At 40.4% G+C, this 144,179-nt stretch overlaps 2 protein-coding genes across 6 annotated transcripts in view; both read left to right on the top strand.

Annotated features, from left to right (window-relative positions):
• Positions 1-31,556: 31,556 nt before the first annotated feature.
• LARS2 (leucyl-tRNA synthetase 2, mitochondrial) lies at positions 31,557-124,065 on the top strand. Of its 4 annotated transcripts, none has more exons than XM_050892786.1 (21): positions 31,557-31,621; positions 34,377-34,627; positions 36,453-36,581; positions 46,699-46,790; positions 50,291-50,351; positions 58,263-58,352; positions 63,134-63,277; positions 76,306-76,413; positions 77,938-78,097; positions 81,384-81,488; positions 84,280-84,395; positions 85,361-85,644; positions 88,937-89,035; positions 91,082-91,219; positions 100,466-100,569; positions 101,768-101,950; positions 105,961-106,130; positions 107,173-107,250; positions 109,370-109,481; positions 118,059-118,186; positions 123,700-124,065. In XM_050892786.1, exons 2-21 carry the CDS (start codon positions 34,394-34,396, stop codon positions 123,877-123,879), a joined length of 2,715 nt encoding a protein of 904 aa, XP_050748743.1. In that variant the 5' UTR covers positions 31,557-31,621; positions 34,377-34,393; the 3' UTR covers positions 123,880-124,065. The 4 variants fall into 4 exon arrangements, with proteins under 4 accessions (XP_050748743.1, XP_050748746.1, XP_050748744.1 ...); XM_050892787.1 differs by lacking the exon at positions 31,557-31,621 and adding an exon at positions 32,093-32,110; XM_050892789.1 differs by lacking the exon at positions 118,059-118,186 and having other exon boundaries at positions 123,700-123,767.
• An 11,895-nt stretch (positions 124,066-135,960) lies between these two features.
• The window catches only part of LIMD1 (LIM domain containing 1), a 32,668-nt gene continuing 24,449 nt past the window's right edge, over positions 135,961-144,179 (top strand). Inside the window, exons 1-2 of one of the 2 annotated variants that reach the window (XM_050892791.1) lie at positions 135,961-136,440; positions 136,483-137,140. In XM_050892791.1, coding sequence (XP_050748748.1) covers positions 135,961-136,440; positions 136,483-137,140 — 1,138 coding nt within the window. Of the gene's footprint in view, positions 137,141-144,179 lie in introns of both variants that reach the window. The other variant, XM_050892790.1, reaches the window with a different exon arrangement.

Below are 144,179 nucleotides of genomic sequence, written 5' to 3'. Positions count from 1 at the left end.
GAAGAAAGAAATTAGAGGAGTAATTTGCATCTATTTGGTGGTACAATCTTCAGAGGCACTTTTGTTAATTAGAAGGTTTGAGCTGTACATATTAGAGTACTGAGAGGCTGGTGGAAGTCTCCAGAGGTGTTTCGAGGCAGCAATTTGGATGGTCACAGAACATTTCTACAGCCTCACAATTTATCAGCAAAATGAGTTATTTTTCCTTCATCACTTGAAACTTGACAGTCAGAACGGAAAACGACCAACCTCTTGCAGGAGCCTGTTTCTGTGAGCAAACATAATACTGAAAAGCTCATCTTTTCTTCCAGAACTTTTGATAAATTGATGGTAATGGCATACTCCCTCTATCCACTGGGGTGTGACTATATTTGAGTGTACCCAGTCTTAGTTGTGACCATTTGTTCTTCTCTTGTAGTGTGGGTTTTATTCCTTTCTTATTATACTTTTGTGAGTGTTTAGAGGTCTAGATATCTGTTCTGAAATACATAAATAAATAAAAAAATACATAAAGGGACAGAGGGAGTAATTCCCTGCTCCACTGAAGTCAATGGAGACAGAACAGCAAGCAGATTTAGCACACTTTCTGGTAGTGTTTATCACTTCAGATGTTACTTAGGTGGACATTTTTTTATCATTAGCATCTAAAATTTCCAATGGCAAAAGTTGAGTACTTAAACCCATACTTTTTATGAATCTGAAAAAAGTCTTTAATTTTTAGAGACTTCTTTACATCTCTCAGTTCCTCTGAAGCTGAGGTTTGAGTGAAATCTCATTTGTTTTTCTATATACTTTTTTTTTAACCATAGACATAGAACTTTTCATCCCTTGTACAGGAACCTCCCCAGTCCAAATGCTTTTTCCTTCCTTTCTATCTTTTATTTCCTTCATCTGTGACTTTCTCTGGTCCCCAGGTTCTCCTTTCCCCAGGTGTATCTCCTGCTTCAGAATATACCATGTCCCTGCCCCTTCCCTGTGCGCCCAGCTCCATTCATTAGGTGGATAATTGCCTGCAACCATTTCACCTGAACACAATACTTTCTTCCAGTCCAATCTCTTATCCCTGCTGGAGTCAAATTGAGTCACAGGGTCTAAAATTATCCCTGAGGACAACTCCACAGAGGTAAATACAGTGGATTTAACTCTGTGTTTTCCTTATATTTCAAAGAGCTTGTTCATTCGCTTCGACTAATACCTATTCTTTTCACACAGCAGCTGTACCAAATACAAAAATCTTTTTTTTAATCAAAACAAGCAGACTGCTTTCACAGCTTGCTTGCTTTTCCCTTCATTACCGATCTTTTGCTGTAACCATGGATCTATCTGTAATGCCATGTTTTGTGTGTAGTAAACTTTGTGTTGCTGAAAAAGCTCTGACCAAACTTGCTTGGGAGTCTCCGCTGAAGATCGTTCAAAGGATGTGGATGAAACAAAGAGATGTTTCCACCATTCCATAAATAAACCCTCCTAAGTGTAAATTGTGACCATTCCTCTCTCCATCTGAACACTTCAGGCTTTTCAGAAAGCTGCTTTTACGTAAGATTAGAGAGTTGTCTCCATGACATGATGCTCTGTTTCTCTTCACCATTAGTTGGGCGTTAGTTGTTCTGGCTGTAAATAGACAGGCACAGATGGTACCACGACTCTCCGAGCCTCCACACATCTTGCACTGCAGGGATTTTTGTTATTCTTGTTATCTCTCTAGCAGCTCCTACTCTTTCCTAACAGTTTGTTGAAAAGAAAAAGGGAAGGCTAAAGAACAATCAGTCCCTTTCCTCTCTAGGATTGCTGAAGGCTTTAGACAGGACAGCAGCATTCATTTTGACTTTTTTCTTTGCTAGGGGAACCCAGCCATGGGCTTGTCAATGAAGCAAAATTTCTGCCAGCCTCACCAGGTGAAGTCAGTCCTCCCTGAGACAGCTGAGCAGAACTAGATGCCCCAACAGCGTTAAACTGCGAGACTCGAATGGCACATCCTCCCTTAGTGCCCTGCGGCTGTGACCACCACATTGAAAGAGCCATGACAGATATAAAAGAGAAGCTGGTTTCTTGAAAGACTGCCTTGCTGCACAGGAATAGTGTTTGCAGGAAAACAGGCTGGAACAATTAGCAACACTGAATCTGAAGAGGGCATGGATAAGAAGGATATGACAGAGTTGTATCCCCCCCTCACCATGCACATCATGGAGAAGGTAAAATGGGTGCTGCTCTTTAGTCTTTCATATAACAGAAGAACAAGTTGTTAACTTAAAGGCAACAAATTGAAATCTGATAAAAGGAAGTCAATTTTATAGAGAGTACAGTTAATCTCCTACAATAACCATTGAAGCCAAGAACTTAGCAAGGCTATAAAAAGGATTAGATGTTTGTATAAATTATTAAAGTATTCGTTTAATATTTTCTCTATCCCATCTAATGTAAGGTTATAAGCTTCTGTGTCTCTAGAGAAGTCAAGTTACTAGCATAAGGATACGAAGTAGTCTCCCTTCCCTGCTAGCAGGCAAATCTCCTATTTGTTTACTATTTGGTTTTTCATCACCTTCCTCTACAGTCTTGGGGAATGGAAAAATCAGTGACATGGTAATGGGTGGACCGTTCACCTGCTCCTTGACAGCTGTTCCTGCATTTTCACCTATGAAGCTACTAACAAGAAGAAAACTGGTAAAGGTTAGCCAGTGTGTTCATGAATAGGTCACCTCGCTCCTGGGCCTCAGACTGTTCATATAAACCTGTGTAACATTGGGGGGGGGGGGGGCTAAGCTTTTTCAGATACACTAATGCCACAGCAGTAGACAGAAGAGTAACATCTGTAGATGCAGAGCAAATCCCTCTTTTTTTTTTTTTTTTTTCCCCTCCCAAAGAAAGACATCAAAATAGCAGCAATGCAGCTGTGAGCTGGCTGTGGTGAAATACAAACCCAATCCACTGGGTTTCATGGTCAGGGGATGGTTTACTTCTTCATCCACCTCTTTTGTATGACTCCAAACTCATCCACCAGAGCTGTAATGATACAGCTTATCTTTATACAGGTACTGCTGCAAAACAAAAAGGTCCTCCTCTTACAGGGAGGTACACCCAAGTATGCCAGCCGTGGGTGGTCCCCACAGACCTGTGGGCAAGCAGGATCAGTGTCAGTGGGTGCCCCCAGTGGGCCCGGACCACCACACACAGGGCTCCTCTTCTGTGCTGCTCTGCCCTGCTCTGGGGAGTTTATCTATCTCTGTATTTATCACCCCATCACAGGCCCTATCTTAATCAAGACTCCAATATCCTGTAACAGAGGACAGGCTTGCAGGAGAGGAGAGTGTGATGAAAATATTGCGTGAAGGAACATCACGGCTCACCTCTTTTTTCATGAAAGGATTGACTGAGAACAGTCCATCAAAAGGGCTAGACACCTAAGTGATAGATGGATTTCCTAGAATTGCAGTGTTTCAACAAGAAAAATGAAAAGCACCTTAATATTAAATAGAAGCTGTGACTGTCGTGTAGAAATAAATCTATGACAATCTGAAGAGGAAGCAGTTGAAGACATGAAAAGCCTGATGAGATTACAAATAACATCATATATTACATTACACCATGCTCACGCAATTTGTGTTTCCTCAGCTACTCAGAATAGACTGCTATCAGTTCACCCCTTATCTGCTGCAGACTTTGGCTATCTCTTAGCTCCCCCATAAATGAGACAGTTTGGACACTGCCATGTAGAAATAGGAGGTGTCTCATTTCTCTGTGGATGCCAATATATTTGGCAAATCTGGGTGAAATCCTGACTGCGTCGATGGTTCAGGATATGCCAAAATGTGTTGGAAAAGGCAAGCAGAGTTGCAGTTCTTCTTTGCAAATGCGAAGACAAATAAATATATAATTCACTTGACCGAGAGTCAGTGGCGATGGCTTTGAAGTCTGTGGAGCGGTTATGCCCGTAGTCGGTTTGTTCAGGCTTTTCTGCGCTGTTTTTCCTGGAGACTGCGCAGCCGCTCCCAAGGAAGCTTGCAGACGTCCCGCTGCAGAACGCGGGAGATGGTCGATTCCTCCGTGCTTGGTGCCTTCCAATTAAAACCAGCTGCCTTCCTAGAACGCATGCATTAGCTGGACACATGCGATTAGGATCAATACAGAGCTGCAGAGGGAAATTTATGGACACCGGCATCCAGTGTCATCTAAAAGCAACCCTTGCAGATCTGTGAGACACTCACTGGACTCTCTTGCTCACCTGTTTGTCTCACCAGCACGTCCTAGCTTGCCTTTCAGAGTGGACTCTGTTGGAGAAAAAGCCTGTCATCCACCATGCAGTACCACAACAGAGTGGGCCCCCAAAGAGGTTCACTTTGGAGGCTGCAGTGAAGGTCTTTAATAATATTCCCAGCTTTTTTCTGATTTCTGCCACTGAACACCGGGTTCTGCTGATGAATAGAATAGAGCATGAGAGCCAGGCACACGTCTGCCACTTAAACCTAATGCTTTGCCGCTGAAGTGAGCTGCTTGCAGGAGTTGCTAGGTAACCATAACCTGCTCATAGCTTATGCGAACAAGCGAGATACTTCTGATGATGTCATGTTTCAGATTCATATTTCATCTCTTAAAAGAGTTTTCTCTCCATTTCTACAGGAACAGGTGCGTGGGGGAGTTCTTCAGTGAGGCAGAACTTCCCTGCTCCGTCATGCTTATGCACCTTAATTTCACTCTTGCAAAACACTGTAATAAAGCAAAATTGGCCAGGGCTTCTCAAAGTGTGATTTTAGGGGAGAACTTATAGCTGTTCAGGCCTTTTTTATCTTCTAGACACCAATTCAAGGGCTAACTCCTTGGAAACATAGACATCTTCATTGGCTACTGTGCTGCCTGCATCTGAACAAAATGATGGCTTACTCAGTAGAAAGATAACAGGAGTTTTGTGATTATTTTCAAGAACACAAAAATCCAAATATTATGTGCCAGAAATGGACTGAAGCTGGGAGTTATGCTCCTTTAAATACTAACTATATGCCTAACCTTAATATTTATTAGTGAGAGTCTAGGTATGCCAATGTGTGACATTACAAGTGTGTGTAGCACATCTTTGACAAGGCAGATGAGAAAAGCTTCTCAAACAAGATGCTTGGAACATGCTGTGGTGAGTATAGGATGGATGAGCAGGAAATCACAGAGTTGTGGGAGATCTAGCAAGCCTGGTCTCGAGAGACTTTCAGCCCTAAACTTGCGCTGAACAAAGCCTGCAAGGTGCGTGTGTCCTCATTCCTAAGCCCAGAGGGGATGCACACTCAAAGTGTGGTGTGTCTGAAGGCTTTCTAGGTGGCTCTCTGCCCATATGGGAAGGCAGGGCATGAAGGCAGGTGACTAGCCGCGGCTGTGTGTGTTTGACTCCCACTGGGGGTCTGCAGATGCATTTGTCATTTTTCCTGGTTTCTTCCCCCAGCCTGACCTATCTGTTTCTCACTGAAAGCCATCATTTTGGCTGGAGGTCCTCTCTTGAGTTGGAGGGCATACTGTCATCTCTGAACAGGCTGGTCTTGTTGTCTCCTGGTCTTTTTCTTTAGTGGCCACTGTGTGCATTGGCACCAGCAGGAGCATCACACTGCAGTGGTAGCTGGTGCAAGCAAGGAGAAATCAAACCCTTTGTCTCCTGTCCTCCAGCTTGTAACACTCATGCATCCTCTGGGAGCTACAGCCTTCATCCCTGACATTCCTAACTCTGTCTACTGGTTGTTCTCTCCCTGTTTGCCTGTCTGATTTGATCTTCTTTTTCTTTATCACTGTCTCTTGCTGTCCTTCTCCGCCACACTCTTCCCCGCATGTGCGAATTCCTAATCAGTGCAGAGCACAGGTCCCAGGCGTGTGCTGGGCTGGGCTGCTGCAGCAATTAGCTTACATTTGAGAGTGCTGAGCAGCACGGTCTCCAGCATGCTATTTTAAGATGCGCAGTCTTGATCACATATACTGGTCTACCTGGCAGGAAAGGAACTGAGGCAGAGCATTCAGCTGACGTTCCCTAGGCTCTGGACGAGTACCGGTGTTAAATATACTGTTTAGCACAGGGAAGACCATTTTCTGCAGAGAGAGAGCAAGCAGGCACTCATTAGGACAGGCACAGTCCAGAGAGAAAGATGATATGCCCCACTGTCAGCAAGTGCCTTGGTATCTTCACCTATTGAGGGTGATTAGACAAGAACCCCCCTCCCTCCAAGATGAACTGTAGGAAACCTTTCTGCTTTGTGTCACTTCCACAGAAATCATCAGGATGATTTGCATAAATATGCAAGTGGTAATCAAACCTGGGGAGTTCAGCTGGTTTATGGTACATTTTTTTCTACATGCTGTGCATACAAAGCGAATAGATTTTCACTCTGTTTAAACTGCACAAGGTCATTGAATTGAGCAGGGACCAAAGTAATGGAAGGCACATTTTGATCCCCTGCTTCTTGGTATGATACCTCTCCCGGGATGTAATACAGTTACTGTCATGGCCAAAGAGCGCAGCAGATCTGCTGGTCCTCTAATAACGATCCTGTTCTTCTGCCTGCAATTTGCTAACTAGTTGAAAGCAATAAGTAAATGAGGACGGTTACAGTTGCTGATCCCGTTAGGAGACTTTTCTTTCATGTATATTTTAAATACCGAGACACTCTGCTAAATCTAATTTACGAGCAAGAAAGAGTCTATGAAGAATTAAGTGACTGAGATTCCTCACTCTTGACGTTTTCATTTTGTTTTCTGCTTGATTCCCTGGTTGTTCTGACGTTCAGACGAGAGATTAACACACAGTCCACAAAGCTTCCCAGTATTTTATAAAAAGTACTCAAGGTTTTTGTGCGGCTGTCCAACAATGGCAGAGCAGAGGACTCCAGAGCTTTACAGAATGATCAAATATATAACTTCAGCCATGTCAGTTCACATATCGTTAAAACTGGGAACTAAAGATTTGATGATTTTTCAGAAGAAGTGAAATAAATGAAGACCAGCGTAAGAACTGAACCAAAATGAGGATTTAAGTGTCATTCTCTTAATTACCTGACACAATCCTGCCACTTTTGTTTTAATAAATTACTTAAGTGCCAGCTAAAAGAAAGTCAATTACCTAGAAATCTGGTAATCATTTATTGAGTTGTCTAAAAAACCAGCACTTTCCAGTTACACAGTGAAATATTTATGACTTATGACTAGTGGTAATGCATTCTCAAGGCAGATGGTCAGATATTGTACATAAAACAAATCAGGCATCGGTAGTTTAGGAAGGTGTCATTAAAGTCCTCAGTTTTGAGGGGCTCGTACATTTCTGATGCAATCACTTTCGGGAATGAAGTTTTTCATTGCTTGGTCCCTTCCTGAAGATGATTCCTTTTAGATGTTCATAATCCTTCTAGCTTCATATCTACATTTGAAGAATGCACTATGTCAGCATACTGTTTCGTATGATTAACAGTGGTATCTGCTGATGAAAAAAGTATAGTGATACAGGATAAGGGGTGGACTTAAGCGGGTACACGTAACTCAACATTTCAAATATTGAGGGCCAACAAATGCTTCACTGTTCAACTTGATGGCGATCTGATATATTCACAGAGGGAAAATATTTTTCATTGAAGACAAATTTTTATGCTATGTTGGTTTGAATAATCTTATTTTTCTAAACAAGTGGCATGTTAATAAATATTTAATAAAATACCACAGAAATTATAAGCAGTGTTTAAGAATACCCTTTCTTGGGATTAAGGTTTTGAAATTTTTCTCCCAAGTTTTGTATTCTGTTCTCATCTCCTCGTACAGACATGGCTTGTAGAAACAGTTATGATTTATTATGCTCTAAAGAAAACAGCTTACCCGGATGAAGGCATATTAGGATCAGCTGTTTTTTAATAGTTCAGTTTGTGTTTGCATTGTGACAGTTAGTTACATATTTGTTTTTGTAGGTGTCCTGGTTTAACCCCAGCCAGCAACTAAGCACCATGCAGCCGCTTCCCCCTCCCCCCTCCCAGTGGGGTGGGGAGAAAGAAAGAAAAAAAAAGTAAAACTCATGGGTTGAGATAAGAACAGTTTAATAACTAAAGTAAAAATAAAATACACTACTACTAATAATAATAATTGTAATGAAAAAGAATACAACAAAAAAAGAAATAACACCCAAGAAAAGACAAGTGATGCACAATGCAATTGCTCACCACCCACTGACCGATGCCAGAGCAGCGATCCACCCCTCCCGGCCAGCTCCTCACTGTTTATATACTGGGCATGACGTTCCACAGTATGGAATAGCCCTTTGGCTAGTTGGGGTCAGCTGCCCTGCCGATGCTCCCTCCCAGCTTCTTGCACACCTGCTTGCTGGCAGAGCATGGGAAAGTGAAAACTCCTTGACTTAAGAGAAGTGCTACTTAGCAACAACTAAAACATCAGTGTGTTCTCAACAGTCTTCTCACCCTAAATCCAAAATACAGCACTGTACCAGCTGCTAAGAAGAGAGTTAACTCTGTCCCAGCCGAAACCAGGACAGTAGGAAAAGCCATGTCCGCCCCAGCCCATACGGCAAGATTTTCAGCATTTCTGTGGCGGCTGTCCCCTGATGCTGAGGACTCGGGTGAGATCACCTCAGGCGTGGAGCAGTTCTGTTCACCTCCAACAAGGAGGCTGGAAGCATAATGAAAGGTTCTTCTCCCCAACCTGCAAGTTACATGGATGCTTTTCACTGCAGAAAAATTACACTGCGAGATTAAAACAAAAGTAAGTGCCCTTCATCCCAGCTCCAAACATTGTTCACGGCTGTTTATTCAATAGCAAAACTCTTCCAAACAGAGCCCTTCCTTAGGGGCAGCTGTCCCCTCTGGCATACATCCCTCCAGGGAGCTGCAAAGCAGTGGCAACCAGGAGGTCTCCCTGAAGACGCCAGCAGCCACTGCACAGGGTTGAGGGGTGCACTCCCAAACGCCCTCCACAAAGGCAGCGTGGGCACGCCACGATCCTGCCACTGCTGCTTGAGGCAAGAGCCGCTGCTGAAGTTGTCTACGGCCTCCGAGGAAAATGATGATCGGTTGCATTTTATTTTTATACCCTGAGCTTTCATCTTTACACTGATAAAGGAACAGCTGCCTCTAATCTCGTTTCTAAATCCCGAGCCTGGTATGGCAACCTCTCCGGCTTCGTGGATGCTATCCTTAACTGGCCAATGAGACTCAAATGCCAGCTATTATCCTTATGGCAACTATGTGTGGCATTAGTTGTGGGTCTTTTTTGCTGCCTGTTTAATTTTCACAGTAGCAGTTGGGGCTCGGGAGTCAGAGAAAAACTCTGCAGTCACTTCTCTTGCTAAACACTCAGGTTCACTCACCGGAGGTGTGCAGAGGGTTGTTTGGGGCTGCTTTGACACTAAAGGTTTAATCTCCAGAGATTGTCACACGGTGATGCAAACTGCCAGGGGAATTTAAGCACAGATGATTAATGTATGGTAAGGTAACCTGTGGACTAGCTGAGCTGCTATTCCTCCAGAAAGACTGCCTTGTAATATCTCATTTATATAAGAGCAGTGAGACACTCTGGCCTCAGAAGTGCCATGGTTCGAGTTCACCATTTCCATAAGCAATGTGAAGAGGGGGCATGAGGCTTCTCAGCAGGGTAGGCAAAATGCAGCTCTTCTCACCATGGATGAGACTCAGCAAAGGCCACAGAGGTGAGGCTGCAGGAAGGTGATCTTCTCTGCCTATACATAGATCTGGTCCGGCAAAGAAAATTGTCTCCATACACATCAGCCCATTGGTATATTTCTGCCTTTTGGAAAGTAAAGAGGGGACCTTCATTTCAAATGACTGCAAGAACGTGGAAACGGATCTATCATGGGTGGAAGCTCTTCCTCTATCGATAGGGGAAGAGCTCAATGCAGGCGAAAGAAAAATTATTTCCATCTTCCCTAAGATAGGTAGTTAAGTATGAAAAGGCATTCCCCCTTCTTTTTGCTAACTTTTACTAAAAGTGAGGAATTCCTTCCAAAAACTTGCCCGCCACCTACTTCTGTGTGGGTCAGTGTAGGCAACACTGAGTAAACCCAACTCCTTTGGAGGACAAATGAATGCCTGGGAAAGAGACAGGGAAAGTATAGAGCAAGTGCGATACAAGAGACTGGAAAGAGGTCATTTGCTCTTTTTGTCACAAAGAGGAGTTTTATAAAGGGCTTTGCAGTTGGTGCTCATATCCAGATAAGATTTAATACATATTCTTTCTGATTGTGATGAATTGCATTAGTCAGAAGAGATCCTTTTCCATATATGCAATACAGAAGGCTTGGATGGAATATTTTCTGTTAAAGTGACTGGAGTAGTACTAGAGGTGCAAGCTGACAGTGTGCCTTCAGAGCTAGTGGTTTGTTGACTTAATATTCCTCTTCCAGGAAAGCCGGCATGCCAAATGAAGACCAGGCATCCTTCGTGTTCCTGGCTGTGGGCTGTGGTTTGCTCAGGCACCGAGGGATTATTCTCATGTGTCCCCTTGCCCAGCCTTCACCCCACAGAGAATACAGTATGTTAAAATGTGAGATATCCTGGTGATAGAAAACACCGAGAAGAGAGATTCATGTTTAAAAATATGAATTCTTCTCCTGACTTAGATTCACCAGCCTTCTAGTCAGCCCATAGCCAGAGCTGCTGAACACCAGCAATTCATTTGAAGATGGTTCTTTTATATAAACAAATATATGCACAGATGTATGCAGGGAGACATCTACAAATGTTTGCAATTCACTGTAGTGACAGAGGACATAACTCAAATGGTATGAGGGATGTTGAAATTATTTTGCAGCGAAAAGTGCAATAACTTCAGCCTCATACAATTCCTACATATTCCACATGGCCTCAGTTGTTGTTTAGTGACTCGCAATATGAATAATTTTAAAAAGTTGCAAAAAAGCTGTTTATCTCTTTTATCAGACTAGGTAACAGAAATGATAGCAGCTTCTATCCCATGCACAAGCATGGCACCACTCCATTCCCGGTAGCGTAGCCCTGAGATGTCTGGTTTTCCTCAGGGCCATGCTCCAGTGATTCATCCGTGTTCGGTCCATCCTACCTCCCTTCTCTCCCAGAGTCATTAGCATTTCTGCTCTATTGCAGGCACAGAGGAACCTTCCACCCACCTACACTAAACCTAAAAAAGCCAACAGAGCCTTTGGGTCATGTATTATCTGTGCTGAATATACTGATTTGCATAAATATATATTAGTTTTATTTCCTCTGCTGGCAGATTGCGCTGCCAAAAGTTTTTAATATTTATCATGCATGTACTGGGAGTGGTCCTGCTCACCTGTGGTATCCTCTTGCTTTCCAGGATGGGAAAGGATACAGAGCAGAGCAACTAAGGAAGAAATGTCTCAGGCCCCTTCCACTAAATGAAGGCTGGATTAAAAGGGCAGATGCCCAACCTGCTGAAATGGAGACAGGAAAAAAAGTGAAGCTTTCCCTCCGTCACCCTGCCCTGAGTTCTGTAAGGGAAAAGGCCTCAGTGCCTCCCGTGGCAGAGTTTTGGGGCTTCTGTCTTGACCCTCCTTTTATCAGTGTATGCAGATTATTTTTCTTTAGACTTAAACAGTGAGGGAGGGTGGGAAGGGCAGATGGAGAGGAAAAAAGGAGAGGCAAAAAAAATTAATGAGCTTTATTATTCTTTGCTCATGGACTTTGTCTATCTTCTAGAATCACCTTAGGATTGAGTATTTTTAGAGATATGAAGAATATCTACCTCAGACATAATTTAATCTTTTTTCCCTTTTTATTGCATTCGTAAATCCCCCCACATACCTTCCACTGAAAAGCAGATCACTTTGAAAGGCATCACCTGGGCTAATACTTTGTTTTCAACTGCACTGGTCATGCTTGGGTACTCTTGGTTCCTACTCTTCATGAGTTCGTAGTTATCAAACAATATTAAACGGTAAATACGAAACCCTTTTACACCAGCATTATAGTCCTGATCTCTCAGGACAGTCAAACCCTCAGTTTTATTTCTCTGCTACTTTTTTTTCTCAACTTGTTTGTACAATATTTTTTTTTCTACAATATCCTTACATAGCAAAGGCTAATCTGAAAGCCTTTTGTTCATCAAGCATTGCCTTTCACTAATAAGCACATCCTATTAGAGCTGTAGTGTTTCTCTCTGGTTGTCTGATTGCCCATCTATGAAAGCTTGTAGCCGCTCCACTCAGCTTGAACAAGGAGAAAGTTGACAGAAGGCCCTTCAAGACCCTATTCTTCTTCTGCTGGCTTGCAAGCTAGTTCTGAGCTAGTAATTCCCCAAAAAAGTAACAGCTTTTATTTTGTCTCATTCCTACAGTGGTTCAAGAAGGGAAAGAAGCCAGAGGGCATCTAGCTGTGCCAGTGAAGAAACATCTCCGTGATTAGTGAGCAACTTGTTCATTAATTCACAGCTCAAAACAATGTTTTCATTACCCGATTTTGCTTCTGCAGCCACAACTAACTTGAGAAAGATTGAGCTGTTTATGTGCAACTTAAAATGGATGTCCGAGACACTGCTTTTTTAAATAATTGTTTTGTATTGCTGACTGATTTTCTACTAAACAGGCACAGTTACTTAAATGATGCTGTGATATTCACACTTTGTCTTCTGTTCAGTTCCAGGAAATTTGTCTCATGAGGATTAGACATGCTTCCATCTGCAATAAGAGACATTTCTATCAGCGGATATGACCAGGAAAACCTACTGTTTGTGAGTAATTTCTTCTAAAAATAAGCACTGTCTCTTAAAAGTGAAACAGGAGAGTGACATGTAGCTTTAAAACTATTCTTCTAGTTAGTAGCAGAAAATAACCCACATCTGTGACTATTTTGTAAGGCAAATACCGTGGGCATGGAGCGGAGTGCTAATCCCCTCCCAACCCAAATGCAGCTTTTGAACCTCCATCCCACAACAGTGCTGGGACCATTGGCTGGGACCATCGGCTGGAGACCCTCAAATCCTTCTGAAGGATCATCAGTATCATCAGTAAAGTAACATATGCCAGCTCTTCTTGTCTCTCTCTTAGCACTAGGTCTTTTGTGCACCAAGAGACAATTAAATTGACACCAACTTCTTAATATACTTGCTCTAAGGTCAGGACTTTTGTCACTCCTAGCTGCACCCCTGCTTTAGCTTCAGACAGGGTTGTTACCTTTGTAAATACTGCTCAGGCAGTAATGCATTAGGCACAACAGTAACCGTCAGTTATCATCCTTTCCCACAAACCCACAAGGGGAGGAGATTTTTGTCCGCTCTGTTAGAGACAGGCCATAAAAAGATCACTGATGCAGTCTCTGGCACAACTGAGAGGGCAGAGACCTATGGCCAGGAGACAGGGGGCAGGAATGGGGCAGGAACCTCTTAGAAAGGCAATAAAAAGCTCAACTAGTTATAGTTTGTGAAAACGATAACCAGTAAATAGTCCACCATTTAACCCCCTACTTCTACTGTTGTACTTAGTCATTAAGTCTCGGTGTGACAAATGAAAGCCTTCGTTTGCAAAGTGCTTAGTTTCTGGTTTGTCTGAGGGAAACAACTTGAGAGGTTTTTTTAAGGTTCCTGTTTGGTTTTAAGGCAGGGCCCACCTTGTCTCTAAAAATTACGGCTTTCTAACAGGGCCACTCGAGACATCTGGCAACTTGGACTTCGAGATCAGAGAAATAATCACTACTGGCACTGAAAACAGAGAAAACATGTTCCCATGCCCTACGTCCCATTGGCAAGAGCTCAAGGACAGTCCATTATCCACCCTTGGTCAGGAGTCAGCGGGACATTTCTGGAGTCTTGTACTTCACAAAGTCCATGGAAGAAAAATAATCATCTTGTAGTCTTAGCTGATGGGGTGAACACAATGTGAAGTACTCCTCTGCTTTCTGAGAGCAGGACACATATAGACTGAATCAATTTCCGTCTTCCAAATTGTCCTTCTTACCCATATGCATCTCCTTGAGCCAATCTAGTAAACAAAAAGGGCAAAGTTTTCGCACCAGGACTCTGAGCAAAGCAGAGGGGAGTCTGCTGAGCGGAGGCAACCGCAGAGCCAGCCAAGGTGCACTGTCCTGGTGCATTACCTGTGCTCTGCTCTGGGCACAGCATCCTCCAGGCAATTCCACTGATGAATGGGCTTCAGGGGCACTTTTTGTTGGGTATGAGCACAAGATGGCAGAATCTGAGCTTTTAAATTAGTCTGATTTCAGATAGTTTTTATCTGGGTTGCTTTTTGTGACTTGCCCAAGCTACAAAAGGCGTGAAAGCAACAGGAACTTAGCTGGAGAGCGTAATCTGGAGAGCACATGCATGATGCAGTACAGGAGAGAGTTGGGAGAAATTTGTGGAAAATTAGCAGAAGAAAATGATGATTGGTTCTCAAAAATAATTTCTTTACAAAGTGATGATCTAATCAAAGAAAGCGGTAAGAAATCCTGGCCACTTGGACCCTACAATTACTCCGGGTGAAGAGAGAAACAGTCAGCACTGGCTGGACCTGTTCTTCCTCCCCGTAAAAGCCAGAGCTCTGGGGCAGGTCTTTCATAAATATTTTACAGCACAGCTCGCTATGCAGCCTGCAGGCTAAGGCCCGTTGTGTGGCCATTTCTGTCCCTAATGGCCTGATCCACTACAGCCCATGTAAATCAGTGAGAAATATTCTCACATGAAACTGGGGTCTTGAAAAAGGCCCTGAAATATAGCAGATAAATCAGCAGCAGTGTTGGCATTGCATGAAGGGCAGGGTGAATAATAATAGCAACAAAGAACTCTCAGCATCCAGAAAGCATGGCAGCAGTTAGGCTCTGCCACCAAGACAGTTGTTCAGGAGAGATTTAAATGTTTTGAAGGAAAGCTCAGCAGGGTAATTGCGCAGGGAGCTACTAAAAGGCTCTGTTTCAGCCGCAGCCCCTGGATGCTAGGCGCTGGCTGAGGATGCTGCCACAGAGCATGGCCTCTTCAGCACTTCTCCATGTGTCTCCAAGCATGCATGTCCTGCAGTGCACCGCCTCTTTGCAGGTGGTTCAGTCCATACTGGTGGGCTGTGAAAACTGAAGCCCACTCCCCAGCAGCCTGTTAAAAGGTGCCTCCAGCAACCTGCACTCTGGCCAGCTCTTGCTCCCCTCTCCGGCAGCCACCTCGGCCATTTTCAGCTCAGCGAGTGGCTCCTTTTCCTACGGAAATTCAAGCCTGGAGCTGGAAGCTCCCACCATCCAACCTCACCCTCCATACTCCCACTGCAGCATGTTGCCAGAACTTCCCTTGCAAACCCCAGCCATGTTCCCACTGGCCACTGCATTCCCAGCAAATTCTCCCTGCATCCCTTCGGGGAAGCCTTAGGGGAACATATTACCACAGCTGTCTTCACTGTGCACTGGCTCTTTGGAGTCTGGACAGACTGCAATATTCTCAAATGTGTCTGTTCTTCAGTGGATTATTTTTTAATTTCTTCAACAGTTAATTCTTGGTCTGTACCCTGACTCACTGAGTGCTGTACCTCTCTTAAGTAACGCATGCTAATGATCATCTCCTCTGGATTTTATAGCTAGTAGTGGTGAAAGATGAAAGTCCAATATTGCCTATTATACTGGGGCTACAGTCAGATATTAAAAAAAAAAACAACCCCTCCAAGATGACATCTGTTGTAGCCAAAGTTCATATATTCCTTCATGAAAATTCAACTACATTAAAAAAAAAAGAGACTTTGCAATAGATGGAGGATGATTCATGCTTAAATATACAGCTGAATGCCACTCAAAATTCTCTCTTTTCCCTAGTCCTTGCTGTTTTGTGAGTCTAGCCAGGGAGGAACTATGATCAGTGCTAACAAACCTCTGTTTTCTCACCTTGCCCTTCAGCATTTCATCAGAGATAACAGTAGAATCTGGTGCTCTTTTGACATCACGCAAATAGCATTCCCTGGCTCTCTTCTGCTCTCTCCAGCCTGCTTTATCTTTCACTGCTCAGCAAATCTTCACATGAAGCTAATGTTTAGCTGCAAAAATGAAGTGTCTGGAGGATATGCATGAATACAGAAAGTAGCAGGACTGTCACTGAATGGCCCTTTTTGGAGAAATTGGCCCCATTTCGGTGGTTAGTGAACAGCTGCCTTCCTGCTGAGATTTATCAGCTAAAGACAAGGTGATACAAAATCTAGCAAAAGCGATAGAGAGCTGTGAAAACTGGAGGGCTTCTTTCTGGCTGTATTCTGGATGTGCCCAAGCCTGGGCATTTACGTCCCAGTGAAGGCTATGCACGAGTAGCAGACCTGCTCCCAGCAGCTCTCGCTGGGAAGAAACGGGCCCCTGCAGTGAAGGGATGATGCTGCTGAGTGCCAACTAGTAGAAGAAAGCAAAGCTGAAGCCCTGAGACAAGTGTCCAGATTGATGTCTGGCACAGTCTCCTGTATTGCTGAGCTGCAGAAGTAGGTCAGAAACTTAAGAGAGAGACTGTAGCATTTCTATCCAAGTAGCAAGTGCTTCCTTGGATGATCCCCGATGTACAGCTGCTGAGTGTCTTCTCAGTTCTCTTGGTCAATTCAGTCCCTTGGTTGCTTCGGCTAACATTCAAAGCCAACCTGGGTCTCCTGCTCCACCTATGCAATGCCTCAGGCTGAGATGGAAGCTGGAAACATGTGCTGGATCGTGGGAAAGGGTAGGGTGCTACTGCAGCCATTGCTATCTTCCTTTTTGAATGCCTGCAGCACCAAAGTGAGGTGGGACCGTCCTTCCACGGACTCACATCTCCATTACGTGTTTCTGAGGACTACAATTTGCTGTAATTCAGAGTGAACTGATTGCAGTTTTGTGGGGGAAGATTAGCCTGCTAAGACGCCAGCACACCTCCAAAGCAGCCACGGCTGGATTGTCAATGAGTTGGTGGCATGTGACACCAGGTTGCAGGAATGAGATGGAGAATGTGACACCCGTGTAGGTATCCTACAGAAACCATGGAAGAAAAAAAAACAGGGCTGGGACCCCACAGACAGGAGAGCTGATGGAGAGAAGCACGCAGACATGGAAACCATTGCCAAGGGGAGTCTGGGGCTGAGCTGTGTTTTGTGCAATACAAACTTTTAACATCTTGCTTACATTACCAGTTAAACTGGGAGGTCTTGTCTGCCAGAAGCAAAGAGGCACTACCAAACGCCTAGTTTTTTCTTCTTATTATATCATTCAGCTTTCATGTACCCATGAGTTTCACAGCAGGGCCGGATCGTCGGGGAGGATGCTTAAGCGGGGTCCTGGAAGGCTCCAGCCTGGGAGGGAGGCCATGCCAAATATGCCACACTGGGCAAGGGAAGCAGGATGCCAGCCAGGAACTGTGAAGGCTACTTAACGTTAAGTCAATTTTTTTTTTGTCCTTCTTTCATGTCTCAGGATGTTCTGACTTCTGAGGTTTTTATGGTTGCTCTGGTAATTGAATGATTCTCTGTGGGAATAAAAATGTTATTTACAAAAATTCCTTGCAAAAAAGTGACAATTAACTGCCAGCAATTTTTGTAATGCACACTGCAATCACAGCTACCAGAGCGCTGATTAAAACCAAGGGCCACCCCTGCAGATACACGGGGAAAAGCACTCACGGTCTTTTGCAAATTGTGATTTCGCATGCTGGCAACCCACTAAAGTGCCCCGGCTCAGGCCTGGCCAATAAAAGCATGGGAACAGCTTTTTCATGTGTTTCTCCACTAAGGTTTGGTGTTAATGGAACAGGATGTTCCAATAACCTTTTAAAAGGTTGGACTAATTCGGTTGTTTGGGTTTGCGAGAGCTGAGCTGCGTTAGTCCGGTTATTGGGTAGTAAGTGAAGGGAGGCAGCGTAGAGGGGAGCGGGGCAGTGGTTTAAAGTGTTTTCATGTGGCGGTTGGTATAAAAAGACAGATGAGCTGACCAGTGAGGAATTCGGCTTGCTGACAAGGGACCAAGGGGACAGACATCCGCAAGGTTGTTGTCTCTCCCTGGCATCACCAGTCCCTGAACCAGGCTGCACCTGCGCAGCTCCGGTACTATCATCCTGGGATGAGAAGGATATGTGGGGATGAATAATTCAGTTGCAGATCAGCTCTCCGACTGCACAGCATTTTTTTCTGCATTGCTATTTTTAATTTAGATACTCCCACATGTGTGTTTGGTGGATTAGAGACATATGAGAAATAGGAGAAGGCGGCTGACGCAGGCAGGTAGCAGAGCCTGGGGGTGGCGGAGGTTGAACCAGCGCTGGCCTAGAGCAGGTCCGGTGCCACCTTCCCACCAAGGGCAGCACGGGGCTGAGCATCTCTGAGTCCTACTTACTTCGGTGGGAGCTGAAAGTGCTCAGCACTGCTTGCTTGGATTTACACCCCTGTGTTGGCAATCACAATGAAACAGCGGAGGTGCCCGTACGTTTATAGCCGGGGCTGGATGTCAGGGGATCTGGGTTCAGTTTTGAGGTCTGGTACTTATCTCCTCTGCACAAACGTTGTAAATCCTTTCTCTTGTAGTTCCAGATTCGTTAGTGGGAAAATCATTACCACTGCTTCCTTTGGTCTGCCTCACCTAGTTACAACCTCTGGGGAAGAAACCATCGCTGCTTCTTTATAGCTATAGAAGATAACTCATGGGGGAGCCTCTTCTGTTGTAAGGTGGCATCTTCCTATCATACTTTTTAATCATGAACATCAGAAGGAGACAGTCATCAAAATGGTTTAAGAGGAGAAAGGTTTTAGCTGCAGCAGGTCAATGAGGAGGTGAGGGACTGTAGGAAACAATGGGACAGAAAAGCTGCCAATTTGGGCAAAAGCAAAACTGTCATTACATGCTCATCTGTGTGAGAATCCAGATTTCCAGAAGAGACTGGCTGGCATTTTGATTTGTACACTAGTTCCTACAGATTATGAAACCAAGATCAAAGCATAAAGGAAATCTTGTCATGTCTGAGAATCTTTTCTTTTTCCCCTTGCTCTGTATACAGTGTTTTCCAATAAATTACTTCAGATGAGACCTAATACTAATAATAACTGCTTTTACAAAGGCTAGACTGCTTTTGCAAATCCCTGGCTGGTGAAGGCATTCATGTGTTCCTGCGGACTCAAGGAAAGCTTTGAAATTTAGGGTAGTTCACTCTCGTTAAGTTATACGGAGTCTCAACTCTTCAGCTGTAAGTCACTGGATATGGGGAACCTCTTAAAAATGAGATAAGAGGGAAGCAAGTATTTGAAACCCAAAAGGGAAATAACTAATGTGAGATCATCCCGTAGACTACTGCCAGGGTTGGGGAAAGCATCCATGTTTCTGAGGCATGGTGTACTGTGCTACCCCTTCTCAGCATCTAAATAAAGGGCCTTCTTTTTTGTAAGAAAAGCCCTTTACTTCTTTCTCTATTTCCTGATCTTTGTGATCAAGAAAATCCTGGACTATTGCTTAATTGCTTGATTCAAGGTCAGGAAAATCTGCTGCTACTCCCAGATTTTGGGGGAAATAGAAGAGGAATCTGTAGTGATGAAGAAGCCAACATCCTTCGCAACAGAAATTTCATGACTAATGGTTCACAAAGCCTGGTGGTCAGTTGACCACCATCCATGTGATATCCAGGAGACTGGAATAAAAAGCACTCTCAGTTACACTCAGTTCAGAAAGTAGGTCATTAGCCAACCAGCTAAATGTCTAATAAGCTCTGTTTATCATGCACCTTTGGCCTCCTGACTTCTCCTGGGAAAACAACGAGCACCAACAAGTACACACCACATGGTGGCTTCTCAAAACATTTTACAAAGAGTAGCTACAATTTTAAAACACAGAACAACATGCCAGACAAAGGTTTCTCTTTCTTTCCTAAAACATGAATTTAATCTCCAAAAACTACACTTGCCTGCAGCCCCCAAACAGCAAGTCTACAGCACCGAAACGGAGTATGGCTTGAGATACGGAACCCTTGGAGGCATTAAGGCAGGAATGGATTGCTTTATATCATTAGAAAGCCAAGACCATCTACTTTCCTAGGGGATATAAAACATTCAGTTTGCAGCTGGTACTTCACAAGATACTGAGCCATAGCACTGCCCCCGAATTAGCTTTTGCATATGCATTGCAGACCATTTTAGAGTTTCTAAACTCTTAGCAAAAATTTAATTACTTTTCTTCTCTCTAATGGCATGTCTAAAGGCATGATGCAGACTTCTTACACACCTTTTTACCCACCTAATTCTCCGTCAGTCCTTCCAGATTTTTGCAAAGTTGTTGGTATGTAAATTTTTCTTTCTAGTTGGTCTTCTCCAGTTTTATCGAAGCACAGATGGATAGAGAGACAACCACTAACCAGCTTTCAACCTGTGAATAAGCTGTAATACAGTCACTTGATAGAATTCTATCAGGAAAGCACTGACGTGTGATTTCCCACCAGCAATTTAGTAAGTCATAGATTTGTAATAACCTGTGGTAACCATCTCCCAACACATCTGTGCAGCCAGTGTCTCTGCTGGCTCCTCGCTACAGGCTCCCTCAGCACACAGAGAAGCTCCCTGAAACTCCACTGCATTAGGAAGATGTTTTGGAGACATCACTCAACACCCTTTGTCAGCATCACTCCAGGTCATGGAACGCTCTCAGTACGCTAACGTACGTTTCTGACACTGGATGTACGGGGGTACCACCACTCACGCAGCCAGTGTCACTGCTCCCCAGCGTGCTGTGAGTCCCAGCATGTCCTGCAGTCCAGAAACTGCTGCTGAATGACCGTCCACAGTGTCCTGCAGGAAGCGTCCTGTGTTGGATTAACACCTCAGCCGCAAGCAGGCAAGCGTGGGAGAAGCCCTTGGTTTAGGACGAAGAGAAGTGAGGAGTACTTCAATGGAAGCCTGAAAGCAAGTGAGAAGTACTCCTCAATTTTTCTATCCTTCTTTACACAAACGATGGGCCATTTTTTCTCCATATGCAGCAAAGCACTTAATAAAGAACAGGCACTAAAAATCCTGGACAGGCCTTAAGAAATCATAGCGTTGCGTTCACGTAAAAGCAGTGCTAATGTGGGCTGGGGTTTCTAGGTGTCAAGCTACCTTCTAATCTTAACTCCTCTAGTGGGCTTTTGAATGTTAAAGAGTAGCAAACAATATTTAAATTAGCATAAGGTTAACAGTGTAAGTATTGGGTTTGCAAAACATACCTAAAAACTGCAAACATTACATACTCTGCTTAGAGTTGGGAATGTTAACAGGAAAAAATATGTCCAAAAAAACCTTTAGAAGTAAGAATCAAAAGTAGGAATCTGACCGTATGGCCTGTATATACAGAGTACCTGAATGGTGTTTTGGTATTTAGTTCACTTCATGCAAATTCTTTTTCACAAGTTCAAACTGAACTAAAAAGAAAGTGGAATTCGGCTACTGAAGCAACCCTGTACTTCTCACGTAGGACACAATGACAGGACACACAGACAGGTCACCTCAGCATCCCTGTGGGTCTGCACAGCTAGAAGCAAAACTTGCCTTGAATTCCAGAACATAACTTGGCATTGTTGAGTTTATTTATGGCAACAGAATCTAAAATGAGCCGTACTCTCCAAAGAGACACTCTCAACTGTTAAAAGAAAAGTTGCACTCATGTAAAACGTCTTACATTGTTGAAATATAACTACTTAACATTTAAAATATATTTTCTTTTTTTAGATATAGCATATACATTTCAAACATCTTCTATTAAGAAGCAATATACTCCACTTTCTTATACAGTTTTTGTGACATCTTTTCCTATAATTTCAGCTACAAAGAGAAAATGAGTGGCAGGTTTTATAACATCAAATCCTGAAAATGAGGTGTTAATTGGTATTTAGGAACTGCAGTCCAGAGCATTCAATTGTCCTATTAGTTATCTAATAATTGGGAAGCAAGAGGACTTCTATCTAGTACCAATGGATTTGAATAGCATATGCATTATAGCTAACAACCAAGACCATTCTATGTAATGGACATAATATCTCCATAGTCTACGTGGCATTAAATATATGTTTGACAGTCACATTAATAAATTAATACAAATAGCAAAAAAAAGGACAAAAGTTAAATCATAGCAGATGATCATTAGGAAAGACCGCCAGACTTCAAACAGCATCCACAACGCTTTACCAATCCTGTTTTGCTTCCTTTCCAAAGAAAATTAAATTAAAAAGTCCTTTAACAGGACTCAGAGCTGCAAATAGTGCTAATGAAGAATATGAGGTATCTGCAATTGTGTGAGACGGCAAGGGATCGTAATAGCATCATAACTTTCCCAGCTGTAATATATGCAATACCCTAAAGCAGCACAATAGTCACTCTGCTGAGCTGTGAGTGGGCTTCCTTTCTCCCCGGTGCATACCATCCCTGACATAGTGGCTTGCTGGGTCCAGTATCTAGTTGCTCTTGTGCTGGTCCTGCTAAATAGCCAGCTAAATAGCCTTCACCATTCCCAGATCTGGTCTGAACCCTTTCTGGGTCTTGGGGCTCCCAGCCCAGCACTTGTTTCCCCGCTCTGCTTCGCAATTGGGCTGAGAGTCTGACTTCTGACAGCAGATTATTAGCAACTTCCCTCCTCCTTCCCATTTATCATCTCTTGTGTTTGTTGATGATGGAGTCCTTAATGTGTCAGTAGAGTGCAGCACACAGATTTGGACAAAAAATCCCACTCAATGTTTCATGAAATTTCTCACGCTCAATTTATCAAGCAGTTCTTATGCGCTGTTGGCTTTTCTGCAGATTTTCCTCCCTGTCCCAGCATCACGAGAAGCAGCGGATTGGTAAAAGAACACAAAATATTAATTTTAAAACGCAGAGATGTCCTGCAGCTTTCACATCTTCACAACAGTCCATCATGCCCAGAGGGCACAGCTGAGCGAGGTGTTGACAAAAGCTATCCTTAGGGGAGGCCAGCTCCCTTCTTCGGCTCCTTCTGTAGTCAACGGAGAGAGCAAGGGTCTGACTTAGGTACCCTGCGTTGCCACTGGATGAACTTTCTCCCTTAGTGCAAAGCCTTCCTCAGCTAAAATAGGCCCCGGTGAACACTGTCCCCAGCCCCACGCCCGAGGTGGGCTGCACAGGGCCCTAGGTTGGATTCCCACACATGGCTCCTCACTGGCCCAGGACAAAGTGACCCATGCAATCTGGCTACCTTAGGTATAAAATGGGCACAATGTCCTGGCACAAGAAAACAGTCTGTTTGTCCTTTGCAGCACTACCTGCTTTATTACCCAAGAGCAAGGAGCTGCCATGGCTCAACTGTAAAAAAATGCTGATAGGGAACAGCGTTGAGTCACCATCCATGACCATCATTCCTGGGCTTAGGTCATTCCTAAGTGAACAAGTGATTTTCTTACGTCAATAAAGTATGAATCAAGGTATATCCTGTGCTGAAATTGCATGTCCTTTGCTTGAATCTGCTTTTTGGGACAGGAAGGCATGGAACATCCTCTCCTGCCCATATCTAGCAAGTCATTTCAATGGGAGTAAGGAATGCTGAGTGAGCTTATCTGGTACATCTGGTACGCCTGCAAGCCGTGCAGGCAGTTTTGCTGTGAAAAATGTGCAGAAGAACCTTCCCCCTGTCGAAACATAAATTTTCATTTTTATTAAAGCATAATGAGTTTTGAAGGGGGAGCAGAAAGTGATTTACAGAAATGCTAACTTTGCATTACATCTAGGAGACCTTCAGGTTTCCCACTGTACCGTAGGATGGGTAGCACGGCTGTATCTGCCTTGCTTTGTGATTCCAAGCTAATTGCTAGTGAGCAAGGCTCCCATTTTAAATATTACTTGACAAGGTAATTTAGAATTTTTCCAGGGAAATAAGGACTTGGGTGACCAGTTACAGTATTTCAAGAGGCCACCTGCATTACCAAACCTAGACCAGACCCTGGGTCTCCACAGAGATCATGCCACATCATCTTTTCTGTTAATGGGTTGAATTTTGTCCTAAAAGTTGCTAGAGTTATTGGAGGGGGGAGGCTGTTTCCACTCCTCTGGAAGGTTGTTAGAGGATCTCCCTGATCCAATAGTGAGAACCTGCTCTTGCTTTCCAGTCTGAATGTAATATGGTTACTTGGGTTTTTTTATTCTTTTCCTTAAATAGCTCTTCTCTGTTCCTGGTATTAGGCTAACCAAAATATTCTTAGAAAGAAATCAGTATCCTACCATAGCCTTTATTTTTTAGACTAGGCAGCACTTTATGTCATCTCTCGTATGACATGCTTTATGTTACCTCTGCACTTGTTGCAGATGAATTCGTCTTTCTTCGAGAAATGTGACAGCAGTTGTGTTGCAGATGTGCATTCATCCATGCCTTCTAAAATGAAACTTGCTCTTTCTGCTGGAAAAACCTTGTCTGACATATGCTATGAGCACGTATACCTTCTTCATGGCTTCATCCCATGGTCGATTCATAGTCACCCTGTGACCATCTAGGACACCCAGAGTTCTCTCCACCTGAGTCATCTCTCGTCTCCCTTAGAGAAGAAATTCCTCATTAACCCTGAAGTGCACGCCCTGACATTCTGTTCTAATCAAACACTTCTTTCCATTTATCTACCTGTCAGAGTCAGAAAGGTTTTAATACATGATAGTCTTCTTCCATGTTAGCAACGCCCCTTCATCTTCAGATTTCAGGAGCACACTGACTGCATATGCTAATGTACTTAATGAAAATATTACCAGCACTGGTCCTAAAATTGACCCTTGAGGAACTCACAGTAACTTGCTTCTTGACTCTTCTGTTTTCTTTCTCTTCCTCTGCCCTTTCCCATCAGTCAGTTCTTCCCCACCTTTTGTGTCCTCTGTTAACATCTATCTTCTTTTGCTTCATTAATATTTTCCCATTTAGGAGTGTATCAAGTGCTTTGCTAAGGTCCAAATGAGATTTACCACATCTTCTCTTTTGGAAAATCCATTATCTCATTTAAGGAAAGCTATCAGGTTATTCTGGCATGATGTTCCCTTGGTAAACTTAGGCTCCTTTCATCTTGTTTTCTGTTTAACTAGAAAGAATAATTCAATCATTCCTTCTCCTTTGGTAATTATACTGTGTGTAGAAATACAGAAAAAAAATTGAGATAGATCACATTTACTTCCATCTGGGGCATATTTATAGGTATATAGATAGAAAACACGCATATATATATATGTATGTATATGTGCGTATGTGTGTTATGTGTTTAGATATATACACAGACAACATACACATACATGTAAATATGTGTATACAACAGCTTCCAAGCTGCACTGAGCTTTTTAGTAAATATTAGCATTTTAACTTTTTCATACAATAAAGATCAATTAACACTCATTAATTTTAAGACTTGCAGATATTTTCCCCCTATTCTACTCCAGTTCTTCTTCTGGAGCCAGCTGACAGCCAACGAGACAAACCCAGTGTGCAGGATGATTTTACCCAGCACTCAAGCTGTTTCCTGCTGTCAGACACCGTTACAAAGTTTAAGTGCAATCTAGTTGTTAGATAATTGCAATGATGAAGTTCGGCCGTCAGTGTAAAAAGCTGTTTTAATGGTCACAGTGAGCGGAAACTGTCCATTCATCACCTATTTTAAATATGAGGGCCTGGTTCTTCATGAAAGAAACATCATCACATGACAAGGGTTTAATTAATGGGTGTCTGTCTTGTTATTCTTTCTTGTCTGACATGGTAGCACGCACTTTTGTAATACAAACATTTACTGTGAAAGAAGGTGGAGGAAGAGGGGGCACAGCGCCTCTCTATAAGGTGGCTGTCCAGACGGATGATCTTCTCCCCCACATATATATAGAGGGCACGTACTGTATCAGCATGGCAGCCTTCGCTAATGGCTTCAAGCAGCTGGAATCGCCTGCCTCTTGGCACACAACTGACTTGCCCTCTCAAATGGCAGGCTTCAAGAAAGAGAGGAGAATGAAAACTCAGGTTTCCAAAATTTGCATTCCTAGCTGTAATAAGGAGACATAACATTCCCAGATGCATTTGAGTTGCGGATAGCTTAATGACAATATGGTACCACCATAACCAGAGTCCACCAGCTTGCGAGGATTGGGCTGTTAGCCCCGTGACTGTAAATTCAAAACTTTAAACAGTCTTACAAACAGCTTTTTTCCAGATTAAAAGCAAGAAATGTAGCGCTTTGAATGCTGCAAAGGGGTAATTTTGCTCACCACTGTGTATTATTTCCAAACAAAAGGAAAATTGTGCTAGTGAATTAGAAGAAGATGGCCAAAATGAAAATACAGCACAGATTACTGTGCTTGAAAACTGGACTGTTGATGAAAGGCAAAAAAGGAAAGGTGCATTGATTTTGATAACTTCTCCCCACCCACACACACACACCTACTCACAAACTTTAGTCTGAATCAGTAAGAAGCTGCTGTCACAGACACTGGTCTGATACCTTTGCGTGGAACATCGACGATGCGCATTTTGGGTTAAATGCACCCCTCTGCAAACACCCAGCACAATACAGGTGCTGCACAAAATCCCCTCAGAATAAGGCTCACAGACCCCCGGATGGTGGGGGGGAGGTTGCTGACTTCTTATTTAGCTGATCTCTTCTTCCATTGACACATTGTGTAAGTTCTTCATTTTGCAAAACCAAGGAATGACGAACCTGTGTTGGTCTGGATGACAAGAGCCTCCTCTCTCATCAAGGCCAGTTGCCCGCTGGAGCAGGCATCAACTGTATCATGCAATACCTGTTATGAGCAGGTTAAGCTCCACCCCTAGTAATGTGACCGGTCTTGCCCAAATCCATTCCTTTCTATCCTAAAAGTGTAACTCTACCTCTTCTATCTGTTTCAGGAGTTTATTCTTCCATTACCACAATATTTGAGGGCTTTTAAAATAAAATCTATTGCAAAAATGAAGCTTCTATTGATCGTCACGGGGTCACTCAGAATTCTTCCCTTTGAGATCTAGGCTCAGATGGTGGACATGGCTTTGAGAAGGTTTTTTTTTTTCATTTAGTCTATAAATTTCTTGCTTTTTCATATTCTCAAGTGCTATTCTTCACATCCCTGCAATCCAATCACCTGCATTTTTTATCTGACCTTGTGTTTTAAAGCAAAAACACTAAATACATGTATATGTAAACAAAGGCAAAATGAAACTCAGAAGCAAAAGCCACTCTAAAGGAGTTTAATGGAAAAAAACAAGCAAACTCTTTAATTACATGAAATGGGGCTGGCATTTGAAGTATGCAGGCAATAAAAATTATTTTGTATTCCAAATGCTGGTTTTTAATCTTCTTTTTGTAGGAGGCTGGAAAAATACTAGTCATGTTGTTGATGTAGGAGCAAAAGAGCAATGCCGGGAAACACAAGCATCAATTCTGGTAACTATCAGCAAAGGCAAAATTATACTTGTACGGAAATCTGGGAAGCATGTCTATTTAAGTGACAGACAACTGGGGCACTTCTGCACATTTCCCATACAGGAACTAATGAATTACCTAACTACTTAATCATCTCCAGGCTTTGTGTTGATTAACAAAAATGCCAACAAACAAGTTAGTGTAAAGTCTAAAAAAGAAAACAGGGGAATATCAGCCTTATGGAAAATAGTTTACTACTGAGGTTATTATTAAGTCAAATACAAATGTCATTATATCATTAATTTCCCATAGTGAAAGGACACTGCGCAAACAGCCCAGATTAACAAGCGAAACCCACATGGGGAAGGTGGGGATCACGGGAGACTGGGGTAGGTCCCCTGTTTGGAGTCTGAGGATCTCTTGTATTCATCCCGTTACAATACACCCCACCATTTGTGGGGTTCATAGTTTGATATTTTGGCTTAAGCCCCTGGCACATCTGGACGCTCTTGAATGTAGACATTAAAGAACAAAGCAGAGGCATAGTAGCCTCTAAGCTCTCTGTAATTTTCAGCAATATCTCAAGCTCCCTCTCATTTAAAAAGAGCGTAATTGCCCCTGGTCATTTTCTCCGACTCTTTTTCTGTTTGTCATACATATAGCAGGTGAATTACCTTCCTTTCACAACCTGGCCAACCTTACACCCATCCAAACACACAGACAGGGCACAGCAGACAGGAAAATCTGACCTCCCGTTGCTGGATGAGGAAAATATCTCAGAGAGGTTAGCAGACTTGGATGGGACCACAGAAAAAAGTCAGTATCAGACTTTGGAGGAAAGCTTTGGTGTGCTTTTGGCTGTCCTCTTCACACCACGGGACAATCACTCATTGCCATTTCTGGGACTTACTGCTGACATGGGATCTTGGTGTTTTTAAAACAGTGATGCCAAACAATTAGTGCTTAATAGACAGGCAACTCACTACTACTCTTACCACGAATAAGCCAATAAACAAACCCAAATGCCAAGTAACAGTGTATACCTGCATTGTTTTTGATCTTCATGGATTATCATACTACTCAAAATACCTTTGCTCTTCTTTCCTTCTGAGTATGCTTCTGGTTGGTCTCAGTTTTTCTCACCTAGTTTTAATGTCTGTTTACAGATAATCTTGCACCTTGTTTAGCCTCATCTGATACTGGCTGCCTGCCTTGCTATCAGAATCCAGGCAGCACAATAAGCTTCAATAAAATCAATGAGAAAGTGACACAAATTAAGAGTTCAATATATTCTCAGAGTAAGTTCCCAGTAGTATCTTGACAGAAGTCATCTTCTACATGTCCTGAAGTAATACACAATTCAAACCTGTGTCAAATGTACTTGGCTTGTTATTGTTAGCAGCTAATCAAAATCATACGAGCAAGTCCTCCCAGAAGAAAATAAGGAATAACAGAAAATTATATTCTTTGTTTTTTAATTTTTCTCCAGTTTATCTTTTGGAAATAGTGGGTGCACAGTGGCACCTATAGCCAAGACTTGGCACAATACTGTGCCTCCACCTGTTTATAAACCCCTCCAGCAGTACCCATTTCAGCAGTATCACAAGCTACGTCTGACTTCAACCAAGCCCAGTTTGGGTCGTTGCATAATATGGCGAACAGAGAAGTGCTGGAGGCTCCACATGGGCCCAAACCTGAGTGCTCCCAAGGTATGGCAGGTCTGCATTTGTGTATAGCATCCATCTAACTTCCTTGGAAGCATTTAAGATTGTGATTAATTTAGTATTAATCTAAACAGATTATCCTCAGCTTCAAGCAAATGAAATACATAAGTAGATTGTGAGGATGAGAAAGCAATATTTTAGTGAAATGAACGGATTAAAAAGATAAGACAAAGGTCTGACTACTCAATCAGCTATAATCTTGATGGCAGGCCTTGAGAAATATAGGTCAATATGTTTAATGTTAGATACTTCAGCAGTCCAGAGATTGAAATGTATTTTAAAAAATCATAATTCTAAATTTGAGGCAGTGATTGGACTTTCAAAATGTTTTCAAGACAACATAAAATAATTCTCTTGTTATTTTGCTACCTCCGCTCACTCCGAGCTCTACCACGTTGTCCCCAGTTGAGGTGAAGGGCACTATACACACAAAGTAAAGAGGTTTTTATTTGCAAGCAAGGACAGCCAGCTCTTCCACATCAGGTCCCTTCTCTTTGAAAGTGGGAACCTCTCAGGCTCCTGAGCTGAATCCAACAGGGATCACGAATCAGAGCTGTGAGCTGCACAGCCCACCATACAAATGAAAACTAAATTCAACAAGGGTTCATCTTAACAGGCCAAGCAGGGGCTGGGTACACTGCTCACTCATCTGTCTCTCCTTAGCAGGCAGTAATCCCTACAGAGAGCAGCCAGTGAGCAGGGACACAAGCCCTCAAATGGCTCTATGTGAATCAGGAGAGTGCAGGGGCCAGGGCCAGTGTGAGGGAAATCATCCTTTGAGGTGAAAACATGTCCCAGCTGGTCACGAGCTCTTGTTTATCCTGGGGAAGGGTTACAGCCGAGGACTGCACTGCACACCACATGCTGCCCCCACACCACAAAATGCCCCGTCCTCCCCCAGACCAGGAACTTGCACGGCAGCTCAGAGGGAGATTTGGGATGAGAAGGTCTGTTAGACCAAAGTCACCATTGCTTGCTGAAAGGGAGATCAACAGGAAAGCAAATTAAAATTATGCACACAGTCCTGGTGAAACTGTACTAGTTTATAAGCAGGGTAAGCATCACAGCTGTTCTCGGTTCATTTTTCCGTGAAAAGGTTATAATTTAAGCATACCTGATAGGTACACATAACCGAGCAGAAAGCTTATACTCAGTAAATACTTATTTTTAGTCACATAAGAGGCTCCTATCTCCAGAGTACAAAAAGGTTCACTTCACTGTAGGCATTGCATTGCATAAACAGAATGTGTTGGTTTAAACTCTGCTGGAAACACAACAGTGAAGAAAAAGGTTTAAAAATTAAAAGAATCAACAGTTGCCAGCAGCAAAAGGGCACAATTCACAGGAAAAAAATAATGTATTTCTTGTTCCTTGGAGGCTACTACAAGCTACTTGCAGTAATTAAAAACAATTCTGAATTGTACAGTGTTGACAACAGGGTAAGATGTTGTTTTCCAGCCAGAGGTAGAATTAATTATGCTGCTCTAGATTGTCTTTATTGACTTCTGCTTTTTTTTCTCATTAGCCAAAAAGACATCACAAAACAACTATTGGCTTTATTTCAGAATCTGCCTCTTAAAAAAAAAAATACAGAAGGAAAATAAAATTATTGAAAACAAAATGCTACTGAAATCTAGCCCTAAACTGTATGGTCATGTTACAGAATATCTGTATATGCTGTGGAGGTGAGAAAATTAATCAAACACTGTGCAACTTCTACAGAGATTCAATCTCGGTTAATCTTTTTATTTACTGTTGATCTCCTAGGTTTGCATGTTAAATATCTGAAATACAAAGTTATAGTGACAAATTCAGCCTCACGTTGCCCAGCGCAAGATCCTTCAGACCCTTAGGAGTGCTCTTACGCGTTCCTCAGGTGACTACCTTGCTTTTATCCTCCGTCCTCCTCATCAAACACCTACTGAAACGTCTGCAGGACTGAGGGGCTGAGGACTTCAGAGCTACCAGGCCGCCATTCCCAAGGCAAAGACTGCGATCTTGGTAAGCCCTTCTAACGTATAAATGCAGTGCACGTACTCTGTCTGAGGCGGGGTGCTGTTTGGTCTCCTAAAATACATACCTGTACCCAAAGCCATTAATTAAAACGGTTGCTACCTACCTCTAGTAGGTTAGTAACTGTCTATCACTGTTGAAATTCAACTTTTGCCCTAGATTTTGCAGGGCAAGTTTTCCACGCAGGCTCCGAGGGGGTCCCGCCTAAGCAGGCACGGCACCCGGCTGGCCTTCGGAAAGGCTGCCGTGTCAGAGGGCCACGCTTCCCTCCCACTCTGCCTCCTGTGAGGCTCAGGGCTTAGAAACATGGGGAATTTCCTGCAGGTTTTTCGGCTTTCAGACAGTTTGGTCCGGGCTGAGGGACCGGACCGGGCCGGGCCGCGCCGGGCTCAGCTCCAACCCATCCCGGGGCTCCCCTCGCCCCCGCGGAGAGAAGCGACTCAGCAGCACTGCCCCCCCCGCAGGGGACGGTGCCCCGCGGCGCATGCGCGAGAGGCGGGGCGCAGGCAGCACATGCGCCGCGCCGGCCGCCCGCGCCAAACACGAGACCAAGATGGTGGCGCCCAGGGCGAGGAAGGGAAGCTGAGGGCGCGTGAGGCGTGGGCTCCCGCGCGCAGGTAACGGTCCCCCAAGCGGCGGGCGCGAGCGCGAGGCTCGCCTCCTCTCAGGCCAACGGCTCTAACTGCCGCCTGTCTCTGCTCCTCCTCACGCTCACCCTCGGGCGGCCTTTGCCTCCGGTGCTTGCAACCGTGCGCCCTCCGCGCTTCCCCTCGCCGGCTCCATTAGTCTCGCTGTCCCCGCGGCAGCCCCTCGCAGCCGGCTCTGCCAGCGGCCCTGTGCCCCACAGTACCCCTCCTTGAGTCTCCCGCCCCGCCGTGACTGCTCTCCCCCTCGCTCTTCCCCGCCGAGAAGCTCTCCCGCTCTTCCCTCCGCTCTTCTCCCCTGCTCCCGTGCCTGTTTCTCCAGCAGCAGGCCACCCCGACAGGGCTTTTGCTAATAAACTGCAGGGGGGGGAAAAATGTAGGAAGATTTTTGTTTTCTTTTTTTAATTCCAATTTGAGCTGCAAGGAAAAGAAAGGAATTTGACTGCCTGCCTCAGTTGCAGGGTGAGTGAAATGTGCTGGTCCTTACCAAACAACTTTCAGTACCTTAATTTAGTAAAGGCCTCCTCTCCTGTGTGTTTATTGCATCTTTCCAAAGCAGGGTCTCAACCTTTGTTCCTCCATCAGTCCAGCCCCTTCTTCCTTTCTTGGCACACATGCCTGAGTTGGACAGTTTTGCCTTATAACCTGCTTTTTCGAAGACCTACAGAGCACTGGGCTGGGATGCCCTTAACTGGGGCAGGGAGGGGCACCCATCTTGTCCTAGTCCCATGCACGCAAGCCTGGAAAGGCAAAACCACTTAGTGCCATGTCTTTTGCATTTGGTTATCCTCTGTGCTACACGTCCTTGCTTGGCCCAACGCATGACTTGCTGATCATCGCATCTTGTGCATGAGGGGGTCTGGGAGCAGGAAAGAGACTGCAGATCTCTTTCTCATCCTGGAAGTCCGTGTGTTTTAAATGAGCTTTGCTCTAATGCTGTGTGAGCTAGGCTGCAGCCCCTTTTCCACTCGCATCCACTGCTCTGACCCCTGCTCACGGGACCTGTAGGGCCTGAGGTCACCCAAACGTGCCCTGGCAGGCGTGACATTGGCAGGTGGGCTTCTCTTGAGCTGCGTGCAGGCGCGGGGTCTAGCTGGTGTCTTTTCTGTCTCCCTTCAGTGAAGGATTCACATGTATATAACTGTTGTGTTTTAAAATACATATTTTGTAAATCAGCAATGCTGAAAGTGGCCTGCCATAAGGAAGTGCTCCTTTCTGTTGTAAAATGAAGTAATAGACAGAAGATATAAGTAATAGGGAAATAATAAAAAATAAGCAAAACAGTGAAGTACTGAAATGTTCTTGCTAATTTTGAGCTGAATGAATAAGTGTAAGGTTATGGAGGGGGAGAAATTAGGTGTCTCCTGAATAACTCATGTGCACCTGCACCGGGAATCCTGAGTTCAGTCCTGGATTTGTTATTACTACAAATGAGAGAGATTTTAGAATTTAGCAGCAAAAAATTCAAAGCACCGGCATGACGTATGTAAATGAAAAAATGTTTAAAAGAGCCTGCTTGATAAGTAAGAGAGAAAAGGTGCAATTCTGTAGATATGTAATGAGACAGGCAATAAGGGCTTATGTACGCATATGTGGTGAACGGTAAGGAAGTATAACTCCCACTAGCTTACTGGGGACCTAATTTAGGTGGTGTAGCAATTATTTCTACTGATAATGTTGCTATCATATGGGAGATACATAAATAAAACTGTTTGTTGTACAGAGTTTCTCTACATAGAGATTTTACTGATGTAACTCTGCAGGAAAAATAATGAACTGACTGAAACAGCTGGCTTGATACAACAGTCAAGTGTATAAGCCAGAATTTGAAAAAAAACCCCAACCATAGAGGATAGGAAATATTGATGTAAATAAAGAAACAAGTTTTTTAAAAAAGGAATTAGGGGTGAAGATGAGGAAGAAATCTCGGGGGGGGGGGGGTTAATGCCATATTTCCTATTGTAGGAAGTAAAGTCAGTAAATATCTTATTGAGACCAATCCCGAACATGTGGACTATTTGATCTTTCTCACATCTGAGTAGTTTTATTTTAGAAGACTCACTCTAAAGTATATGAGGAGTTCTTTTAACTGGATTTTTAGTTGAAAGAGAACTGGATCGCTTTACTTGCTTGACTTGTTAAATTATATCTTGTCTGAACAGTATAAGTTTCTCATGTAGTTCTTGCAGGAAACTATACTGACGAGGAAGCCCTTAGCAAAATAGTCAATTTAGAATGTCTAGTTGAAATCTACTAATTATAGTCATCCTCCCCCATCTCTTTTCAGTGATGACAAATTCAGTAGTTTTACAGGATAATTTCATCCAACTTCCTCTTCTCCCTATTTCATTCTAAATTTTTACTAACGCCCTGTTAGCCATTTTCTTCTGTTCAGGCAACTGAGCTTCTTGAACCTTTGATTGACCGATCCTGCTTTTATGGGAGATTGAATGCAAGAATTGTATCTTATTAGAGAAGAAATCTAACAGAACAGTTTTGTTCCATGCAAGGGCCACAGTTAGTTCTCTTGGCTAAAAAATAAATGCTTTTGTAATTCAAACACATGGGAATAAAATGCAAGTACCATGGAAAACAGCCAAGTAATCTAAATCAAGCTAAAATATGTTTCATAGCTACCAAATAGCTACCAAATTTCTGTATAATCATAATAACCACCAAATTCCTGTTATACATTGTAGACTGAAATACTTGTTTTTGTCTTTTTCAGATATCATAACCTTAAGAATGCAGTCGGTTTGTCAGAGAGTTGGCACTTGTTCCTCATGTTTGAAGAGACAACTAAATGGCTTCCTGGGATTAGTTAAATGTAAGAGAAGACCGGTTCCTGCGTGTGTCAAAACTATTTACAGTGAGACGGGGAAATGGGAAAAGAGCTATGGGTTGGAGACAAGAAAAAGAGTTGAAAATTGGTGGCTCCCAAGAATAAAGGAACAGTTCTGCAGAATTTCAGAAACTGATGTAAGCATTATGAGAAATTTGGAAATTACATGTTTGATATTTTTGTTTTCTCAGAATGAAATTCATTGAAACTTACTTAGTACAGTTGGATCAGTATGATGAGATATATATTACATTTCAAGGGAAAATACTTTTATATGATAGTAGATTATTAAAAACAGTTGATGAAATAGGTGGAAAAATAATAAAAAAATTTCGAGGAAAAACATGCTGATAAGCAAAGTATGAACTTGTAAATTTAGGAAATGTTTAAGTAATCAATTCTTTGTTCATATATTGTACCACATTTAGGAATTAATTATTTAGAGTATTAAAAGAAACATCTTCTAAGTTCGTAACTTTTGTAAACAATTTTCTCAAGATCTTGTTCCCAATGGTTATGACAAATCTATTACACTACACACTGTGACTCATTAAAAATCTATGTTAAGGGAAGATGATTTTTTAAGAGTATTTTCTGGTTTACACTGTCTTAGGAATAATGAGTGACTTGCAGGAAAAAAAAGTTCCCATGCAATAAAAGATCTTGAAAACAATGGTAATCTCGGTCTCTGACTCTTTTTGCCTCCACAATTATGCTCAGTCACATAGGTATAAAAACATTTTTATGCCCCTTCATGTTTGTTTGTTCTTCTTTCCTAAAATGTGCCCCCTCTCCAACAAAAATTTGATTCTGTCGGAGTGTCAAACAGAGAAAAGGGGCTTGCTTTTTCTGAGGAAGAAAACTGAGATGAAAATGGTGTGCATGCATACATGTAGCAGGGAAAGCGGTCTTTAATATCTGACAATACATGTATGCATAAGTATCATATATATATATCATACATATGCTAAGTTCTGAATTGTATTTTTAATGATACATTTGTTTTATCCTTACAGTTCAAGTAGATATAATAACGTCTCATATTAAGAGGCAAATAGTATATAGTGCTGCCATGAAGTATTCAGATTATTTCTAATTTTGCTATTATTGGACAAAAGTGATAAAGAAGTAGTATTTGATAAATATGAATAGAGTTTTCTTCAGAATAGCAAAAGCTTCCCATAATTTTTTTTTCATTGTTAACATAAGAAAGATAATGTAGGAACTTATCAAGCATGTATCGATGATAAATTCAATGGTAATCAAGATGTATGAGGAATAATTTATGTGAGAGATAATGTTTGATTTCCTTGTAACTTTTGTCAATTTACTCAAACCTAACTAAATGAAATTTTTACTTTCTTTTCACTATGCAAAATACTGCTTGTAAGATGTCTTTGGATCTGAATATATGTAGTGGAACTGAACAGTTTCACTTCAGTGTATGTTCATGCAATTGCAAATGATTGAGTTAGTGAGTTACTGCAGTTCAGCTGACAAAAAGCAACTGCCCAGGAGTGAGTTCCATGTTTGTTGTAAATACAAAGTAAAACACTTATTTAAGCTGTTAAGAGGATAATTTAATCTGTCATGTTTTCATTTTTTGGTGGGACAAATTAGGAGTGCATAGACCATCAGTTATAGATGCGATGGTAGGGAATGGTGATGTGTTAAGCTGCAGTTATGTTAATATATCTTTTGTTGAGTAAAAGTTAACATAATTTTCAAGTGCCGTATAAATATCAATATAAATTGATGAGATGGCAGCAAAGTCTGGTAAAACATCTCCATTTACAGCCCCAAAGAGTTTGAGCCGATGAACTTTGTCAGTGCTCACTTGGATCAGTTCCAGCAGAACCTTGTTTCTCTTCCTGGTACCGTGTAGTTTATAATGTGCACATGTATTTATTCAAGTGAAATGCTAACCCATGTAGTTACAACTTTCTAAAAATTTCTTTCTAGAAATCAAGACCAAAATTTTATGTGCTTTCTATGTTCCCATATCCTTCTGGAAAGCTTCACATGGGCCATGTTCGTGTCTACACCATCAGTGATGCAGTAGCTCGGTTCCAGAAAATGAGAGGGATGCAGGTAAGAAAAGATTGCCAGTAGGACTGGGTGTTTTTTTGATGTTTTAATATCATAATTGGTCAGGAAATCAGTATTTTCCAAAATCCGTGAAGGTGAAGGTTTAGTTGGAATATATGCTACAGATGCATAGATAATGACCTGTGGAGCTTTGAATATTGAAATCTGAGACTTTTTTAAAAACAGGCGGCGTTCAGAACTCACTGTTGATAACAAATTGTTAGAAGCTATCTCAAATGATACAGCCAATGCTGTATCAGCTACCTGAATCTATTGGTGCACGGCACAGTGTCGCTGAGACGTGTGGGCCACACCGTTTCTATGAGAGGAGACTGAAGACTCTGCTGCTGTCTGGGTGGGACCATGGGGGAGGAGAAGCTATAGCTGGCAGGAGAAAACTGAGGCACCACAGAAGTCAACTCCTTTCACCTCTTCTGCTCCTGAGAACTGGCTGATGTCCTTTGTCAGGCTCAGAGGGACATCCTGCTCCTCTGTGCCAGCTGGGAGGGAAACCTGTTCTCATGACTGCTTCAAGTCAGATGAACAGGGTCATGTCACATGTCACATCATGTGGGTGTAACTGTAGAAGTTAAGGGATAACTAACTGTAGAAAACCAAGGGGTCTGTAGTGGCTGACCCCTTGGCTTGCCTATTTCAGCCTTGCTCATACATACAAAACGCTGTCTTCTGAAGGTGCAAGGCTATGAGGTAGGCTAAGACTAACTTACTTTCTGCATCTGCAAGGAGAAATCCCACTTTCCCTTCCGCGTTCCTCTGTTTCCCAGTCCGCCCCATGTCTGCCGTCATTTCTTCCTCGCTCCTTTTTCTCCGGTAGGTGGAAGGTGTAGCTGAGAGCCTAGTCCCTGCAGTCTACAGGTGGGATCCTAATTGGCTTTCTGCAGTAGAGGCTAGCGGCTAAAATTTGAAGGATGTAAGGAAGGTCTGGGAGAATTGTGGCCTGAGTGACAACCATATTAAGGAGGAAGAAGACATTTGGTAGGGGGAAAATGTTAAGAATCTGGGAAACAGCAGGAAGGAGGAATATGGAAAGAGAATACCCAATTTTGGGGTAGGGAACAAAAGGAAAGAAATAGCCATAGGCAAGAATCTAGGATGAGACTCAGAAAGGAATTCTGTCTAATGTACGAGAGAGAAGGAGCAGCTCAAGAATATAGGAATCAAAACCTCAAAAGAGTACAAAGAAGATGAAATGGAGAAATAAATGTTGGTTGCTGGTTGTGGTACTAAGTGCAATTTCCTTGCTACAAGTGCTGTAGAAGTGTAGCATTTCCTGGATTTATCACCATCCATGAGACTCCTAAAGGTATTGTCACTGAATTATTCAGTGTGCTGCCTTTCCAAATACTACATATTTTATGCCAATGATAAACATACCATGCACTGAGTATGTGCTGCTGCTTTACAGAAATGCATTCTCATGTGTTTAAAATTACAGGAAAGAGAAATAACTGCCTTAGACTTTAAATGAGAAAAAACCCCCAATGTCTGTTGTGGCAATCTTCTGTAACTCCTCTGAATGACCAGAACTTGGATCTCACTAAAAAAATTGAGCTAACTAGGCTCTTGAAGGGACTTTTGCTTCTTGCTTGATGTTAAGACCACTGGAGATGTCGTTTCAGGACATAGCTCATCTCTCATCAATAACAGTGGAGATATCCACTAAGTTTCTATTCAGAAAGATGAAAACTTGCTTCCTCTTGTACTAGCTAAAATAAAGTGAAAATAATTGTCTACATCCAGTAGGATGCTGTAGGTGTTAACTTTTGAATACAAGGGAAGTAAGCACCTTTAGTAGAAACCTTTGGAGAAAATGAAAGGAGGATGTAATTGCAATGAAATACAAGAGCCACTGTGAAAGCAAGTTTTTATTTCCACGATTGCCTATTTTCTTCCAGAAAAGTTTTGAAAGTCTTTTAAAGTTTTTAAATTTTGCATTTCAGCTTATTTTTATATTTCATGTAAAAATGACTTTGAAGGATATTAGAGTGCCTGTAGAACATGCTGAATTTCTATAAATACGTGTATCTTCTGTTGTGTTAACCACTTTGAACATCTATTTATGACTAAAGGTGGGCAGCCAAAGAATTTAGCCTTCATGTACGACTAAGAGACATTAAATGATTTCCTGAGTATGTCAGACTAAGAGCTATTGTGTTAGTGATGTACATTAACTTGCTGGAACTTATATTTACCTTAAAAAACCTTTTCTTTATTAGCCATGCTAATTTCTCCATCACTTAGAATTAAAATCTTTATAATTGATTTTCTCCTCGCAGTTAATTTGTCAGCCTCTAGTTGTTTTCTCTGGCCATTGTCGCAGTTGTACAATCTGTTAAAGATTTCTTTATTGTGACGGTTGTAGGCTATGACATGGTTATGTCTTATCATACATAAAATTTGATATTCCCAAGAAAAATGTTTTTCCCTGTATTCAGAGAATTACTGGAATTCTTCAATACATAAAAAGAAAGAATGCTTTAGAAACAAAAAATGTTAGTATGAATAATTTTGAAGTTATTCTATTGATTTTTTTTCTCCCCCCCCCCCCCCCCCCCCCTTCTTTTTTCTGTCTGGAAATTCAGCTTTAATATTGCATGTTTGAAAGTTCAGGGGCTGTTAATTTTTCCCAAGTCAAAATTCTAAGTAGAAGTGAATGCATTTCAGGTATTCAAGGCAAGTTTAGGATAAGATTTTTGAGTAGTAATGTTGTTTAAACCTTGCTTCCATCATTTCCAAACTAAAAAAAAGGAAGTCATTGAAAATAATCTTAGGAACTATATCTTTACATACAGATGGAGAACTGACCCTGGTTAGCAAGTCATAAAACTGTGCTAGAAGCAATACAGGTAGGTTCAAAGTGTTTGTAAGGCAACAAGGAATGATGGGCTGTTACCATGAAAAATACAGGCAAAAACAGTTCCTAGGGAAAACTTCAGACTACAATGTATATTTGCTGTCTAATAAACAGTGAGGGAAAATATCAGGGAAAATGTATATGGTGTGTACACAATTGACTAGTATGTATGGTTGAGTAACAGAGTAAGGTATGTTGAATAAGGTGGAGATATTTTTCTTAGAGAATGCCTTCATGAGGAAATAGTAAATTAGTTTCATATTGATTTAATCTGAACAGGCAAGAATTGGCTTATTTGTTGTAGTACTTAAGTAAGGATAAGCTTGAATGCCTTTACACAGGGATTAGAGCTCCTTTAGTAAGTTGGAACCATTCTTTGGAATGCGTTCATGTAATTTCTTCATATTGGAGGTAGTTTGAAATCTTAACTGGGAAAATGTTAAATCATTTGGATGCTGGTTTTTTGTTTTTCTAAAATGGAACATTAGTATTTCATTTTTCTAGCTGGATAGGATCTGATTTTGTTTCGATTAAAATATTCTAGAGAGGTAATACGCACTGAAATCTACTGATATTTGCCAGAACCCTGTGCCTCACCAGCATTGTAAGTGGGAAAATACATATTTGTTGATCTTCTTTTTCCCCCTTGTTTTTGGAAGAACTACTGCTTCAACATAAAGCCGTAGATTATATTGGTGACTAATGACACTGAAAATGGGCAATCAAACAGATTACCTAATGAGCAGCAGCCTTTTTTGCAATACGTGACTAGCTGGTCATTTATTAAATGGTGGGCGGGGTGGGATTTAATGCAAGTATAACATCGCGATAGGCAGTCACTTTTTCAATGTACTGATGAGTGAGAAGCTTTGCAGAGTTTTCAGTAGGGGGTGCATGAATGTGTGTATTGCAGTACAGAGGTAATCACCAGAGTTGTGTCGATACGGGGCTAGCACGTTGATTGTGCTGATACGTGACAAAGTCCCGTTTGTTTTACCTGAAATCTGACCAGTGATGCATTGTCTTGTTCCAAGACTCTTCAAGGACCTGTAGACAATGCATGGGAAACAAACTCTGTCATGCACTTGGATTGTGTTGCTGGGTAAATGATTTGTAGAGTATGTCTGTTGTAAGATAACTTGTTTACATTCTAATTACTGAAGATGAAGTTTGAAGTCTTTGCATGGGAACTGTAAACCATATAGACTACTTAGCATGAATGCACTGAGCTAGTCTCTTTCCAAAATGTGTTAAGGATAACATTTTTCTTGAAGTGCAATTAAAACAATTTTTGTGTATGGAGAGTTCTAGTCACAGATCTTATTACAAAAGTATTTCTTTAAAAATGCTATGAAAAAGTAATTTATGTATTTTAAATTACAAATTTGTATCTATTAATAAACCAAACCAGAACTATGATATCCAGTTTATGGTTGTGTTTTCTCCATGAATTTACATGCATGTTGTGAATTCAAATGTAGGAGTTTTGTAAGAAGTTAAGAGATTTCCTATTCATTATTTGAGAGTGCCATGGACAAATTATAGAGATATTCATGGTGATTTTCACCATGGCAGATTTCCAGTCTGCTGCTGCTTGAGGAAAAAGTATTTACCATTGCTTTATCATGCTATCATTACCATGTCTTTGATAAATTCCAAAGTGGATAATTTGTGCCTCTCAGGGGACTGAGAATAATTCCCTTAGCAGTCAGTAAACAGAGAGTGATTCAGTTCAATAATTCCTGTGATATCTTTTTAATAAAATTTTGAATTGAAATTGATACCACAGCGAGGCTGTCACATGTGTGAGTTGTGCAGAAATGAGAATGATCATTGGACAATTCAGGGTGAAATTCCTGTACACTAGGATCAGATTTCTTAATTTATATTTAACCTGCTCCTGATAGATGGGATTGGAATATTGTCAGTGATGGTTCCACAATATCCCCAAGTGACTTAAAGAGCGTTTTTGTTTTATCCAGAACATATTTTTTTTTTAATTGGATGTATTTTCATTAATTGTTTTCCCTTTCAGCAGTGAATATTAATACTCTTGAAATTGCAAAAGTGAATGATATTGAAGAAAGACAGGCAAGTCTAATTAAAACTTTATAATTAATTCATCAGTAGGATGAATTATTTCAATACAGTTCCATTTTCTGATCATCATTAGCTGCTATTCTCCACCATTTTTTTTGTTGAGGCTGTTGTGTCCTTTTGCCAGGTTATTTTCTGTGGTATAAACCAAGTGGAAAGTATTACGAGTATCCTATGTGAAATGTGAATTAAATCTTATTTAAATTTAATTTTCCAGTAGCAAGTACTGAAGGTGTTAATGAGCTTACTCTGTTTCATTTTGAAAGAAAAAGAGAAAACAAGATATTATTTTAAATGTAATTATGTTAGACAAGAATGTATGAGATTAAAGAGGCGAGACACCTTTGTTTTCTAAATGTTTGTGGTAGTGTGTGGACATAGAATAATTATTCATATTTTGTATCTTGTGAGAACAAGAAATAAATGAGAGCATTTTATAAGCAGAGTTATGTTTTGATCGAAACCTGTGTGGGTTGATTATTTTTTAATTTGAAAGTGCCTTATCAGAATGCTAATACGCAGCATTCTGTTGCAGAGAAGCATTGAAATAGTCCTTGCTAGAATGGTCAAAAATTCATTATTTTAATCTATTTCCAGGTGTGCCTTGTCTGCTTGGGGGTTTTTTTGGGGGGTGGTGGTGGTCATTTTTAGCTGTTGTGTAATGGTGTTTATTACGTAGTACACTTCAAAGACAATCTAGGCTGCATTCAGGTGGAGGTCTTGTATTTAAAATGTGTTGTTAATGTAATCTGTCGATTTACAAATCAGATTTTCAACGTGTTCAGCCTAATTGTAGGCGGCCAGTGGAAAGAGCAGCCGTCCTCTCCTTTCCCCTCTCCAACCGCACGTCCTTACTGTCTTACTTGTCTGTGGCTGCACAGTTGTGAGATCAAGTGCAAGGAGGATGACAGAAAGTTGCTGCTGGAGCCAGGAGTGTTTTCTGGCAGCTGGAACTCGTGACCACAGATTGCCTATTTTGTCAGCCTTTTTTGATTAGTTCATGTTGAATATGTCAGGGGGCTATAACTAGAGACAGGAATGTAGACTTTTCTGTATTGATTCAAATCACTAATCTGTCAGTGAGCCTCTTCATTTTGATTTTGGTTGTCTTCTCACACATTCTCTGAAATAAATACATTTATTTACAGGCATTTTTGACACTGATTCTGCTGTCTTTCTTAAAATTTAGAATGCATTGATCTGAATGTAAGAAAGATATGTCAGCTCCCTGGTCATAGTTTTGAGACATACTAAGCACATCAGGAGAGCAAACAAGTTGTTTCCTTACAAACATTAAGGAAAATTCACTGAATCGTCTGTCCTAGTTATGTTGACAGAGGCATAGAACTGAGCGTTATGAGATCATTGTCAGCTTTGTGTTATATAGTACTCACTGATCTCACCTACTAATGTCAGTGTGATGGGCTGATTGTTACAGCAGTGAATAGATGAAAATCCTCTGAGAGGAAGAGCTGAGATCTCAGAATTGAATTAATGGAGTTATTGTGTCTTCCTCTGCTTCATCGCACAGTCACATTAAGAGCTCTAGCCATCGTTAACGACAGATTTTTAACCATGCTGTGAAATTATTCTTAAAGTGATGCTTTGAGCTAATATGAAGTCAGAGTCTTTGGGATCTAAAATGTTACAAGATGCAACTGTTTTCCTTTTTAATAACCTGCTCCTGAAAAGACGGCTCAGTGTGATAGTTACCAAGCACTTTATTCCCTACATACTAATTAATCACTTCCTTGCAACTTTATGTTCCCGTGCAAAACATAGCATGTTGAGTGGTAGAAAATGCCGGTCTTTCATAGCTAATCCTGCCTCATCATGAGAACTTCTGAGGACCTTAAGCCATGTAATCTGTGTTCAAGATTAACCTAGTAGTTTTAACCAGGAAGAATTTACCTGTCCACTTCATTGTGAAGACGGAAATACATGGCTGCCTTTGGTGGTAGTAGTGGCTTCTGCCATCTTAAAATGACTGAAACTATAGCCTGCTTTCTTTTACCAGGTATAGGCATCCTTAGACTTATGCAGGCCTCCTGTCTTACAAGATATGTTCATTATTTGTTTTTCTTTCTCCTTGCGGCTTAGAGAAAATACTCTCTGTACAGAGAAGCGATGCTTGGAAGAACGGTCACTCTAGTGAGCAGAATTGATCCCTCAGTTGCACAAGGTTCAGAGACTGCTGTCAGAAGCAATCAAGTCAGCATTCAAGAAAGTGGATGACTTTTTTTTCTTCTGCTCATCTGTAATGCTGAAGGGAGCAGCCATGTTTTCTGCTAGTTAGAGCCTATGACCAAACCATCAAGGAGCTACAAGGAATACCCTTTGGTCTTCAAAATTGCTTTCTTCCTATTTTTTCTTTGTTTTGAACAGTCAAACTGTTCCTTTATTGTTTGTGCCAACTTCTGACATGTTAGTTGTACATTTTCTTCTCCTCTTCCATGTCTCTTGAGATTTTTGATGCTTTTCAGAACTACATAGTTAATCTCAGCCTTGTGTTTTATGTTGGCTAAGTAGACTTGAGGTGTAATGCCAAGTGCTGTGTGGAGACTGTGACATTTTAACTGTAGATACGTAACATACATTCCAGCCAGAAGCAGCTGACCTGTTGTTTAGACAAATGCATTTCACAAACCTTTCAAATCCAGTCACGGTAGAGAAGTAAAAGAGACAATAAACTTGAAATCATTTTCTAAACCACTGTGCATGTTACATTCATCTCTATAGCAACTACATAAATAGATCTATCCTGGAGATTAATTTGAGGATATTTTTAATGTCTCTTTAAATTCAGGTTTCTGATTGAAACTTGAATTAGCGTACTTCTTCAGCCCTTTAACTTGAAGAATGCTATTGGTTGTTAAATTGAACTGTCTTTTGAATGTGATAAGTGAATACACTGTGTGATATTTTAATATACATGCTAGAACTGGGAAGATCTGTGTGAGCAGATAATTCCTGCTAGCGCTGATGGTACAGTGATAAAATGTCTGCACATTAGCTGTCTGGAGCATCAGTCAGCCCTTTTGGGGAGTCTGTAGCTGGTAGTGAAGCTGTTCTTCCCACATCCTTTTGCTCATGAGCATGAGAAATGAGATTGTGCCTTGCTTTTGGCTGCCTGTCTATATCGAGGAGATCTTCAGAAGGCAAATTTTACAAAAATTAATCAAGAGTAGTTTTTCTGATCTCACTTAATGTGCATCAGCTTGTAGTAAAAGAAGACATTTGTAGGGATGCAAATGTAGGGCATTTGTCTAAACAAAGGGGTTTTAAATAAGAGAAAATATGTATTATACATGAAAAAAAAATCTGGTGTATTTCATCGTTTCTGTCCAGAGACAGGTCATCAGCAATAGTAGTGGTCAAAAAGAGCTGAGCTGCAGAAACTAATATTTTAGTGTGTCCTTAAAAAATTCTGTTGAGATTTGTAGTTTATGTAAAGTTTACCTTTCTTTTTTCTCTTTTATATCAATAGCTTTGATTACTGGTGGGGGGGAGGGAGAGGAGAAGGGCTGGGGAGAGGTGTGCTTCAACAGGGCATTGACAAGTGGTTTAGGCTCCAAATGAGATTTTCCATGTAATGCTTATAATGTGGGGAAGTAGGGAGTTAGGACTCATATTTTCTGACACTGTAATATGAGGAACAATAATCTGTCTGATAATAGGGAAAATTTGTAACACAGAATAGCATTCCAATTTCTATTAGATTTATACATCAAAAATGTGCTGTGCATGGACCCTTACTTTACTGGCTTGAATCACAGTTGATCACAGGTTAATACCTTTAGGTTTGTTGCTGCACCAGCAGAGTAATGATATACAGCAGGTTTAGTTTTAGCTCAGTATTGAAAACGAGAATGCTGAGGAGTCACATCTGTTAAATCCTGTTGCTTTTACACTGAGTTGGTGCCTAGGGCACCTTTATAAGCATGTCTATAAAGTATTTTTTATGAAAGAATCCATTGAAGTCAGAGGATTGGAAGGTTGTGGCAAAGAAGAATAAAAATAATTCAAACCAGTGACAAAAGTAGGTCTTATGCTTCTGAAACGAACAGATTTTTCACATGGAGATAGCTTATGAGATTAGTATTGCTGGGCTTGCTTTCTTATTGCTTGTTTGCTTACATGCCACTAAAGAACAAGTTCTTTATATAAATACATATTTTAAGGGGTAAAAATTTTTATTTCTTACAACCTGTAAAATGTTACTCAATCACGTTTTGCTATTGTTAAACTTGTGTAACTTTAATCATAATTATTGAATTTATAGCACCTTTGTAGGTGTAAGAAATGGCATTGGTTTTATCAGGTATCCAATATATAAGTGTGTTTAATGACAGCATCTTAAGTACTGGCCTTTCTTTCCCTGGTTATTAAGCAGGTTTTTTGAATACTTACTGTATTGCTAGATTATTTTTCTAAATAATTTGCATGTTGATAGGAAAGATATATATCTATTTCAACAGAAATTATCTATTATATTTTGTAGTAAACATTTTGTTCCACCTTTATTTATTTGTGGTCATGAAATACAATTTGTCAGTCTGTAGTCTATATTTACAAAAGATATTTTAGTAAAATTTGACTAAAACAGTTTGCCCCATCCTCTTCATTTTATCTGTTTGATTTAAGGTTATCATAGGGTATGTTTCTTTTTTTTTCCTTAAACAGAAAGAAAAAAAATAATAGGCTACACATCAGGTACAGTTATAAAACCAGTGGTTCAATTAGTTTTGCTTGCATTCTTCTTCTCCTTCTTTGGAATTAATATTTTATTCTGTTTAGCAGTAGCATCAACTGCTAATTTTGACCACCACAGAAATTTACAAAGCATTGATTTTTGCCATTGTCAACCTGGTATTGAAACAGTCATGAGGATTTACTACATAAGACTTTAAGCTCCCTCTCACATCGCATTGTAGATAGCAAGTATACTTCATATTCATCTTTTAAAACAGAACTAGCCATAGTTGGCATGTTTTGAAGAGGCTCTATTCAGACAAAGCAAATGCTGAAATGCAAACCACCATTCATTATTTGGATGCAAAACACCGTTTATTATTTGGAGGCTTGTGTGTGTTGCTGATGCCATTCCAGAAAGTTATGTAAGATTGTGTTTTTCCTTTTTGCTGACAGGTAATAAATCCAATGGGATGGGATGCATTTGGTTTACCAGCAGAAAATGCTGCAGTTGAACATGGGCTTCACCCTGCAAGCTGGACGCAAAGGTAGTTTTTAATGAATTTAAGTAATATGACATTTTCACTGTGAATACCTGTACTGTGGCCCCCATAAACCAACAAAACAGAGCAAAACCAGAGTAGAAGTAGAAGAAAGATGGTACGGAAAGAACCAGGGTTATTTGCCAATGTTTTATGGAACTGTGCAGATGATTCAGTTTTGAAAAATAAAAGTATCAGGATGATTTTCAAGGTTTTAATCTCAATGATTTTTAGATTGTAAAAAGGTAGAGTATTGAAAGAGTGAAATTTCCCAAATACCCAAATCAATGAGTGAGAAATCAATCAGAATTTCATTATGGTGAGTTAAATCTTAGTATAGAATACACAGTTGAAAATTATGAGCTATGTGGTTAGATCTACTAGCAGTTTTCAGTACCATGCGAAAGAGGAGGGACATTTTTTCATTTGAGACTGGTCTTGGGAAGTGATAGGCAGCCATTATTGCTGCTGATTTCTGTGAAAATTTTGGGCTTTAGACCACAGAGTTGGGTGTTGTGTTCTCCTAACACTTTAAAATGAGTAGAAAGTTATATAAATAACATTAATTTCTATAAATGACTCAGAAACCGATCTTAAGTGAAGCTGTTTCTTGTGCTCTAGATGCAGCAATCTAGCTGTGGTATCTTTTTGGGCCTTGATCTATTTCCTTCTTTGATAATGCTGTTTCTTTGAAGTTTTTTTCATGCTTCTGGTCCCATATTAAGATACTTGATACTTTTCCAACTAAAATATGACGGCAACTAATTTCACTTAGGGAGAATGCATGAATGCACTACACACAAATTCTGAGTTAGTTATGCTCATTTTTAAAAATTTCCTTCATGCATGGTTTAGATAAGAATATGTGTGAGAACCAGTTACCATCAAGACACAAAAACCTGGTTTTGTTCTTTTGAGAGAGTCTGAAAAATCACTGTGCACAGTGTGTTGTGGGCTATCAATTATATTGTAGCATGGTCAGTAAATTGATGATTTCTGTCTTCCTTCAATAAGCCTCCTGAAGCTCGGCTGTAAAACAAATCTACATATCTGTTATATCCGAGTGCCTCATTTTTACCTCAGTTATCTTGATGGAACCTTCATCAGATAGAGTGTTGCTATGATCCTTGCCTACATGACAAATGAGGCACAGAGAAGTGAAGGTTGGAGTTTTGAGACGAGGCTGACGTTAAGTACTTGCTGACTACAAAAGGGTTAGTGTTGTCCACTTCTCTTTACTACGTGGTCCCTCCTCAGCTATTATACTAGCTTTGGCACTTGTAGGACATCTTGTTGAATTGACTCAGCTTGCCAACTCAGAAGAAAGCCATTCTGTGAGCTGACTGAGTTGAATTGGCTCAAAAGAAAAGCAGTGAGCATGTGGGGCAGAGAGACTGTGCAATACCAAAGAACTGTATCAGCTCAGCCTGTCTCATCTTAGCAGTTTGTCTAAGTCATATCAAAAAGCACGTGCCAGGACACAGCCTGAGCTGATTCTCTTCTGCTACTTTTTGTGCTGTTCTGTTTTTCTCTTTTCTTGTAAATAGGTGCGTATTGTTCCATACACTTATTGCAGTTCAACTAGTAGTTACAAGTACAAGATGTTTTGTACTGGAAGAAAATTTTGCTTTGAAAATTTCCTTAGTACTGAAAAGAGTGATTGTCTAGTTTTACGAGTTAGATAACAATATTATGACAACAAACTGAGAAAAGTTAGTACATCATCATTGGGACTGATTATAATAACATCCAAATAGGAAAATTATCTACATATCCAATTTTTTTGATTATGCTAAGGAAGGGAGTTGGTTCACCATATGGGCAGTTTAAATTCTGACCACTGAAGTAATTGCTGTCTCCTGTTTTCTCCACTGTCCTTGTCCTGAATGTTTCTCATGCCTGCAGCAGGGATGACTGAACTGAACATGGAGCTGTGATGGTGTGATTGATAGCAACCTGATGTGTTTTAGTCATCCCTGGCGCAGAGCCAGCCACCCCTGTACAAGGGGGCACACTGTAAGCATTACTTGTTTCAGGAGTGAGCAACCAAATTTCAGAGTATCCTGATTTTCTGAAGAGGTCATTTAAAATGAATTCAAATTGACCATTACTTCTTATATTCTTGAAGTTAGGAAAAAAACACAAAACAAATTGAAGACAGAGTTACTTATACAAAACACACAGAAAGTTTTGTTAGTAAGAGTTAGTATAGTGGCAGAAGCTTTGTGAAAATACACTCAAATTTGAAATTTTTTTATTGGTACAGTTCATTTTGAGTGGGAATTTAATATAAGCAGTACTACTGAAAGTATGGTTTCTCCCAGTGGCAGCTGTGAGTCCATAAGAGGATTTCCTGGTATACCCATACCAGGAAAGGTACCTTACCAGAAAAGGCAGGCTTCTTCTAGTGTAACTGGGGCTCTGCAACTGTTAATACTGGATACTTGCATTACTCAGTTATTCAGCAGTGCAAGTTTGTTCTGGATCAGAATTAAATGCTTGGTTTCATGACTGTCAAATTAGCCACTGTGGGAGGACAGATGATACTTTATCTGACATCGTGCATTTTAGTAGAAAGTTAAAAGTCCATGAAATTTTAAGCAATTTTAAAGTATGTGAATGAGTTCACACCAGCTCACTAGTTAATATTGTGTAATTGTCGTTATTTTGGTAAACTGTATTTAGTACATTTTCAAACTAAAGCTTCACTGTATATTCTAATGTATCTTATTTTACATTTTTAATATAATCCATCTGGGGCAAGGTCTAGCCCTACAGTTTCGCAGTTGACTTAAGTTTATCTATGGCTGTGCTGCCACCAGAAGTTTAGGGATTCCTTGTCACCTCCCAGGATATATGTTCCCACCACCTCCTTTGCATTGGCTCAGCTGTTTTTGCAGCCACAGTACTGGTTTGATCAGCCTGTTGATCAGAAGGAAGCAAGAAAACTGGTGGGGTTTTTCGGGAGAAATTTTTGTAGGGCATGTCTTCAGTTGAATGGGTAAGCTGATTCAACTCATCCTATAGCCACATGATCAACAGAGCCAAAGCAAAATACAGCCAGGATAGCGTTGCCAGAATAGAGCAGGATTAAGCTGATGGGTGAAAGTGCATCCCACTACATTGTGAAAATTTCAGAGGGCCCTTTGGCTCAACTGCAGTAAAGATAATTAAAAATAATGAGAAGTGATGCTTCGGGAACATTTCCCTCAAACTGCAGTGCCATATTTGCTTTTCAGTTATGCTCAAATCAAGAGAAGAAAAATTGTTGTCTTGTATACACAGCCATTGAAATTGAACCAGAATACACTGGGGACTTTTAAAATTATTATTTAAGATGAGTATTCTGACAGTTCCTTGAGTTTGACTGCTAGTGAGATAATAGTGTTTACAGTTAACTAGTGCTTTTGATTTCTCAGAACTTTATAAGCACCTGATTTTAAATATGAACACATGATAGAAATATTTTAGGTTAATAAATTTTTTTTATTTTTTTTATTTTGCAGTAATATTCAACACATGAGGGAACAGTTTGATGCACTAGGTCTGTCTTTTACATGGGAAAGGGTAAGATTTTTAAGGGATGCTGCTTTATTTTATTGTATGATGGAATATTGAAAAACATGGAATTTCACCATTTTATTTATGACAATATAGAAGTCTTTGAAAGTGACCAGTTTTAGTTGTTCAACTGTAAAATAGAGCTTCTCTCAAGCTTTTTATCAGATTTCTCTCACTTTTGACATACTGATATCGTCTGATAATCTCAAGGTTTAGGAGAATCTTTCTTTTCTTTAAAGTGATTTCAGTTTTGCATTTGGATTTTTCTCTCTTGCTTTTTCAGCTCTTTCAAAGTAGCAATTTTCTGTGTTAGAAGTTAGGCAATCATCTAAATAGATATTTATGAAACAGCATGCCTTTGTGTTAATGTATATGTGTTTTGAGGAGTGCTTTTTTCAATGTGTATGTTTTTATAATATAGTCAAGGGTTTAAAGCTAGTAACTTGAAATGATGGTTTGGTTATGTTATTCTAAATTTGAAGCGTAAGCCTGCATTTTCGTAGGTGTTCATATTGTGACCTTTTTGGAAAATAGAAATTTTATTTAAAACGCTAATGCTTGAGAATCAGTTGTTCACCTTAAACCTTACCAAACATGATCAGACATAAGCTAATGTCATTTTCAAGATAAAAAAGAAATTAATTTTTGAAGCAATTGTAAGGTTATTGTATTTAGCAGTGAATCAGCCAGTCACTACCTTCATATTCTCAGCAATAACTGTTGCTTATCACCTTAATATGATTCTGAATAGAGTGATGGAGATGCTAATCTTGGATTTTTATAACAGCATTGTAGATCTGAAAAGGAAAAGGATTAGTTTTCTGGCAGTCTGAGACCTGCCATCTGTTTTCTTTAATCTTGAAGGTGAAGTTGTTTATTTGTATGTCTTACATCTAAAAAACCATATTTCATCATGTTATATATATGGCAAGGTTTTTCAGTATAAGCCTTTTTAGTAAGGTTTTAGTTTTCTCGGTAGCCAGAAAGTTGCTCTGAAAATAAAAGATTTGTTGTGGAAGGATCACTGCACACATTCTTGACAATTATTTTCTTATATTTAAAACTGTTGGTATCTCAGAGATTTTCTGTATATGTAATACAGCAGTACTTCAAAACAGTGAAATCATATGTGTAGGCTGTATTATGGAACACACAAGAGTTGAATGTTGCAGATTGCCTTTCAAGAAAATTCAGAAAATTCACGTCTGTATTTGTTTAACCCTTCCATTCTGAAGAAGAGATGGAGAACTGGCAGTACTGAAAACTATGGCAGGAAGTGTAAGTCCACAGAGAAAAGTCATTTGTCATCTCTGTGCCTGTTCGTTGAGGCTTACCTTCACTTTTCTAGTAAACCATGTTATGGTTAATGAACTTTCAGAAGTCTCTGAATACTTGTGGAAAGGGCTTTGATACGCTACAACTATGTCCATTTGAACAGTTGTGTAATTGAAATACTTTAGAATGCTCTAGGGGCACATAGTTTGTGTTTTTGAAAGGCAGGATTTTAAAACAGCTAAAAAGCGTTCCTTGAAACACAATGAATTTTGGAGTTTTCACTCCTTAGCTTATGAGTTAAGCTTTATCTTACCGACAAAGCCTGCCTTATTAACTGCAGTAAGAATGACCTGAATGGTAACCATTAGAAATAGATATGTTTATTCATTGCAAAAAATGTGTGATGCCTGAAATATATCTGTATTACATGATCTCCAAATGCACAGATATTTGAGCTAGCCATGAAAGAACTATCTTTGGAAGTGGAACGGCTAAGCTGTAGCAGAGTGTATTTTCCAGGCTGATAAAGCCTGCTTCTCTGCAAGGCTAATTACGCTGGGCAGAGCATCTTACTGCCTCGGCTTCTGGACTAACTCAAGCATCTTTGCACAGCAATGCGCTGCGCCGTGCAGGTACTTACCTTAAAAGTGAGCTCTTTGAGGTAAGGAATATTTTTTTATTATTCTGTACTTGTATGGCACTAAATCAGTGGCTTACAAAATACTGTGACAATGCAAACAAACCTGCTAGCTTTCGTGACTCCTATGAAATATGCAAGAAAAACACTTTTTATATGGGTTAGTCTAACTAACCAAGACTATTGTGCAAAACAGGAGTTTGTTTTTAATTTAATTTCATTGGTGTTGCTTAAATGTGCTCCTTCATTGTGCTAGAGCATAGTACTTAGCAAATATATGCTTGAGGGAACCCATTCCCCCACATTAGACCCCTATTTTAGTGTGCAGTGAATTGCCTTTTTGAAGTGCTAACCTTTTATGTTAACTGTCTCTGTCCTCTGTGGCCAGCTTAGAGTATATGCCTAGATGATGTGAAGGTAACTTAAGTAAAGTTTACCATTTTACAAATGTTAAGGGGAAAAAAAAAGTGGGAAAACAAAGTGAAGTATTTTTTGAATACCTAGTGCATGTAGCTGTGCTGAAGAAGCTGACTGCTTATAAAGTCATGTCTGGTGTTCAAGAAAGGCCTGTCCAGGAATATGAAGACTAGTTGTAGTTTTATTGCTTGGTAAAATTACTATGAACAAATCCCAGTGCACCTGCGATACTAGAAATTTCATTTTATTTATCTGGGTTTTTTTCCATTGTTCTTACTGTCTTACAAATCAAAATGTAAAAGTATTTGTATGTTGTAGCAGTCAGTGAAATTACTTAAGCAGTAAGGCACCACAAATAAGGCATTATTAAAAGCTAATTAGATTGTTTCAGAAAGCCAGCTTACAAAGACACTTTAAAATTATTCTCCTAAACAGAAAATGTAAGTAAACTAAAAATGTAATTAAATGCATAAAATAGCTCTGTAAGTACTTTGCTTTAGAGTAGGTTTGAATACTAATAGTGATCTGGTATTTTTTTCCCTGAAACATGTAGGTATTTTAAGTGCCTCAAGTAATAAATGTTATATTTTTAAATCACTTCGAAAATGGTGTGATTTTGGGGAGAGATTTTAAAAAAATAATAAATAAGAGAGAGAACATTTCTATTCTGAACATTTATGTTTGTCAGATCCAGGGTTAAAAAGCTGCAGTTTGAGGATGGAAGAAATGTCTCAGAGAGACATTAAAAACACCTGGAAAAGAAAAAGAACATTGTGGTTATGTTTGATTTTAAGATAACAATAATTTGGGCATTCCTGGTGATCAGGTTTCTCCAAAATACCATCCCAGACAGCATAGCAAACTGCCTGCCACTTCTTTTAAACGTGATTTTCAGGGGAATTGGGCAATATAATTTTCAAAGATTCATATCATCAGCAACAAGGGTTGGAGAGCATATAACGTTTTTCCTTTCTTTTGCTCAGGAGTGCCGTCAGACTGAATGCATGTTCCCAGTAAGCCACCGGTTCACCACTGTATTATCAATCTGTAACTTTCTTCCAGAAGGTAGCTCGTTCTGCCAACATTTTTTAGTCTTCTCCATTTATGCATTCCAAGTGACATAATTTTTTGCATAAGAATAATGTTCCCCTTCTGCTCTGTACATAAAGAAAGATGAAATCTTGGTAGATTTTCTTTGTGCAGGTATTTTTCTGTTTAGTTTTGAAGTTGTCATTCTTGTGTACTACCTGAGCATGCATAAAACTGTAACAGTAGATAGAGCATTACTTATTAAATTTTCTTTTTATCCACATATCACTGATAATCAGTCACCCTATTCGTAATTAAATAAAAAAGGAAACGGTTGATACAAGGCTCCTTTTTTGCAGGAAAGATACTCAGGCTCTAAAATGTAGACACTGCATGACGTTTCTATTTGTAGCTAATAAAGCATGAAACTAAGGGCCTTTGAAATACAAATATTCAAGTGAATTTAGAAATGTAGCGTGGTCTAGCTCTAAACCTCTGAAAATCAAATTATACTTCTAGATGAGGTGGTACATGCCCTTTAATACCAAAATAGGCAAATAATAAAGACCGTTTAATCTTCCCACATAGATTTTGAAAAAATCCGTTCAGACTTTTAATAAGTATCAAGTGCAACATGTCTGTCTTCAAGATAGCGTAAGACTGTGCTAAAAATAAAATGATTAGTAATAAGCTAGGAAATTACTTCTGTTTAGTCTAGTTATATGTTATTCACAAAGCCTGGTGGATCTTACAACAAATAAACACTTTTATGCAGCCTGTAAATATTACTTTTATTTAAAAAGAAAATAGCCATGAAAGTAGCTTGAAGATGTAACCTTCTTAAAAAACAAACAAAAACCGGTTTTAAGGTCAGAGCTACATAATAGAAAGTTGTAAGAACAGAGCAGATTTAGAACAAATAATGAATTATAAAACAAGGCATTTGAAAATTAGTTTTTCTTTTATTAATGACCAAAATCTTCCATCCAGTTTGGTTGGGTTTTTTTTGTTTATCCAGGATTCTTTACTGTTGTTTTCCCATATTTTTGGTGGGTGGAGATTTTTTTTATCAGATTTTTTAATAACGCATGGCCCTTTAACCTTAACATGAACCAGTTACTTCCCAAGTTGCAGTGCTGTCAAATCTAAATTGTAATACTGCTATTTAGTCTGTAACTGAGAATTTACTTGCAAAAATAAATAAGATACTAACCCCTCCATCATGCTATTTGTTAGGAACAGTGCTGTGTTGTGATAAAGGGATTAAGCAAGGTAGTTTCTGGTAAGGGTAGGGGTCTTTCTCTTCTATACCTTGACGATATCTGCTATTTTTAAAAGCAGACCACTTTTAAAGGGGGCTTGTTTCAATTGTTTTAGTGAATTGTTTTAATGAATGAGTGTCATTCCTGTAGGAATAAGGAGCAGTAACAATAACCAATGATAAAGATGCATTTTGGTGACAGTATCAGATACGCTTTTTAACTAGCAAGCTGACAAAAGGAAATGGGAAAATGGGTGGGGGGAAGAGGGATATGCTGTCCCTCCCATTTCATATTACCTTCTGAAATTCTGGGATGATGGGTTATCACTAAATCTGTCACAGAGCACTGAAGAGCACATGCAGTGGACAGCTGAGCAGCATATTTCTTATTTGTAAAAGGGTTCTGATTTTTAGTATATATTTTATCTTTGGAGAAAATACAGTAATATTCTGTTTATATATATTCACTGAACTGCTTTATGATATGGGTTTCTATACATGTGCTGTTATGCTAGCGCTCAGCTTACAAATAAGCAGAAAGTTACATTTTTTGGCAGGGTGGAAGGGCTCCATTGTGCTATTTTGCAAACCCTTTTATAAACCCTTTTCTGTATTTCTGAATTAAGTTAGTTCGGTTAATGCACTGCAAATCTTTGTCATGCTCATAAAGTATAAATAGAAACGTTGACATTCACCTTAATTTAAGCATGATAGCAGCCTAATGGAAACTTTTTGCCAGACATTATTTATTTAATCAAGATCAGTAACTGGAATACATGGAAAATTATTTTTCACTGTAAGTCTTAACGTGCTAAATGGTAGGGAAAAAAACAAAACACATTTGAGATTGACAAGAGGTTGCTGGCTTGTTGTCAGCAGCTCATTTCACTTGGTAGTGATGTCATTTCTCTTTCTTTTTTAACTTCAAATGTTACTTCAAACCTTCATGGTTATAAAGTTAAATGATGAGCTTGAGTGATCTTTTTGCAGCTCAAGGACCACACAGCAAATTTTTTTCAGTGATACAGTCTGCTGCATTTCTTTCTAAAAAGTGTCAGTTTACAGCTTGTGAGAGAGCATGTACATGGGATTCTGTTCCCAGGAGTTAGCTTCTATCTTGTAGCTCAAGCTTGTGTAGCTTGTAGCTCAATCTAAACATGCCTGTTTAGATTAAGAAATGCCATCTCTTTTTGTTTCAGTTAACACACATCTGCCATTCAAGACGAAAAGGACAAATCTCAGTCCATTTTACTATTTTTATTTGACACCTCACTTCTGTTGTCTTACCTGTTTTTCTGTTGCTCACATAATCTTATATTGTACCAAAAGGGATTGTCTCTCTTCTTTTGTGTGTCTGATATTCCAGCGATGAAACTCCGTTGCCTGTAGTGGCATCACTGGCAGAAGAACTGATGTCACTGTGTGGAGAAGCAGAGGGGGAAAAAAAAAAATTATTAAATAGATAGTGTTTAGTTGGAGAGATGGAAATCAGACTTTTATTGAGTGGGGTTTTTTCAGTGCAGAGCACAGGGATTTAATCAAGCAACTGTTTTTCATGAGTAAGTCTTCACATGCTGGGCTGATGACTTGCCATTAAATGTCTCTTTCTGATCTTGAAAGCCTCTTATACACACTTTTGAGGCACATCTATTCAAAGGTCATATTAATTGTTCAAAGCAATGTTTCAGCACTGGAATGTAAAGTTCAAAGCAATGTTTCAGCACTGGAATTTAAAGTTGTAGAAAAAGAATAACATTTTTATGCTAGAGTGTTTCAGATGTCATTTGAGTAGCAGATGATGTTGCTGAAGTTGTGTGTAGTGGGAAGCTTAGATGATAGGAAAGCCTGGGTGAAAGACATTTCACATTTGGAACTATTTCAGGTAGTTGGTAACTATTTGCAAATGGAATAAATTTTTTCCGTGGCTTACTGTCAACCCTGTAACTCTAAAATCGAGTGATGTTCTTGTTGATTTGAAGTTCAGTGTAGGAGTCGTCTTCCACTTCAATAAGTACAAATGTGGTCAAACAGAAAGTTTGTAGAAATGTTTCTTCTTTAAACAAGTGCAAGTTAAACAGGAAAACTGTTGAGGAGGGAAATGTCATCTGTGTATTGTTAATGTAGTTATGATGTAATGAGGGCTTAAATACTGAGTTACACAGTCGTTTTCATTTTGGCCAAACTTTAAAATATGTGGGTACAAGCATATGTGTTTCCATTGCGTCTGTGAAACCGCTGTGTTTGTGTAGAGAAAATTGGGAATCTATAATCATGTAATCCTTTAGTCATCTTTACATATTAAGATGTTTATTTGAAATGCAGTTTGCTTTTAAGAACAAACATTTAAAATATGGAACTTTGTAAGCAGTTGGTAAGTAGGTTGTTTGTTAATTATTAGAGTTCGCTAAAAACTTAGAAAATGTTTGTAAGTTTTAAAAAAGCTATCCATCATATTGTTACTTGCTGTTCACTTAACTCTCATTCCTCCTTCTTATGTTGACTTTTATTTTTATCTGTCTTTATTTCCCTTTTAACAGTCCTCCTCATTTGTGACTTCTTTTATGACTCTCATTTTTTCCATACTTCAACCTAGAGCATTCTCCTAACTTGAGCTGGCTTGCCTTTTTAAATGGTCGCTTATTTGACCTTTGACTGTGAGGTATCCTTCGCAAGTCTTTCATCTTGAAGTTTACAGTCTTACCCCATATTCCATCCTGTTTGCCCCACACGCTCCATCTGTCAACAGCCTCAGTTCCTCAGTGCTGTTCTGCTGTCCTCCTGTATCTACTGCTTCAGCTGTAGGCTCCTCTGGTCCGCTTGCTTCTCTGCAGCCGGCTCCCAGCTGCCTCTGAACAGCCGACAGGCTCTGTTCCTGCTTTTCATTGCTGAGCAACAGAGGAAAAGGCAACCTGGCTAAGATGACTTCTTTGATAGAGTTCTACTTTTTTCTAGTTTTGCTTTTTCTCCGGTTAGGCAGCTCTGGTAATTTCTGTTCATCTTCTGTTCTTATATCTATCAGCGTTGATCTTACAGGGTTCTTATATTCTGTATTAACAGGGAAACTTTTCTTTGCACATCAAACCTACACAAAGCCCATGTTCTCTGGTTTTGTGTACAGGTGAATATCACTCATTATAAACATTACACAAATGGTTTTTGTACATAAATACATAAATAAACATTTATGTTTTCTCTGTGGCATATATTATACGCTCCTGAGTTAATTGTTTAAGTTAAAATGCTGTAAGAAAAAACTAAGAATAGTTTCAGGAATTTTTATTTTATTTCATTTCTACAGGAAATAACCACTTGCTTACCAGAGTACTACAGATGGACACAATATCTCTTTCTTAAGCTTTTTGAAGCTGGGGTAGTGTATCAAAAAGAGGTAGGTACAAACTTTGATCTTTATACTTTGCAGGTGCACTAATTCAAGTCACTCATGTCAGTGGCACGTTTCTGGATCATCCATTCACATTCATTAAGTGGATTGTGCTCTATTAGTTTTAAAACACTGCAAAACAGAATGAATTTTATATATAACTGAATTTTATGTGTAACTAAATTTTATATGTAACTAACAGGAATGGGTATTGTAGCAAGTCAAATCAGAAATGTTTATTGTCAGTGATTTACATTGAAGGACATGATCAGAATATAGCTGCTATTAGTTTATTTCACGGCTTTAATATAGAATTTTCTAGATTTTAACTTCCCTCTCATGAAAAACATAAGATAATGTGATCATTAGGAGTCTCTTCAGCAGTGAGATTATTTAACTGTATAACATTACTGTGATGCCATCTCAGAACTGGTAGGATTGAATAGGATAATTGGAGATCATGTGCCTAACCGTCCAATTCCTGAACCCTATTTGTGATCTCTAAAATATTACAGAAATATTAGATGCTATAAGACTATCACAGCTGTTTATCTGTTAGCAGTACATTAAGAAATTACTGACCTTATAATATTTTGTAAATAACATATATCAGGCTATCTGAAAAGGGAAGTGTTCAGTTAACTTCTTAAGCAGGAGGTGAAACAAAGATGTTAAATGAGCATTCCAAAGAACTCTCTGTATAGCCAAGGCAACGCAGTTCCAAAATACCTGAACGGCTGCACCTTAACAAAGCTGCAATTTAGTGAATGTTTCTAACTTAAAATGGAAACTAAGATTTCTTAAATATGCTTTGACATTTCATTTGTATTCTATAGAAATATATAGGAAAACCCATAGGATATAATTAGGGATGTACTCTAATTATTCTCTGAACCCAGTGAAAGAGGTTGATGGTGAAAGGTAGCATTTGGAATGGCAGGGTGTTACTGAGCTACTTCTATTTTCATAGGCAAGATGTATTCAGAAATCTTAAATGACAACCAGCAAAAAGATTCAATATTTGATATGTCCTAACATGCTGAATTTGGGTGGGTTTTTTCACTTTTTTTCCCTGTAATTATTTTTTGTGTTTGTAATAAAAAAAATTAAACCCCCAGCTTTGCCATAACAAACTTATTTTTATCTGTAAATTTGTTTGCTTGACGAGTGATCCCAGGTGAATCTGAAAAGCACAAGGCTTGCTGCTTCGTTAGAAGCAGTGATGATATACAAAACAGATTTTGCATGCAGGCTCCAAGTACTGTGGGATCTTGGGAGGTGTTTGGGTACCAGTGATTGAATCTGCTTCCCTCTTAAGAGAGTCAGGGATCAGTTTGAGGACTTAAATCGGCATCTGTCAACCTGTAGGGGATGTAATTTCTGGTAGATATGAACCAGTTGCTTTTTGGCAGGAAACAGATGGCAGAGATAGCCCATAACTCTGGCTCTCTTCAAACAGTCATATGTACTTAAAGCATATATTTATCCCATGTTGTCAGTGTATCTGCAATATATGTTAGTCAGTCCTTTTGCACAGCCTGAAGTCTCCTGTATTATAATTTCATTTTTGGTACAAGGAGGTAATTCATAGCCTTACTGTGGCAATAAGAATAATACATGTAGAGCGTTAGTCTAGTTAACGCTTTGTTCCAGGAGTATGTGTGTCTGGCCAGAAGTTACCCTGGTAGGGAGACACAGACTCAGTATGTCCGGGAGCTGCAATTATTGAGAATTAACAATGTCTGGGTGCTGCAGCATCCACAGAGGGCATCTTTATTCACCGTAGCAAAATCCTCTCTCCCTGCAATACTGATCTAGTCAATATACTGTAGAGGTTATTGGCCTGGCCAGATGTGGGTGTCTCATTGAGGTTGAGATGAATAGCTGCCTAGACTCTATTTTTGATTAGGTATCTGTAGACTGTAGTGGAACCACAGGCACCAAACCTGGAGATAGATACTGATGCTATAGATACCTGAAGTCAGATGAGATGAATCCTATCTTAAAAGCATATGGTCTACATTGATATAGTGAGGAGATCTAAGTAATTGGTGTGCTCTATACACATTTTGCACTGTGCTCTCTTTGTGTAGATGACATTTAGCGGCTTTCTGAGGCCATAGTTTCAGAAGCTGTCATTGTCAAGAAGTTGCCTGTGTGAGTGTCCTGGTTTCAGCTGGGATAGAGTTAATTGTCTTCCTAGTAGCTGGTACAGTGCTGTGTTTTGGATTTAGGGTGAGAATAATATTGAGAACACACTGATGTTTTAGTTGTTGCTAAGTAGCGCTTATCTTAAGCCAAGGATTTTTCAGTTTCCCATGCTCTGCCAGCAAGCAGGTGTGCAAGAAGCTGGGAGGGAGCCTAGCCGGGGCAGCTGACCCGAACTGGCCAAAGGGCTATTCCATACCATGGAACGTCATGCCCAGTATATAAACAGGGGGGAGTTGGCTGGGAGGTGCGGATTGCTGCTGGGGCATCGGTCAGCGGCTGGTGAGCAATTGCATTGTGCATGACTGGTCCCCCGTGTTCCCCCCCCCCTTTTTTTTTTCTTTTATTCCTTTTCATTACTATTATTATTATTATATTTCATTATTACTATTGTTAGTATTATATTTTACTTTAGTTATTAAACTGTTCTTATCTCAACCCACAAGTTTTACTTTTTTTCCTTTCCTCCTCCTCACCCCACTGGGAAGGGGGGAAGGGGAAGCAGCTGCATGGTGCTTAGTTGCTAACTGGGGTTAAACCACGACAGTGAGGTACAAGTAGGAACTAAGGATTTAATTTGATATCCAGGTTCTGAATATTAGTCAAAAGGCTGTGAGAGATGGAAGGGACAAAATGCAACTTTAAAAATTCACAGACAAGACCTTTCAGCTATGGATTTCTTAAATGCATATTTGCTTTATGTTTTGCATGATTTATTTAGATAAATCTTCCTGTTATGAATCATGAGAATATGTTATGCTAAATAATTATATAAATCATTTCAGTTACCTTCTTTCATCTTAAATTGGATCCAGTATCATCAAAATAAAAACAGTATTTTCTCAACTTTGAGTCATAGCCAGTTTAATAAAAGCATATGCTAATACTGCTTTATGCAACTGGCATTTTATTACCTCTTAATATTATCTGATTTATCTCTCTTTAGGTGTTATTTTAACTTTGTAGTGGTATGGGGGTTTTTTCAGAACTTTATAAATTAAAAGATCATTACTTTAGAGCCAACTTCATAATGTGTTGTATCATTGCTGAAGAAGTTGTGTGTTCTGAAAGTCTAGAAAATAGATCTGTAATAGTGGAATATATTGATTGCTTTTAATTTCCCAATGAATTTTCAGAAGCCTTTTATAAAAACCAGTGTGGTGTTATTGGTAGGTAACAGATAAAAGGTAGGCAAAGTGTAAAAAGTTTAAATTCCAGTGACATACCGAATTCACACAAGCTTCATTTGAAGGTGAGTTTGTTTTTATCAAAGAATGATTTTCATTTGTTTCATTATAACAAATTTGGTATAAATCAATGTAGGTAATCAGACTTCGTGCGTGCACACAGACACATACACATACACCACACACTGATAACAAAACCAGCAACAGTATTCCGAAGGAAGAGGATCCATACATCTGTCTTTCTGCTGTCCTCACTGCAAGATTTCAAAAATGGTTGTGATATTTACTATCTCTAAGAATATGTAGCATGTTTAAAACTAAGCAGTATCAGTTGTTTGGAAACTGGGATATTTCAGAAGGTTGTCAGTGATAGATAAAATGTAGAGTAATATGAGGACAGTGATTAGTTTTTAAATTGAGATACTAAGTCCTCCCCATACCCAAAGAATGCATTTGAAATTTTCAAATAATGTTTAATGTATTAGAACGCTATGGAGCTGGAGCTACTGTTTTTCAGTCAGGCTGATTTAGCTTTGATTTAGCTCAAATACTAAATAACACTCAGTATAATGGATTACTCTATCGCTTTGATCCCCCCACCCCCCCCACCCCCCCACCCCGCTGTTCATTTTTTCAAGTTAATGTCTAGCATTGAATACCACTTCTGGAATGACCATTAGGATTCTTTTGTGGTCTTAGATCCTTTATGATAAATGATCAGCTAAATTGTTCAACACTGTCGGGGGGTGAGTTTGATTTTTGCTCCCTCCCCAGTATGTTATGTCTGGTATTTCAGTTAGCCCTCAAAAAAGAAAGTTTGTACAGTTGAACACCAACATTTATTTCACTTTAATTTTTTTTTAATGTATTTGTATTAATAAGGAAAGATGATTCCAAAAGTAATTCACACAGTTGACAAGTTATGTGCAGAAAATATCAACTCTTTCACTTGAAATATAGTTGACGACTGTAATACTTCTTTGTGATTCTGTCCTCTCAAGTTGGAGATTCTCAGTTATTCATCCCCATCAGTCTGACTCAACACTTTTGGATTAGTGGTGGACAGCTTTTAAGCATCAGACTATGTAGTTTGCAGTATAGCCAATTGGAACACTTAACCTATTTAATATTCAAGTGTCAGCCTATCCTGCTAGCATGATTAATCGAGGCAAATGCCGTTAACTGCATTCTTGGGCTTTTTGAGTTCTGAGATGAATATTCAAAACATCTTCAGTTAAGTCCATGTTGCTGATTCAAATGGATGTTACAAAAATGTAGAAAACTCAGGGGCCCATGGAATGTTTCTGGATAGTTCTTTTGGTGTCTGAAAAGTAAAATTTTGGTTTTGAAATAGCTGCTGAAAATATTTTTTCTTCCTGCAACTTTTTTTAGGCCTTGGTTAATTGGGATCCAGTGGATCAGACTGTTCTAGCTAATGAACAGGTGGATGACAATGGTTGCTCATGGCGTTCAGGAGCAAAAGTGGAACAGAAATACCTCAAACAGTGGTTTATCAAAACTACTGCTTATGCAAAGGTATGAGAGTACAGTTTTTGGAAATTATGGCAGCACTTAAAAGAGGCAACTTTTCATCCAGAAATATTCATCTAGCTGAATGTCGTCTTTTATATATGCATGTTTGTGTAATATATAATTGTATAATAATATACGTGATCTATCCCTGTGTATGTGTATATATAAAAATTATTATCCCTGAAGTCTTGTTGTTCACATCTTTAAGAATTCTGAGTAATTTGTGTGGGATTCAGTTTTGAAGAAATCAAAAAGCATAAATTAGAGGTGGATGAATGAATTCTGCATTCACACGTTGTCATCCAGTATTTACCATCAAGTGCTTTTCTGCATGTTTTGAGTGTACAGCTGTGCAATCTTTTGAACTAGAAACTTGTTCGCCTAGTCAACCTGTTGGACTTGTGGGCATGGTATAAGCAGTGGAGTACAGCCTGTCACCTAGCGTTCATTTCCATATGTGTCTGAACCATAGTTCTTTATGATTAACTGCTCTTTATTGAAGATTCATCTGGACTTTCTATTTTACTTTACTTTATACTCTAGTCTATTTGATTATCTGTAATTTTAAAAATATTTTCAAGTTATTTAAATATCCTTTTTTGTTTGAGCTCAAATTTTGATTGTGATGGGACAGCATAGCTTCCACACCTAGGAATTCTTCAACAAAATTTTTGGTTTTATGCTCTCTGAGATGAAAGTATCAACTTCCTGTTTTGTCTGGGTGAAGTTTTTATTCCATCCAAGTGTTCTGTGTATTGAGACTTTTCAAGTACAGATTGAGAAAGTTATTCCCAAGAAAATATTAAAAATTCATCTTTGACCCTTTTCCTGAGCCTTAGATTCAGGAGACCAAATTTCCACCATCATTCAGGGAGAAGAAATCCAGGTCTCACTCTAGGTCCATTCATAATAAAGAGAAAAACTTTAGATATCCTGCCTGATGCTTTGATTCCTCATATACAGAGAGGGCACTTGAGATGCATGTTTTCTGATTGAGCTGCCTGTTCTGGCAGTAAGGAGGGAACATTTGCTATAGCTGAAGGAAAAATGGAGCACGTCTGCACAATCACAAAATGATCACAACGTTCTGAGCTTTTTCTTGGTGCTTTTGTCACCAGATTTCATGATCACCTTTGTGATATTTCAGGTCTGCCCCAGCTCACTGTTTCCCTCAATTTGAGGCTGGAGCCTCACTGGAGTTTCTACCTTTACTGATACATCTTTTGTCTATTGTCTTTATAAAGGTTGTAGGAAATAATGACTGGTATTTCTAGGCTGTATCCATGCTGGCACCAAATCACTGTTTAATTACCTCCCTCTAAGAGGTGTGAATCAGCCTTAAATTTTTACTCATAAAGACCAAAAGACAAGACTGAGGAGCTTTTCAGTAACCTTGAAAACACCCTTGGCTTACGGGATTATTACTTCTTGCTCAATATCCACCCTTCTCTAGGGAGGAGAGTTTATCTTTTGTCTTTAGTCTCTGACCTAAGAAATGTCGGTACAAGATGGATGATGATCACATCTCCCACATCCCACATCAAGAGGGATGATGATCCCTCTTGGGATGATTGCATCTCCCACATGTCATTCTCCAGTAAGTAGGCTCAGCTGATGACAAGAAGGAACTTGTGCCTCCACAACACCCCCTCATCTTCTCCCCAAAGATGTCACCTCAGGAGACTACCATATCCCCTACATACATGAAGGGCAAAAGTGCAAACAACCCCTTGTTCTTGAACATCTTAGTGGCATCATGAATAAGAGCTGCTTCTACTTTCATTTGGGATGAACATTTATATCAACCTGTACAAAACCTTTAAGCATCACTACAGAGGGCAGTTGAGTACTCTACAGATCTCTGTAAAGGTTTCCCAAAATTTTGTTCTGTGCATGATTGATGTTCTGTAGGGTCTATGCTAGCTGATACAACCAGATTGATGAATGATGCCATATTGCTCCCAGCTCAAGTGCTTTGGCAAGCATTGCCTTCATGTGCTCTCACTTCTTGTACAGTGACAGATGCTACCAAGTATCAGCAGGTGGTTTGGATTTTCCTTTTTACTCACTTTCTACTGACTCCCGTTTTTGTTGCTGTGGTTCTGGCACATTTTAAACAGTCTCACTCTGCTTCTTTGGCAAGGGCTTTAAACATTTGGTTGTAGATGGGGAAAAAATTACTTCCCCCCCCCCCGCCCCAAACCTTCAAATAAGAATAGCAGATTACCAGGCTCTGCTATTCTAAGTGCAATATCTGATATTAGATGGATTTCATGCTTTCAAAGATTGAGATAAATAAATTCCCTTTTTTGGTACTTATGTTTTTTTCTTTCAAGTTGCAAGAGGCTAGATAACATAGCATGTTGTGTCTTCCTTTCTGAAGAAGGCTGTTTTGGCCATACAGCTCTGAATGGCCCATGAACTGCAAGCCGCAACTGAAGATTGTCCATTGGAAGGAGACTGTCTCTGAGCTAATGCTGGCCAAGTACTTCAGTCTCTTAGAGACTCTGCGCCCACACTGACATAACCAGGAAGCTTCACAATAGCATTTTGACAGAAGTCAAATTACAGATCTTAAATGCTACAACTTTGGCTCCTCTTTCTGAATATCTTGACTAATTATCCTCAAAACTCAACTTCGCACACATTTCTTCATTCCTTACAGTAGTCATCCCAGTACTTTTCAAGGAGTGGTAAGAGACATGAGTCCTTCCTTCTAAATCTGTTTCTTTTGTATACTATTTCTTTGGATTCCAGCTGTTGACAGTTGATCTGAATCCGTATCATCCTAAATAGCATAGTGTTGAACACCATGGTTACAGCAATCACTCTTCCTAGCCTATTCCTCAAGCCTTCTTCCCCCCCTCTTTTCAAAAGCCCTTGCCAGGAGACTGGGCTTTATCGAGAGGGAGACGTTCATTTACCTTTATCAGTCACAGAGCCTTTAATCTTGGAGCAGAGGGTCCAAATTTTACAGAGCTAGTCCTAATACGTGTGGAGGATACAGACATCTCTTTAACTTGAAGAAGCTAAAGGTCTTTAATCACTAATATGATTTTAGGATGATAACATTAGTGGTGATAATACCTTCATTCAGCAGGGGGGATTATTTCACATCTGTTGATCTTGAAGACACTCATTTCCATAAAGAGATTTTCCTGGCTTACATCATGGACCAGAACCACTATCAGTACAACTTCCTTTTCTTGAAAGTCTTTGCTATTCAGAGACTTCAGATATTTGTGCTTCTAATGATAAACAAGTACAACAGTTAGGATCTTTATGGATCTCACTTCTCTTTTTCTTCAGTTGTTTGGGGCTCACCATGAATGTATGTGTAGTACCTTTTCTGCAGTTATTTTCAGGCACCTGAAGGCTCAGGATGCTACAGTAGTAGAGAGCATTTTTATCCAAGCTGGGCTTAGATGGTGAAGGTTACTTATGATACTCCATATACCAGACTCTAGTAAATGGGAAATCTGAGAGGACATTATAAAGATTATCTTTAATGGGACTGGGGTTTCAAATCCATGATCAACTTTTTTTGCATTAAAAAACCAATAGAAGTAGAAGTTCGCCCTTCCAGAACTTGTCTGGCCCTGAGGTCTTTATTCCCCATTTCTGAGTCAACTGCCTATTGAACATCTTTTTTCCAGTTCTGCTTCTTTTGAAGGCGTCCAAAAGGTTAAGGCAAGATGGTGCCAGATTAGCGTGGTCAAAATCATTCTGATCCAAAGATCTACGTTTTTTGTCAGTGTAGAGTAGCTTTTAGGTCTTTGGGCCATACTGCCAGAATTCGTATCAGAACACACCTGGCCCTCTGTTTCCTGTATCTCACAGCTTGGACAAGTTCATGGGCACAGAGCAGATTTATTCCTTCCTTGTGCAAGATGTTCTTACTAGGTTTGAGAAAAGGTAGAGAGCTAAGTGGATCAGGCTTTCAGTGAGTTGTATGGCTAGATTTCTGTTATCCACTGAAGTTTCACTACTTTTTATTTTGGAATTAAAAAATGGGAGGCACTAAGAGATTATCTGATAGTAATTTAATCCTGATAGTAATTTAATCCTTGCACTTTTTGGGGAAGGCTTGTATTTTTTTCCTGCTTTGGCTACTTTTAGACTTAAAGGGTTAGTATTCTTTTAAGTGTGTTCTACTTCTCCCACTCATTTTTCTCCAGTGAGGCCTTAATCTTTTTTTAGTATCTCATGGGGAAAGCCATTTGATTCTGATCACCTTTTGCTTGCACCTTCAATGGTGACTATTATTTCGTCTGAAAAGTTTACAGAAATTCAAGACCAAATGTCAGAAAGCTCCACCTTCCTTGCCCTTTTTCTGCAACAAGGCTCTCTGCAAATTTGTTCCCTATTCCTTCCAGAAGTTATCACTGAGTTTTCTTTAAGTTGACATAGTGGGAAAGCATGTTGAAAAAAAGCTTTATTTCTGGTAAGTAACTCCTTTCCTGTGTGGCTTAGAGGAAAATGTAAGTCTTTGTTTCATAACCATGTTTCATAGACAGGGTTCCATTTAAAATACATTTAATGAATCTACTATCCCTTAATTCTTCATGCAAATTGCCAACTAGCAATAATGGCTGAATATGTATGCATACAATTTATTTTCTACTTGGAGTATCCACAAATTATTTTGTTGTAACTATTCAACCTATTTATACTGCATATTGATGATCTTTCTAGTCATCTGTGTTCCTCTCTTTTACCCATTTATCATTTTATGTTTTCTCCTGTATCTCACAACCTCAATAAAAAGAAATACTAGTAAGGGTAATCTTCGTCTGCAATGCTTAAATTACTAGTCAAGTAGCAACAAGGAGTTACATGATCAGTAATGGGCTGTGAAGTCATCTCGTGTGTTACAGAAGTCAGTGTTTCATTCCTACACACACTATTCTTTAGATTTCTGTTGTGTCCAGAGGAATCATCTTCTGTGGATTTGCTTTGATTTCTTTATTGTTACTGCACCAGCTCATAGTCCTTTCTTGAAATAAAAAATGCAAACAAACAAAGCAGTGTTGGCTCACATGCCAATTTACCATTGGCAATGAATTTTTTTCAAAGGGCAAAAATATTGACCATGCTTTAATTGCTTAGCAGAAAGTATTTTGGTTATGTAAAGTTATAAGTAATCATGACCCATTTTTTAAACTGTGAAGTACATATGAAATGGTCTAGCAGCTTTTATGGATTTTTAAAGAACATTTTAATTGTCATTTTTCTTTTGACAGATTTCTTTGATAAAAGTATAATGCCTTAACTGATGGCATTATTATTCAAATTGTTGTCTGTGCATTTAAGATGTTTAAACTAAAACATTTAGTTGCTATGGTTACCCAGCTGAATCTGTAGGCAGATTCATTGGAAAAATCTATCTGTAAATGTTAGTATTTTCTGTGTGTACCTGTAAATTGCTATTACGGTTTTTTATGCACAGTCAGCTGAGTCCTCAAATCAGAATCTGTAAGGTTAGTCTTTGCATAGTCCCTGTTCTTCCTAAATTAATTTTATACAATATTTTTTCATATTTTACTTTTTAAAAATCAACCAGATAACCAGAAAATAATCTCTTTTTGAACAAAATAAAATAGAAGCAACTTTGAAACTTCAAATTTTGCCTTAAATCATCTCCCTTTTTTGCACAGCAATAAGGTAGTATATGTATGTTTAATTTAAATACTGGGGAAAGTGACAGGGCCTACAAAATTCTGCCACTCTAATTTACAGTTGCCATACAGATAAGTGGTACTCTTTCTTAGTTTGGTCTTTTTTTTTTTTGTACAGACATTTAGAGTCAAATCCTTCTCATATTCTGTGGAGTGCAGGAACTTAGATGTTTAGCATGGTGCTGATGCTGAAGGGAAAACAAAAAACAATCTACCCGTTCTTCTCCAGCTTTTCTCTGGGTTTGTACTGCATCTGACAGCCCCTTTGTCTGGTCTGAATAGATTTGGAATTATTTCACATAATCGTGTTTTGCTTGATTTTTTATTTTCTATTTTATTTCTGAGATATTAAACAGAATGGTAATAAAATGTAATGAAACTGAAGTACTGCATTTTAGGATGTTAAGAGTCTTGACAGTACTTTGGATTTCATAGCGTGAGGTAATGCCTCATCATTGAGGAGAATAGAAGTGCTGGCTCTTTAGTTTTTCATGCTTTATGTGTGATTTTTTTCACTTCCCACACTTGGGGTCTAGCTCATAGTTGTCTTCTTCCAACAGAATGGGCCTGATAAACCTCACTTTGAAACTCTTCCTCTTGAGTCAGGCTGAGCTCTCTCTCCTGGACAGGGACCAAGAGCACTGTCTCCACAGCTTCCTTAGCACTTCATTAATAAAAAAATGACACCTGTTTTGTCAGCTTGGCAAGACAGAAAATTGTTCGTGGATATCCAGACCAGGCTGATCTTTTCACCTTAGTTTAAATGCAGCATCTCATTTGATGCTACAGCAATATAAATTTAAGTTCCTGTTGGTATAAGATTAATCAAGACAGTGAATGCTCAGTACTACTAAAAATGATAACAAATGTTTTAAAGAGTTTTTATATTTATAGAATCAATTACTCATTTATCCCAAAGATACGCTTCATTATATTGGAAAGGGAGTATCTTCTCTTTGGTAATTGCTACAATGAGAACAGCTCTGGAGAGCAGATCTGGAGAAGAACGCTGGCTTTACTTTGTGCTTTTGAGGAATCATTTCTCTGCCTCAGTTCTACATAATCAAACCAGAGGTGTTTGTTGACCATAAATTATAAGGTAAAGAAAGGGGGAAAATGCTGACAGTTCAGACATTTGCAAGAAAGAATTTGAAGTATACACAGTATCTGTGTTATTGCTCCTTTTTAATGTATGTTTTCAGTATACTTCACACATGGGAAATAAGAGTCAAGTGATCTACGATAGCAGAGGCAGAAACTACTGAAGGTAAAAAACAAAACAAAACAAGAAGAGATTAAATACCAGCAGAAGCTGTACTGCATAATCACAGTTGGAATTGTGCAATGGAGTGCAAAATAAAACAGTGGGCAGCTTAACTTTAATTTCCTGTACTTTAGTTAATATATTAAGTTGTATTAAATGATTTCGTGTAATCTTTACTTTATATTTGGTTACTTTTTTGGGAGCTTGATCAAATAAAGTGAAGAATTTCATTTTAATACAAACAGATCTTGAATATTTCTTTGACTCTTCCTCAGAAGCAAAGCTTCTTAATTTTATTTTAATTTAGGAGACAATTTTATTTTGCTTATGAATTGAAACCTTTTGCTGACCTTTTTTTTTAGTCTTGTTGTTATGTTGCAAATTTGTCAAACTTCATTAAAGTGTCTTCATTGAAAAAAGAGTAAACATTTGGCTTTATAGCTTTGTCGTGGTTTAACCCCAGCCGGCAGCTAAGCACCACGCAGCCGCTCGCTCACTCCCCCCCACCCCTGGGATGGGGGAGAGAATCAGGAAAAAAAACCTCGTGAGTTGAGATAAAGACAGTTTAATAGGACAGAAAGGAATGAAAAACAATGCTAATGATAATAATAATATGACAATAGTAATACTAAAAGAATTAAACTATACAAAGCAAGTGGTGCACAATGCAATTGCTCACCACTCATTGACCGATGCCCAGTTACTTCCCGAGCCGCGATCCACCCCTCCCAGCCAGCTCCCCCAGTTTATATACTGGGCATGATGTCATATGGTATGGAATAGCTCTTTGGCCAGTTTGGGTCAGCTGTCCTGGCGGTGTCCCCTCCCAGCTTCTTGTGCCCCCTCCAGCCTTCTTGCTGGCTGGACATGAGAAGCTGAAAAATCCTTGACTTAGTATAAACACTACTTAGCAACAACTAAAAACATCAGTGTGTTATCAACAGTCTTTTCCTACTAAATCCAAAACACAGCACTATACCAGCTACTAGGAAGAAAATTAACTCTGTCCTAGCTGAAACCAGGACAAGCTTATATTTAGATTTTTCACTTTATTTCATTTACTATCATGGAGGAGTTGAAATACTCTCACTAAGTATGAAATTAATGGCAGGCATTGATCATACTAAAAATTTTAGTTCCCGAAGTCAGAGACTTGAATTTTTTAGGTGCTCAGCAGAATCCTCCCTATTTGAACTACAAGCAGGGGGACTTTTGGAGTTGAGATACTCTTGGGAAATTATAAAGCACTTCTGTTCTTTGATTTTATGGACCTTTTTTGTCTGAAGATTGCTAAACAGAAGTTCTGTTTCTCTATGAATCTTCAACAGACTAAACAGCTGGATATATGACATCAGTTTTCTACTTTCAAATGCTTTACTTCTAGTTTCAGACTTGGTCATCATTCTCTGTGATGAATTTTCAGCAAACTCATCTTGATTTTGTGACTCTCTGATCATCTGAGCTGGTTGACTTTCATCTTCTAGCTATGCCAGAATTTTCTACGTGTTCTGAAAGAGTAAAGCAGTCCTCTGAAACATTAGTTTATCCTGAATCTTCAACTTCTCCAGCACTTAAGTCAAACTTTCCTAAAGGTGTAAGAGCCTTGAAGTCATTCTCATCCCTGAATGTATCTTTGATTTCTTTAGCTTTTTCCTGCGTCTGTCTATCTTTAGATCTGGAAGACTGCCATAATGTATTTATGCTTTACCTTGACTTGTGTTTAATTAAGATGGGAGTTATTTCTCCTGTAATTAGACATTTGCACTTGAAGTTTTCTTGTCTCTTCCCGAGCCATGAAAAATGAAAGTAGAAAGACTCTGCTACCTAATGTTTCCAAGTTTCTCATTATTAAGTTGTCCTGGTTTTGGCTGGGATAGAGTTAATTTTCTTCCTAGTAGCTGGTACAGTGCTGTGTTTTGGATTTAGGGTGAGAATAAGGTTGATAACACACTGATGTTTTAGTTGTTGCTAAGTAGCGCTTATCTTAAGCCAAGGCCTTTTCAGTTTCCCATGCTTTGCCAGCAAGCAGGTGTGCAAAAGCTGGGAGGGAGCATAGCCAGGGCAGCTGACCCGAACTGGCCAAAGGGATATTCCATACCATAGAATGTCATGCTCTGTATATAAATGGGGGGGAGTTGGCCGGAAGGCGCGGATTGCTGCTGGGGCATCGGTCAGCGGCTGGTGAGCAATCGCATTGTGCATCCCTTGCCTTTTCTTGGGTGTTATTTCCTTTTTTGGTTATATTCCTTTTCATTACAATTATTATTATAATATTATTATTACTAGTTAGTATTATATTTTATTTTACTTTAGTTATTAAACTGTTCTTATCTCAACCCACAAGTTTTACTTTTTTTCCCCCGATCCTCCTCCCCATCCCACTGGGAAAGGGGGAGGGGGGAGTGGCTGCATGGTGCTTAGTTACTGGATGGGGTTAAACCACAATATAAGTCATCATTAGAAATTTGAAAATGGAATTTATTTGATAAGCTTATCACTCTCTGCTTACTGGATTGTAATGCTGCTGTTGTTCTTTGTCCCTTGCAGAATCCCACATGGTTTTACTTTTGTTTATTTGTCTATGTGCTGGGGATCTTCTTGTTGATTGTCTTTTCTGTGTTACCTAGTTAACAAACTTGTGGCACAGATGACTAGGAGTTATGTACATGCCTTTAAGGGTCAGAATTTTTATTTAAGGAATCATATCAGTAATTGCAAAATAATAATTGGAGCAGAATTCATGGGACTACTTTAACGATTCAGAAGATATTTTACCAAACATGGCAGTGATTTTAAAAAAGAACACGGAAGCAAAATTCATGGAGTTAATTTTTAACTTTTCAAACACTAGCTTATAATAATCAGGAATTTCTATGCTAGCATTGATCATCTTCAATTCAAGAGTTTCATATACTCAAACAGGCTACATGTAACTTTTTAAAATTAATAATAGTTTTAACATCTATTTATAGATTTATGTTTTTGCAGGGTATAGTGCAATTGAATTTGAAAACAAAACATTTTTTAAAAGCATTTCCCTTAAGCAATTTTTAAAAACCTCCTAATTTGCACGGATGAATTTTGAATGTAGAAGTGCATTCATGTGTGTAAGAATCAATGTGTGTTTCTACTTTCCTGTTAGTGAGTATCCTAGGTTAATTTAACATCCAGAAACACTTATTAACATGCTGGCAGTATACACACTGTATGTTTTTTGCCTCTGTAACACTGTGTAAAGTTGTGTTTTACATGTTGTTCATCTTCTACTTCACCTGCTATTCGTAGCCTTGACAAGAAACCAAAGTAGTGTGTTGAGTACAAAGAACAGAGAATCATAATTCCATACTGAAAATTTTTTAAGGTTTTTTTGGTTTTGTTTTTTTTTTATCACACTGTACCACTGTTCATGTGCATGTAAGATGTGAAGGGTTTGTGTTTGCAAACTCTGCTAAGCTGTATCATCACACAGAATAAGTTTTGTTATCTTCGTTCAGGTGAAGCTAATTTGGCTCTTACTGTATTGAGCTGCATGAAGCAATTGCATTATCAAGAGAATTGGGCTAAGTCAAACTGTAACCTATAGCTCCTAATAAGGCCAACTAACTAGAGTTAAAGTCATTATCACACTGGTATTAAGGATCTTGATGTATTAATCCTGCAGTGAAAAAACATCTGGAAGGTTTTGCTGGCAAGCAATTACAGACTGTACAATTTCAGTAGAGCACATGCACATTTAGCTGCTTCTGCCAGCAAAATGTAATGTAGATTAGGATGGATATCCAAGCAGGAGAATTTATAAAAATATACTAATGTGTCCAGCCAGTTTTGTATGTATTGGCACAATTTCATTCTTTCTCAAATGCATAAAATTCTTACAAAGAAGGTATCCAAGTATTGTGTATGTATATCTCTGTATCTATATATATCTCCAGTTATTCATTATTCTTTGGTAGGTATGTATGTACATGGATTATTCATGGCAGATAAAGCTCAGTAGTCTCTGGAACACTGAAATTAATGAGAATAATGAGAATTTGGAATTCTCTGTGATATAGTATACTTGCGATTGTGAGATAAAACTGATTGAAGTTACAGTACGATTAAAAATCTTCCAAAACCTTACCATTTTTTTATTTATAAATCATCAGAAAATGAATTTGATTCTTAAGGATGTAGAAAGCAATAATAATCCAAAGTGGTGGGATAATATTATGATTTATGAAGGACATGCCCTTTGTTGTATTTTGAATGATAAATATACAACAGAGCAGTAACTAGAAAGTAATTCTTATAATGTCTTTTATGCATCTCACTTTGAAGATATTTAAGAATGTAGTTAAAACACAACAGTTGAAAAAGAATGAGTTGTATATTCACTAATTATCTAACTATCTGCTATTTAATTTGAGCAGCACATAGTAGCTACTGTCCATCCTTGCAGGTTGTTAGCAATTAATGAGATAATAAAGAGCTTGCACACGTGATGTTGGGAGTCACAGCTGAAGGAAAAATTATTCAACATGTTGCCTTATTCTTAGACTTTAACTGTAATTGTTCAGCATATCCACCATCTGTCCGAGTGACTCATGCCTCTGGCTGTACTTCTGCCAAAGTAAAGGTCTTGGACAGTCATGGAGTATTCATAACAAAAAAATGAAGTGGTATGAAGTGAAAAATGAGATGAGCTTTAAGTTATCCATCCCTTTGTACATCTTCTCCGTTACTTTTTTATAGATTTCGTTTATTAAAAACATACTGTTCAAATTGTTTAGGCAAATATTAGTTGACTTGGAATAGTCTGTTATGCTTCCATGCCACACATCAGAAAGCACGTAAATATGTGGATATATCTCTTGCTGAGTATAAATATACATAGAAGTTACAGGTTGGCTGTTGGGCATTATGGCTAATGAAGGAGCCAACACTTAATTTCTTCTCTGCTGCATAATATAGACTCATAGTATCATTTAGATTGGAAAAGACCCTTAAGATCATTGAGTCCAACCATAAACCTAACACTGCCAAGTCCGCCACTAAACCATGTCCCAAAGTGTCACGTCTACACATCTTTTAAATACCTCCAGGGATGGTGACTCAACCACTTCCCTGGGCGGCCTGTTCCAATGCTTGATAACCCTTTTGGTGAAGAAATTTTTCCTAATATCCAATCTGAACCTCCCCTGGCGCAACCTGAGGCCGTTTCCTCTTGTCCTATCACTTGTTACTTGGGAAAAGAGACCAACACCCACCTCGCTACAACCGCCTTTCAGGTAGTTGTAGAGAGTGATAAGGTCTCCCCTGAACTTGCTTTTCTCCAGACTAAACAACCCCAGTTCCCTCAGCCGCTCCTTACAGGACTTGTTCTCTAGACCCTTCACCAGCTTCGTTGCTGGTTGCTTGTAATAATTATATTATGATAATCTTATTATATAGATTTTTAATTTAACATGAATCCTTATTATTATGATGTGGGTTGTTGGGGTTTTTTTACAGGATGATATCACCTAAAGATCCCACTCGATTTTACAGCCTGTTGTGCTTGGTAAAATATCAATATGAAATACAAAAAATAGATAGGCAGCTGGAAACTCTATTTTGCCATTTTAAGTCAGAGCTTGAAAATTTTAGGACATGTAAATGTCTTTTGTCTGACTGCCATCTCCAGGCTATTGTCTAGAACAACTAATCCAATGTAGGCTTCATACCTGCAAGCACATCTCTTATGTATCTGTAGTCTTGTTCAGCTCAATTAGGTCACTTACACTTCCCACAAGTTACGCCCATTGGGAATATTTTCTGTGTTTGTTTTCATTTGAGGGTTTTGTTCTGTGTTTAAGGTTTAGTCCATTCAAAAGGAAGGCCTCTTTTAATAACAACAGGGTCTCTGTTGGAGATGACATACCTCTGGCTTGCGCCGTGTTAATTCTGTTCTCAAAGAGATGAATTTGAGGCAGCAGCAGTATAAAAACACCTCTTCCTATGTTTTTACTGGCACCTTATCATTTTGCTCTTAGTTATAATTAAACCTTAGTCTTAATTTGTATGCTTACAAAAGCTGAATGTCCTGATTCTTTCTTTTATTGTATCAGGCTATGTTTGATGCTTTGTCCGATCTCCCTGAGTGGTACGGTATAAAAGAAATGCAAGCAAATTGGATAGGTGACTGTATTGGATGTTCTCTTGACTTCCTGCTAAAGGTAAGTCAGAAATTTCAATGCTGCTATCTTGGTTGGGCTAACCGCAACCCCTGAAATGCGTGATAGGAATGGATTTTCAGATCTAAAAAGCTTGAAATCTACTAAAAGAGATTATTATATGTTCATGCCAAGACAAGCACAGATTCCTGAAGAACACCACTTGTGGGTTGAAGAGATACTCCCTGCTGTCCTCCTTAGGAAAGAGTTTGTGTGTTCAAGTGCAACATTGGATGCAAATTGGCTGTGTGTATTTATGCCAAAATACATGCCAGCTAATAAGCATTCCTGAAAGCCACATTTGGGGGAGCAGTGCCAAGAGCAGTATCAAGTGGCACTGCACAAGTCAGCTGGGATCTAGCTGGGCTTTCGCTCCTCTCTGCACAGCACCTTCTCTGTCAGACCCAGGCTGACCTCGGGCAAGCCACTTACATTTGTCCATTATTTCATTTACTACATACAATAATTAAAATAATGAAAACCACACAATTAGGTAGTGATAGACCTACAGAGAAGTCTAGATAGAAAGAAAGGAGAGGAAGGAAAAAGAAACCTTAAGAAAATTATAATTATCTACAGAAGGACTTCAGATTTTCCCGTTTTTCTCAAGAGATGCAAAAGGTTTCTTGAATATGATAGTGACAGAAGAGATTTTCAGAGACCCTGATGGAATTTCAGCCCTTGTGCTTCAAAGCTTTATTGTGCTTATTTACTCTGGTCTAACGTTTTAAAAGTGACTTCTTATTTTAAAATACTGAATTTTTGGGAACTTCAAATTGAGACAGCTTAAACTGTCTTAATACCTCTGAATTGTACACTGCTAGAAGGTGCATTTTTGTATTTAGGTTGGTTTTATCAATTGTTTCTGAAAATGTATATCAATACCTGTTGTAGAAAAATCTCCTTCTAAGACACCCATATACTCCACAGTTAATTGACCTAAAAAATAAAGCCTATTGATAGTGCCGCGTAGTAATTCTTAAGCAGTCTTCTAAGTTTGTTACTCATATTTTATGTCCAGTTGTTTTAATGTTGTGCCACCTTTTATTATTTTATTCCTGTACATAAGTTGCAGCATTGACTTCATCAGAGAAGTGTGGTGGAAAGCCTGGTAGCTGAGAAAATCTTAAATTCTCTTTAGATTTCAGAGGTAACATCTCATTTCTGTTTCTTGGAAACAGGACATGCGTATTAAAAGTGAATAGAAGGATTCCAGGTTACTTAACCAGGGATTGAATCTAGCTCAGTAGCACAATGTAATATTATATATGATTTTAGAAATTTTTTTTATAGATATATTTGGAATAAACTGAGGCAAGACTGTAAAGCAACTTTCTCAAGGTCTTAAAAGTAAATTTTGTCAAGGTTTGACTCTGGAAACTCCCTATAGTGGGAATGCGTCTGGCTTTGACATTCAAAACTGTGTAATTCTACAAGGTGATGTAGATTTGTTAGTTGCATAAAAAAGAAGGGGAATGAATCTAAAACCACTGCACTTCCAATGGGAATCTTTCTGCTCTTTTTCAGGTTAATGGTAAAGTAACAGGAGAGAAGCTAGCAGCTTACACCTACACGCCTGAAGCCATTTATGGAGCTTCCCATTTATATATCTTACCAACTCACAGACTGCTGCATGGGAATAGCAGTCTCAAGGAAGTCTTTCAGAAGGAGTTCATCCCAGGGAAAGGTGATATTTTTCTCATACTGCATTTTGTTGTAGAAGAGTAACAATTGTAGAGAATGATCTTGAGAGAATGTGTGTCAAGCTGAGGAGGAGCTGTTCCTGTTGAGAGGGAACAGGTCTTTTGATTCTTGGTATATGTCAAACAGCATCACATCAGCCTGTTCTGGCTTCGGATGTGGTAAGAGCAGCTACGTTAGAATTCTTCCTTTTATAATGGCTGTGACACTTCATAGTATCTAAAAGCAATGGAACAGATTCTTGTTTCCTCAGGTACCAGAAGTGAATAGTTCGACTCTTGACTATGTCAGCCCATTGGAAAATCTGACAGCTATATGGTAATTTGTCGTTAGCACAAAGCCAGCAGAACCAGCTCTTGCATCAATGATGATCTCTTCCTGTCATAGGGAGTATAAAGAGGGCAGTAGACCACTAATACATAGCAAAGTGGATCATCGATAGATAGCAAAATAATACTCTGTTGTGCAGATCCTTAGTTAATACAAGACTCTAATGGAGTAAATTCAGAGTATCCCTATGGCAGGTCATGACTTGTACAGAGAATACAAATAAGTGGTAATTCTTTAATTGGTGTTAACTGGTTTCCTGAAGGCTCCTACCACCAGTTCTGCCTGTATTTAGCATCCCTGGCCTACTATTTTTTTTGTTGTTTGGAAAACCTGAAAATTACAAGAGTAAATACAATTTATACTGAATATTTTTTGTTTCCACTTCAGAGTGGTGTTTAATATTTATTTTTTTCCTCACTGTTAAAGATGAGGCTTCATTGTTTATATAACATCTGATGTCAACAGCAATGAAGGAGGAATCTTGTGGGAAATTGTGATGGTTGCACAGAACCTGCTTTATTTTTGAGTGCTTCATTTCTATAACCTTAAAAAAGTTTGCTTGCTAGCAGAAAAAAATGGAGCCTGAATGTGTTGAGTATATAGAGCCCTTGTCTCAGAGCTGAGCAAAGCTTGGAGAATTTTTGCTGAGGAACAAAGGAACAAATTTGCAGTTCTTACAGTTCAGCCAAATCAAAGTGCTAACCGCAGAAACGCACATCCATGCATGTGCCTGTGTCTTTGTTGGATCTCGTGCTTTAAGCCAAACCACACAAGTACAAAATTTGTTTTTAATGAGGACAAGAGTATATTTTTGTATATCGTTTTTACGTGGAAATACTTGGAAAGGCTTTTTTGTGTCTGTTAACAATAAACTTCACCTTTTGGTTGAGCTAAATTAAGAAGCTCTTATTCGGGGTAATGACAGCCGTAAGTCCTTGAAAAAGAGGCACAATTCCAGAATCTTAACTCTGCTATTGTTGTGTACTCCTGCTACTTGTAAATATACTTACATGCATTCTTGAGTTGAAATTAGCTGACATTTCTTACTATTTCTTGAGCATTTCAAAGGCACAGACTGGTATTTTCCAAAGACTAGAACATAAAGGAGAAGAATTTCTACATGGACTGTCAGATTTGCATTTCAGCCATGGTACATATGAAGGGCCCACAATGGCATTTAAGTAAAAAGAAATTTGGGATGGCCTTGAATAGACCATATTTTCACATTAACCAAGATTTTTAAAAAAAATTCACCAGTAACATTAAAATTTTAATTTAATTAATTGTAATTGTTTTCTTTTCAACTGAGATAGTCTTGTAACTCCCTTTCTTCACTGTGTTCTTATTTAAATAATTAGGAGGGTATGTTTTTATGTTTTCTAGCAGAGGAAAAAAAAGCTGTTGTATGGCAAAGTAACTTAAAGTTCTAATACCTTTACTCTTGGGGTACAGCTCTGCATTTTAGGCTATTATTATTTAAATAGAGGTGAGCAACCAGTTTTCAAACACTCAATTTTTTAGCCTAGAAAAATTTATGTTAATTTAGAATCTGGTAAGTCTTCTAGTTTTGACAGTGTGAGGTGTCTGAGATAAAGATTTGACCCTTACGTCGTTCATTATCTCATTATAATACTATGCATACATTCTTTTACATTTGTAACTGTAATATCATTTCTTTACAGCTATTACAATAATGATGTGAGCAAATAAGCACAAGAAAGAGTGCCTTCATAAACTGGAGGAGTTATTTTGGGTTCCAGCATAAAATGAAAATTATTGCTGGGTGGAGGAGAGAAGTTATTTTTAAAAGTAGACTGTCCTACCCACTCAGCTTCCTGTTCATGAGGCTTTTTGGTTAGTTGCTTTTAAAGAGTGAAATGATTCTTTTGTACTTTTTTTAAACTGAGGAGGAAAGCTATGTGCAGTGGTTTGAACATGAGAAATTTTCTCTAGAATATAGATATCTCAGACACCTGAAATTTGAAAAAGTAGTAATCAGAAATAAATATATCATTTGTTAAGAAGAGTGATGAGATATAGTAGCCCTATTCTCTAAAATGCTGTACTTTATTTCAAGCAAATTTTATGCATTGCGATACAAGCCTAAGACTTTCCTCAGCTTAGCTATGAAGATAGGTGAAAGGAAGCTCGTAGCAGGCTGTATTTTAATTATTTTAATTATCATCAACTTAAAGGCACTGAAAAAGTTAGAAACAGGTCCAAATTGAGATCTGGGGTTTGAATCCTCAAAACTTGGAGTATTCCAATTTGATTTTCTTCTCGCTGAACCACCCAAGCTACACATTGTAAATCAATTTCAGTTTATCACAGTTCTCACCCTTGATTCTCTCCTCTTCTCTCTCCCCCTCCCTGTGGACATTGGGTTCCTCATCTCTAATATGAATATGAATATTCTGTTTGGAAATCAATAGGTTATTTAGGGGTTTTTTTTTTATACTGGTCAGTATTTCGCATGCTTTGTAGTTCTTCTGTAAGAAAGCAAATCATAAGCATAGGATATATGCCCCCCTTCAGTTTCATCTGAATAACTGGAATTTTTTTGCGTAATTTTCTAATAATGTATGCTAGTATATAATTGAGGTCTTACTAGAGCTAATTCGTACAACTTTGTAGCAGGCCTGCATTTTGGTCAAGGACTCAATTTTTTTATTATAGTCCAAATCTTACGCTGTTTTTATTCAGGTGTTTGTTATAAGTATGTTTTCTAATCATTAAAATTTATCAGTTTGACTTACTGAAGATTTTGATACGTCTGAGCTTTTAGAAATGTGATTAGGCTTTTCATTTTCTTTCTTTTTTAAACAAAATTGTAATTTAAATTTCATGCATGTTTAAGATAAACTGAGTTCTAATAGTAGGTAATGTTCTTAGCATGTCTTCTGTCATATTTTACTTCCCATGATCATTACATTTGTTTTCAGATGCACTCACTTCAGTGACAGCTGTGAATTTGCTTACCGATCAGGAGATTCCTGTAGTCATCTCAGCAAAAAACAATTTTGAGAATTTTCTTGATACTAAAATAGGTATGTGACGTTTAATGTGTAAGTGGAATAGTATAGTTTTCAATTGCTGTGTTGGAGCATGAGATACTGTTGTGGTAAATCTTTGAACACAGCGGCTCTCTTCTGGACTTTGGAACTCTGTTCTTCATTCCTGTTCTTTATTAGGGAAGAAGGAAGGGAAAAGTAGCTATGTAGAATCTGTCTGGGGGAAGAGATTTACAGGATGATAAACTTTAATGGAAGTATTATAAAATTAGTACGTTTAATGAGCTAAATTTGAAGATCTGCATATGTTAAGAGGATTGATTACCTACAGTGCATGTGTATTTGGCTGTCTCTCACCATCCTTAATCAAAATAGAACTGTACCATTGTTTGACACAAATATTTTGCAAACAACCCAAAATTTTAGCTTTTTTTTGTCTTATGTTTACATAAATTATGTGTTCCTTATAGAGAAATGTTTCAGACAGTAAATGTACAAAACTTCCAAGTTTGACTTTTATCTGATAATATTTGTGTTGAGGTCAGTAAAATAATTCAGAATAGGTAATAAGTCTGTTCAGGTAGTCTTGGACAGTTATCTTGGATCCTTTACCTCAAAAGGAAGCATTCCCATAATTTAAGGCACCTAATTTAGGATTGAGGATCTATAAATAGAGGGGGAAGGGCGTTGCTAGAGGATACTCTGAATCGCCTGGAGTGGGCTTCTGTTCTCAAAGTTGTCCTATGAAAGCAGCCTGTCTTACTCCCTTCCTGCATAGCGAGCCTAGCCCCTCAACTTGGGCAGCTAAGTACCTATGGTTAGATGATGTGACTGTCCTCCTAAGTAAAATTAGAAGTTGTACTAACTTTTTAAAATGGTGTCTATTTTAATCTACACCCGCCGAGGTTTTTCTTTACCCTTGTGTTTTGCTATGGTCTTATCTCAGCTGCATTGAACAGGCAATGTTCTATGGCAGTCCTAATAGGAAGTAGTTCTCTCTTCTTCCCCCTTTCCACTACCTTCCTTATTCCTTAACTCCCTTTTGTTGCCTCCCTGTTATTGATACTTCTTTCCTGCCCTGGAGCTGCTACTTTCTTTTCTACACCACTGCCAATATTGGCTGTTCCTGCACAATAACTGGACTGAATAAAACTAGCTGACTGTGCAAAAATGTCTTGGATGACCCTCACAAGGCTGATGGAAATTATCCACTTGGGCTGTACTTACAACATGCCCACATCTTACACTTTAGAAATGAATCTATTTTTGAGAACCAGAACCTTTCCTCATGTAAGAGAAGCCAAATAATTGAGATACCTAATATTATTTTTCATGAAAAGCTTCCAGCTTGCTCACTGGCACTTACCTTGGCCTTACTTCTGTTGGAAACAGCCCAGCTCTTCCCGGGAAGTTCTGGATGCCAGCTGTTGAGCTTTGCGAATGTACATTAATAGCATCATCTTTTCAAAAGATGGAAGACCAAAAAGTGGGACCCGCTTTTTTCCATTCGTAGACCATATTGTGAAGCCACCTGTTGCAGGGTGCAGGGCTCTTTGACAAATTAAGATACATACATTAGTCTGTAATAGGGCCTTGAAATGGCAAGAGCATACATCTGCTGGAAAGATAAAATAGCGATTCTGTATTTTGCTAGTTTAAGGAGTTATTTGTCACAGGGGAGTTTTGCTTGGTTTTCTTTAGTTATCTGCTTCTAAACTTCCATATATTGACAGAGTTAATGTATAGCAGGCATTTCATTGCCTGAACAAAGATGATTGTTACACTGGTTTTGAATGAAGTAGTTTGTATGTTAATAATTCTAATGTGCTCAGCAATATTTTGAGAGTTTTTGTTGGTAGTTTTCACCAAGTTAATGTTGGCATTGGCTTGTCGGAGTAATTTTCTTTGCCTTTTAAAGATGACAGCAATCGTGCAAGATTGTTCAAAATATGAAATAAATTATCACTGAAAGGAAAAAATATGCAGAAAGATGTGTATCTCTGGAAATAATGAATCTGTTAGTATCTCAATGTTATTTCAGAATACATGTGATAATAAAGTTAAGAAATTTCTTAACTCACCCTGAAAGGTAGTCCTCTGAAGTAGAACTAAGATGTATGACTGTCCTAAATAATAAGATGCAAAGGGAAAGATAGCATAAGGGGCCTTAAGTACTGTGACTTCTATAACTGCCTTGAACAGCAATAGGTAGTGCTCTCAGTAGTTACATTCTGAATAGAAAATTGATGTTATTTGAATTGTTTTCCTGAGTTTATAAACAAATCATGTCTTTCATAATAAGTTAAAGGGATAGTGATGTTAGAGACTGTTGTGTTGTGGTACATTTTAATAAAATATGACATTAGAAAGAGATTAAATTTACTATTGAAACAAGGACTATTTTGGCTGTTTGTTTAGTATTTGTTTCTCATATTAGCAAATAGAATTAAAATTTGTATTATTTAAATATATTATATTTAGATAATATAACTGTATTGAAAATTTTATTATTTATCCAAATTTTGTAGCTTTACTTTTAGGCTTTTTCAGAACCATCAAATTTTCAGCCTTTTCTGAGGTAGGATATTGATGAACATTTGGATTACAGAGAAACTGAGAAAATGTGTTTGTAATTATTGCTGCTTGACTTTCACTGCTTAAAGAACATGAAAACATTTTTATTGTTTTTAGATTTTTAAAGTCCTTTGGGCAAACATAAGTCCATATAAAGAGAGTGTCATAGAAATAAAATGTTTTATCCTCAAACTGATGATTGATATCAATGTTAGTCAATCCCAGAAGTGATTTATTTTTTCTCCCCTCCTAGGAATTCCTAGTACTAGTGCAGAAGATGCTGCAGTAGCTAAGAATCTGGGCATTTCTTTCACTGAAGTCATTGAGACAATGCCAAATGGTTTGGAGAAAGTCATTAATTCTGCAGAGGTGGGTATAAAAGTATGGAGTTCTTTCCAACTTACAATAACAATGCAAACTAAATCTGTTTTCTGAAGAGTGCCAAGTACTTTGTATGATTAAAGGGATTTTTTTTTTTTTAAGAAGCAAGCCAGGCTTATGCTACCAAATTTCTAGGAATAATTTAATGATGAAATATGTTGGCTCTTCCGTAGCAATAAAATGAGTTTTTTCCTTTTGTACGTGAGAGGAAGGTACAGTATTGATCTGAGTTTTATAATGGAAACTGAATAATTAAACCCATGTTAAAAGTTGGTTCTTATTTCATCATCTCAATAGATTTTTAAGCTAAATATTAACATATTAGTCCTTTTTCCACTTATTCCCTGAAATGTGGTGTAAGCCTTTATGGTAACATATCTGCCTGAAATGACGTAGAAATCTTATCTTTAAATAAGATATATATGGTGTTACAGCTCTTGAAAACATGCATTTGATAGCAGACACAAAGCTCATATTCTGTTACATGACAGATAGGGTCTAAGTGGTTAAGATGTATGTGAAAGCAAGAATAGAAAAACCTAAAATGAACACAGGAGAAAGAAAGCTGTTTTACCATTTGCATTTCCTCAGTCTCTACATTGTGTAGGTGATATTCTGGAAGTTTCAGCATACAGCAGTTGATTAAAATATCAGCAGTAAATTCAAATATCTGCCAATAAAGGCTGAAGGGGTCTACAAGACTTTCTCAGCCTTGTTCTATTCAGACCATCAAGAACGTTACCCTTTGAGCAAGAGGGGTTAAATGAGTAGCTGGTATGTGAATAGTCTCTTGGATAGGAGGATGTTAAGCAGTGGGAAGGGGGAAATTAGTATGAGGCTCATAAACTTTGACTCCCAGAAATTGCATTTGTGACTTTTTTTGTCCTTGCATTTTCGCTGACAGCAAGTATAAATTTTTCTTTCTTCTTCTGCTTCTCTTGTTTTTTAATCAGATCACAGGCATGACTCGGCAGGAGGCTTTAAAAGCTATTACCCAACAGGCCAAAAATAAAAGAATAGGTGGAGACCTAACAAGTGACAAATTAAGAGACTGGTTAATATCTCGACAGCGGTACTGGGGAACACCTATTCCTATCATTCACTGCCAGACATGTGGCACTGTCCCCGTACCTTATGAAGACTTACCTGTGGTGTTGCCCAATGTAACCACCTTCACAGGAAAGGGCGCCTCACCTTTAGAAACAGCTCCAGAATGGGTGAACTGTTCTTGTCCGAGGTAAGCCAATGCTGTATTTACTGCAGACTGGGAGAGATTGCTTTGTACCTGCATGTTTCTTGTGCTCTTTCCGTAAGTGTTCACAACTGACCACTCTGAGACAGGATGCTACTCCAGAATGATGTTTAGTCTGACCCAGCATAGGGGTTTTTTTCTTATATACTCTGTAAAAATCCTTTTTTGCAACACAGACACCCACTGCTATTTTTTCATAAACAAGCTGAAGCAAAGCTCGCTGTTTTTAAGTTGGAAGAAAGAAAAAAGGGAAAACAGAATTATTTTCTCTTTACCCCCCATTTCTTAACAGTATTTCTTACTTCATTTACTCCAGTAATTTTCATTATCTTTCACTATCAGAGTTTATATAAAGCTTATAATGATTATTGAATTATGTCCTTTTGTTAAGGAAACTAACATCGTGTTCGTTTTCTTAGCAATAGTCCAACAATAAAGTGTTTCCTCAGCTATATAACTCTTTATCATAAAGAGTCACATTCACTGTATGTTACAGATGACAGCATGTAATTCAGATTGAAGGAGATAGTAAGTATATGCATCTTGTCAATGCTCTAATCTTTATTGTTTGTAGTCCAGCTGTGTGAGAAATAAAACAGCCTAAATTAAGTAGTGAGAGATAAGTCGTGAAAATCAGTTGTCTAATCTTGAGGGCTGCTTAGTCACTCACTCTGTACACTGGAGTTTGCATACAGGTTCTGCAGAAGGAACTGGTAGAACATGAGGTATACTAGAGAAGTTTTTCATCAGCAGTGCAATGCCGTGCTGCTGCTAACAGACTGACCAAATGGGAAGTACACTATCAGGCTGCCAGGCAGGGGAATCGGACATATAAATGGCATTAGGGCTCTCATTGATAATGCAGCAGTTTCATAACATCTAACTTTATTTTAACATTTGAAGGGTAGAATATCAGTGTGGTTTTCATTTCTAATTAGGTAGCTTACGCACAGCAGTTCTGTGGTTCTCTGGGAACATGTATTTTGACCTTTGTTGATAACATGTATTTTATGTAAAACACGCATTTACTTCCATGTTTCTGCATAGAAAATTTCTTTTCAGATATGCCTATTTAAATTACGTATAGTAGTGTATTTTAAAGTGTGACTCTTGCAGGGAAGCCTTACTAAACAAGATCCACAGGTTTAGTAAAATCCCCAGAAATGCCTTGGTCTACAATTCCTAATTTCTACTGAAAAATTTTCCTGATGTGATTGAAAGTCACTGTCTGCACTCTTGGCTTCCTCCTGACCTTAATTCAAAAATGATTTTGTTGTTTACCAGGCAACAATGTACTTTTGATGTATAGCAAATCCTTATGGTTTCTGGACAGTTACTGTGGTTGCCCTACTTAGAAGTTAATCAAGGGCATTTGTTTAGTCAGAAATAAAGGTGTACAGGATTAGTTTCTTAGCCTAAAACGTGGTAGTTTGCTGAAATTAACTTTTTTTTTAATTCTTATGTGTATTTGGCTTCTTAATTCTCACCTATTTGACAGCTATCTTCAGTATTGCTCATCTATATGTCTGCTACAGTTTCAAATCCTTTGAGCTATTACTTTTGTGTGTGCAGTCTTCCTTCGTTTTCCTTGCTCTGAGAAGTTACGTCATCCCTTCCTTTAGTCCTTCTCTCCAGTAATAGGGTTTTTTTTATTAGTTGCATTTGATATCTAGAATTAATAAGGAAAGCAAGATGGAAAGATACAAAAGTCTGTGAGTATTTGAGTGGCAATAGTGTTAGCAATTATAAATGGGAGGAGATGCCCAAGTTATTCATCATTATACAAGTCCAGGTAATTGTGTTAGTTGTCTGAAGATCGTCTAATGAGATTACAGTATTGTGCCTGTAATCACAATATTGATATAAATTGTATAAATTTTGAAAGATGCCCATGCTGTCTCTGTGTTAGTGAGCCATGTCCATTTAGAGTACAGGCAACATCAGAGGCATGAAGCAGATATAATTATGGTTCAATGACTAAATTCTTGCTTTTGACTGAAAAGCCATTCTGTTTCCATGTAATACAGTATTATTTTACGTTGGCCAAGTCTCTGCTTATATGTACAATTTAATAAAATGGTTATTCTATATAAAAAAGCAGTTAGAAGTAAAATTTCTTTACTACATTATTCCCATTGAAAGAAAAACTTGCTGGTAGAGAAGGACCCGGGGCAGAGACAGAGCGAAGGAAAATGTTAAGTGGTGATACTCTCATAAACTTGCCTCGGCAAGCCAAGCTGAAGTATCAGGCAGACAGGCAGATACATGTTGCAGCTCAGTCATCAAGCCTGATCAGAGACTAAATACGCAGTTGGAAAATATTAAATAGCCAGTCCACATTTATTATGTATATTTATTACACATATACATACATTTAAATTTACATACAGTTATAAATTGCATACATTTGTTACATATAGCCAGGGGTATTTATATACAAGTATGTCACAGATTGCAAAGTTTTATTGACATTAGAATAATCCCATTGTTTTAACAGTTAAGAGTTTTAAAGAGGGATCATTTACAACAAATGGAAGTTTATTGAATATGATTATTGGCTCCTACAAACAATTTATATTCAGGGAGAAATTAGCAGAAACTAACCTGAGCTTCTAAAATTTATTTTAAAACTGTTTCTCAGGGCTGCCGATATAACTCCAAGCAAAAATTGATTTGCCGTAATCACAAATCAAAATTGTGCTACAAGGTCTAGAAGAGATTTGCTATATCTCAGTGAAAGCTGAAATTAAACTAAGTTCATTTTTTCTAGAGATGATAACTATAACCTGCAAAGACCTTTTTGTACAATCAGTGAGAGGCAACCACCTGCTCCTTCTGCTAAATATTTATAAAATGATTTGTCTGCTGGTTCCTAAGGAGTGTGATATATATTCAGTACCCATTAACTTTATGGCAAAGTACGCTTGTCTGTGCTTTAAGACTTGCTTCGTTTCTTTTAAAATGGCAATTCTAAAAAAATTCCAGGAACATAGGATTGAGAGGGCTGTCTGGTGCAGTGCCGTCTTCCGCTATTCCTGGATGTTATAGCTGTTCAGGCTTCTTCTTGATTTGCTTTTTTTTTTGGTTTGGGAGGGAGAGGGAAGGACAGTCGGCCCTGTTACTGGCGTTGGACTCTTTCTGAACATGTCACTTGTCAGACTGTTCAGACCCGTTCAGCTTTCAATCTAAATGTCTTCATGGCCACTCTGTACACGGTTGGTTTTTTCCAAGCTTGTCACTTATCTAAAAATAGCTTTCCTCCTTCTCTTTTGCTCAGGTGCAAGGCAGCAGCACGGCGAGAAGTCGATACCATGGATACCTTTGTTGATTCTGCTTGGTACTACCTGAGGTACACTGACCCTCACAACACGGACAGGTGAGAGCTGCAGGCACAGGGCCATCGAGGGGCAAGCCTGCTTCACAGAATAGAAGGGAAGGAAGAGGCCAGACACTCTGGTGCTTCTAGCTTCTAACTGCCTTTGCAGAAGGCGGCGTAAACCCCTGTGATGCCCTGATTTTGTGCCTGTCCTCTGGCCTGAGCACAGCACAGGGTAGACAAGGAACTGCTCTAAACATGTGGCATTTGGTTGCTCCCATGCCAGGAGATCTTCAAGAGCAGGACGTGTAGACACAACTGTGTGAGCACAGGAGCTACAGGGCAAGGGGCAGAAGTTTGCATGAAAGGGCATGATGGGGCAGGGCACAGAGGAAACGTTCAGCTGAGGAGCTGAAGATAGTCCTTAGTGGAGGGTGCCATCAAGAATGACAGCCTACCATGACTCTCTGTGAGACTGTGGTAAGTTGCATGGAGTGTACCCTCTCTGGCAATACACTGAGTAGTTCAGTGTGTGGACAGACAGTGCTTTTCCATCGGTAAGAAGAGGAATAGTCCAGTGTAACATCCAGCTGCCAAGAATGGCACTTTCATTTCTCTCCTTTTGAATTCTGGTAGCTCTTGCTACTTCCTCGTGCACAGACCTAAAGCGAGGTGGCGTTGCAGCAAGCTCCTGCTGTGTTGGCACTTTGACTATATGCATAATTAATGAAAGGAGACTTTTCATGTGCTGTGTATTAGTGGCTGCAGCATGGAGAGTGTGGGAAGACAGATGTAGTTATTTAGCTGTTTTTCTGCTTTGTAGTCTGCCTGTAGTAGCACTGCTGATAGCACTGGTTTTTCCAAAGAGGAATTAGTGGAACAGCTTACTATGTAGTCTGAGGAAGATAGAAAGGGTTGCATTTTTAAGATACTGATACCACATGTAGGGCTGTTTGGGGATTTATTTGTTTATTTATTGTCCAGAGCAGTGTCTGGGTACATACTACATACCGAGTGATTTAGTATAGCTCGGCCAATTTTTTTTTTTATATTGGCAGTACTAGTTTAGTTAAACTAAAGAAAAATCTTCTGTTAACACTTTTATTTCATGTTAATGTTAATTATTTTTTAGTGATAGTGTGAATTTATTATTAATATTATTAAGTTAGGCAGATTGCTTCCTCTCCAGTGACAGTTTGAAATATTTTTTTGTGCATGGATAAAAGGGACTTTTCCAGAAGTTGAAGAAGAAATAGTCGGGTGTAACATCCAGCTGTCGAAGTAACAAAGTAATGAAGCTTAATGTAGCTAAATCTGTTTTATATTGAAATAAGAACATTTACATGGACATCTGCACTAGATTGCTACCTCCATTTGATTTATTTATTTGCTTTTTTTAGCTAAGCTGCTGTAGTGGTTTAACCCCAGTCAGCAGCCAAGCACCACACAGCCGCTCCCTCACTCCCTGTCCCCACCCCCCCGCTCCCGGTAAGCAACGCTAGGAAACCATGCAGGTGACCTCCAACGACATAGTAAATACGCTGTAAATGACAAATTTACTGTAAGTTCATCGAGCATCCTTCAGTTGGAGTGTGATGACCCATCTGACTCTTCAGAATGTTTTGCAGCCTTAAACTGCTTCATTGCCCCCTAATGGCAACAATGCAAACATCTGATTAAAAAAATCAACTGTTTTTGAGTGGGCATGTCTTTTGTCTTTCACTCTAATATATTTGTATGTAAAACTTGATAAATACTAAAAAATTTAAAGGCTAGCCACAAGGTATTTATAAAAAAATCATTTAAAGAGCAAGCAAATATTTTCATCGCTTTCTCAGGTAATGTATGTGAAATCTTAGTTGCTTGCCTAAAATATAGGAAAATAATATTTTTGTGGATCTGTGTCTCAGTGGAAATAAATTTTTTGCCTATAATTTAATAAGCATATCACTTCTTTAAAATTAAAAAGATCTGATAGTAAAAGTTTTATTACACATGTATTGCTCTCAGTAAACAGTGGTGTGCAGTCAAGTATGATAAGCTACTTTAGTAGAGCTGATCTTTCTTTTCCACATTGTATTTTTTCTATAATTGTGTTTTTTTCAGGCCCTTTAATAGTGACTTAGCAGACTACTGGATGCCTGTGGATTTGTACATCGGAGGAAAGGAGCATGCAGTTATGCACTTATTCTATGCGAGGTTTTTCAGCCATTTTTGCCATGATCTAAAGATGACAAAACACAAGTAAGACTTATATTTCTATAAAAATCTTTCATATTTCATTTGACTAGCAAGAGTGTTAGTGGACACTATGGTGTATGGTAGTACATTACATCGAATAAGCCTGAATTTTCCTGCTTGTCAGTCTTGGCTGACTACTTGGTTTCTCACAGTCAGTTGCATTTTCTGTATGCATACATACATAGCGTTTTTATTACATGAGTATTAAGTGGTTCAGAGCAAGTGATAAAATGCTGCTGTAGATTTTCAGCCTGCAAAAGCTTGCATAAACTAGTAACTTCAGGCATTCTGAGTAGTGCTATTATTTCAAATTAGGTAACTTCCTGCCAGTAATACCGTTAATTTCAGTGGAACCATGTATATGTAGAAAACTAAGCACTCCTATAATTCACTGCAGTATTGGAGCTGAACAGTGCAAAACACTTCTTGATAAGCAAAAGCAGTATATTTATCTGCTGTCAATTTATTTTTTATTTAATGACTTTTATATAATGACTTTTAACTACTCTTGTTGCTGATGCTGCTATAGCCTAATTCATTATCCTCTGTTTTGGTTAGAGGTAAAGTTTGAGGCAGGAAGGTGAGTCATCTGATGTTCTATTCTTTGTCCGCTCAGTTAGCTTCCCAGCTTGACATCCCCATTTCCACAGAAATTCTGCCCTTCTGTACCCTGAAATGCCATCACAGGAATGCCTCAAGTGGGAAGATACTAGTGTCAGAGCAGTGAAATACTGCCCGGTGCTCTGTCCTGTTCTCCCATCAGCAGAGGTGTTTGAATAGATTGAGCCAAAATAAGTGATCCCATGAGAAGAACTGGTCAGTAATTTCTCAGCTGGCAACTCATATACATTCAGTCTTTACTAGTATCCACTCTAAAAACTTGATGTAAAAGAGGAACCTACATATACATGGCACTGAACTCTCTTGAATGCAGTAGTTTTGCTACAAAACTAGAACTTAAGTAGCTGTGCGCCAGAAGAAGATGGACTAGTTAGTGGAGCCAGCAGAGTACTTCCCTGAGGTATTTCATAATCATTTGATGAAAACAGGCGATGCGTTTTCATTGCTTATTCTTGCCTACAAAATAGTTTGCAGTGAAAGCTGTATTTGAAATTTTGGATGTGGATGATTTGTGTACCTGTGTTTCACTCTGTTGTCTCCAGCTTGCATAGCTGCAGCAGGAAGGCTGTTTCTTCTCTCAGGGAGTGGACCTCTTAAAGCAGACGCTTTCTCTCAGAGCCACTATTCCTTTAAGCAGAGAATTTCAGAGCTTTCCCTTGCAAGCAATTTCAGGTTTATCGGTTCTACAAACGACTTTACAGTCCTAATCTATTGGCCATCTAGTAGAGCTGTAACACACAGCAGCAAAATGTTCTTTTGCTAGTCAAATTCTTCCACCTCCCAAAATGACATTAATTATGGTGGCTGAAGTATTGTCACTATAAATTGAGATCACAAGGAAGGGAAGGTTTGCTTGCAAAGTAAGCGGTCCATGCCGGTGTGTGGTCCACGCTGGTGTGCAAGAAAATGAGGAGGCATTTAAAGAGGCCAGCTTGGCTGAAAAGGGACCTCCTGAATGAGCTCAAGCACCAAAAGAAGCACATACATAGAAAGTGGAAGCAAAGATGGGCTACACCTGGAGGAATGTGGAAGCATTGACTGGGTAGGCAGGGTGGAATTGGGAAAGGCCATAGCTCATCTAGAATTGAAACTGGTGAAGAATGTGAAGGCAGTAAGAAGGACTTCTGCAGATACATTGAAAAGAACATCAAGGAAAACGTTGGCCTGATGCAAAATCAGGCAAAAAGCCTGGTAGCAAAGGATAATCTTTGCCTTGGCCTTTGCTGTCAAGGTCTGTGCTTAGTAGGAGAGTTTGAAGGAGAGAGGTACTACCCACTGTAGAGGAGGATTGAGTTAGGGATCACTTAAGTAAACCAGACACGTACAAGTCCATGAGACATGGACTTGTAAACTTGTAAGTAAACCAGACACGTCCAAATTCCAGGCACATGAAAGACAAGGTGACTGGGAGTAGCCACCACGGATTTCCCAAGAGGAAATTATGCCCAACTTAATCTGCCTTCCTTCTATGGTGAGATTATTCCCTCTGTGGATGAGGAGAGAGCTGTGCACATCTTTTACCATGACTTCAGCAAGGCTCTTAACAAGTTCTCCCATGGCATCCTTGTAGTCTGACTGGGGAGATACATGCTGAATGGGTGGACTACAGCATGGATGGAAAAACTGTCTGGACCATCAGGTTCAAAGGGTCAATGTTCAAAGTCTGACTAGCAGCAGTTCGCAAGTGGTATTCCTCAGGAGTCACTGTTTAGAGCAGTTGTATTTAACAACTTCATCAACAACCTGGGCAGTGCATCAGAGTGCTCACCCTCAGCAAGTTCATTGATCACTGCACACTGAGAGAGGCCATTGATACTCTGGACGGCAGGGCTGCTATGCAGAGGAGTTTGACGAGTTGGAGAAGCAAGTCTGAAGTGCTGACAGGAATCGCAGGTACATGGAGCAGATTACCCACAGAAACAGCTGGGGCTGTGCCGACTATGTGGTTTGACTGAGAAGGGCATTAGGGGTCGTGATGAACACTGAGTTAGGCGTGAGTCAGCAGCTGGCTGTGCTGCCTTAGCAAAACCATGTCCAGCTTTGATTATCTCTGCTCATCACTCAGGAAGGCACATCTGGAATATTGAGTCCAGTTTTGAGCCCCCCCCCAGCATGGGGAACATTGTCAAACTGAAGAGGATCTAGTGGAGGAGCACTAAGATAGTCAGGGGCTGGAGCATATGGCATACCAGGAGAGGCTAAGGGAGTTGGGTGTGTTCACCATTGTCGTGGTTTAACCCCAGCCAGCAGCCAAGCACCACACAGCTGCTCCCTCACTCCTCCCACTCCCAGTGGGATGGGGAGGAGAATTGGGAAACAAGGTAGAACTCGTGGGTTGAGATAAGAACAGTTTAATAACTAAAGTAAAATATAATACTAACAATAATAATAATAAAATATTATAATAATAATAATAGTAATGAAAAGGAATATAACAAAAAAAAGGGGGGGGGTGTGAGAAAAAAAAGAGTGATGCACAGTGCAGTTGCTCACCACCTGCTGACTGATGCCACAGCCACGATCCACGCCTCCCAGCCAGCTCCCCCCTGTTTATATACTGGGCATGACGTTCCATGGTATGGAATATCCCTTTGGCTAGTTCGGGTCAGCTGTCCTGGCTATGCTCCCTCCCAGCTTCTTGTACACCTGCTTGCTGGCAGAGCATGGGAAAGTGAAAAATCCTTGGCTTAAGAGAAGTGCTACTTAGCAACAACTAAAACATCAGAGTGTTATCAACATTATTCTCACACTAAATCCAAAACACAGCAGTGTACCAGCTACTAAGAAGAGAGTTGACTCTGTCCCAGCCGAAACCAGGACAACCATGGAGAAGAGAAGGCTAAGGAGGGAATGTAATTGCAGTCTACTGCTACCTAAAGAGGTTTATAGAGAAGACAGAACCAGACTCTTCTCAGAGATGTACAGAGAAAGGAAAGGAGTGACAGTCACAGATTGCAGCAAGGTCCAGCTGGACAGAAGGAAAATAGTTTTGACAGTGAAGGTAATCAGACTGGAACAGTTTGACCAGAGAGGTTGTGGGATCTCCATCATTGGATATTTTCAAAACTCAGCTGGATGAGGCCCTGAGCAACCTGAAGTTAGGTCTGCTGTGAGAAAGGAGTTGGACCAAATGACTTCCAAAGGTCCCTTTCAACCTACGTTATTTTAAGACTCCGTGATTCTGTAGCTGTATTAATCTGGAATGTGTTTTGTTCACACTCCACTGTGACAGAGCAGTAGTACCAAAGCTGTGTATTGTAGACTGGTCTAAATATGATAAATTGCAGAAGAAAACTCTAACTTCAATGAAAAAAAATGCTTAAGAAGCACTGACTATGTCTAGTGACAATAGCAGAGAAAATCAAAATTGCTTTCTGTAGAAGTAGTTTGCAAGACTGTGGAGAATTCTTTTGATGCCGTATACAATCTCAAGAACTGTTGCACATGTGAAGATACGTTACAGCATTGCCCCTAGGATCTGTGGTTTGTACTGCTTATACATGTGCTCAGACTGCAAGGTGACAGTAACACATTCATCATCACGTGCAAAATTGCTTGCTTGCTTTAACTCTACGCAAGTTAAAGCATTAGGTGCTTTTAAGCCATGAACTCAAATTAGGATTTTGTTTTGATATGGAAATCACAACTCCTTTATAAATATTACCACGTGTTTTAAATGTTTTACCATTGGTCAGAAGCCACTTTTGCTCAGTCTTCTGTTAGGACTGCTCAAGGGCTGGTCTGAGAGATCTGAAAAAGGTGATTAGAAGCAACAAGCTTATTGTTAGGAAGCTTAAAGTCATGGTGTTGAAGCCCACAGCTCTGAGGGAAAACATTAAAATGTTAAAAAACACTGCCCCCTTGTGCATTTTCAGTCTTTCTCTAGCAGCTCAGGTCTTGTTCACTGATTAAATTAGTAAAATTCTGCTATATCTCCGTTAATGAGAGCTGCCACCATTTAAAGTGTTATCTAGTATCCTGACAATTTTTATGATTCCCCTATTAATCTGTATTAATTTTTTATTTTGATAGGTTTTCTTCATGGAAATTTTCATTGTTTTGCTCCTATCCTCTGACTTTCAAATCCATTGAAATATTTCCTGATAGTCTTTAATTCTGTACTAATGGCTTTTAATATATTAATGAGGTTGAAAGCAAAAGTGAAAAATTCTGTAGTTTAGATTTTCAAAGCAATATCTTCAAATATGATGTACATTATTATTATAGAAATATAGGCATCATATGTAAAATAGGCATTTACAGACATCACACATGCTTTCATAGAAAATGCAATGTTTGTAGGCATCTAAAATCGTAAAGGTGTCAGTATAGTTTAAATATCCCCTGAAGATGGGGCATGATCTTTTTTTTTTTTTTTTTTTTTTTAATGCATTGAACTGGAGATGGTGGGAAATGTTGCTCATTTCCTCAGTAATGACAAGGCAGAATAAATGGCACCCTCTGGGTATTGGTACATGTGATAACAGATTAAGCCCAAATTGATGTCATTTTGTTTTAGCAATCTGGTCTGTAAAGTGCATCGGTTCTAGAATTAATTCACAAGCCAGTCAGCCCTCCCAGCTGTGACCACCGCTGGGAGAGGGGCCAGGTAGGCAGCTGGGGCCAGCAACCTCCTCATCTGTTCCAGCTTAATCCACCACGGCGAGTATGTGCTGACACACTCGGTTACACCTGCTCAACTGTATTATTGCAAGTACAAGTTACACAGAATTTGGCTCTTCCCTAGACTTTAGTAATCGGTTCTGTCTGATGAATAATTGGAAATGGGATCTAGGACATTATCCCTGAAGGATTATAATGCAATAAAAAAGTTTATTGTTGCCATTAAGTCAGCAGATTTGACTGTGATAGAGAGCAAATCTGTTAAGTAAGGCGGGACTATTTTCACATAGCTGCATTACAGAATAAAAGAAGATATGTGTGTGAGAGAAACGGCTTATTCTGTGAAGGAAGGATGTTAGAGCTTCTCTGCATTCATTAGGGACTTTATCATTAGTGTTGATTTTAAGTAAAAGCACTCAGCTATTGACTGTGTAAAATCTTGAACGTTCAATATTGTTTGATCTTTTTTCTGCGTACAATGATCAGCTTCCACATCCTCCAATCACTTCTATTCTGGTCTTCCACAGGGTTGCCAGGTTATTACGGCTAGATCTAACAGCAGGTTTCACAAGCACCTGAACTCAGCTGACAGTGACTGACTAAGGTCTTGTCTTCACTCTAGGGCACAGCATCAGGCTCTCTCAGCCTTTCTAAAGGTGCAGGATGCAAATACCTGCAGTGAGCTTCCTTGCTGGGGCTATCCCTTCTTCTGAATCTGCTATTTATCACTGTTGCAGGCTCTACAGAGTCCTTCCAGCCAGCTCATTTGTAATTCAATTGAAAGTCCTGCTACTCGCCTTGCATGGAGCAGAGCAAGGAGCATGAGGACATGGCACTGAGCAGGAGTTCCTGATCTGTCAGTCACGCTTGCCCCTCCATCCATTGTGTGCTTCTATATAGAGAGATCGGTCTGTCATAGAAATGAATCTGTATATGAACGTTACTGAAAGGACAAAGATGGATTACGCACTTCATGGCTAGCACATCCTTCTCAGAGGTGTCAGGCAGACTTTGCAGGTGGGGTCCCATCTGACATGCAACAGGATCAAAAGCTGCGCACAGCTAAGGCCACAGTGCCCATACTCCAGCATGGGCACAAACAAACTTCACGGGCAGGTGACGGCATATCCCGTTCCAGCATCCTTACAGTCTGAAACGTGATCGAGCATTCAAAGAAACTCAAGCCACCTCTTCATTTACTGTGCCAGAAATGTCTGTCTGAACATAGCTTAATTTCAGTTGTTCACAGTGGTATGGCTCAGGAGGTATTTATGATGCCAGGCCATGACTGGGTGCTGCAGTATTTAGATCAGAATTGCATCACACCTGGTGTGCTGCGGCTTCTTGGCAGTTCCCTTCCACAGCCAAGAAACACATCGCTTTCTTCGAAGGGGAAGATTTTAGGTGTGCAGTTTTAGTAATGTAAATTAAGGTGTAACTCTGCATGTGACCATGAGATGGAGCCACCACAACACTGGCAAAGTCACTTTGCACTTCAGGAGAAATTCAGTACAGGGCTCAATTTGTTTCTGAGCCCTGTGTTTATTAGAGGGGCTCTGGCTTTCTCATTTTGGGCATGTCTCCATTCTCCTGCGGTCTCTCACTAGGAACACGTGGGGGGGGTTTTCCCCATACTTGGTAATGTATTTTGTGTTGCATTTTTGTAGCCTCTGTCAGCATAAACAAAAATAGGAAATGCTCATTCCTGCATTCAGCTTTTCATAACTTGGCATATGATCTGAACTAACTCTTTGTCATTAAAAATAAGTGTTCCTGAAAAATCACTTGCAGTGGAGAGCCCTATCTGATTTGGATGTTCTCGCTACCTCATTAGCTTTATTTTAGATAGCAGCAAGTGTAGCTATTTTAATAACTGTTTGAGATCTTAAACAGACTGAAGTACTGAATGATAGGGGGGAAAATTCTTTTTTTTTTTCCTTGGTGTAATGTCTTTAGTTTGTAGAAGAAACTTATCCTGAACAGTTATCTCCTGAAGCATTTTTCCACCATTTGTTGATGAGAGGATTACGAGGTTTTTGTTCCTGAGCATCTTCTAATTCACTTGGATAATATGAGATAATTACTTGAGATTTTAGGTAATTATTGCCTCCTATTTTTAAAGTCCTTTTTCTTGTTTGTACTGTCTAAATTTAACTTCAGTTCTCATCTCCTTAAGTTCCTTTAATTTATTTCTGAACAACAGGATTTTTCAGGCAACTTGTGAAATATTGTCTAGAAAATATTTATAGAGATGCTTGAGTTGCTGCTCTTAACATTGTTGATAAAACCAGGTGGCATGGCAGAGACTCATACTGCTTGGTGACTGAATGATACACTACTATGTGCCAGTACTTGCACAGTATTTAGAAGTATACAAAATATGCAAGGAAGGAAACTCATGTTCAAACATGACTATGTTGAAGATAAAGTATGAAGCTTGTCACTTTCTCCCAGTTTAAGGCTTTCCTTTCAAATATCTCCTCAGAGTCATCAAAAGGGTTTAAAGGCTAGTACTTGGAAGATATCTGCTTTAATACAGTTAAAACATGCATAATTGTTATATAATTTAATAATACTATAACTATATTATTAAATAAATTACTGGGGTTTAAATTATGAGATAAATTGTCATATAATTTATATTTCCTAATAATGTAAAATACTAAATTAACTCCTTAAAACTGAGTAGTGGTTTGGATTATGACTTTTTTCTACATGTGAAGTAAAATGTGGAAGTCTGGTTTTACTATTTCTTCTTTAGATGGAATTCTAGCTTTTTTAAAAATATGTAAATAGGTGTAATGCATCCTTTTACATATGTTGTTTTGGTAGGTACGTGGGGCTTTGTTAGGTGGAAGCGTGGAGGGTTCAGATTGCTTAACGTTGAGCACACGTGAGCATTAGGAGGTGCAAGTCAGTAGTAACCAGCACTGATTAGCACGTCCTGCAAAATGATGGTCACCAATGTCTTTGTGTTGGAGGATCCCATGAGAAGGCTCCCCAGACTGTGTATGCCTTCTGGGTCTGGCTCCATACCTCCTCCCTGGCCCCTGCTGTTCTTGGGGCTGCTGTTAGAATTGCCTTACTTTCCTGCCCTATTGAGTGGGGACCAAAACCCCTAGAGATTAATTTTGTTGCCTTTTTTTCAGTGAAAGCAGCGACAGACATCTGACTCGATGAATTAGAAATGCAAGATCCTTAAAGGAGGTGGCCACAATAATGTATCTGTCAACCAGAGCAGTGTATCCTTAGAGTTTATTTCTTGCTGACTGCACTACTGCCCTTAGCTTTGGTGCTTTTAAGGCTCTTTTTAGCTCTATCACACACACATTTGATGAGAGTTTACTCTTCCTGATGTAAATTTTGCTAGAAAAGTAAAGTTTTAATGTTCAAGATGCTAAAAAATTGATCCACTGACATATGAACTTTCCAGCATTGCCATTTTTCTAGCGTACCTTTTTCTTACAGCTAGGTCTTCATGGCTAGTTCTGCAAAGGGACAAGGCATGCAAGTGCTTATGTTAGAGAAACTATCTTCTCCATTTATGGAAAGAAATGTGCAGTGAGATTTTGATTTGTTCAAAGTACTCTGCTCCTCAGAGAGAAGCTAGAACTAAATATTTCTAAGACAGTGAGGCCAGGTACTTGAACGCTTTTACACATGGGGATTTAGCTTGAAGTTAGTGAAATTGCACTGTTGGCCAAGAAACTTTTGTGTATTAGGCATATGCTAATTTGAAAAGTGACGTTAGAATAACTCAGTACTAAATCAGGATGCAAGAATGTGTGCAGAATACAAATAAATACTAATGCTTGCCAGCCAGCCACCATGAATAAATGCACAAAGTAGTCTTTCTAAGGTGACAACCATTTATGTATAGTCAACTTGAAATTTTTGTTTAATTAAATAATTATGCCTGATTGGTGCAACACCTGAGGCTTATCATAAAGTATGCTTTTGACAGCTCTTTTCAACAGACAAGTTTCTTTTTCCTTCAATCCGTAGGGAGCCTTTCCATAAGCTCTTGGTTCAAGGTCTTATCAAGAATCAGACATTCAGACTAACAACAACAGGCCAGTGTTTGAAGAGAGAGGAGGTTGATCTCACTGGTAAGAGAGACTGCATGGGAAAATCAGCATAGGTGCATCCAGAAAGTCAGGGACTGCTTCAGTGTACAAGTCTCAGTGCTGGGAAAATTTGGAACAGAAGATGAATCCTTGTAATATTTAAAGTGGAGAGCAACTTCTGTGAGTTTTGGATTTATACGCACTGCTGAGTGCACAGAGACCCTACTAATCCAGCAGCTTTTAATTGCATCCAAACACAGAAACAGTGCTATGGTATTATTTTAGCTCCAGTATAGTCCAAAAGATCAGAAGTCAGTTTTGTTAAGACAGTGCTCAGCGGCTTGCTGAATGGAGCTAGTAGTCCCAGCAAACAGACAACCCACAAAAACATTGTGGCAAAGCTAACACAGATGTTGGTGTATTCAGTAGATATTAGGAATGTAAAACGTGTATAGGAAAAAGTGCTGTTTCTCGCGTTCTTTCCAGTGCCTTCACTGCATAAGCTGGAGCAGCAAGTCCTGGCTTGGGGACCTGTAGGAACAAGAGTGGTTTGGTCGTATTTGCCTCCCTTAAGCACTCATCTCGTGCAACCTTGTTTTCACTGTTCTTCTCCTGCATACAAACCCCATAAATCAGTTAAAAAACAAACAAACAAACAAACAAAAACCCCCAAACCGTTATGTTTACCACTGTCTGCTATTCTATTTTCTTCCAGAAAAGCTAGGGCTTTTCTGTAGCAGGTGGTTTTGCTTGGTTGCACCTTTATCAGTGTAAATGCCTCTTTCCATCTCTAAATTCATGCAATAGAAGGCACGTTCTTGTCAGGATAACTTACTGCAATTGAAACCTATAAATCTGGTGTTTGTAAAAGCTAAGTGCAGGTCAGAATTGTACCAAATCAGTACCCCTATCTAGGAGGTTTTAAATGTCACGGTTATAACAATACTTCAATCTCAGGGGCTATCTGGTACATAGGATGAGTACCAGATACAGCTTCCAAATGGTAGAAGAAGACTTTCTGTCATGATGTAATGGAAACATTGGGATATTACTTGTGTTAAAATATTAAAGTAGGAAAAACTTGGGAGGGAAGAGGGTGTTTTTCCTCTTTAAGCTGTTTGGAAACCAGAAAAACCCCACTAGAAATAGTTGTTTCTTCTTATGCTTAGGGAACAAAATTAATTGCTGTTACAAATGAGCAAAATTTGTTTTAATACTTTGCATATGTCTTAATATTTAGGAACTGAACCAGTTCACCTAAAAACTGGTGAGAACCTCCAAGTTGCTTGGGAAAAAATGAGCAAATCTAAGCACAATGGAATAGACCCTGAAGACATAGTGAAAGAGTATGGCATTGACACCCTACGTCTTTACATTCTGTTTGCTGCTCCTCCAGAACAAGATATTTTGTGGGATGCTAAAAGTAAGTCGGATTGTTTCTGTTGTTTGGTTTGGTTTTTTTTTCCTAGTGTGTTATATTTTAAACACAAAATTAATACAGTTCTTGATGCACAAGTTTTGGAACAATTGAATCAAAGTATAATGAGCAGGTTTCATTGTTTCTCTTAAAAGAGAGGGGGTCACAAAGCTGTCACTGAGAGGCAGGTTTGCAAGATTATTGCAAGCAGCTTACCTCTTATGAGCTAAAAGCATGTATGAAAAGTACTTCTTAAGTGGTATTTTCTTCTGCAAACTTGGACCTCATTCTCTTATTTTTTTATTAGCTACAACTGATTGACTGAAAATTATTATTTTAAGATTATTTTCTTCATTATAAGCTGCTTTTTTAATCATATCACATTACAGACAAAATTTTGCAATATTATTTCCATTATTTACACAAGTATGCAATGGCTTTTGTAAGCTGTACTATGAAATACTTCTCAGAAGAATCTCATTAGTAGATAATCAGAGTTCCTAGTAACTAATATTTGTACACACTGACATTTTTATGAGCTTATTTCTTGAATAAGTTAAGATTTACCCTCCTACGCACTTATTTACTGCCATCATGCCATTTGTCATACTGACAGATCTTAATTTCTTTTATCTACTGTGGTTCATACATTTTAATGTAGTCTTATGCATACATTTAAATCTAGCTCTCTTGTTGCATCAGGCTTTACTAAAACACTCCATGCCTCGTTTATAAAGGTGTACTTCTTCATTCTTTCTTGTGTTAGCTTCTTGCTACTTAGTTCAGCCTGCACTAAGCATTATTTCAGGTCGTGTCTGTCACCTTTTACATTCATATGTGTTCATTTATATGTTATTGCACTGTTGTATGTACTGGAGGAGTGGGCTTTATGACTTTTCTCAGTTGGCTTTCTGTCACCATCTGATTACAACAGTACAGAGCTAGGCATATGAAAAGGTCTCTTAAAAAAACCAACCACTTGGAATCAAGCTTTAACTTCTGCGTCCCTAACAGTACACAGGTACATAATTCCCTCTGAAGCAGCTAATTCAGTGATGCACAATCGTTTTCCTGTATTTTTCCATCTTGAAAATGGAATAATTAAATTAGTGTGAGAATCATGGGTACAAAATCTTAGTTGCAAAGTATACTAGAGCTTGGTGGTTAAACATTTTTTAAGAAAGCCAAGCACATGCAGGTATAATTCTAGCAAAAATGCATTTAGTCATTCAAACCAACCTGTTTACCACTTGAGAAATACAAAGAAAGATTTTGGAGTCATGTCATGTTAGAAGAGTATTGGAAAATGTGAACAAAAGGAGATGTTAGCAGCCTAAAGATACTTCCAGGGGAAAAAAATAGGAAGTAGGTGAAAAGCATCTCTTAAATCTTTAAGCTTTGGTCTGAATTTCTTAATCATAACAAAATAGTGAATGTTTAAATTGAAGAAATCAAGCAAGTTGTGGTGGGTTTGACCTTGGCTGGATGCCAGGTGCCCACCAAGCCACTCTATCACTCCCCTCTCTTGAACTGGACAGGGGGAGAAAAATATGACAAAAGGCTCGTGGGTTGAGATAAGGACAGGAAGATCACTCAGCAATTACCGTCATGGGCAAAACAGACTCAACTCGGGGAAATTAATTTAATTTATTACCAATCAAATCAGAGTAGGATAAAGAGAAATAAAACCAAATCTTAAAACACCTTCCCCCCACCCCTCCCTTCTTCCTGGGCTTAACTTTACTCCCAACTTCTCTACCTCCTCCCCACAAGTGGCACAGGGGAACAGGGAATGGGGGTTGTGTCAGCTCATCACACATTGTCTCTGCCGCTCCTTCCTCCTCACACTCTTCCCCTGCTCCAGCGTGGGGTCCTTCCCATGGAAGACAGTCCTCCACAAACTTCTTCAATGTGGGTCCTTCCCACAGGCTGCCGTTCTTCACAAACTGCTCCAGTGTGGGTCCCATCCCCGGGGTGCAGTCCTTCAGGAACAGACTGCTCCAGCATGGGTCCCCCGCGGGGTCACAAGTCCTGCCAGCAAACCTGCTTCAGCGTGGGCTCCTCTCTCCACGGGGCCACGGGTCCGCAGGTCCTGCCAGGAGCCTGCTCCAGCGCGGGCTTCCCACGGGGTCACAGCGTCCTTCGGGCATCCGCCTGCTCCGGCGGGGAGTCCTCCACGGGCTGCAGGTGGATATCTGCTCCACCGTGGACCTCCAGGGGCTGCAGGGGGACAGCCTGCCTCACCATGGTCTTCACCACGGGCTGCAGGGGAATCTCTCTGCTCCGGCGCCTGGAGCACCTCCTCCCCCTCCTTCTTCACTGACCTGGGTGTCTGCGGAGTTGTTTCTCTCACATATTCTCACTTCTCTCTCCAGCTGCAATTGCTATTGCGCAGTAACTTTTCCCCCTTCTTAAATATGTTATCACAGAGGCGCTACCACCATTGCTGATGGGCTCGGCCTTGGCCAGTGGCAGGTCCGTCTTGGAGCTGGCTGGCATTGGCTCTGTCAGACATAGGGGAAGCTTCTAGGAGCTTCTCACAGAAGCCACCCCTCTAGCCCCCCACTACCAAAACCTTGCCACGCAAACCCAATACAGAAAATTGTCTTATTCAGAGAATATTAAATACTGGTCCTCAGTTGCCATGATCCTCCTCTTCACTGGATGTGTTTCGATAGCCTTTTGAGGATTGCCCTCCAGACTAGATTCCTCGTCTTTTCAGTGGTGGACATGAAGGCAGGGCCTCATGTCATTCTCTTCCCCCTCTCCCCTGGTGTGGGCAAGTAATCTTCCAGACTATGCAGGACCAGATGTGGTCAAACTTACCCAGCAGCTTATTACACCATTACTACAGTCTGAATAATGCCAAGCCTATTGTGTCTAGATGATCTACATGCTTCTGGTATGAACAGGAGATGGAAAGTTTGGGGAGAGCATCATACTCCCAGTCCCACCTATGAGAGTTCATGAGGATCATGCAGACATAGTCAATCAGGTTGTATTTTATTGTTCCCAGATGTGCAGAAAGTCTTTCATCCAGTGCAATCAGACAGATAATCCACCTATGTTGCAGTCACTCATATGTCTTTTACTTCTCCCAGTTTAGTAGTAGCCCTGGTGGTCTTTTCAAGTGCAGTTGCCGGAGCAGAACTGGAAGCTCTTGCCAATTGGGAGGTCTTAGGACATGTTGATACTGTGCAGCGCAGTGTGATGTAGTGCTGTGCAGTCTAGTAGAAACATGACACATCTGGAGGAGAGAGCTAAAGCCATATAAGTGCCACACCTCAAGCCATACCTTCACTAGTGGCTCTGCACCACACCACATGGAGGACTTGGCTGTGAGCAGCAGTAGCTTGGGGCCTCTCTGTAGCACGGTCCCTAGGTCACAGAAACACATTCTTAGAGCAGCAATGGAGCAGGACTGATGCCTGCAGGGTCAGGGTGAACAGCTTTATAATCTCCCCATCCCAAACTAAACTGTGTCAAAAGATGGTACCAAGGATCAGAGCCTATAGTCATTAGCGCAGTAGCATCTCTGTAGCAACAAAAGTATATGTAATTTCTAAAATAAAATTTTAGAAGAAACCTCGCAATTTAAAAAATATGTGTGTGCATACGTATGTGTATATATGTATGTTTGTATTCTTCCCTGAGTTTGAAAAATGAGAGCATGTAGAACTGTTTTGTTGAGTCATTAAAACACGAGATGAACATTCTAACATTGACATAACATTGCTAAATCTGTAGAATAATCCAAATATTCTTGCTGTATATATGTTTTAAAGTCATTGCAGAAAAATACTTTTGTTTTATCTTATTGATTTCTTTCCATTAAGGCAACCCAGCATTATTTGTGAAGGCATTTGTAATTGCATTGACATTTTTCATTTAAAATACAAGGTTTTTTTAAAAAAACGTTTAACTCTAGCATTCAGTTTCCTTTCTGCTTTTCTTTAAAGTTTTGGATTCATTCATTGTAACTGAAATTTGTTTCTGCAATCTTTCATTAATCTCAGCTGATGCTATGCCAGGCGTTCAGAGATGGCAGACACGCATCTGGATGCTTGTAACCAAACTTATTGAAGCAAGGACTTCAGGAACCATGCCCAATCCTGAGCTTCTGAATAAGAAGGAGAAGGCTGAAGCCAGAAGGATCTGGGAGCAGAAGAATCTGGTGATTTCCGAGGTTAAAAGAAACACTTACATAGTTTGTAAATGACTGAATAAATTGCTGCTTATGCTAACACCTTATGCTTGACTTACAGAGCCAAAAGCTTTTTCCCCAGAGGAGTAGCTCATAATTTTTAAATGAGTTATTCTCTGTATAAGTAATTTTATTTACCTACAAATTCTATGGGACAAAACTTTTTTTGCAAAGTAGTAAGATTTGGATTGGCAAAATTTCTCTGCTGTGTGTCTCATTTAAAGGATGAAATGTTACGGCATTAAAATGTTATCAGTCTGGGTTTCAACTAACTCCATTTCCAGTAGCAAAGCTATAGGTGAGTTAAGCAGGTTATCCCTAACAAAAGCTTTTGATCTGTTTGCTTCACACCTCATTATCATGCCTGCTGTTTCATATAGAAGGAAAAAAAGTTGTTGGTGAAAATATATTATCGTATCCTAAAAAAAAAAAATGACTGAAATGATTGTTCATCTCTTCTTATGTGTTGTCTCATGCTGTGATTAGTGTCAATTCAATTATCCAAGACTCAGAAGGAGACATAAATACCTGCAAAATTAACTTAAAATATTTTTCAATGGTAAAAACTTTTCCTGATTTAAACCTTGTGGTGAGGGACCTTCCAGGTGTTTTAACAGACTTTAGAATTATAATCTTGCAATCTATGGACAAGCTTTCACCAGCATAACTGGATGTGCAAGTATGAAGGCCTCTTGTAGGGGCAAAGGGAAGATACTTTATTAAAGGAAATAGAGGGTGATTACTAATACACAGTTCTCATTGACATTGATTGAAGCTTTTAAAATCCTGAAACAGAGGGGAAGCTAGTCAACTGAATTTTTATATGATTATTATTTTCCCATACATACATGTGATTGCATATATGATGTGTTTGCATGCCAAAGTGATTTTCATGTAAGAGGTAAGATGGGCATATTTCACAAATTGAAATTGATTATCAATAATTCTTTTTCATTTAAAAACCCAATATTCCATGTTTGAGAATTTTAAGTAATTAGTGATAAACCTTTTCTTCTAATACAAGGTAACAGAGTACTTCACAAAGGATCATTTGTTCAATGCAGCTATTTCCCGATTGATGAGCCTCACTAATATACTCCATGTAAGTACACGATAGTAATGAAGGTATTTTTCTCTCAGACCCTGTTCCTGTAAGTCTTTATACAAAGCAGGAACTGCCTGAACTATAGGTCCAGCTTTCCATAAGTCATTTACTGTCATAAACATTGCTACTAAGTTGAGCACCTCGTTGAATTATTCAGTTCAAAAGCAGCACGTTCTAGTATCACTCTAACCCTGAAATACACAGTTTTGCAGGAAGAGCTTGATGGTATTAGAGCCACTAAGTTCTGATGTTTACATCTGCATCCTGTAATTTCAAAAGGATACATTTTGTTTAGCCCTGTTCTTTGTTCTCTTTTGTTTTTAACCAAGTTGCATAGGTAGCTAGGTATAGTAGTATGTTATAGAATTAGCAAACATTCTGATTTAAAGAAAAGGGTTATTCTTTGCAAGTAAAATCATACATAATCTTATATTCCTCAGAGACAGCTTTCACCACTGAACTGTCTGCTAGTAATAAAGTTTGCAAATTCCCCTTTTTAAAACAAATGTAGAAATAACTTAAGTCTTTAGCATTTTTTATTTAGATTATGTTGTTTATCAGCCAGTGGTGATAGATCAAATATAATAAACTATTATTGTTATTTTTATTACTACTCTTAGATCTGGTTGAGCAATCCTTCAGGCATATAATGGTAACCTGATCTAGACCAGAAATCAAATAAAAATTTGGATTTTTCAACTTCTTTATTGAAATACCATTTTATACCTTATGGATTCGAAGGAGATTATTGGCAAAGTCAGGGAACTTAATAAAAAGTTAAGTAGGGTGTGCACAAGTGCTGTACTGAGATAACCTAAGTCTGGGATACTGTATGGTGTTGGGAAGGTGACACACGGTTCTTTAGATCCAGCTCAGTGATTCATAGGCATTTTGGGCTGGTGGATGGTGATGAGTGAATGTTAAAAAAAAAAAAATAATAAAAATCAGTGTCCTACAGACAGCCAGATGTTTGAACACTGACGTATTTCTTGACCAAAGAAGTCAGTGCAGTATCTTTCAAGAACAAGTTTCCGTATAGCATGCTGACACTTCCTGTTCTGCTCCCATTTGAAAGGAGGAAGTGGGGAGGTGGGTGAAGATTAAATACAGAAAGCATGTAGTAGTCACTAGAACTTACTCAAATCTAGTTTGCACTGACCTCATTAGTATCAGTGATAAGAAGATGCCATCTGACAACATTTGTGGTCTGTATCAAACAAATCACTGGTTTTGGACAATTTTCTAGTAGATGGGATCAGGTGTTCATCACACCCACCAAATAATTCTCATAAGCTGATGTGTATTCACATTTGTCTGTGCTGTTTCATTAGAGGGGCAGATTACAAAATAAACGCAGAATCTGAATTTACCATGGGATGTAATCTCTCAAACAGGCAAAGAAAGAAAAAGTTCATCCGGCTACTTTTAGTGCTATATATATTAAGATACAATAAATAGAGGAATGAAGGTTCAAATTTTGTCAGTCTAGCACCTTTTGCAAGAAATTGAACATCTTCTGTACTAGAGAAGCTGAACACTTTACTAAAGCAATCTGAACATCAAACTGTAAAAGGCTGTGCTGCACTTTTCATTCCCAAAGCTTCCTTCAGCTCTAAAACCTCACTTTGTCACTAAATTCAGCTTTACTTAAGCCACTCTAGGATCCTGTACAACTGAACCTTATCCCAACAAAAACCATGCTGCACTCAGCACAGTTTGACTTCCTTATAGAAGTACTTCACCTCTTCTCAGATAGCTCTGGTTTTATCTAAAATTGCACTTCTAGAAGTGGCAGCACTCAAAATGTTTTTGAGGGCCACTGTTGTCCACGTGGGTCTGTGCTCAGACTCCTGTACCAGAGCAGATCCCCAAGGATCTGCATCAGCCTCTTCAGGATTAGCTTCCAAGTGTTAGAGAGCACTCTGTGACCAAGAGTTGTGATTTTAGTTTTCCAGAACTTTTCATAAGTTTCCAATTTATTGTGAAATTATGCTGTCCTAAGCATAGACATTGATTTTAGGTTTTATTACTGCGTTTTCTTCTTAATTAAACTTCTTCCCCCCACACCTCAGAATATTAACAATTTATTTTCTTTTCTTTCTGTTTTTTCGCTTAGCAAGCTTCTCGGCCTCTTATTCTCCACAGCACAGAATTTGAAGATGCTTTGGCTTCACTCTGCATTATGGTTGCACCTATGGCTCCACACATTGCATCAGAGATGTGGAAAGGTATTTGTAGAAATAAACTTTTTATTGATGTTCCAGGAAAAAAGGCAAAAAGTTTGCAAAAATGGCTTTAACATAGTACATGTGTCACTTATCCCTGAATTCTGCATTTATCTTGTCACCTTCTGTCATAATTCCTAAACAAACTTGAAACTTGTGGTGTTCCCAGATCTCTCTTTCAGCTCTTAGTTTCTTTCCCCTTGCATACAAAGGTGGATTTCTTGAGACTAGGCAGAGAAAGGGAGGAGGAAGAAAAATTCAAGACAGGACTTGCATGAGGAATTCATATGTCAGCTGCTAGCTGCTCCTGTATATGGATGGCAGTATTAAGAGCTGAACATGAGGACAGAAACAGCCATTTTTCAAACAACTGTTTCAGAGTCTTTGGACTACAAATATTTTCTTTCAGGAATTCAGGCAAAGAGAACCATGTCAGAGGGCTGTATACTAAAAAGACTAAAGGAGTGTTCAATAAAAATCCTACTCTTGTAGAATTCTCCAGAGACTGAGGGACGTTATGCTGCAAATTAACCTCTCGTGGAGAGTGGGAATGGTAGACAGGAAATCTTTTTTAAGATCTGTCACAGTTGTAAACCTTGAGGTCTGAATCCCAAGTGGGCTAAGTTGCGTGGTGCGGCTACAGTTAAAGCCTGTGAAATAGGGGATGTGCATGCCAGAGTTCAGCAGTTGCTTTTAAGGTTTATTGGGAGAAGTCCCAAGATATATGTGGGAAGATAGGAATATATTCTGCATTAAGACTGGCCACAAATTGCTATGTGGTTTTGGACCTAATGTTAGCTTTTGGATGCTGTTTTAACAGTTTTATTTTCAACAGTCATCCTAAAACTTTGTGCATTCAAGTGTTTACAGAGCAGAGCTACTAAATTGCTTATATTTCAGAGTTGTGCATGGCCCTGTAATAATGTTAACTGCCAAAGAAAGGCTACTCTTGTTCAAAGCAATAACATAGGGGCAGAGACTCTGGAAATAGCAAGATACATTAGGGAGAGTGGGTTTTTTTCTGTGTTTTCATTTCCAATGTTTTTAAGATGTCTTAATACAAGCTCAATTGTTTAGAATAAAGAGTGGCATCAGACATGATACATCTAGAGAAAACTACTTCTGCTCAATATTATCTTACAATATGAAGTACCATCTAATTAAAAATGTACTTAAATGGAAGTAATTGCCACGACTTTGTTTTCCACATTGGTTGAGATGGAGGCAGAAGAGGTCCAGGCTAATTACTTAAACATACAGTGCCTTGTGAACTTGAAATTCGAATACGTGTTAGGGAATACAGAATTATCAAGTATGTTTGATAAAATGACAAAGAACGCTAGGATGTCTTAATTAACATAACTTGGCAAATGTAAAGCTTAATCCTGCAACGTTTTGAATGTTAGAGAAGGAAGTCTTTTCTTACTACTAAAATCACTAGAGAATGATAAACATTTTCTGGATCTCTCTCTGATGTAAGAATGAAAAGGAGGCATATAAAAATTGGGAGTGTATTGTCCTCAGCTTCTGTCTGCATTTAAAGATAAAATTTTGCTTGTGTGGTCCAAAGACTGGGCATTGTAATTCAGTGCAACTAGCACATAAAAACATTGTGTGGTGGTTGTTGCCTGAAGAATTTTATGACTAAATATGAAAATCATAATCTCTTTTAGCATGGTCATCATTACATTACAACAAAGTTATTAAACAATTTTATCAGGAGAACGTATGTACATTTAACTACTGCATTGTGGTAAGAAGACTATATTATTTTAAAATAGCCACATCTAGCAATTCTGTCCTGGGACTGGGATTTCTGGTGAAAAATGTCCAACTATAGTCTAGAGGAAGATTCCCCAAGTTCATGTTCTGAACTGCACTCTGGTTCCACCAAGTCTTGTTGCTCTTCTGATGTAATCAATTTCTTAAACTTTATTATGTATAGGTGATGAGGCTTTCTTATTTTAAATAATTTCAATTAAAAAATTAAGCTTTCTAAATACTCTATTTAGTTTTCTTTCTGCTCTAGTTCTCCATACACGCTTAGAGTAAGTCTCTTTTTGTACCTTGGCTTTGCATCTAAATGTAGGGATAGTGCTGCTTCCTCTCTTGTAAACTAGTCAGGAAAAGGACTTTGTATATTATTAGCTCTATAAATAGCACCTATAGCAGTGGACACCCACACTTTGATGGAAGCCTCTGTCTGCTATTGTAATGCCAATAATAAACAACACATAAGCAACGCATTTATAATTAAATACTGACATTTCATTCTAAAATAACTTGTATGCAGCCTTTACATTTTGTTTGGTTTAGTGATTAAAACAATGAGCATTTTTCTTTCTACAGGGGAAAATGAAACTGGGAAATTTGGAAGCCCTGTAGTTAATATCAAACAGATAATTTTGCAGTTGAGTAGGAATGCTGGTAGGAACAGTGACTTGTGTTAACTCTGAACCACATTACACTTCCTTGTGTATTTAAGCTTTTTTTGAAGAAAAAGGATTTTGCTTTCTGATTAGTGTTTCTCATTAGAAAGTGTTTACTACATAATGAGATATGCTTAATATTAATTTTACTACAGCCTTAGAGAGATGAAAAGAGCATTCTCATTAATTTTGACTGTTTGCATTGTGCTTCACAGTAATACTTTTATTGTTGCATTGTAGTCTCTCCTTTTATGCTTTTCTGATCACTCATTATCGTCAAGAAACATTTACAAAGAAATTACAATAGAATTTAAAACTAAATGTGAAATAATGACAACCTGCAATAAGACCCTGACTTAATGTATTGTATTGTATTATATTAAGTTAATTCTGCCAAAGATTTGAAGACAATTAAACCACAGAACTATAGAACTTTCTGGCTAAGCACCTGGAATGAGGCTTTGTGGAGGTAATAAAATAACTTTTGACAACTGGAAGCTCTTCTGCAGGTGCAAATAGTTTGGGGGGGGGGTTCAGTTTAAATGACAGGTGTTCTGGAAATTGAAAAAAATCAACCAACCTTTTTTCCTTTTCTAGTTTTGGAATAAAAAGCTAGGCAAAAGAGGCTAGCATCTATAAATATTAAAATCTTGAAGGCTCTGATTTCCAAAAATACCTGATACTGCTAGTTTCACTCAGTAATTACATAAAATATTCTCCTTCACTCGAAAAAATAACGTTTAACTGCACAACATGATATGATAAATTTTACGTATCTAACAAATTGTCTTAAATACTTGCATTCTGAATGCATTTATATTTAAATAGCAAGAAATGCTTTTTTTTGCATTTTAATTGATTTCCATTTCAATCTAAAAGCTATTTGACACAGATCACAATGACACGTAAAGAAAAATTGCAAATCAGTGTTTTCTAATACAATAGCTTGTAAAAATTAAAACTTGGCTAAGTGTATAAATATGTATGTAGGTATCCTCTTGGTTAGCAAAAAAGTTCCTTACAGCTGGATTTAACTGCAAATCAGTCCATCTTAATGACTACAACTAATGAAAATATTAGGAAAATTACAAAGATTATTTTAGAGTGTTAATTAAAGATGCTTTACTTGACATTTTAAGTAATGACTAGCATCAGTGATATAAGTAATTTTGATTGTAATAATGCTATCCTGCTTTGCAAGAGTTGCATCAGAGTTCATTTGAAATTTTAGCTTTTTAGTCCACTGTGTTTTCTTTGTTAGTTTGTTGATAAACTTTGCAAACTCAGAAATGCAGTTTGATATCCCGAGGATGCTTCTGATGTAATGTGCAACTTTTAAATATAATTAAAGTAAAACTAGATAGATTCAAGGTACAGCAATTTTTATTCTTCTGCAGCTGAAGAATTATTCTCCCATGGGGTTTAGTTTATATGTGACCATCTTGTTTTCATGCATCAGGTAGAAACGAAGAGTTTGGTCTCTTTGTGAGGTGGTTGAAGCGCATACTTCAGTACTGGCAGTAAATATTTCCAGTTTGAGTGAAGGAAAAGCTCCTTGAATGCTGTTTGATAAGTGCCTCACCTTTCAGCAGCTGAACAATAGTAACCTGGTGCTTTGATATTTTGTGTGTGAAGGAATTCTTTCTCCTGCTTAGAGGAGGAACAGTTTTCAGTATTTTGGTGTGTGAACCTAATGGTCTTAATTGTGCAGTGGATACACTGGTTTATCGCTTAATAACATAAAAAGCGACTGTAGCCCCTCAGTGTGGGAAGAGTTCATCCGGCTGACATCTTGGCAGTTTGTGAACACTAACAGGATGAGGAAATATGTTTCCTTCCTGAAACCTTGTATCTGAGGAATATACAGACACCATTTGAGACTTTTTTTTTTTTAGTTTGTTTGTAGTAGTACAGTATTTTGCTGTTGAGACAAGGATATGAAACTGCTTATTGTGAGTTGTTAAATTTTTATTAGATATGGCACATGAAAGATATATACTGATGATAAACACATCTTAAGATATATTGAAATGAAACATAATTATTGGAATTTGTAATGGTATAATTGTCTTAGCAACATCTTAACTGTCACTGCAATAGCTCTTTTGCAAGAATTTCTTTGTCTGAATTCAGTCCTTGCTGAAGAAGGCTTCTGTAAAGAATAGAGCTGAGTAGAAGCTAATTGATGTTGTAGATTTTAATTGAAAATCTGAATGCAGAAATCTCCCTTCACAAATCCAAGAAACACGATTTGGAATTAAAAAAATATTTTTTTCCTCCAAGACTAATAACCCAAAGTGAAGGATAGTAAGTCCATACAAGTGGAGGAAGGCAGATCATTTTCAGAAGGTTAAAAGGATTCACATGGAGTTTGCTGAATTGGAAACACATTCTAGAGTTAGCTTTTAGTAACCCAGGCTTTTCACAACCCACCTTGGGTTGTGGCAACATAAAAAATTAATGTCTAGGGAGCATATAAAATTAATCCCCTAGTACTGCATTGAGTAAATGTAAATCTTCCTGACTCTACCCAGTTGTGTACTACTATACCAGTAGTATGATACAGTTTTCTCAGAGCTGTCTGTAAACAGCTGTTATTGTGCTGCTATCATTTCTTTGAGATTGCAGACCATTTCACATATGACTGACAGACATATTCCTCCTGGGCTGCAGAAAGTTATTTCGGATATGCAACTTGCCTGAATCTGTCAAATAGGAAGATTCATTAAATAGTAAAAAAGCATATCAAGAACAAAGTAACACGGTAACAATCCTGTCCTTGGAAGAGGCTGCAGAGGCGAGTAAGATACTGACCCAGAATACATCTCCACTTAACCCTTACACACTCCTGCTCTGAGCTTTTTAAAAATTTTCCCCTCTTGTCTGCTAGTGTGGTGGATTTTTACTTAACAAAGATTTCTACTGTTTTGATTTTGCTCAATCCAAAAGTTATCAGCATTTGGATAACACACCCTGATAGTCACCTTATACTGCCCCCTCTGATCTTCTTGTATCTCCTGTTAGAAAATCCCTAGTCCTAAACTCTGATACTGGCATTGCTTCAGATGCCTTCATTAACTTCCTTTTATCGGCCATTAAGACTTCCGTCCTCCTTGCCTTTTCTGCTTTGTTAAACTCTCTGTGCCGGCGCTTGTGCCATGCCAGCTCTTATTCAGTTTACTCCATAATCACATCTTTTTTTCTTGCCTACGTAATTTTGTGTCCAACTAGCTGCACTATTGCTGGAATTTTACAGATAATTTTTTCTAGTGCTTTTTTTCTGTAAGACTAGAATTACCTTGCTGTCCTAACGCCTTGCTGATACACGATTGCTTCCACATCTTCCTTCTTAAATCTCTTTAAAATGAGAATCTACTTTTCCCCACCAAATAGCACCTTAGGGGAAATATTATGCTTATGAAATATTCATGTAATGCTAATAAAATGTTGCCATGAGCTGAAACGTTGTTATATTTGTCCTGTCCCCTCTTTCTCTCAACTCACTCATTTACAGTAATACAATACGCGCTTAACTTGGTGTTTTAACTTGGGCTCCAATGCTGTCAGTTACTGGTTAGGGAAACCTTGTTCTAGTGTTAGCTTGCTAGTCCGTAAAAGTCCATTGAAGCAGATCCAATAGCAGGATCAGGGCTTCAGATTGAGCACAAGTGTTGTCTTTGATCTGTCCTGTGTGGCTGTACAGATGTGTACTTATAAGTAAACAGCTTACAGTAAGTAAAAATGTACTCGGTTGGCTTTCTGTCCTACATCTGCAAGAGAATCTATAACCATAAAAGCAAAATGCATCCAAAAAATGTAAAGCAAAATGCACGCTGCTTCATAAAGTGCACTTCACTCGGCACTTTCCAGTACCAAAGACAGTAAAATAGGTTTTTAATGTTTTCACAATGGAAGTCTGTGAAATGGTCAGTTTTTAACTTCTCAAACAGTGCTTTTGTGTAGCGTCTCAGAATCAAGTGGGAAGGCTGGAGGAGGGTTCTGTCTAGGTCGTGACTAAGTGGACTATCACCATTCTGGATCATGGCAATGAAGTTTCTGGTCTTGTGTGTGTTGCATTTTGAAAATACAAACCAAAGCATTGTGTTTTCTGTGTTCTACAGCTCACAAAATGTGAATTAAGGCAGGAAGCCAAACAGGCAACATAACTAAAACCTTCATTTTGGTTTCCTGTCAAACTCTGTTTTCTGAAACTAGTTCTGTTGACTTTTGCACTTTTTTTTTAATATGGATGAGCTCATAGCTCATTTTGTAGCAAGAAACGAACCAAAATATTGACATTGTGCTTGGTCACACTTTATCTGCTTCAGAATACATTTTAATTATTTTTATTAGTAGGTTTATTAGGACTGACAGCTTCCACGGGGATTAAAAGTGACCCTGGTTTTGCTTTCGTAGATAGAAGCTCTTGACTTAGAAAGTGGTTTTTAAATAGTTTGAAGAATCCACTTCAACAGGAAAATAAGGAGTGGCCAGTATGCATGATTCTGCCACAAGGCATGTGATCAGTTGGAAAGAAATGAGCTCATCTGGATGTTCAAAAGCCAAAAAGGGAAGAATCTAGCAGCTGTTGTCTTTTAACGTCAACATGATAATGAATCACCAAGGCGAAGATTTTTTTTCTGCTTGAGTTCCTATCTTTTGCTCTTTCAGTTTCTGAGCTACTGTTGCAAGAGAAAAAAAACACACAAAACCAGATCCATTGAAGTGTTTTAATCAATTATTTACCTAATAAGATTGTGGCATAGTTGTTAGGAAATGTGCATGTTCTTGCTTGCCATTAGAAATGGCTCCCATTGGTCCACCCCACTGCCCCTTTCTGAATCATTCAGCAAATAGCAAGGCTATGTGTCATTTTACCAAAGTGCTTTGTCTGAAAAAGCGCTGACAAAAATCTGGCAGATTTTTCTGGAGGAGGTTGCATTCTCTTTATGTCTCTGTTTGCTTTTGTTCGCTGTATTAGTCTAAACAATGCAGCTAGGTAAATTCATGTATGTATTATGCATGGGTTGGTTTTGCTCCTATGTCTGCCGTTCTGCTGTGTCTTGAAGAGCTTCAGGTATCTCAGTCTCAACAGTGAACACAGTTGATGGGTTTTCTTTATGCTTTTGCTGGAGTTTCCCTAAACCAGCTGAGATTTCACATACATTTCGCAGTTCTGAATGAAGCATGTGCTTATAAAAAGTTTTAGTCTGCTCTTAGTCATACACAGAGAATGTTTTTCATTTAAAAATCCCCTGGCTTTGTGAGAATCACAAGAGCAATCATCATCAATATTGATTATATTTGACAGCTTCTTGTTAAGTGAAATCTTTTTTTGTCCTACAGCTGGAGTAAACAGCAACATAAATCCCACTCAGAAGCTTTTATTCAGTTAAAGAATGCAGCTTCAGAATGAATTGCATCCTATTCTCCCATTGCTTAAACAAATCAGGAATGAATTGTCTTGCGGAGAGCAAAGCCTATTTAATAAAAGGAGATCACTTATAGCCATTTTAGGAGTTTTTTTAAATAAAATCAAAGGATAAAGTGTTTCAGAATGTACATATCATAAGGAGAGCAAGCTGTGCAAGGGATTCTTATGTAGCACCTTTAATTTGTGAGAAGATAGATACTTCACAAAATATGAGAAAATCTTGCAAGTAGCTTGACTTGCAAATTTAGAAACTACCCAGCATATTACAGATGGTAAAATAATAAGCCAGAATTGTTTATCATTTTGATTGAGTTGTTACTAAAATTTAATCAAACTGGTGGTTTTATTGAAAAAAAAACTGCAGTATAATGATTGACTTCTAGAAGTAGAGGTCAGCTTGTGTTGCAGTATTACAATTTAAAATAATAAACAGTGGTCTTCTGTGCTTTTGGCAAAGTTATGGAGTGCTAATCCAAATCTAAAATGTGCCCACATTGTTCATGTTAGCATCCCTACGCATGGTATAGAACAAGCGCTTCAAAGACGTATATTTTTCTGTTTATAATGTGCTGTATGCTAATCTAAACAATGTTATTTCCTCCTAAGGGACTTGCTTTTAAAGTCAACTTTACTCTGATCTTATTTATCAAACAAATTCCAGAGATCGAATGTTCCGGTTACAGTACAGCTGAACGTCTGACTGGTTTCATTTCCCAGGTTTGGCACATATGCAGAATAAACTTTGTACTCATCATCACTGGGATGTTGATGTGCTGCATCAGTCCTGGCCCAAAGTAGACCCAGAGTACCTTCAGCCGTCAGATGTTGTAGAGATGTCTGTTCTGGTAAGAGCGTTTTCATGTATTTTCAGTGGTGGCCAACTAATGCATTATGAGCTCAGAGGATGACAAAATTTCTGCTCTTGTGGAAGTCAGTTCCCTTCTTAGGTGGCTCAGGGAAAGGTCAGACAGAATAGAAGCTGCAATTACCGTTGTGCTGAGTAATTAAAATGGTTTCCTAAATGAAAAAATGTAGCAAGTCTGGAAGGGAGACAATCTAAATATAAATCTTTTTGAGTGACTGCATATTAGTACCTGTGGAAATTTGACCAATGAACAGCTGTGGGCAAGGACGGTACAGTCAAAACTACGATCAAAATACAGGTCCCTCCAGATTTTTTGCCTGACAGTGCATTTATGAACTTGGCCCTGTACAAAAATGTATAATTAGGTGACATTTCTTGTGATGCCTGTAGTGCTATGGTTGCCTAATATGACCTATCGTAAACTGGGTTAAGTTGCTGTGATTTTTGCCAAACGATGTTTCCCGCTTGCCTTGGGCTGAACTTCTGGCACATTTCAGCAGAGCATATTTGCAGGAATGAGGTTGAGGAAAAACAGGTATCTTTGGTAATGTTAGAACTGTATTCCGGTTTCTCTTTGAGCTCTAACACCTTTGTGGTCTAGAGAAAGAGCTGGCAGTTCAGTAGAAGAGTGGACAAATAACTACATTTAGTTAACCTGTAATTTTCCAACATGTGTATGTGCACGTGTACAGTGTAGTTTACTGTCTTTTTTTCCTACGTCTCTAGTTAACTAGTCTGTATTCAGCATGCTCCCAGGCATCATAAAGCTTTATCGTTAGATAGTGCACAGTAGCAGCAAGTGCCACTGCAGGCGATAGAGGGACCGCATGGAGCCAAGCACATGGGATCCATGAGTAGTGTCTCAGCTCTTCCATCGACTGACTCCTGGTCAACTTGCATTCAAGTTCTTCATGCTCAGGCATTATGATAGTCTGTAATTACATAGTTGCATACTACTAGATCTGCAGGACTCCTGCCTTTTCCACTGTTCTTCAAAGAATAACCTTTAATATACCATGCAGACATTCTGAACTTAAATGTTTTAAATTAAATTAAATGTTTCAACTTAAACATTTTTTGTGTTTCTGGACATTGAAAGAGATGGAGCCTCTAGAAGAAACGTCATTTGGTCATGTAAAACTGCATGTTCTCTGTGTGTGTATAAGAAAAACAGAAGCAATGCATTTTATCTGTATTTTATTCTGTTAGCTCCTTTGGGTAGAAGAAGTAAGGCAGTTGGGTTATTTTTGTTCAGCTAGGTTTTTTGAGGAGGGAAGAGATTGGTTGGATTTAGGGGAAGTCATGTTGCTGTAGATTTCCTTAATCAAAGTGTCTTTGCAAATAATTTCATATCTTGCCACATCTCTCAGTCAGTCCACTTGAACAGAATGAGAAATGCTGCTAAAATACTAATTTTTCTAACGTCCAACATACATACTTAGCAGAGGCCACAGACTATGTATTTTTGGAGGAAATTTTCAGTTGGCATCTTTTCCCAAACCAAGGAGAAGGACTTAAGTGCTAGCTGGGGTTAATAGCAGACTTAGCCTAATACTCACTGTGTATTTATTGCTTTTTTCTTTCTTTCTTTAAGTGATAAGCATTTATTTATACCAGTAAAAAGGTCACATATCCACAAAAATCTTCACTGAGGTATAATCACTTTGCTCAAGCTTAAAATAGACCTTCACCTTCAAGCATAGCTAGCAAACATCTCAAATTCCAGGGTTCAGTTTATAAGGAAGTCATGAATGAGAAGTTGTGTAATTATAGAAACTTCTTTGCAATTGTGGTTAAAGCAAACATGATATTAAATATATCTTTAAAATAAAAACTTCGGCAATACAGGGAAAACTCTGAACTCAATGTTTTTAAGACTATACAACTGAACATGAAAACGCCTAAACAGGTCACTGATACTTTTCTGCTGACGTTAAAACTTTCTTCCTAAAAAAAGAAACCAGAAAAATAAAAATTAATTTTACTTTAAGCAACCATTATGAAAATTATTTTTGTTTCTTTTCATGGTTGACTTTGTCAAAGCCATAGCCTTGTGTAGAAGTCTTGTAATAAGAGAAAAAGCAAACCCTGTGTTCTCAGTTATATATTCATGGACGAATACGTGAACACTTTCCTTAGTTCTGAGAAAGCAAGTGACTGGAAGACCAGAGAGACAAGTTCCTTTTTCAAACTGGGAATAATTCTTAAAAATAGTGCCTAGGGGGTGTGCCTGGCTTTCTACTGTAAGAGTAAGGCAAAAGGGAAATACAGAGGAGCACGGAGAAATCATCATAAATGTGAATATTTTAAAGTCTTGTGGATACTGTAGGTTTTTGTGTGGCTGTAAAAATAAATTGCCTTCATTAAACCAAGAAACACTCGACATACAGAGGAATTGGTTAGTTGCAAAGAGGCAGTGTCTCTTCACAAGGCTGCACAGTCAAACTGAGTCTTTGGGCCACAACCCTATTCTTCTCAAGACATCAAACTGCCTCAGGCTGCCAGGGATTTGCCTGCTGAGACATTATGGTTTTATTTCTCTTGACACAAAATACTTCATTATTTCCTGTCTGGAAATAATACTTCATTATTTCCTGCTGGAGTTATGTCTTTCCATATTTAACCCAAAGCAGCAAAAGCAACCAACTCACTGCATCCTTGGCTGATACAATACAGATTGCCTACAAGACAGACATTTAAATTCACTGGATATGCATGGTATCTGTTACTCTAAATGTTATTGCAAAGTTGAATATTTTTAATTGTACTGTATATTGTTAATTCTGTGAAAAATCTGACCTGAATGTAGTGTGCCTTTCATCCTATGAACACACTTCTGACTAGCACTCCTCACATTTTCTAGATGGTGCAGAACTGTTAGCAGCTGTGGTCTTATAACTGATGTTTTTATAAAATAAAAAAAAAGTTGGTGTATTTTTCTTGCTTTGGCGTATGAGGAAGGCCTGCAAGTGCACAGATATTTATTTTCCTTTTTACTTCTCAGAAGGATTATGCATCAGTGGTAAAAAAATATTTGAGTTGAACTAAAAATTCCTCTCTGCAGCCTCCAGGTGCTTATTTTTCAGTCTTTTGTAATTTCATTTCATCCTTCATAACCTCTCTAGTTCCCTCTAGCTCCCTCTAGATCCAAAATAGTCTAAAATGTCATATGTTTAAAAAAAAATATAAAAGAAAAAGCAACAGATTCCTTCCTCAGGGGAAGAAAGGACTCAAGCCTCATTTATTTCTCCTCTTGCAGTTTGCCGTGGTTTTTCAGAGAAACAAGGCTGCCAGCACCCAAGTTTCTTGTGCTGGCACTTTTACCTGGAGCTGCCAGGGGTTATGCTGGTCTAGTGAGATACAGAGAGAGAGAGATGGAGGCATAGCAGAAGATATTTGTCCTGCTGAGAATCTAACCCCTCGACTAAAAGAATATGTGAATAGGATGCTTGTTACGCACAGTGTATGATTAAATCTGCAGATGCTTATTTTAAGAATTGTGCTAATACGTTTGACTTTACATCGTGATATCTACGATATAATGAAAGCCATGCTGCAAACGTGTGCTGAAATCATAACCGATCTGCCGTTTGATAGGATTCTCGGACTCAGCTGGCAGCGTGGTGTGGGAAGATCAGGAGAGATGCTGTGGGAAGGTACACAGTGTCAGGTCGCCCAGGCTTCTCGACCTTTCTAGGAAAACACAACTGCTAGCAGTCATTTATTTACTAAGTTGATTTAGACCTATTGGCTTTTCTGTTAAGAACAGCACCAAATAGGCTAGCTGTGGTAGGTTTCCCCATGCCAACATCCATCCACTGGGACATATTAATTTGCATCATGGAGGACAGTGAATGACATTTTAACTAAGCAGGCATAGTTTTGAACTGCAGGCTGTGTGTCCTAGCAGCGAGCTGACAAGCTTGCTTTATATTCTCACTAAAACTGTAACCGTTTGGATTTTACCGTTTTCTTTTTCCTGTGGAATGCATTTCTTCTCTGAAGTGCCCTGTCAAAAAGAACTACTTGTATTTATTTTTCACAAAAGCTTTAAAAATGAACTCTTCTGTGTTTTTCAAGGGATTTACTTTGCACCAGGTGCTAAAGGCAAAGTTTAACACAGCCAGCCTTTTATGATACCATGTTATGGATGCATGTATTAATAGTTAAAAGCCTACCTACATTATCACTGCAAATTAATATGTAGTCAAAAACCAGAAATGACTCATCCCAGCTGCATTTGAGACTTCATCTTGTTCCTTAAAAATCTGTCCCAACTTCCTCTCTCAGAGAATTGCACAGATTATTTCATTTTCAGTAAAATACAAACTAGGTAAGTGAACTGGGTCTCTCTCATTCGTGGTATGTTGCATACATGTATCCTGGATGAAATCCAGGTGAAAACCAAGCTGTGTGCATTTTTACATCCAAGCTGTATGAAGCAACATATGTTCCTTTTACATGATTGAAAACTTGTTACAATGATGTCTAAAGGTCAAAGATTTGCAGTACCTGCAGCAGATTTTTATGCAAGTAATTTGATTGAACTGGATTAAAAATTTCAAATTATTTCATTTGCTAAAATGTGAGATTGATATTCTTTTCATTAATCCACTGAAAGTACTCCATATAAATCTGAAAGCTTTTGTAATAATGAATTTTATGCCAATTCCAGAAAGGTATTCAGTAAGGCTCTGTAGTTTCTGTCCATTATCTGCTCTTACTGGATGACAGAAAGGATTTATAAGACCATTTTATAAATTAAGGTGATTCCCACTGAAAGCCTTACTCAGTTTTACTTACATGATTCTGCCCTGCTGATGCAAAACCAGTATGGAAGCTGCTCTGAAAAACAGCCGCACACAGGAAAGCATTACTTACGAGTGGTTGTCATCTTTGTGGTCAGTGTCGGCTTAATGAGTCATGCATTTAGTACGAATGCAACATATAATGAGTTAAAGCCTATTTTTCTAAAAATGAGTGATGATGAATCTTTCAGATATCTTTTCAGCCACAAATATTTTTATTTTAATAAATCTTGCATGTGAATCTCTGTAAGGAATCGCTTAGCTGTAAAGAATCCAAATTGCAGCCTAGAAATATGTACAAACCAAGATTCTCACCTGACAAACCATTATGTTCACTCTCACTATTCAGCTTGTGTAACTATAATGTTTTTAAACTTAAAAGATCAACACATTGCATAGTCACATGCTACTTGCTATCTTCAAAACTAAGACTTCCTATGGCCACTTCTTCAATTTTCCTTGAGTATCATGAGTCAGAGTTTCATTCTTTTATTTTATGGTAGATGGACAGGAAGTATGGAGAATTTTATCCTCTACTTAGAAAGTTTGGTGTTGGAGAAAAGACAGTTTGATCCACTTTCCCCCCCTCCCCGTGTAACAAGATGGATTGGATTCAGGAAGTGAAATTGTATACATCAGTCTAGTAACTTCTGTTTTTTCTTGTTTTCATGTCTCGCTTTTTCAGATCAATAACAAAGCTTGCGGCAAAGTTTTTGTGCCTCAGCAAGCAGCCCGCAATTTTGAAGAAGTCCACGAGCTAGTTCTTCAAAGTGAACTTGGAGTCAAGCATCTCCAGGGACGAACCATTAAAAAGGCCTTTCTGTCTCCCAGAACTGCCCTTATCAACTTCTTAGTGCAAGAATAGCAAAGGCTCTGCTGGGCTGTAAAAGGGAACTGGAATCTTTCGAGATGAAACCAATTCAAAAATACCAGTTATGGTTATTTAAATCTCATGTAACGGTGGGGAAGAAATGTTATTAAAATCAGGTTGCTGCTAAATCTTCATTTCAACGTGGAGAAATGCGCAGAATTAAAGTTTCTTATTAAGTCACGGTAAGGTGCTGTTTGTCATTATTCTCTGGGAGAAAGAGAAGGAAGCGCAGAAGAACTAAATGATTGTAACAGAATGTAAATGATATAAAGCGCATGGGTTTTAGTGTCAGCCTCAGGAACATATCCTATTGGAAAGCTGGCTTGGCTAAATGCAGAGGCATAAATATGGTTCCAGGACTAAACAACTGCCCTGAGTATGTGCTACACCAAATGTTAGGTGTGCTACCGTCAGGCTTTGCTCCCTGTATCTCGTGTTTGCGTACCCTACCATTAACTAACATTTTAAGTTGTAAGAAAATGTTACTAGAGTGTTAATTTAAAAAAAGGATTTCTGTAGCACTGATCAATGGCCTTGGGCACCGCAGGTAGCCAGAATGGGGTGGTTTGATACATTTCACATACGTTTCAGAGCCAAGCCAAGAAAAAGGTCAGATTATTTAGCCAAGCCCTGCCTTAGCCAGGATCCTCCTTCCTCACTGGCATATTTCCGTTGGCTCATCCATGAGAGGTTCAACTTCAGCAAAGTGCTGGTGGTTGTTTCTGCCCAGAACAGAATGGAAGTTACTGCCTACGCATGAGCCATCTCAGAGACTTTCGTGGGATTCAAGAAAGGGATGAGTCGGCTGCTAGAAATGCAGCAGTAGGGAAGGCAGACAGCATGCTTTTTGCCTCTACTCCTAGTTCTTGCAGTGCCTAGATCGTAAAACTTGAATCGAAATTCTTTCTTTTTTTTCTGAGGGGTTCATTAAGTGGAAATAGCTGTCATGTTTCTAAAAATCAATCAGACTTTCATAAAACACAAAGCCATTCTCATGCTTCATTTCAACCATTTTATTTGTACACTGCATTGCTGTTATATCCACATGAAAATGTTTATTGTATTTAGCAAATGCTTGAAAAAGGGTTTCCAAAGAGACAATTACAGGGTTCATTGTGTAAGAATGGCTTTTCTTTAACAGCCATTAAACTAAGTAGTCCAGTAAGCCAGCCATTTATGAGCCATTCTGACAGTTAAGAAGTCGGCAATAACAACCAGCTAGGCAAATACAGAGGTCTATATTAACCCTCCAGCCCAGCAGTCATCCAGACTCTGTATTAGATTAAAAGGAAACCAACAAAAATCTCCCACGTAACAGTAAGTCAGTCCAATAGATCCTAAGCAACTAGGATGAAGACAGATCACATTGCAGTGTGAGTACTAGCTAAGCAATACCAATATTCATTTTGGTTTTATGCATTTTTGGTACCAAAGATCTAGCTACATAACAGAGATGCCAGGCTCAGTGAGCAGATTTGGCTCTACACCTCCCTACTTCTGCAACAAAACTCTTCTGATTTCTGCTTCCTCCTGGGCCACACTTGTGCAGATTTTCTCTCCAGGAGTCCTTTGATACAGAATGACTAAGAAATGGAATATTTATAATGAAGATACGGTCTTTGCAGTTTTAAGACTCCAAAAATCTCAGCCACAAAGGAATGCATTCAGACATTCAAACACAGGCCTTTAGTTGGAGTTAAAATAATTTGAATTCCAGTGTCTGCCTGACATACATGTTGTTATAAATTCATAAAACTCCTGTTCAGAAGCCCCTAAAAGGACTGTGAAAGAGATCCTTTAAAGTAAAATCTGTAGCACATCACAGTCCTGGTTTGGTTTTTTTTTTCCTGAATAAAAATTTAACACACCCTGTGGAACCATTTTAACAGAGTTTTTCTTTGGGGGAAAGGTGACATGTTTGGTGTAAATAAAAACTTTTAAAATTTATAAGGATGAAGAAAGATGTTGTAAGCCCAGCAGCCCTACGGTGCCTTTAAACAAAAGCTGCACTCACTCCAGGGCTGAGCAGCAGCCCGCAGTGTTTATTGCTGTTAGCACTGTGGGTATTTGCTCTTGCCGAAGGAAGTGAATTGCAGATGTCACTTGGTGATTCAGGCAAAAATCAAAATAAGGAATGGACTTCCACAGGCTAAAAAAGGAAAGGTAGTGAACAGCAATTGCACAAAAAGTGTACGGTCAGAAGTCACACCAGTGTGTTTACAGTAAGCTGAAATTCCGTGTGGTCTAGAGGATACAAAAAAGGTGGTGAAAAAGTGAGTGAGAGGGATAATACAGAAAGTCTGACAGAGCCTAAGGCCCTGGTAAGTGTACGTTTGAAAGATGGCAGAGGTGCCACCTGTGGAGTTGTGCAGTTGTCCTGACAGCTGCTGACATTTCTTATAAGGTTTGACCTGCTCTGAAGCATGATTGCCATTTGTCTTACGGTAATTGTGACTCACAGGTTTGGTCTGTGCCTAGATGGGACTGACGATACACAGGCTGTAGCCTGTTACCAAGCCTTTTTAAAATAACTTAGGGCAGATGCCGCTCGTTTATTTAACAGTTGTTACTTGTGTCACGGTACAGATGCATCTTCATGCTGAAGGTGGTATAAACCGTTATCACGGATTGTGTGCCCTTGAAGAGTTCAGTGGCTAAATAGTATGGGAGTTTTAAATCTGCGAGGGGATACCTGAGAAGGAAGGGCACTGACAGGTGATCAATCGAATTGCACTGCATTCGTCACACACATTAAAATGGATATGGTGCCACTGTCCTTGTTCCGTGAAGTGATGAGCCAAAGAAGATGTGGGAGATTTGCTAAAGCCAGTGGGACAGACCCAGGAGAAACTACTCCCAAGAAACGGATCTATGACATGGAAGGGGCATTTTGTGCATCCTGTCGCTCAAGGTGATATAAGACTGGTCAAGGCACTGATCCAGTCTGTATCAAATTTCTATTTTAAGTAATATAAAATTTAAAAAAGAATTATTGGCACACTTTCTACCCCAAAACCATTCATGCAACTGAATTTCCAAAAAATCCAGCCTTCAAACGTTGATTCTGGAAAAATAAAAATTGGCAAAGCCCTGAAAGGTCACTAAGTACTTTTCCAATGCCATTGATTTCATGAGCAAGGATCTCAGATGCTGGGGGGGTGGGGGGGAGGGGGCACTGAAATGTGCTGGAAGACACCACCGTGTAGAAAAATGTGTTATTAGGCGTGGGTGTTTCATAGTCCTCTCCAGTGACCGAGATGACATGGACGGGCCAATGCTGCTTTGCAGCAAGGCAACAGGGCTTTTTACATCGCAGGAAGGAACAATGTTACAGCTTAGGTCACTAGCTAATGCAGTTCTCTAGACAGGTTGTCCCACCTATGCTTCAAAAAAAAACCTATACAAGGGCATTGCTGAACAAGCATGTATTTTTCCACACCCTTCACTAGAATTCAAACATGGAGATTTGGTGCAAAATAAAATCTGTGTACTCTCTCGGTGACTTACCGGATTAAAGTAATGCCTCAGAACTGACATCTGGTTAATGATGGTTTTTTCTGATCTGACTTTGTAAAAGCCTGCTCGTTTCTTCTGGAGGGAGAAATTCCACAGATAATGCAGGTCGTACAGTCTCTCTTCTTTGTCTCTCCTTCTTCAGTGTAAAGCCTCACAGAAAGCTATTCCTCTTCTCTAAACTTTTTACTATCAACATGAACTAGAAAGAACGTTAATTAGCACTTTGCTGGTTGTTCCTTCCTAGGGAGGTTTGCAGTATATAAGATTTTTCTAAAAGCTTGGCTATAAATGAGGACAGAGGGAGAATTCACTGGGGTTTTTTTCTAGTTTTGCAATACTTATTACAGTTTACAGAGAGGGGATTGGCTTTATTTATGTATATTTACCGACTTGGAAGAGTACATACACTGGTTTTGCTGGATGCTTTTTCTGCTTCTTTATTTCTTCAGTCCCCTCCTAGTATGATCTGAGCTCATTTTGTATCAAAGGACTGTGCTGTAAGAGAAGTGTTGAATGTGAAGCCAGAACCTGCGTGGTGAATATACTTATTAGCCCACTGATTTGTATCAGTCCAGGTAACATCTGCTTTTGACTTTAAAAATTGTTGCTGGAACTACAGCCGTGTTATTTTTTTTTTTATGGAAATGGGGTTTATGTCTCGAAGCAGCATGAAGCTCATCACAGTAGATCAGAGGCAGTTTTTAGCATGTCCCAGCCGTAGCAGGAGGAGAGCTGAACTGGAGCATTATCTCTGCACAGGAGGGGACAGGATCAGAGCTCTCATCTGCAGTGCAGATGATAAAAGAGATCTTGCCTGACATGCGGAGGAAAGGTGGGATTTTTTTTCCCTTTCCTGAATAAAGTGACTTTCCGGTACCACAAAGCATTCTGCAATTCACTAACCCCATCTGCGCCAGGAGGCCCCAAGTCACACACCACCTTTGTGTCTTGTGGCACCTCTCTCACTCAAGGAAGCCTTGGGTTGGATAAGTTCAGGTCTGTTTTTAGCCCCAGAGAGTTGCAAACCAGCATCATCTTCCATACAAAGTTAGCTCTAGTTTTATGTGTAGTCAGAGAGTTTGAACAGGTTTTCCTGGGTTTATAAGTTGTTAGTGTCTCTGAATGGGAGTATTTTTGCCTGGATGTAGCAACATTGCAGAGAGAAGTCCTGACGGCTTTTGTTCTATCTGCCAGCCTTTACGTTGGCCATGAGAGACTGGAAACTTAGTCAAGGTCAAGCGGACGCTTGTATTTGTTGTCAGGTGAACATGGCCCAAACCCATGAGAGATTGTGACCACAGGAATCTCATAAAAAATACCCCCCAATATTGAACACCCAGGACATTTCCTTGTATGCTCATCTGCCTGCACCACACCAATTTACTCTCCATTTTACGCTGCCGAATTGCTGGCTCAGCAAAGGAACATGTAAATGGGAAAAGCTTAAGTATAATGAGATTAATACATTCTTTCTGCTTGCACTTGCGACACTCAGCCTGGGACATTTGGGGCATAAGAAGTTCTTTTATTTGAAAAGCCTGGTCTTCAATATAACTCTAAGCAGAACATATACGTTTACATGAACAGAAATGTGTGCCTTTGTGCTTGCTCTCTTAGATACAAGCACGCTCTCTGGGTTGGCTGCAAGGGGAAGGCCCACAGTCACATCTAAGGCTCTGAACTTCCTTATCTACCAATAGTTTTTTACACGTGCCAAGACCGAGTGTAAAAGGTCCAAGGTTCTCCCAGTACACCCACCTCCCGCTGCCAAAAGAGATGCACCAGCCGCCGAGCAAGGGGAGTTGCTCTCCAATAACTGTGCTTGGTGCCAACAATATGTGAAGTGAAATACATATAGTCATAACAGCTGTAGGTGATCCAATGCACTGATCAGGAATAATAAACACAGGACACGTAACCAGGGCAGAAAAGAGCGATTTAATAAAGGAGCATGACACATTACTGGCAATGGCAGCCTGGGTTCGTTTCTGATGGAGATTAAGAGAACTGGCATAACAGGAAATTGTTTTCTGCTACAAAGGGAAATCAATTGTCTTTAAATACACAGCAGTGTAATTAGCAAATCTTACTGATTGCTGCAAAACAGAAATACAAATGTGTGTTGCCGGGCTGGCTAAGCCAAGAAAGTATTGTGAAAAAAATTGTAGAAGCTTTTAGAAATGAATATTTTTCTTAAGTACGTGTCCATCCCTGGAGATCCACGTGGCTGGATGAAATAGCAAGGGTGCAATAAAAATATATACTTCCCAATTTTCCCATGTGAAAGAGCATTTAGAAACATCTGTTAGTCAGAGAGCTTTCTCCTAGGACACGTACAGAAGAACGGGGTGGATGCACTGACTGCATCTGGCAAGTCCACTCAAAGCCCACCAAGCCACATGAGGCCAATGACTGATGGCAGGATGTCGTCCAACCTGCGGAGTGCTTCCAGCCCAGGATTACTAAAGGCCACGTATGTTAGTTAAACAGGTCATGGTGCTGTTCGTGTTAATGCACTGATAAAGAGGCAGGGAAACAGAGCTGGAAAATTCTCCAGGCAAGTTCTTGTCCTGATAAAAGGCTCTTTCTAGTAGAAAACAGAGAAAACAAACTATTCCATATTCTTTCGAGCAGGGGTAGGAAAACAACCAAAGCCGCCTGTGTTATTTTGGTGCAACTCTGCAGCTACCGAAAGCAAGTGTTTGGCCCCATGGAGTGACGGTGAAGGGAGACCGGGGTCTCCGCCACTGCTGATGGCACCTGGAGAAACTGAAGAGAGGAAGGCAAAGGGCATTCTCTGCCCTGGAGTAGCAGCTGAGCGCTTGGCACCCGGCTCTGGCCTTCCTCGGGGAGACCGAACTGCTGCAGCTCGGGGATTTGCAGCCTTTTCTCTCTCTGCTGCTTCCTGGGCTCCTGTTTGGGATCTCAGTAATTCCCCATGGCTCCTCTCACCTCCCCAAGGTGCGCCCTGCCAGGTAACCCTTCCCTGCCTCAGTGTACCCACCTGTGAGCAGGACCCGCAGCATCCCCACTTCAGGTGCAGTTATTTAAAGAACATGACCCTGAAAGCCTTTCTGTGAAGCGTCCGTACCACTCCAGAAAGGCAGTTTGGAAAGCTGTCTCAGTGCTGCCCTGGCCCTTCTGTGTCGTTAGTGTTAATTAAATGACTCTTGGTGTAATTCCCTGCAGAGATCATGCCCCGTAGCAGGCAGCCGTACTGCAACAGAGGCAAAACATCCAAGTCTGGACCCATTGCTGCCCTGACCCTGGGGGCAGGGGATGCACAAACCCAGGCTGCACGGTGGGCAGCCGGGCTGTAGGGGAGGGCACCGGCCTGCCCGCAGTCCCCAGCCTGCCCTTGCAGCTTGGGGGTTAAACGCGTCGGCAGCGCGGGCAGCAGGCAGGGCAGGCCTCCCGGAGGAATGCAGAGGCCCCTGGGGCAGCGGTGGGGAGGAACAACATCTCCCAACCCTGCCCTGCCGCCTTCCTGCAAACTTTTTGGAAGGCAGAGGCTGAGGTTTGGCCTCTCCACCTCCACAGCGTCCCTTTCAGCAGCCTGGCCCCCGGGCTTGAGCCCGGCTTTCCCGCCTGCAGCTGCCCCAGGGCTCACCTCCTGCTGCCACTGCCGGCTTGCTCCATCCCTCCCTCCGCCACCCTCTTATTTACCTTACAGCCCTATGCATCATCCTCCTGGTATAAAGCACCCAGCTGGTGCACATAAATTCCACGTTTACTGAAAACCTCTTTAGAAAACCGGAGGGAGTGTTCATCATTTCCCCATGCAATTCACAGTCGAGAGTTCAGGGATGCTGCGGCACTACCTTGCAAGAGCTGAGATGCGTTTACTCCTGCAAGAACCAAGCCAGGCTCCATCCTGGAAATCCTTCTGCCTTATAAATTGTTCACTCTGTTTATATTCGAGCACTGACACCTTTATTACCTTCCTGCTAAAACACACCAGAGCATGTATCTCGGGCACTGCAGAGTGGCGTGCGTAGTCCAGGCTCCTGCAGGAAATTACCTGCCTGGGACAGCTACAGCCCAGGGGAGGCACAGGCACCGGGGATTAGACCTGGAAATGTCCACAAAGAAACTGGTGTGCTACTAGCCGCTGGTTCCTTGTGCTAGTCTGGTTGCAAATAGGTAGCATGAGTCTATGATAATTGCTTTTGGAGAGAGATCTAGCTATAAATTTTCACCCAGACACCTCCTAAACATCTTTTTCCATGAACTATACAGCCCCGCGCTGTTGTGCTTCAAAATCTGAGGGCGTTTTCTCCCAGACAGAAAAATGATCAGGGGGGCGGGGGCGGTGGATTTCTCCACATTTTCTCCATCTCTCTGCAATGTGAGCCCAGAGCCAAACGTGGCAGCAAGAAATAAAGACAGATGATCCCCTCCCTGCTCTCGTTCGCAACTTCCCCATTTACCCACGCAGGCAGCGCTTTGCCCCAGCCTGCCGACGGCCACGGCACCTCGCCGGCCCTGGAGGGCTGTGCCGCCCCGGCACAAGGCTGCGGAGATGTGCCCGGCGCTCCCACCGAGATGGGGCCAAAATCAGGGAACACCACTTGGGGCAGCTTCTCCCCAAATTGCTGCCTCCCTCCGCCCCACGGGCAGCTGCGATTGCCATGTGGATCGGGGCTGGGTTACAAGCTGTCAGCATTATTTTGCATGAGTAAATGCAGCATGTAAGCCTTGCCCACAGGAACAAAAACAGATTAAATGAGCAATGGTTTTTTTCTTCAAGGGATAGGGTTTAGAGTAAGTTAATTCAAATTGGCACATAGATTTTGGTCCTGTGCTATGACAGCAATCGTGAACCCCTTAATTTCTTAATAGGCATGGGCTGTAAAGCTCACAGGAACTATAAAGATGTGGGACCATATCTAATCGCAGCAGAAGGGTCTGCAAGTCAGTGTAGTATTACATCTCCAGTCTAGTAGAAAGTTCAAGTTAATCATCTGCTCACTTGGGAATACCCCTAGCCCAAGTCTCACAGAAAGAATAAATCCGAGCATGAAACTTCAAAGGTATTTTGCAGCCTAACGTTCACTGAAAGCGTTGCGAATTCAACACCAAAATGCCTTTGAATCGCTTGGCTGCGATTCCCCTTCGAAGGCGCTTGCCATCAAAGTGTCTGCTCATGCGTGCGGAGCCTGGAAGGAGGCCAAGCCCAGCACGACGGTTCCCTATCCGAAGGGCTTCGGCAGCCTTTTCCATGTCGTCCGCGCGAGCATTGTTCTACAGACAGCTGATTTGATCCTTTGGCATAGGAAGGAAATGTACTTTACATAGCTGGTGAAGGTCAGCAGCATCCAGAGCGGCCATTTGGCAAGAAGGCTGCTTCCCGCCCCCTCCCCCCCCCCCCCCCCCCCCCCCAGGTGGTGAGCTTCTGCGGGTCCGACTGTAAAATGACTTACAGATGTTAGATAAAAAGTAATGGCAGAAAATGCATGCGTGACCCTTAAAAAAGAAAGTCAGAAAAAAAATGTGATCTGAGGGAAGTTACAGATTCTTCCTTGGTTTGTTTGTTGAAAGCTGAAAATAAAGATGTCTATTCCCAAGTACTTCTGTTCCGCTAAGGGGTTTTGGTTTCCTAGAGGTCTGAAGAGCCTCATCTCAGTGTGTTTGAAGAAAAAAACCCCAACAGACACTGGCTGAGTCTCTGATACGCTGGATAGGAGCATGCCTTCCCTTGATTAAGTTTACATCCTTTGGTGAGGAGGAGGGAAGAAGGTGTGAGAGCGATGTAATTGCCTTTTCGATTGCTCTTTGTCCGCTAACATCGCAGATTCCTTCCACGAGTAAAGCGGTGGTGGGGTTCATGCTCCCATCCTTATCTACCTGCTGCTCTGTTTCCTTTCTGTCATTCTCTTGGGCCATACGAATATGGACTCAAGCAATCTGTTGTTCAGTACCAACTTCATTGCTTATCATTTTAACGTTGGACTCTCCCCATTTTAAATGAAACCGGTCATACTGAAAACTTAGCATCTCAGCTAACCTGGTCTCCAAAAGCACCCTGAAACCAGCAGGGAGGAGAAGGCATCCCACACCTCAGCCACTTGCTGCGGTTCTCCTCATCAGCCCAGGACGTTGCCAAAACCGGCCTTGCACCAGCCCTTTCCGAGGATGCTCTTTAGATGCTGAAACTCAGTTTTGGCTTTCACCGCCCCAGCTGAGCTTAACCTCGGACTCGACAGTTTCGGTCAAGTCCCTCAAAAGAGGTAGTCACTTTCGCTCTTGGTAACTGGTGGCCGAAGCCTACACCTGCCTGGCACGAAGCAGCTGCTGGGGGCCACCGTGGCCTCTCCCAGCCACGAAATGGGAGGCAAGCCCTTTCCACTCTAGCCAAAAGGGCCTTGGCACAGGCAAGGGCTTGCTGTGCTTTGCACGACGGACATCCAGATGCAAGCTAAACCCTCCTGAACTGCCGGGGCTTGTGCAAAGCAGGATTTAGCCCCCCGGCACCCAGCTTCTCCCAAAGTGAAACAGGGCTCGTGGGGCTCAGCCTGAGGAAGCTGTGATACCCCTCCTTCCCTCACCCCCACGGCAGAGGAAGGCTTGGAAAGGTTTGATAGATGGGATTGCTTGATAGATGGGATGTTTTCCTGATACTGTGTCAAATCTCCAGCACTATTGATCCCTTAAAAACTCAGCAGGCCATGGTTAGTGGCAGCACGTGCTGGGGTCCCCCTTCCCCGGCTCCTGGGGACTGGGGGAGCTCCACTGCTGTGCTTCGCCCTATGCTGGGATTCCTACCTGCCTGCCTTCCCTAGAAGCCATAAAACCCCTTATCTAACCCTGTGCTATCACTGGGCTAACTTTTGCGAGTCCAAAGTTTATCAGCTTATCAGCTCAAGCTCGAGCCTAAGGCTGTCACTGCAGGGACGAGCCTCTTGGTCCTGCTTGGAGCCTCTTTGGAGGCTCCAAACCAATTTGGAGGTTGCTTTGAGAGAAGACAGGCACCTTTTCCAGGGGCTCACAGTGCCGCGATTTTTAAGCACATTGGGCCAAAACTCGCTGGAAGAGTCAGGCTATTTTAGATCTGGCCTCAGTTGCTCAGCACTGCTTTTGTAAGGGAACTGGTCAAAGAGGGGAGGGGATTTTTTTGGTTTCTGACACATTTTGGTCACAGTCCAATTTGCGATTATTAAAGGCAGCGAACTTCCACGTTCCTTAACATCTGGCCCTATCTCCTGGAGCCTGGGGGAGAATTAAAACAACAAGTCCTGGGAATGCAGGACACGTGCCTGGGCCCGTAGGGTCAACTGCACCAGTCGATTTACTCAGAGGCACCACGGCTCCCTACAAACTGGCCTCTCCCCTGAGCCCGGCAGAGATCCCATCGCAGCCCCTCCCTGACCTCCGGGCACCCCCAGCTGGGTTTTGCCACGGAAATTTTGCCACTGGCCGGTGCTGACAGAGGAGAGAGGCTGGGAGGCAAAGTATAGAATCACAAGGGTAAGTCTTTATTCATGCGCATGAGGCGCCCCGCTCACATTGGGGCAGCCCGAATGCGGTTTTACACACGGTTCTTACACCTTTCAAGCGTTCAGGTACACCACCATTTGACCAATCGCTATGTAACACACACATGCCACTGTTTTCCAAAGCAGCTATAATTTTATGACGTCATCATCCATCTGCTTCTTTCTTGATCTGAATGTCCCTGGTCTCGCCACAGCTCCTCGTCTATGATGCTAGATAATGGAGGGGTTTCACAAAGGTGTTGGCAGGGCTGCAATGCTGGTGTTATCTTGGGCATCCAGGGGTATCCTTTGTTCTTCAGGGTGGGGGCTGTCCTTCTCCTTGCAATGAGCTGGGGTCCTTTAGTCACGCTCACTTAAGCGTGACTAAGCAGCATATAATGTAAAATACACCTATGTTAAGACAATTCACACAATTTCCTACTATAAAGACTAAGTGGTACGATAGTTACGGAATGAGATTTTCCTAACAGTTTTTCATGGGGGGAGGGAGGGGACGGCTGTTCTGTCACGACGGGTGGCCGCCGACTTTTCAGCAAGGGTTTTTCGCGAGGGTTTCAGGGCCGGTACGGCCATTCTCCAGGGGAATGTGGCGGGAAAAGGAGCGTGACCCGGAGGAGACAAGGAAAAACACCCTCCTTCCATCATCCGGGAGACTTCATAATCGCCGCGCGCACCCCTTTCCAAGCTCAGCTGCCTTATCCGTCCCCTTCCCAAGCGTTATCTGACACCGCCTATGCTGGATGCAGCGCGCTACGTCTTCGGACCCCCGCGTGACGTCTTTTAATCGCCCGCACACGCAACCACCGCCGACTGGTGACGACCGGTCGCTTCGCGCACCGCGGGGGCGGGGCCAGGAGGCGGGGGGCGGGGGCGAACGCCCCCGCCCCCCGCCTCCTGGCCCCGCCCCCAGCCCCGCCCCCGCCGGGGACGGGCGCGGCGGGAGTGAGACGGCGCGGCGGGACGGAGCGGCCGCCGCGGCCGGCAGTGTCCTGAGCCCGGCGGGAAGGAGGAGGAGGAGGAGGAGGAGGAGGAAGGCGGGGGTCAGCCCGCTAAGCCGGGCGGGATGGATAAGTACGACGATCTGGGTCTGGAAGCCAGCAAGTTCATCGAAGACCTCAACATGTACGAGGCCTCCAAGGACGGTCTCTTTCGGGTGGACAAAGCTGCCGGCAACAACCCCGAGTTCGAGGAGACCAGGCGGGTCTTTGCCACCAAAATGGCCAAGATCCACCTCCAGCAGCAGCAGCAGCAGCAGCAGCAACAGCAGGACGAGATGCTGATGGCCGCCCTGAACGGAGGGGCTGCCTTCAACGCCTCCCGGCCCAGCCCGCCAGCGGCACTGGGTGCCAAGCCGCCCCCGGCCTCTGCCGCCGAGGGGCCGCGCGCGAGGCCGTACGATGGAGGGGAGCGTGGCTTCAGCGAGAGCGGGGCACGTGCCGAGGCCCCGGGGAGCCAGGCCGGGCGCCGGGGCTGGGAAGCAGAGCCCGACAGGATCCCCAGACCGGGGGGCTCACGGCCCGGCACGGGGCGCGGAGAGCAGCAGGCTGGGAGCCCCAGCGACCCCCAGCCCTGCCGCGGTGGGCAGGAGAATGGCAGCGAGGGCAGGTGGGGCGGCGGGGGCCGTGACCCGACGCCAGCTGGGCAGAGGTCCTCCTCTTTCTCACACGCCCGGACCCCCCCGGCACCCTCGGCAGGGACAGAGGAGGGGGCACCGGAGGCCCTGCTGCAGCAGAAGCCCTCCTCCTCGACCCCTTCGGTGCAGCCCGCCCAGGGGTTTTCAGGCCCCGCTGAGCCCTGTGGTCCCAGGGCCAGAGGGGATGGCAACCAGCTGTGGTACCAGGGCATCCCGCTGTCCTTCCCCTCCAGCTCCGTGCCCGCCACCCCGAGCGTGGACTACCAGCACACTGCTGCCTACCCCAGCCCAGCCGGCCACTTCGTGGCACACGGTCAAAACCACCGGCCCAACGGCAGCAGCGTGAGCCCTGAGCCGGGCTCCTCACGCCTGGCCTCGCGCGGGCTGATGGCTCCGGATGCTCCACTGCTGCTTTTTCCGGAGGGCATGAGCGACCTGCGGTCAGACGCCGGGCACCCGGAGGGCTCCAGCACGGTGAAGGTGAAGCTGCCCTGCCAGACCCTCCTTCCACAGCCGGAGCAAGGGCCGTCAGTGGCCGAGCTAAAGCTGGAGGCACTGACCCAGCGCCTGGAGCAGGAGATGGATGCTCGGCCGAAGGCTGATTACTTTGGTAAGGAGGCAGTCCGCCAGTCTGCGTGAAAAGGGTTCGTTGCAAAGTGTCACTGCAGGGTTTGCACCTGCAGGGTTGCGTTTGCCCGTATGCCTGCTTGGTTATGCTTTTTCAGTTGCTTGGGGGTTTTGTTGTTATTTAACTTTTATTTATCGTAGGGACTGGAGGCTCTTCCTCCTGCGACACTTTTTTCTTTAATCCTACCTTGTAAATTTTAAAGCAAAAGTAGTTTAGCAGCTTTGGGGTGGACAGCGCTGAGAAGAAGCTGGAGCAGCTTCTTTTGAAGTGCCCTTCGTTGCCGGCAGGGAGGCACTTAACTTTTCTTGACAGTACTCCTGGTTCTCTGTGTCTTAAAAGTATGCTGCCCGACCACGTGTGGGCTGGAAGGCAGCCGTCCAGCCTGCAGAGGAGTCACGCCTGTGTATGCTGCAGGCACGGAGAAGGGCACAGAGCTCGGGGGGGTTTGCTGGTACCCCCCATGGAGGTAGCCATGGCCGGGCGTGCTTGCGGGATCTCTTGAAGAGGAGTTGCTTGGGGATGGGAAGAGTGGTGGTTTCCCAAACTTGCCAGGATTTCCCCCCCGCCCCCAGGTGCTGGTCCCCATCAGCTGTGAAAGGATCGGTGCATCCAGAAAAACAGGCGGTAGGCACATTCCTCCCTAAATCTTGGGTCTGTGAGTAGTCCAGACCACCACCAGAGGTTATCGCTGGCACTTGGCAGTGAAAAGGGACCGCTTACATGTGAGGATCTCCCAAGGAGAATATTAAATGTCCTGCTTTACTACCCCAGGATGGCAGAAGGTCAGGGGCAAATCGAGCGTTTCCTTTCCCTGCCACGCCACTTTGCAATTCAATAGCAGATGAGATGATAGTTCAGCTTTTGGGAGAAGAAAACCCGAAGTTGCTGGGAAGGCTGAGAACTCCGTGGTTAATTTAACGAACGACAGGAGCAGGTCTAGTGTATGGATTTTCCTCACGATTTTAAACCCCTGGTCACAGAAGTAGAAGCAGGGACGGATTAAGCTCTTCAGCCTGGTGCAGAGGAAGGGTTTGCATCTCAGGCTGCACAGGTGCCGTTGCACGGGGTCCTGTCTGGTGGGGTCGGTGGGTGGCTCAGCGGTGGTCTGCACACACAGGAGCAGCCATGGGCTTCACACCAAGCTTCGGGGACGTAGCTGGAGGGACCACTGAGTGCTCAGTTGCAAATTGCATAACAAAATGTGTTTCTTGGCATCGGGCGGTGGTACTTGCCTGCAGAGGGCTGTGCTGGGATTGTTTATCTTAGTATCTGAGACTGGATTCAGCCTTGTGGCAGGGCAGATGCGTTTTCATTCTGTCACAGAAAGGTAATGTGTTGAGTTGCTGTGCTTGCAGCGTTTTGGCCTGGAAACATGTTTTGGTGCTTTCTGTCTCGTGTGGGCAGCGCACAGTTTGAATGACCTCAGGGAGCCTCCTCTGTGGGGGGCTGAATGCCGTGACAAGGAGCTGATAACGAAGATGGTGCTGGGACAACAGTCTCGTGGGAGGCAGCGCTCAAAAATGGGAATATTTTGCTGGAGGCAGCATCAGCTCCTCTGGAGAGATGTCAGGGGTCTCTTCAACAGACCCTGCTGCGTGCATCTTCTCACAATGCAAGGAAACCAGCTGGATCATACCTCGTCCAAAATGTGCATGGGGATGTGGTGAGAAAGCAGAGGGACCTAGTTGGTGTTTAGATTATTTTTACATTTTTGTCACAAAATAGGGGGTAGTGCCAGGGGGAGGCTTTCATCCTGCGGGAAATTTGTAGTGAAGCAGGAGTAATTCTGGCAGCACGGAGAATCCTGCTGGTCAGGCGGCTGAGTTACTGGTGAGCTTGGTGAGGGAGGAGAGGTGGAGGCTGCCTCATCCCCGGTGAGGTCTTTTGACATCCTCCTGGCAGGAGGTTTTACACCAGGGTGTAGTGTCTGAGAAGTTTGGGAAGGAGGAGAGGGAGAGGGGAAAACAAAATGATGCAGTCATGGCAGAGGAAGAAGTAAAGTTTTGTGGAGCCTCAGCTCTGTGGGGGAAGGCTCAGCAGATCTGCCCTGTGGAGAACCACGGACCAGGAAGGGGCAAGTACAGAGGTAATTTAATTCTGGGCCTCCTCTCCCTTTCTTTCTCACTTTTATTTTCATTTTTTTCACAGTTACCTTACTTCCTTTGGAGGAATAAAGGACCCAGCTGGTCTTCTGAATCTATCTTTGCTATGCCCTACCCTCAAGCTAGCAAACTTTAGGATGGAAAATTAACACTTCTATGCAATAGTGATAAAAAGGATCAACAGTTTGTTTTGTGGCAGACTTTCCCCCAGTGAAGGGAAGTCTAATGCAGCAGCTTTACAGTACATCAGAGCCAGGAAATGAAACCAGGACTGAAGTGCAAATGACCAAAGTATTTTATCTAAAATGCTTTCAGCTCTTCTAATTTTGAGTGCTGCTTTTGTAACAAGGGGATTTTTTTTAAGATGGGTCTGTCTGTCTTGTTAACATACAGTCCTTCAGTCTGTCTCAGTCTGGACCAGATATTTATCATGAACAATTAATTCTGATCACAGCAAAGGAGCTGCTTTTTCCTTCACTGTAAAGAAAGCCTAGGAAAGGATAAGCTAAGGACTAGGCATAACATAGGTAGGATGCTCTGCTGAGGAGTAACAGACAGTTTGGTTATCTGTCAGCACCAGCTTGCTGTACAAAATACTTTTGTCTGCTCAGAGTAGGTATAAGTGAAAGGAAGGAAGCAAACAAAGCCAAGAATTTTCTTTTTTTTTTTTTTTTTTAATAGTGGCCTATGTGTGAGCAGCATGGGCTGCACGTGTCTCTGGAGGAATTTAGGTTCTCCAAGAGTGCCTTTGAAGTGCTGACTTGATTTATGTGCGCTGTCGAGGAGGACATAGGGAGTCTCAGGTATCACCCAGGTCTTAAGCTTGAGGAGGGAAATCCTGAAACTGCTCCCTGGAGAGGCTGGTTCCCATGCAGCAGAGAAGGGGCCCCATGTCCCTGGGAGGTGTCGCTGGAAGCTGTTTTAGGTTGTATTCAGATTTTTGGTGTACCGTTTCCAGGGAACATCCAGGAGTGAGGTGCCTGAATCCCACTGATTTTCCGTGGAGTTGCTTTGGATGCACCAGCCTTCATCTCCACTTGGCGAATGGGAAGATTAATTAAATAGGAGTGAATGGGGGAGTTGCAACTCCTCTGCTAGCACCACCCAGTGCAATGCAGATGTTTTGGATTAGGTGAGGCAGGACCATCCCAAGGACTGGTGCCGGATGAGTTTTCAGGTGAGAGCCGGGCAGGTGCACAACCAAACCGAGCATCTGCCTGCACTGCCTGGAAGTGACTTGGTAGGGGAGAGGCCTGGCTGAGGGGCGTTGGGGTCTGCAGGGAGGTTTTACCATTCTTTTTAGCAGAGCCTGTGGTACCACACAGTTCCTTGGTCTGCGGGCACTGATGGGTGCTTTTAGAGGTGTAACGTGTAGCATCATGTTTTTACCAGCGCTTATTTCATAGAGCTAGATGGAAATCTCCATCTGATGAAGACTGTCTACACCCGTACCAACAGCTTTTTTTAAAACAATTTTTATAAATGGTTTTCTTGTTATAAATATTTGTTAGGTGTTGAGTTCTGGCTTCCTTATTATTTAGAGCAGAGCTGATGATAAGCTGCAGGTATTTTTGGAGGCCCCAGGCATCTTGCTTTGCAGTGAAAGACTGGGATGCTTCCCAGCAGTTGGGCAGAGAAGATCTCGTAGCGAAGTCTGCAGATTTCTTTTCCCCTTGGCAGAAGCAGAGCAGTAGCCGAATCGCTGAACCCTGTGGAGACCTGGAACCCCACCACCTTTGAATGGGTGTGATCAGCTCAAAGGCAAGCAGCGCTCTTTCGAAGTCTTGTGCATAGTGAAGTTAGTGTTTTCGCACTGCCGAAACCACAATTTGTTTAACTTTAAGGCTGTAAACACCTGCGGACGTTACCGAACCCTGATGATGATGGTGCACCAGAATGCTTCAGTGGCAATGAGGGTAATTTCAGAGCTGCCGAGTGGAGAATTTCTGGTTAAAATGAAAGTTCTTCTGAGGTTTGTTTTGTACGTGGGTGATGATAATGGTGTCGTTTCCACTGGGAATGAGCGGAGGTATCCCTCGCTGCCTGCTCCTGGGAGAGCACTGCGGCTGGAAGGAGATGCCTGCCTGCAGCGGAGAGGAGAGGGAGGCAGGGCGAGGCAGGTCCTGGTGGAACAAGGAAAGCTGGAAGGATCACGGCACGTGGACTAGTGGATGTGTGCAGATTGCAAAGCTTATCTCACTGCAGGGAACCAAGCAAATAAGTATTTGCCTGGGATGTGGCTCTTCAAGATTACAACAGTATGCACTTCTCCTCCCTTCCTCTTGGGAGCTCAGCTGGGTTTGCAAGCTAAGGAAAAATCTACCAAAAGGAAAGAAAAAGGAAGGAGTTGAGGCAGAGGAGCAATAGGTCTTTCAGCCAGGATACTGTGGCAGTGGGGACTGAAAGGAATAAGGAGCCTCATTCATGTGGCACTGGAGTTAACATAATCTCTGACATCGCTGTAAGGTACTTAAAATGTCACTGACGTGAGTTTGATGGCATTTTTGTACTTTGCTGGCAGTGTGTACATGACTGTCTACAGCAAAGTTGGGGGTCAAGAACATGTCATGCAAAAACGGTACAGAAAAATTGCATTTACAAACTCTGTGGTTCTTTGGGCAGGGAGTACCTGTACATCTTTGCTACCATTAAGTGACAACCAGGTTGCCCAGTGGTGAACGGGACCAAACTGACAGGTTTTCCAGGCACTCGGTCTCACACGGGCCTCCAGATCTCCTTGAAATCAACTCTCCAGCAAAAGCGATTGCACAGTAGTGGATAACAGCATAGCGAGGCACACAATGTGTCTAATTTAGAGTTTGATGTAGAAATGACTTGGTTAAGGTGAGCCATGGGGAGGTGGCATCAGGTTCTGGAGAAGGTCTGAAGTAAAACCCGAAGAACTGAGCATCACATTGGATATGACAGGGTGAAGTCTTTTCTCAGTCTTTGAAAACTGTGTGTGCAAGTGGAGGGCTTGGTTCTCCTGGAATAAATAGGTGGGTTGGAAACTGGTACACCAGCTTTCCTCTTACCTTGTTCCCCTTTCTTGCTCTGACGGGGAGGACCCTTGTGAAGGTACAACTTCTGCCAAGAGGCATCAGTGTCTACTTCTGGATTAGCCATGTGCATGTCTGGGTAGATGGGAAAGATGATACCAGAGGTATTTACGTGCAGAGGCTCTGGGGTTTTCTTCTAAATGCAACTGGGGATTCTTCAGCATAAATCCAGCCTCTGGTAAGGAAGGGGCAAAAAACAGTTACGTGTGATGGAGAAGAGTCAAGCTGATCGTGGAAATGTGGCTTGCATGGAGTCAGCGGAAGGGGTAGGACAGACTTACTCTTCCAAGTGCTGTTTCTGGATTAGCTATGTATGCAGACCCACACCACCAGAATCATCCTGCCACTGCATTCCTCTTATCTGGGACCGGATTGACGTGGCAAGGAAATCTCACCGCTGAAGCAGCATACCATCACATTTGGAAATTAAGCGACAGTCTTTGCAAACTCAACCAGGAGCACGTGTAGGAAAGCTTGGCTGTCCTGGATGTTGCTGATAAGGGGGATGCTGCTGAAAAGAAGGGGGAAGCTGCTGGAAAAACCCACAACTGTGTTCTTGATTTGTAGACAGATGATGTCTGGCATGTGGAAATAAATCATACCGACCAGTAAGTACCTGAGCTCCTTCTGGTGAGTGTGAAATAGCAACACTTAGAGGAAAAAATGTCTCTAAAGGCTTTGAGTTTGGCGGTAAATGAAAATGCACTTGTTGAACTTTGAGGGTGGGACTGACACTTCAGACTGAGCACCAGGTTCGCTTTCATTTGTGACAGCCCTTGAGGTCTGCATCAGACCTGTTTGATCTCGTGAGCCGAGGCTGTTCTCCATGGCAGCCCTCGTTCTGCTTTGCAGTGCCGAGATGGAGTACAGCGAGCGCTGGGAAGTGGCTTACAGGGCATGTTTTCGGTCCCAGCTCTGCCCCAAAGGTCCCTTTGTTCAGGCGCTCAGCTGCAGCGCGGGTGGTTGCTTGCCGCATGATGCGAAAGGGAACAGAGATTTCTTTGTTGTCCGGGGCCTGGCTGCCTTGCCGGCAGAAATTGAGCCGAAATCAGCAGTTTCCATCCCTTTCCCTTTCCAAATCTGGCTACCATTCTGCTGGTGTGCTCGAGCGTGAATTCACCGGTGCTGCGCATGTGCGGTGCTTCGGGCTTGTCATCCTGGTGGCAAAAGAGAAACCTTTCATTTTTCCTTAATAACACCTTAATAACGTCATCTGAGGTTAAAAGCTGTAATTTCGGAGGGGATATCTGCTCAGATCGGTGCTTGCATAAGCACTTGTTACGTGCAGCTAAGTAACTGAGTGCAGGAATTGGGCATCTTGCTGAGCCGTGGCTACTCGGGATCCCTCTGCTTTGAGCTGAGGACAGAAGTTTTTGCTAAAAGCTGCTCTATACCAAGAAGATTACCCAGAGCTGCTGACTAGTGTCAGCAGCATGTGGGGCTGGACTGATGCTGCTGACATTTTAACTCTACGCCCTGGCTGGCAGAAAGCACGCTCAGCACTGTTTCGGGCAATAGTTGTCGGAGCCCGTTTCGCGGCAGGATGGGGTTGGATGTGGCCTGTGCTGTGCTGCCTTCCATCAGGCTGGCTTCGTACACGTGTTGCCAAGCTCAGTGACTGGCCGCCGTCAGCAACAGGTATTGCTTTTTTCTTGCGTAGCCTAAGCCGAAAGAATGGGATCATTGTGGCAGCAAGGAGTGAACGGCAAAAAAAAAAAAAAAGTGGAAAGGAAAAATCAATAAAAATCACCTTTTTTTCCCCTTTCAGGCCAAGTGTGCTGAGAGTCAGAGATGAAGGCTCAAGTATGTTGCTTAAAATACTTCAGAATATTATATTTGGAAGAAGCAAAGACTTATTTC

Source organism: Gymnogyps californianus, chromosome 2 (assembly GCF_018139145.2).
Source record: "Gymnogyps californianus isolate 813 chromosome 2, ASM1813914v2, whole genome shotgun sequence".
Taxonomy (NCBI): Eukaryota; Metazoa; Chordata; class Aves; order Accipitriformes; family Cathartidae; genus Gymnogyps; species Gymnogyps californianus.
The sequence above is the reverse complement of the archived record's forward strand: the minus strand, read 5'-3'. Positions and strand labels throughout refer to the sequence as shown.

Excerpts from the sequence above, each read along its gene's own strand:
- LARS2 (XM_050892786.1), top strand. The coding sequence starts at position 34,394 with ATGCAGTCGGTTTGTCAGAGAGTTGGCACTTGTTCCTCATGTTTGAAG. Across the intron at positions 76,414-77,937 it reads CTCTTGACTTCCTGCTAAAG|GTTAATGGTAAAGTAACAGG; the intron begins GTAAGTCAGAAA and ends GCTCTTTTTCAG. Across the intron at positions 109,482-118,058 it reads TGCATCAGAGATGTGGAAAG|GTTTGGCACATATGCAGAAT; the intron begins GTATTTGTAGAA and ends TTCATTTCCCAG.